Here is a 144,179-nt window from a genome sequence, read left to right on the forward strand (position 1 = left end):
TGGAGATATCAGCAAACAACAGACAACCTCACCTATTGTATGAGAAGGGAAGCAGGAAAGATACTGATCTCCAACAAAAACAATCCTTGTATCTTCCTTTGAGATTTTTTCCCCTCTTTTCTCTCTCTCTTCTCCTGTCTTCATATTCCCAACATTTGTGAAACCAAGTACTTTTCATGAATTAAGCTAATGAAGACTGGGGTGTCTGAATAGTATATTACAGTTGTGTTATATATTTTTTATCTCCTATTTTTACATTTTAAATTTTTCTTAATATTTATGTTTTTTTTTGGTACTCTCTCAATTGTCTTCCTATTTACTTGTCTCCCCAAATCCCTTTCTTTCTCTTCTCCTGCTACTAGCCAACTTCTTTAGATTTCTTTTTTATGCTTTCTAAGATCTAATAACTCTATATTCTTACCTCCTACCTCCTCAACATCTCATGCTACACCTCACCCATAGTTCTTTGTCTACTATCAGAAACTGTAGACCCTTTTGCAAACCTACTGTTAAATATTGTAGATAATAATTGAACTCACCATTTCTGGATATTGTGACAAAACCATAAACATCTTCATAGCAGCTACTTAGTTTAAGGATGTATATTGTTTATATTGGGATCTGTTAGTATTTTTCTCTCCCTTAAAGGTGAGGTATTGGAGCCCTTCAGGGACACTATAAGCCTATAGGGTAAAAACTGTAACACCTTGAATCCACAGTTCTAGAAGGAAAGACACATGAGCAATATGAAAAAAAAACAAGGGAAGAAAGCATTCCAAACAAATCAAGATACTACATGATTAGAATCTATGGTCAGCACAACAGAAGAAATTATAGGGAAGGAATTCAGGATGTACATGATTAAAATGTTCTGTGAATTAAAGGATGATAGAGAAAATACAGGCAGCAAAAAATCATTTAAATAAAGAGCTACATAAGCAAATACAGGAGAAAAAGATCACTCCAATAAGGAAATAGAGATTCTGGGGGAAAAAAAAAGCCAAACAGAATTCCTCAAAATGAAAGAAACAATAAACCAAATTAAAAACTCAATACAAAGCACCACCAATAGATTATACCACTTGGAAGACAGGACCTCAGACAATAAAGACAAAATATAAAATCTTGAAAATAATTTTGACCACACAGTGAAGATGGCAAGAAACCATGAGCAGAACATTCAAGAATTATGGGATAGCATAAAAAGACCAAATTTAAGAATTATTGGGATATAGGAAGGCATAAAGTTACAAACCAAAGGAATGAACAATCTAGTCAATGAAATAATATCAGAGAATTTTGCAAACATGAAGAGTGAATTGGAATATCAAATACAGGAGGCTTACAGGACACCAAATGTACAAAAATTACAATAGATCCACACCAAGACACATTATAATGAAAATACCTAGCATACAGAATAAGGAGAAAATTTTAAAAGCCACAAGAGAAAGGAATCAGATTATACATAGGGGAAACCAATAGGATATCTGCAGGTTTTTCAACCCAGATCCTGAAAGTTAGAAGATCCTGGTATAACAAATACCAAGCTCTGAAAGAAAATGGATGCCAACCAAGAATCTTTTATCCAGAAAAATTAAGCTTTAGATTGGATGACAAAATAAAAACTTTCCATGATAAACAAAAGTTAAAAGAATTTACAACTAGAAGGCCTGCAGTACAGAACATCCTAGGCAAAATATTCTATGAGGAGGAAATAAAAAACAACAATGAAAATTAACAAGGGGAGGTATTACACAAAAGTAAAAAGGAATCAAAGGAGAAACCAAGTCAAGATAAATACCAAATATAAACAAAAATGACTAGGAATACAAATCATGTTTCAATAATAACTCTGAATGTTAATGGCCTAAATTCATCAATCAAAAGATACAGACTGGCATATTGGATTAAAAAAAAAAAGATCCAACAACATGCTACCTTCAAGAGACTTCTCTCATACAAAAAGTCATCTACAGACTGAAGGTGAAAGGTTGGGAAAAAAATATACTGTTCATATGGACTGCAGAAATAAGCAGGGGTTTCCAGCTTTATATCAAATAAAGTAGACTTCAAGCCAAAGTTAATCAAAGGATAAAGAAGGATATTTCATACTGCTTAAGAGAAACACAAATCAACAAGATATAACGATTATAAATATATATTCGCCAAACAGTGGAGCATCTATGTTCATCAAAAAAACTCTTCTCAAGTTCAAGAGTCAAATTGGCCACAAAACAATAATTCTGGGTGATTTAACACACCTCTTTCATCATTGGATAGATCATCCAAACAAAAGCTGAACAAAGAAACTATAGAACTCAATAATACAATCAATAACTTAGACTTAACTGACATATATAGAATATTTCATCCATCAACAAGTGAATACACTTTCTTCTCAGCATCACATGGATCCTTTTCTAAAATAGACCATATATTATGGCACAAAGCAACTCTTATCAAATACAATAAAAGTAGAGATAATACCCTGCATTCTATCAGATTGTAATGGAATGAAGTTAGAAATCAATGATAAGATAAAAAATAGAAGCTACACCAATAACTGGGGACTAAATAATATGCTATTGAATGAACAATGGGTTGCAAAAGACATCAAAGAGGAGACTAAACATTCTTAGAGGTAAATGAGAACACTGATACAACATATCAAAATCTCTGGGACACCATGAAGGCAGTAGTAAGAGGAAAGTTCATTTCGTGGAATTCATTCCTTAAAAGAAGAAAAAGTCAACAAATGAATGACCTAACATTACATTGCAAAGCCCTAGAAAAAGAAGAACAAATCAACATCAAAATCAGTAGAAGGCAGGAAATAATTAAAATCAGAGCTGAAATCAATGATGTTGAAACAAAAAAAAAACAATTGAAAAAATTGAAAAACAAAAAGTTTGTTCTTTGAAAAATAAATAAAATTGATAAACTCTTAGCCATGCTAATGAAGAGAAGGAGAGAGAAAACTCAAATTACTAACATCTGTGAAGAAAAAAGAAATATCATGATGGGCACTACAGAAATACAGAAGATAATCAGAAATTATTTTGAAAATTTGCACTCCAATAAAATAGAAAATATTGAAGGCATTGACAAATTTCTAGAGTCATATGATTTGCCTAGACTGAATCAGGATGATATACACAAGTTAAGTACATCAAATTTAAGCAATGAAACAGAAGATGCCTCACAAGCCTACCAACCAAGAAAAGCCCAGGACCAGATGGATACACAGCTGAGTTATTCAAGACCTTCAAAGAAGAACTAACTAATACTCCTAAAGTTATTTCATGAAATAGAAAAAGAGAGAACACTTCCAAACTCATTCTATGAAGCCAATATCACCCTGACTCCAAAACAAGACAAAGATACATCAAAGAAAGAAAACTTCAGACCAATATCTCTAATGAACATAGATGCAAAAAATCTCAATAGAATTCTGGCAAATCAAATTAAAATACATATAAAAAAGATAGTGCACCATGATTAACTGGGGTTCATCCAGGGATGCAAGTTTGGTTCACCATATGGAAATCAATAAATGTAATTCATCACATCAATAGACTTAAAAATAAGAATAATATGATCATCTCAATAGATGCAGAAAAAACATTCAACAAAATACAGAACCCTTCATGTTCAAAATACTAGAAAAACTAGGGATTAGAGGAACATTTCTCAACATTGTAAAAGCTATCTATGCTAAACCCCAGGCCAACATAATTCTAAATGGAGAAAAATTGAAAACATTCCCTCTAAAAACTGGAACAAGACAGGGATGCCCTCTTTCACTACTTCAATTTAACATAGTTCTTGAAACACTAACCAGAGCAACTAGATAGATGAAATAAAATAAATGGTGTATGGATAGGAAAAGAAGAACTCAAATTAGCACTATTTGCTGATGACATGATTCTATACCTTGAAGATCCAAAAAATTTCATCAGAAAATGTCTAGGACTAATAAATGATAAAATTAACACCCATACATCAAAGGCATTTCTGTACAAATCCTCTAAAAAGAACCTAGGAAAACTACCTCATTTACAATAGCCTCAAAAAATACTTGGGAATTAACAAAAGAAGTGAAAGAACTGTACAATGAAAACTACAGAATGCTAAATAAAGAAAATAAAGAAGACCTTAGAAGATGGAAAGATCTCCTTTGTTCTTGGATAGGCAGGATTAATATTGTCAAAATGACCATACTACCACAAGCATTATAGATTTAATGCAATTTCAATCAAAATCCCAATGACATTCCTCATAGAAACAGAAAAAGCAGTCATGAAATTAATTCAGTAAAGTAGCAGGATGGCCAGACCCAGAATAGCCAAATCAATCCTTAGCAAGAAGAATAAAGCAGGTGGCATCACTATACCAGACCTTAAACCATACTACAGAGCAATAATAACAAAACAGCATGGTATTGGCACCAAAAAAGACTTGTAGAACAATAGTACAGAATAGAGGACACACAGACAAACTCACATAAATACAGTTATCTCATATTAAACAAAGGCGCCAAAAACATATACTGGAGAAAATATAGCCTCCTCAACAAATGGTTCTGGGAAAACTGGAAATCTATATGCAGCAAAATGAAATTAAGCCCCTATCTCTCACCATGCACAAAACTCAACTCAAAGTGGATCAAGGACCTAGGAATTAAACCAGAGGCACTGTGTCTATTAGAAGAAAAAGTAGACCAAAGACTTCATCATGTTGAATTAGGCCCTGATTTTCTTAATAAGACTCCTATAGTGCAAGAAATAAAATCAAGAATCAATGAATGGGATGGACTCTAACTCAAAAGTTTCTTCTCAGCAAAAGAAACAATCAGTGAAGTGAAAAGAGAGCCTACAAATGGGAGCAAATTTTTACCACACACACATTATAAAGAGCACTAATCTCTAGGATATATAAAGAACTAAAAAATATTAACACCAAAAAACCAAATAACCCAATCAATAAATGGGCTAAGGAACTGAACAGATACTTCTCAGAAGATGATATACAGTCAATCAACAAGTATATGAAAAAATGTTCATCATCGAGAGCAATTAGAGAAATGCAAATCAAAACTCAGATTTCATCTCACTCCAGTCAGAATGGCAGCTATTAAGAATACAAACAACAATAAGTGTTGGCGAGGATGTGGGGAAAAGGCACACTCACACACTGCTGCTGGGACTGCAAATTGGTGCAGCTAATATGGAAAGCAGTATGGAGATTTCTTGGAAAATTGGGAATGGAGCCACCATTTGACCCAGCTGTACCTCTCCTCAGTCTATACCCAAAGGACTTAAAAAACAGTATACTACAGAGACACAGCCACATCAATGTTTATAGCAGCACAATTAACAATAGATAAATTGTGGAACCAACCTAAATGCCCTTGAGTAGATGAATGGATAAAGAAAATGTGGTATATATACACAATGGAATATTACTCAGCAATAAAAGAGAATAAAATCATGGCATTTTCAGAAAGTGGATGGAGTTGGGGAATATAATGCTAAGTGAAGTTAGCCAATCCCCCTCAAAAACAAATGCTGAATCTTGTCTCTGATATGAGAATGCTGGTCCATAATGGGGATGGGGAGGAGCAGGGGAGGAATAAAGGACCTTTAGCTAGGTAGGGCAAAGGGGATGGTGGGGAAGGAAGTGGGTAGGGGGGAAGGAAAGATGGTGGAATGAGATGAACATCATTACCCTAAGTATATGTATGAAGACACGAATGGTGTGACTTGACTTTGTGTACAACCAGAGACATGGAAAATTGTGCTCTACATGTGTACTGTGAATTGAAATGCATTCTGCTGTCATGTATAACAAATTAGAGTAAATAAATAAATTTAAAAAAATTGACAAATGTACAGATCAAAATCCAAACATGCAATGAAACTCATGAGACTGGAATCTTTGTATAATGAGACCCTTCATGAGATCTTGTTTTTATTCTCATCTCCTTAGAATTCCTCCCTTACTAAATTTAGGTAGTGATTATTCTGGTGGGAGACATTTTAAAAAAAATTGTGGTTAATGACCAAATTTAGAGTGCCCCAATTTGGGGTAACCACACAACCCAATGGTTCTTTAATTTTGTTTTTAGAAGAATCACCTGGGATTTCAGAATCCCACAAACTGGAGATTGGGTTTCAATATTATAGGGTAGGTCTAGGAATCTGTACAGGTATCTATCTATCTGTCTGTATATCTATCATCTATGTATCTATCTATACATATATATACTGGATGAGGCTGATGTAGTTGGTTGGTCCATGGACCATGCTTTGAGAAAAGTATTTTCTGCAAAAGTATTTTCAGAGACCAAACCCACATTAAGTTTGATGGCTGTGGTATCTAAAATAAGCAGTGAGCTTTCAGAAAAAATGCTCTATTATAGACGTCCACTTTTGCATTTTTTTAAGTTAACATATTAAACTGTTGCTATATATCAGGGCCTGCACTTGACACTGGGATGGGTGAGAGATGGGCCAAGACTTTATGGCTGATATGAGAGTAACAAGCAAAGGAATAACTCCCAGATAATGTAGAAAATGCGAAAGCATGGATCTTAGACATTCTCAAGGGATTTATCTGTGTTTTTTCAAATTTGCTGTACAATTCCCCTTCCTCCCCCAAATAAGTCTGTAAACAAGAATGAAGAGCAAAAATCTCAGCAAAATATAGAATCTGGGCTGTTACACAGATTCTTTTTTACTCAGTGACCTCCACAGAATTCTGTTCCAATTTTGATCAGTAAAATGATAATTGTTTATCAAGATCCATCTGGTCTGTTAAGAGAGTTAAATCCACAATTGTCGAAGGTTATCTGAGATTAAACTTTTGTAGAGTAGTGCTTCTCAAATATAAGCAAATTTATTAAGACCCAGATACCAGATCTTTATATAATGTTTCAAGGAGGTCAGGAGTAGGGTTAAGAATGCTCATTTTTAGTGCTCTCCCAAGCAATGCTGCTGGTCTAAAGACCACAGTTCTAATAAAAGTCTTAGGTGCATTAGAGGCAGCATGGAGAAACTAGTGATTAATATCTTTGAGAAATGATGGGACATGAAGATGAGGAAGCTCTCCACAAAGGACCTTGGGTGTGGAAATTACTGTCAAAAAGGGAAAAACATAGCTAAGGAGAAGGTGTCCAGGCAGATGGAATTCTCTGTGCAAAATGGAGTGGCACAGGGCATCAGTGTGTAAAATCTAAAAGCCTACACTGACGCCACAGACAATGGAAAATAACGTAGTTTCTACTTGAGCAGCAGAGGAAATGTAAGCAATGGAAAAACTGAGCTCCCACTTGAGCTGTGGAGGAAATGGAGACAATGGTATTTCAGGCTTGAGGAAACAAATTGTGCCAAGAGATAGCAGGATGCACTGGTGCTAGGCGTTCTCCTTGAGATATTTCTATGAAAGGATGAGTGGTGGTTTCTGGGAATCAGATAAGTACAGTTATTCCTGCAGATATTGTTGTGAGCTCCCATCCAAACCTGATTCTGTAATATTAAAAATGTACTTATAATTTGAGGGCATGGAAATTTAAAAAAATGCTTTATAGGTGTTTCTACATATACAAAATCTATTTGATTAGGCTTGAAACACACCCCCGCTTGCAAAATAGAATGCCAACTTCTATGAGAGAGGGGACAGTCTCTCCAAAGCTCCTGTCAAGATAGCCCTAATATATGCATTTAGAGCCGCAAGTTCAACTTAGGTTATAACTCTTCAACTATATTCCTTGGCAAAGAATCCTATAATAACCCAGTCTCTCATTAGAGAGCTTCCAGAGAATGTTGTGTTATTGGGCAGCAAAGAACACTGCTCTGGTCAATAGATGTAATAATTGGACATTCTCATTAGCAGTATCTGGAGTTCACAGTAAGAAAACACTACAGGAGAAAGAACATCAGTAATTGTGACCCCAGGACTTTCACCTCGCTGGGTCTTCATTTCTCTTCCCAGGAGGACTGACACGTCTTTTGCAAGAGGAAATGAATGATCCGCAAACCCAACAAAGTCAAACAATCTCTGCGTGTGTTTCTAAAGAAAAAATAATGTCCACTTTTACCATAAATTTTTTTTGATGAAAGGTGAATTTTCTTTCTTATTATGCCCTCTATCAGTGGCTATATAATTCTGGATCCTGGAGTATTTCCACTTTCATAAAGAGTGGAGCTTAATCTCAGCAGCGACTAATAGCTGAGGCTAGTCCTATGTGAAGAGCCCAGCACACTCCCTCCTTCAATTCTCACCATCCAGATCCACAGGCAAACCAGCACTGCAGGGTTGGCTGCAGAACAAAAGCCAGGGGCTCTTTATTTGCTACTGATTGGCTTGGTAAATGAATTTGTCACAGAAATGCTCTCTGAAAGGACCAACCCAAGTCTGTTGGCTTTTATTTACTTACTTTCTCCTGCCAAGAATTGGGCTTGACTCTGGTTCTTTCAGAGACCCCTTAGAGCCCATGCATTCATATTAAATCTCTGCTTCGTACCAACCACAGTGCCAGGTGCAGGGCTTCTACGAACAATAGGATTCAGCTTAGAACTTTCTTCCTGATAGAGGAGATTGATAAGTAAGCAGCCTTTCCCCTTCTTTGCTGGCAGACAGCGCAACGTGTAAACTGACTTCCTGAAGGGAGTTTGCCTCCCAGGTAAAGCATTAGTTGCGGTCAGGGTGATTCTCCTTGGAAGGGAAGAAAGGCACACAGGACAGGATTAATAGGAAATGCAAAATCATAGGGACTCTTTGGCCTTTAGAAACCCATAGGAAATGTGGATTGAGTTTGGATTGGATTGGGTAGTGCCAGGAGTTGAAGGTGGAGATACAGGAGGGCCACATAGTGACTGGCTCAATAAATGGTACAAGGAAAAAAAATTCACAGTATCTCTTAAGAGTCTGGATCTGTGTATGTGTCTTATCTATATCACATGCATCATCTGTATAATGGAATAAAAATTATGCTTATGTCACTGGACTGCTGTGAGTATCAAATGAAGTAATGTATATCAATTCTCAGCCTATTTATTGGATTTTTTTTTTTTTTTGGTTATTGTTCTTTATGAGTTGTAAAACTGTAATAGCAGTGACAACAGAGATAAGGGCACTTATTTATTTATTTATTTATTGGTACTGGGGATTGAACCCAGGGCTGCTTAACTTCTGAGGCACATCCCCATCCCTTATTTATTTATTTATTTATTTATTTTTAAATTTAGAGACAGGGTCTTTCTAAGTTAGCTAAGTTGCTCAGGGTCTTGCTATGTTGCTGAGGCTGGCTCTGAACTTGCAATCCTCCCGCCTCAGCTTCCTAAACTGCAGGGCTTACAGGAATGCACCACCATGCCTGTTCCTGGGGCTGTTCTCGTTGGTTGTGAAGGTCATAATATTTCTGCTGCAACTTTTCCCTCTGTGTCTGTGATCAATTGTGGAGAACCTGAAAAGGAAACTCTGGAGAGCCTGTTATCATCCCGCTGGTGCCGGAATGAATGGCAGGTAAGGAACTGTCTGGAGAAAGTCCGAGAGTTCTGGGTCCCCTCCTGAGCACAGGTTTAGAGATAAGTTGGGAACATCTCTGCAGGAGGATGCACAAAACCTTAATCAGACCAGTGAGGATAAGGAGTGAGTTTAATAACACGTATGTCTTCAATATGCATGTCCCGTCTAGACTCTGCTTAACTTGATGCTGCTCTCTAGTGGTCCATAGGGAGAGAACATTTCCAGTTCACAGAGTGGGAATGAATACATTGCACAACGCGTGCAGACCATGGAATACTATGCAGCCCTTTTATTTTATTTTATTTTGTTAAATTGGCAGGTATATTTAACTTTAAAGAGGAAAATATAAATTTTTGTAAGAATTTCCTTTTTTGGATTCTTTTTTATTAACATTCTTTTGTTGGTGAATTATAATTTTACCTAACAGTGGAATTCATCCTTACATATTTGCACATGCACACAATTTAATAATATAGTTTGGTCAGTTTTATTCCCTAGAACCTCCCCTTACTATTCCACCCTCACTACTCCAGTTCCCCTTCCTCTATTCCACTGGTCTTCTTTCTGTTTTCATGAGATTCTCCCCACCAAGTGTTTTTTTTCTTTTCTTTTTCTTATCTACCTGCCATATATTACAGAAAACATACGACTTTTGACTTTCTAAGTTTGGCTTAGTTTGCTTAACATAATTCTTTCAGGGTCCATCCATTTTCCTGCAAGTAACATAATTTCATCCTTCTGTATGGCCAAATAAGTCTCCATTTGTATATATTCCATATTTTAAGAAGTCCATTCATCAGTTGATGGACACCTAGGCTGGTTTAATGTTTTGCAATTGTGTATTGTGCTGCTATAAGCATGGGTGTATTGCTATAGTATGCCGACTTTAATTATTTATGATAAATACTGAAAGCGGTATATCTGGGCCATATAGTGGTTCCATGCCTGGTCTTTTGAGGAAACTCCATACTGATTTCCACAGTGGTTGTGTTGGTTATGATTACCTCAACAGTGTAAGTGCTCCTTCTTCCCCATATCTTTTCTCTCAGCATTTATTATTAGTAGTGTTCTTGATGACTGCCATTCTAGTTGGGGTGAGATTAAATCTGAATGTAGCTTTACGTTCCTCTGTAGTTCTTTTAAAAGAATGAATTAAAGTGATCCCAGGAGAGTTGGAAGAAATTCTAGGAGGATTTGAGGGAGAAAAGCAGAATGCAGAAAATAACAACTTACATGAACTATAAGGCAATGACCAGAAAAAGTTGTTCCTATAAATTATAAGTGTGAATGTAGAGGATAGAATTAAATAGAATTATGTGAGTAAAAATAATACATTAAAAGATATTGATTAGGTTATAAAAATGGAGTGCCTTGGAGTGAGAGTAATGACTGATCCATATAGACAGAAGAATAAAGATGGAAAAAGTCAACCAAAATGAAAATAAAAACTCCATGTTTATATATATATATATATATATATATATATTATATACATATATATATATATATATATATCCATATATCCATCCATTTACAAGTAAAATTACCTGGATGATGAAATTTTTAAAAATTTTTCCAAGAGAAGTAAAAGTGTGTGAAAGGTAATTTATGCATGTATTTACAGAGATATTTAGTGGTTTTTTTCGAAAAACCTAAAATGACTTCTTTTTAAAATTATCATATTGCAAAAGTTCAATGTGTATAAAATTTGTTGAGCTTTTTCTAAAGCACATAGTGCAAAGTCCGTTTTCTGAATTACCAATTTTTTTTCTTACCACAGAAGTATAAAGAGAATTTCAAATATGATCCTTCCATTTTTAGCAAGCTTCACATGTGATCAAACTTTGCAAATGCTTGCTAGTTTTATAGTGATTTCACTTTATTTTTCAGTAACATGTGAAGAACTCTACCTGAATGTACTTATTGAAATATATAATAGTGTGTTAGTCTGTTTTCTGTTGCTGTAATGGAACACCTGGGGCTGAATGATGTATAGAGAAAAGAGGTTTGATTAACTCACAAGTCTGGTAGCTTAAAGTACTAGATTAGGCAACCCCAATGGTTCAGCCCTCATGAGGGCCTTCTGGCTACATCATAAAATGGCGGACAGCATCATGGTTGAATAATATGGGAGAGGAAGTATGCAGTCATAGGAAATGAGAGTTCAGGGATAGGCTTGCTCTTTTCCTAACTACTCACTGTTGAGAGAACTGACTCACCCTATGAAAGCAGCATTGATCCCTTCAGAGGAGGGTGCGCCGCTTTGACCTTATTCACCTTGCACTAGGCTCCATCTCTTAAATAAGGTTCCATACTTTCAGTATTGTCAAACTGGGTACCAAGATTCTAACACATGAAACTTTAAGAAACACATTCAGACTGTACCCAGATCATAGAAAATGATCATGTAGGATAGTGGAAAGATTTCAGACTTCAGCCTCTGTGCTGTCACTCACCAGGTATATGAACCTTAGCAAGTTAATATTTCTGCTCTTCAGCTTCTTCCCTGGAAAAGTGGGGCTCACAATAGGGCACAACTCTCAGATTTTTTGCGAGGATGGATAAGATTAGGTAAAGTGCTCAGCTTGATTCTAGGCACATTGTATTCACTCGTATTTTGAGTTTTCACTGTGTGCCACCATCTGTGCCCAGTACTGGGCATATGGAGAATAGATCCATGTAGCCTCAGTTAACCTGTAAGTTAATAGAGGATGCAGAAAAGTCTAATGGACATACAATGAGTAATTGAAAACTGATATGTGCTCAGAAGAAAATCTGTAGGAAGCAATGAGAGAACTTGATCCAGTTGGAATTCAGGGAAGGTTTTTCTGAGTAAGCAATGTTTAGGCAGAAACCCAAAGACTGAATCAATAGTAATTCGTTGAACAGGATGAGGAATGTTCGAGGCTGAGAAAAGAGCTTACGCAAAGCCTGAGGCAACGGGAGAATGATTTATTCTATGATTGGCATTGCATCAAATGTCTATTGCTAGATATTTAACCAAACCCATTTTTCAATTTCTGACTATACTAATTTTATGGAGACTATAAAGGTTAAATCATATCTTCTTGCTAGTGTGTGAAGTAAGAAAGTATATTTAGAGCATACTACCATGTACATACAGTATACCACAAATGTTCATTTGTACACTACAAATGTTCTCTCCTCCAATATCTGGGCTTCACCATTGAGATGTTTAACGTAAATCAATTGCTTAATTAATTGTTAATGTGAATCAATATGTATGTGAAATAATTTATGTATATAATATCTCTATATTTATGTAGATAATATCTATATATCTACATCTACATTCAGCCATTGTGTGGGCATCCAGCACTACATCTGGAGACATAGCTTTGTTTATGCAAGGTGAAGTTTTACCCCAATGAAATCTGAGCCTTTTTTTTTTTTCTGAGTTTCATTTCAAAAGTTTTCATGCTATTAACTTCCTTTGCTAAAGTCCCAGAAGTGGGCTGCATGGGGAAAAAAGAAAATTGGAATGATGGCTAGAGCATTCTCCAGCTATATATGTATCAGGTAATAATCTGCTCTATGTAGGATAATAACAAGACACTAATTTCAATTCACTACGACTTAACATATGCTGACTCGGTGCTAGATATTAAAGTAGTTGCTGGGTAATCAAAAATTATTAAAACAGAGTCTATATTCAGTGAGGGAGACTTTTATATAATAAAATTAGTGCTTATGAGTCTCCTGCTCTCCTCAACGGTAGCAAACCAAGACTGGAGGCTAAGAGTAGGAAGCAACACAAACCGGAGAATAGCTCGCCATCTGGCCCCAAAATGTGCCCAGGCAATTTCCCCCCAGTGCTGCTTTCTGCTCAACTCTAATGAAATTAGGGCTCACCCAGAAAAAGCGCCATCGTTTTAATGCTCAGAGACCAAATACCCCTACCATTGAGCTGAATATCCACTGTCCTCCCCACTGCGCTCCTGCCCTTATTCACATCTACCTCAGGTCTGACACCATTGTGTCTTCTTGGAGTAACTTAGGCCACAGGAAAAAAAAATCCCAGCTGATAGGAATATTTGGAAATGAATTTTCAGCTTCCTCTCCTTCATTTTACAGTAAAGCATAACAAAAGGGTTTTAGATTAGGAGTTGAGTGAGAATGTTGTCAGTACTCTCCATAGTTCACATTTTTATCTGGGTCTGCAAAAACCTATAGTTAAACCTCAAAAACAACAATGGCAACAGAAACGTTCTCCCTGCAACGATCCTTTCTTTCCAAAGGGAAAATGAAAGTCTTGACAGTTACTAGAGACATTCTCATGTACATCAATCCTTCAGTTGAGGAGGTGGCTAACTATTGTCTCCAGGCCAAATCCAGTCACCATTCATGTTTGAAAAATAAAGTTTTATTGCAACATAGTCATGCCCATTTGTTTACGTGTTGTCTTTGGCTGCTTTTGTGTAAGCTCAATGACAGAGTTGAATCATTGTTGGAGACACTGCATCCACACAAGCCCTAAAATATCTACTATCAGGCCTTTTACAGAAAATGTTCACTGACCCCTATTCTAGACTCACCACAATCCTGTCTTGATATCCCATAACCAAATTGTTATATGAGTCACCATTAACTCACCAAGAGAAATAACAGGAGACAGGGAAATATTTTTTTTTTAAAGAAATGGTTAATATCTTTTAACAAGTAAGAAATATGAGTATAAACTAGGATCGTCATTTCTAGACTTTTCTCCTCCTATGTCCTTGTTCCCTTTACCCTAAGTTAGTGAAGGTACCTTCCCTGGGGACAACCCATTACACTCTAGTCGGCTGTGAGTGTCCCCCCCGAAGTCCTTGTGTTGAAAGCTCCATCTCAGGTTGACATTATTGGGAGATGGTGCAACCTTGAGGAGGCAAGGCCTAGTGTGAGGTCCTCAGGGCCTTGGAGCACTGCCCTCGAAGGTGAATGTGGGATCCTGATCTCTTCCTCTTCCTGTTTCTTTTACCTCTTTGCTTCTTGTTTCATGATATTTACTATTTTCTCCACAGTGTGCTTCTGTCGTGATGTGTGCTGTGCTTTGCCAGAGGCCCATAGCAATAGAGCCACTCAATCATGAATTGGATCTCCAGGACTATGAGCCAAATAAACACTTTCCCTTTGTAAGTTAATTGTTATAATGATGGAAAGATGACGCATACGGCATATTTTCACTCCTCTGGATCTTAGTCTCATCAGCTGGGGTCTGTGGTTGCTGGAGTTGCTCATGGACCATTGACTATGGCAGTGCTAGGAGAGGATCCACGGAAATCACTGGCTTCCAGACACATGCTTCTCTGCTTGTTCTGTGGAGTTCAGACCTTCTTTTTTCTTGATTATTATGAACAATCACCTCAATTCACAAAGTATTTTCACCCACAAAGTCAGGGGATTGAGGGTTTAAAAAATGATCAGGTGGCATTCGCATCTTCTAGGTCAATGGAACTCTTATTATGTCAGCCAAAGTTGTCCTTCTTCCTTTTGGTGCTGTATAAGCAGAACCTCAAAAGAATGGAAAATAAAAATCTTGCCAGGAGTTTTCAAGTGGTAGCACTGAGAAGTGCTTTTCCAACTTGTGTACCTTTTGGTCCTTGTTATGGGCTGAGTTTTGTCTCCCTTGACCTAAATTTACATGTTAAAGGATTAACCCCCAGTACCTCAGGATGTGCCTGAACTTGGAAATAGGACTTTTATGGGGGTAATCACTGGAAACGAAGCCATTAATATAGGACTTAATTCAATGTGACTGATGGCAAGAGGAGGAAATTGGGATACAAACTTCCAGAGGAAATATGGTCTACAAGTTATGAGAAAAGCCTGGTAAGTATTCTTCCCTCACAACCCTCAGAAGAGGCAACCCTGGGGTAAGCTTGATTTTGGACTTGCAGCCCCTAGAACATTGAGAAAATAAGTTTCCATTATTTAAGCCGCCCTGCGTGCGGAACTTTCTTAAGGCAGCCCTATCAAACGAATACACTCTCAGACCCATATATTTTGACTAGGAGAGAAACAGCACCATATATTGTTTACTTCTTTAGAACAAATTAAAGAACGATAACTCAGACCATCTACTGGGGTTTTAAGTCTTCAGTAGACATTTGCTATTCCATAAAGTCCGCTGTTTTTGATTGGTGGAAAGTATCATAGGATCAATGTCTTCTGTGAATGGAAACTATTACTTTATTCTTTTGCCATAAAAGTGAGTGAGTTAGAGGTTATAGCTTGTGGTCTACTTTAATGGCAAGTCCGACCATGGTGATGTTAGCATAAGCATGCCCAGCAGAAAGGGCAAATCCACAACCAGGATAAATGTACTCCAGAGAGGAGAAATGACTTCATGGATGGCTGATATTTCAGTGGTGTGTGCTAGCAGTTGGTTTGTGTGGTTGGAAGTTTGGGTGATCACCAATCGTATTAGCCAGATAAGGCACTGTGCCATTATAAAAGTGTATACTTTCAGTCCTGCCACTATTATTACTTGATAAACAAATCTACAGAGAAGTCCTTAAGTACCTAGACAAAAATGCAAAATTGACATTCACAGAGTAAGTAATCTTGTCCATATGATTGTTAATTAACATTCTGAGGAGAGCACTTTGGATTAGTATTGGTATACAAAAGTATTAATATTTGATTAATTTTGAAAAGTTCACACACATGTCTTCCCTGAAACCTTGTCATAAATCCAATTCCTCTACCATCCAAACCACTAATTACTACCTTCTGTGAATAATTATAGATTGGAGTATCCAGCTATTATTCCTCTTGATCTTTCCCTCCTGCTGTCCTTTATGGTCACCCTTGATTGGGCCACATTATACAGTCATCCATTTATGGCGGGTGTTGGGATTCTGGACAAGACCATTTCTAGACCAAACTAGTATTTTCTTCCTCTTTAATGAACTTCTAAAGGGCAACTTTCATCAGGTCTTGTATGTAGCAGTATAGGAGAAGTAGGTGTACTAGGAATATGTATATAACAGTATATGCTCATGCAGCTTATTTGTGTTTTCAGGTCTTAGTTGAGTCTTTTATTAAATATAAATCTTTATTTGACTGTGAGATGCTTCCTGTTCATAGCTTGGTAAACTAATAACGTCAAATTATCACATGCGTCTTGGATATCATAGTTACTTTTTGTCCTATTGTCCATCTTCTCAGGGCCCAGGAACAAGTCAGAAACTATTTTTTTTTAAAGAGAGAGTGAGAGAGGAGAGAGAGAGAGAGAGAGAGAGAGAGAGAGAGAGAGAGAGAGAGAATTTTTTAATATTTATTTTTTAGTTCTCGGCAGACACAACATCTTTGTTGGTATGTGGTGCTGAGGATCGAACCCGGGCCGCACGCATGCCAGGTGAGTGCGCTACCGCTTGAGCCACATCCCCAGCCCCAGAAACTATTTTCTAAAAGAACAGTGATGTTGGTTATTTTCCAAATTTCAAGGGAATTATACTATAATCCTCCCACTTAGACTTGCTATAACAACCACATAATATCCTGTTTTGTGACAGACATTTTAAAGAACACTGAGTTTTCTGGGTCATAAAGGCCAATTGGCACAATTATTTGCCATGCAACTAGAAAGCTGGGGGCTTTTTCTTTCTATGCCCCCCATTCAAAGATGGCAGCCTTACATATGATTCAAATGTATCAAAATGAGGTACATGTTAACTCACCAGAAACCTGAATAAAGTTGTAGATAACTGAATATCCACAGAATTTATTTTCAACACTCTAGCATGCATGTGTTTTATGGCATCTAATATACCTGCTACTTTGTTTGCATGCTACTATCATGTTATTCAAGCAGTAGACTACCATGATATTCTGTAAAATGGTAAGACAATCCAAGTCCCTGCAGAATTAATTCTGGCAATACTCCAGAGACTATCTAGAGCTCTGTGGCAAGAGAATGTGGGAATCTGTTGACTATGTTAGGTGAAAACAAATTTACATCCAATTAGCTTAAAAGATGCTTCCAGGGTTTTATAATGAATGGAATGGGGTGGGGGAAGCATTACTCAGAAAAGTGGCTGCATATCACAAGCCAAGTACTATGTGAATGTTCGAATAAATAGTCTAAAGTAGAAAAAAGAACAGCAGTTGAAATTAACATCTGGAAATAGGAGCAGCAGTTGAAATTTACGTCCAATTAGCTTAAAAGATGCTATTTATTATTATTATTATTATTATTACCAAGAAACAGGCAGGCAAATTAGGTAGAAATATAATGATATCACCATCCTGCTTACCAATTCTCTTATAGATGCAGTATTTTTAAAGTTAGTCATTTTGGAAGTCTTACCTAAATGGATCAGAAAGTCAATGAGCAGTGGTTTATGTAAATTTCTGGGTATATTTATTTCAGTTATAAATACAGGGATCATGGAAATGACCAAAAAGTGTATTTAAAGATTCTGCTAGCCAGCTGTGGCATGATTCAATGCAAACTTAGTTTGTCATGTGATCCACAGAGACTTCCACTGTGGCAAGCAGATGGTAGTGTGTCTAGGACCCCCAGAGATTAGTACTAGGATTACACATTCCCCAAAGTGTTGGAGTAGTTGTCTTTTGCCAGTGTGCAGCTACTCTGATAAGGGGCTGTGGTCAGAACATCTTTGAGGGCCTTTCTTCAAAAGTACCAACTTCTTGAGTCAAGGGACCTTGCAGCCAGGAACTGACTGAATCTGGAGTTGGCTGATAGACCATAACTCTCCACTGCCAGACCTACAGTTTTCAGTTATGCAGTTTAATTAAAATTAGTGTGCTGCCAATCATCTTTTAACCTAAGGGACTATGAAACTTATAATTCATGGTCAAAGATCTTTGCAGATCAAATCATTCTGATTATCATTTAAATATTACTGTCTGATATAGTAACCACTTATTTTAGTTAGTTTTTTTGCCACTGTGACCAAAAACCTGACAAGAACATTTTTTAAATTGGTGCATTATAGTTGTACATATTAATGGAATTTGTAGTTGCACATTTGTTCATGCACACATATAACAATATAATTTGGCCAATATCAATCCCCAGCACCTCCCGCCTCCTTCCCTCCCTTTTGTCCCTTTCTCTGCTGTTCTCCCTTTGATTTTTAGGAGATCCACCCCCACCTTTGTTTTCTGTTTTCCTCTCTAGCTTCTACCTATGACAGAAAACATATGATCCTTAACCTTCTGAGTTTGATTTATTTCACTTATCATGATGGTCTCTAGTTCCATCAATTTTCCTGCAAATGTCATTTCATTTTTCTTTATGGCTAAATGAGAATACCACATTTTCTTTATCCATTCATCCATTCATGAACACCTAGGCTGGTTCTGTAGTTTTGCTATTGTGAATTGTGCTGCTATAAACATGGGTGTGCATGTTATCACTGTAGTAAGATGCCTTTAAATCTTCAGGATAAATATCAAGAAATTGTACAGCTGAGTCCTGTGATGGTTCCATGCCTGGCCTTTAAAGGAACCTCCATGATGATTTCCACAGTGGTTGTATTAATTTACAGTTCCAACAACAGTGTAAAAGTGTTCCTTTTTTTCCCACATCCTCTCCAACATGTATTATTATTTGTTTCTTGATAACTACCATTCTGACTGGTATGAGATGAAATCTCAATGTAGTTTTGACTTGCATTTCCATGATTGTTAATGATGTTGAACGTTTTTTCATGTATTTGTTAGCTGTCTGTGTTTCGTTTTTTGAAAAGTTATCTGTTCAGTTCATTTGACCATTTGTTAATTGTGTTATTTGATTTCTTGGTGTCGAGTTTTTTGAGTTCTTTATATATTCTAGATGTTACTCTTCTGTTAATAAAGTAGGTAGCAAAGATTTTCTCCCAGTCTGTGGGTTCTCTTTTCACATTCCAAATTGTATCCTTTGCTGTGAAAAACTTTTTTTTGTTTTATTCTGTCCTATTTATTAACTCTTGATATTATTCTCTGAGCATTAGGGGTCCTATTTAGACAGTCATTGCCTCTGTCTCAAAGCTGGAGTGTTGACCCTTTCTTCTAGTAGTTGCATTGTTTTATGTCTAATTCTAAGGTCTTTGATCCATTTTGAGTTGATTTTTATGCAGGGTGAGAGATAGGGTCTAGTTTTATTCTTCTATGCAGTGTTAACCTGTTGTCCCAGCCCTACGTGTTAAAAAGGCTGTCATTTCTTCAATGTACGGTTTTGGTACCTTTGACAAGAACAATTTTGGAGGAGGAAAAGTTTGTTTGGTGCTCACAGTTTCAGGGGTCTCAGTCCACAGATAACCAATTCCATTGCTCTCTGCCCAAAGTGAGGCAGAATATCAGGGCAAAGAGGCGTGGTGGAGAGAAGCAGCTCCGGACAGAACAATCAGGAAGCAAAGAGAGACTAAACTTGGCTCACCCAGGGACAAAATATAAACCCCAACGGCCTGGCCCCAGTGACCCACCTCTTGTAGCTACACCCTATTTGCCTATAATTATAATCCAGTTAATCCATTCAAGTGTATTAATGCACAGATTAGGTTAAGGATTTTATAACCCACACATTTCACCTCTAACCTTTCTTGCATTGTCTCACACATGAACTTTTGGGGAACTCCTCATAGCTAAACCATATTGCCACTTGCTTTGTTTTTAAACATAGTTAATGATGTTTACCTGGCTCACACAACTTCAGGATCTCCTTATTGCCACTGAAATTAGAAAATCTTTCTCAACAGCAACTTCTTTCATCTTCACTTCTGGCCTATAGAAGACACAAACAAGGGTTCTTTAAAAAATCTTGCTACTTTCTTCATTGATGGCTAAGTAGATAACACCTAATAAGTTCTTTCTGATAGTCCCATATTGTTAATCTTCAGATTCCTTTATCTACATTTTAACAGGGGCTTACTGCTCTCTCAACTTCAGTTGAGCCCTATTAAGACTGAGTTTTATCAATTATCAGCATAATCAAAACTATTGATAATGAATGAAATGAGTACAATGAATCCAGAATCTAAATACACTCATGTAAAAATCTTGCCAGATCTTAAATTATCTTTTGCTCTCATCTCTCCTTATTATCCTTAGAATTCATTTTCACACGTATCCCTGAGAATATGTGGTATTAATTTTTATAATATTGCAATTTTATTGCTGTGTAGGATTTTCCTTCCGGTTTGTAGTAGATCTTCTGAAACATGCTGGGATTTGGCTTTTGTTACATGTTTGGAGGAAATAGGATATGTAGGTAGAGAAAAAAGAGAACTGACTTCTCTTTAAAAGTAATAATGGTACTAGGTCTACAAGTGAGGCAGCAAATATCTTACTAAAGACAGTGGCAAAGGTTACCTTTGCTAATAGGGGAAGCTCACTGGAGTTTGAGAGAATGAATAACTTGAAGTTTTCAAGGTTTTACAAATTTCTCTATTTCTATTCTTGAGGTCTCACTCTTTCTGAATTAGTGCCCCAACTCTCTTATAAAGCTCTTAGATGAGTCGGGAATTCAACTTATATTGTAATTTAGCAACCCATAGGATCAGGTCCTTCAAACTCTGTGCACATTTCCCCAGCTGCACAAACAGATAATGTCTACATTAGTAAAGTCATGGTTCTCTGACTATGCCATTGGCCAAAGCTTTAAAAACCCCAACTTGGCTATTTTATTTATTAAAGCTTCCTATAATTTGCATTACATTCCCATTTCCTAAAAGATTTTAAGCTTTTCTGGTACAAATTCCTACATGGGCCAGAATCATTAGTTGCAAACAACAGAATCCATTATAGGCAGCTTGGGCATTAAGTGATTAACTGTAGGGTATTAAGTAGCAAAGCAAATTTCCAGGAGGACCAAGAAGCCATATTTGAGTACTGACCAGTCAGAAGCAGGATAGTATACAGACATTCCAAACCATCACGGGATTGTTTTAATGGAAACTTTCCTGTTGCTGTTGCCTGCTACTTGATATGCACAATATTACCGACAGAGAATGAAACCTTGGTCATAGTTGCCACGTGACCAAGATCTATATGCCTCTTGTAAGAAGGTATGGTTGTCTAGGTTCTGCTGCCTCTCATTGTTTGGTTAGACATTACATGTCTCTAAAAAGAATATGTGCAAGGGAATCCTAGCCATATAGACATTAGCCTTTTAGTATATGAAGGTACATGCTAGGGAGGGCCTGAAGCACGTGGTGAGTGGATCAATATGCAGTAACTACCACAACTTCCATGGAGCCTAATGAAAAATATTTATGAAGACATCAATATAGAAGATTCTGAGTCTGGCCTTTTGTGGTCTAGTTTGAATATTCAAGCCAACACTCTATTTTGGGAATGTAATCTAAAGTTATTAACTGTGTCTCTGTTGGGAACCTACCTATCATTCTAATTCCATTCTATGGGAGGCATGGCCCCCCAAAAGTATCATTCTTCTACTTTAATGAACAGCCCATTAGACCCATATTATTGGACCTGGCTGCCTCATTTCCTAAGTATAGCCAGACTTTGTAAGGATGCTTTAGGGGAAACTGGCCATGGGAAAGAAAGCCAAGTTGAAACTCTAACTCGTTTTCTTTTTTCAAGCATTATGTACCATTCAGCATCCGGGGTATGTACGATTCTCAGGTCCCTGATCTTTTTGAATGGTTCAGGGTTTTGTTTTTGCTTCCATAGCCAGGAAAAATCCTTAGTACAGGTCGACAGATTGTCGGCCACTGTCTCTCTCTGGGGTTCTCCTGGATTTTGCTCTTCCAACGCTGTGCCAGTTCCTTTTTAATCATCCTAACAATGCTGTATGTTTGGCAGTGAATGCTGTTTCCTGGTCATCTTTCATCTTTTGTGAAAAATCAATTTGTCTTCTCAAATAATAAACTGCAGGAACTTATCTTCCTACATGCCATTTTCTCATATTCTTTTAAGGTCTGAGAGTTGAAAAAAGATCTATAATATTTCACTGAAAAATACTACAAAATGCATCTCTGAAAACTTTGGTGAATCTAATAGGACTTTTATAGCTGTTGGCTAAGGGTAAGAGCTAATGGGAGACTGGATGTTTCTATGTTTAGGAGAACTTTCTTGGGAGTAGGAAAAAGAAACATTTTTTAAAAACCCATTCAGGAAGCTTGTTCAGAAAGTGAAGAAAAACTGTAGACTCTATTTTAATGAGAAGCATATTCTACTCAAGAAAGAAATATTTGGGCAAAAAAACTGCTTTAAGGGGTAAGGATGATTAGGCTTACTCTGTAGGGGAATAGTACACGTATGTATTCTTGGAAGGAAAAGAAGTAGAAGTGGTCTTAGAAGAGAAAATGTTAAAACAAAGGTTTTTGAAGTGAATCAGATTTCATCTAAATCTTAACTATTTCACTTGCTACCCATGTAAGTCTGAATGAGTTATCTTTTTGGTTATTTATACCCTTTGGTATAATAGCTACCAATTGGAGTATTTTGAGGATTAGTTGTATTAATGTATAAAATATTTTATACCTGGATATATCTATTAGCTATTATCATTACTGGTGATTTTTAGGCAGTTAAAATAATACAACATTGCATGGATATATTCAACTGGAGAGTTTTAGGACTACACTTTTATTTTCAGCTATCTATATCTGATCTCTTGATTTTGTTTGCTAGTAAATAAAAATAATTCATATTTACTCAATGTTTGTGTGATTGGTTGTCTCCACAGAATCTTTTGTGTCATTTTCCTTATTAAGAAGTCCTAATGTGCACAGCTAAAAGAGGATTACTTTCACAGTTTACACAACACAGTTCTGACCAAGAGACAGAAAGCAGCAGTCTGCCGATGAATTGGAAGAGTTTTCCTTTCCTAACCTCACTGCCTGCCTTTCCTCCTCCTCACTTTCTTCTTCCCAGTTGGAAGGTTGAGATGAGGATGGAGGCAGGGTTTCCATCTTGAGGTCACAAAGAGTCCATTAGGATGAGGGGAACACAGGGAGGCTCAGCCGCCTTGTATCTTCTTGATATGCTTTTCTGTTTTGTTTTAAATATGTAAACCTTTGTGGGTTTTTTTTTTGTAAAGAGTGATTTTTTTTTTTGTAAAGAGTATATAGCGAAATGAAGCAGGAAGTATGGAGAGCTCTCATCTACAGTCAGTACACATGCATAGCCTCCCCGACCATCAACATCTTCCACCAGAGGATATATTTATTATAATCAGTGAACCTACACTGAAACATCATTATTACCCAATGTCCACACTTTTGGTGTTGTACATTCTATGGGGTTTGACAAATGTTAAATGACATGTATTTCCACCAATGTAGCATACAGAATGGTTTCCTTATATTGAAAATCCTCTGTGCTCAGGCTGGGGTTGTTGCTCAGTGGCAGAGCACTTGCTTAGCATGTGTGAGGCACTAAGTTTGATCCTTAGCAACACATAAAAAATAAACAAATAAAGGCATGCTGTTCATCAACAACTACCAAAATTTTTTTTAAAAAATCCTCTGTGCTCATGTGTTCATCCCTCCACTCCGATTAACCCCCAGCTACCACTGATCTTTTTACTGTCTCTACAGTTTGGCTTTTTCTTTTCTTTCTTTCTTTTTTTATTGATTTTTTTTAAAAAAATAAATGACAGCAGCATGCATTAAAATTCTTATTATACATATACAGCACAATTTTTCATATCTCTGCTTGTATGTAAAGTATGTTAACACCAATTCATGTCTTCATACAAGTACTTTGGATAATGATGTCGATCACATTCCACCATCCTTGCTAATCCCCTGTCTTCTCCCCTTCCTTCCCACCCCTCTGCCCTATCTAGAATTCATCTATTCCTCCCATGCTCCCCCTCCCTACCCTACTATGAGTCAGCCTCTTTATATCAGAGAAAACACTCAGCATTTGTTTTTTGGGATTGGCTAACTTCACTTAGCATTATCTTCTCCAATGCCATCCATTTACCTGCAAATGCTATGATTTAATTCTCATTTATTGCTGCGTAAAGTTCCATTGTATATATATGCCACATTTTTTTATGCATTCATCCACTGAAGGGCATCTAGGTTGGCTCCACAGTTTAGCTATTGTGAATTGTGCTACTAGAAACATCGATGTGGCTGTGTCCCTGAAGTATGCTGTTTTTAATTCTTTTGGGTATAGACAGAGGAGAGGGATAGCTGATTCAAATGGTGGTTCTATTCCCAGATTTCCAAGGAATCTCCATACTGCTTTCCATATTGGCTGCACCAATTTGCAGTTTCACCAACAATGTATGAATGTACCTTTTTCCCCACATTCTCCCCAACACTTATTGTTGTTTGTCTTCATAATATCTGCCATTCTGATTGGAGTGAGATGATATCTTAGAGTAGTTTTGATTTGCATTTCTCTAATTGCTAGAGATGATGAACATTTTTTCATATATTTATTGATTGATTGTATATCCTCTTCTGAGAAGTGTCTGTTTAGGTCCTTGGCCCATTTTTTGATTGGGTTATTTGTTTTTTTGGTGCTTAGCTTTTTGAGTTTTTTTATATACCCTAGAAATTAGTGCTCTATCTGATGTGTGAGGGGTGTAGGCTCTCTGTTAACCTCACAGAATGTTTCTTTTGCTAAGAAGAAACTTTTTAGTTTGATTCCATCTCATTTATTGATTCTTGGTTTTAATTCTTGCCCTATAGGAGTCTTATTAAGGAAGTTGGGGCCTAAGCCCACATGATGAAGATTAGGGTTTACTTTTTCTTCTATTAGATGCAGAGTCTCTGGTTTTATTCCTACGTGCTTGATACACTTTGAGTTGAGTTTTGTGCATGGTGAGAGATAGGGGTTTAATTTCATTTTATTGCATATGGATTTCTAGTTTTCCCAGCACCATTTGTTGAAGAGGCTATCTTTTCTCCAATGCATGTTTTTGGCAACTTTGTCTAATATAAGATAATTGTAATTTTGTGGGTTAGTCTCTGTGTCTTCTATTCTGTACCATTGGATTACCAGTCTGTTTTGTTACTATTGCTCTGTAGGATAGTTTAAGGTCTGGTATAGTGATGTCTCCTTCACTCTTCCTGCTAAGGATTGCTTTAGCTATTCTGGGTCTCTTGTTTGTCCAGATGAATTTCATGATTGCTTTTTATATTTCCATGAGAAATTCCATTGGGATTTTGATCAGAATTGCATTAAATTTGTATAGTGCTTTTGGTAATATGGCATTTTGATAATATTAATTCTGCCTATCCAAGAGCAAGGTAGATCTTTCCATCTTCTAAGGTCTTCTTTGATTTCTTTCTTTAGGGTTCTGTAATTTTCATTGTATAGATCTTTCGCCTCTTTCCTTAAGTTGATTCCCAAGTATCTTATTTTTTTTGGAGGTTATTGTAAATGGGATAGTTTTCCTCACTTCCTTCTCAGAGGATTTGTCACTGATATCCAGAAATGCCTTTGATTTATGGGTATTGATTTTATATCCCGCTACTTTACTGAATTCATTTACTAGTTCTAGAAGTTTTCTGGTGGAGCTTTTTGGGTTTTCTATTCTCTACCTAGAATCATATCATCATATTGTCAGCAAAAAATGCTAATTTAAGTTCTTCTCTTCCTATACATATCCCTTTACTTTCTTTCATCTGTCTAATTGCTCTGGCCAGTTTTTCAAGAATTATGTTGAATAGAAGTGGTAGAAGAGGGTATTCCTGTATCATTCCAGTTTTTAGAGGGAATGCCTTTAATTTTTCTTCATTAAGAATGATGTTGGCCTGAGGCTTAGCATAGATAGCCTTTATGATGTTGAGATATGTTCCTGTTATCCCTAGTTTTTTCTAGTGTTTTGAACATGTAAAGGTGCTGTATTTTGTCAAATGCTTTTTCTGCATCTAATGAGATGATCATATGATTCTATCTTTGAGCCTATTGATGTGATGAATTACACTTATTGATTTCCATATGTTGAACCAACCTTGCATCCCTGGGATGAATTGCACTTGATCATGTTGCACAATCTTTTTGATATGTTTTTGTATTCAATTTGCTAGAATTTTATTGAGAATTTTTGCATCTATGTTCATTAGAGATATTGGTCTGAAGTTTTCTTTCTTTGATGTGTCTTTGCCTGGTTTTGAGATCAGGGTGATATTGGCCTCATAGAATGAGTTTGGAAGTGCTGCCTCTTTTTCTATTTCCTGAAATAAATTGTAGAATATTGGTCACACTACATCTCAATGCCCTGGAAAATAAAGAACATGTCAGCAGCAAAAGCAGTAGAAGGCAAGAAATAATTAAAATTAGAGCTGAAATCAATGAAATCAAAACAAAAGAAACAATTGAAAAAAATTGACAAAACAAAAAGTTAGTTCTTTGAAAAAATAAATAAAATTGACAGACCCTTATCTATGCTAACGAAGAGAAGGAGACAGAAAACTCAAATTACTAGCATACATGGTGAAAAAGGTAATATCACAACAGACACTACAGAAATACAGAGGATAATTAGAAATTATTTTGAAAACTTATACTCCAAAAAAATAGAAGACATTGAAGGCATCGAGAAATTTCTGAAGTCATACGATTCCCCAGATTGAATCAGGAAGATATATACAATTTGAACAGACCAATATCAAGTGAGGAAATAGAAGATGCCATTAGAAACTTACCAACCAAGAAAAGCCCAGGACCAGATGGATACACAGCTGAGTTCTAATACCAATACTGTATAATTTATTTCAGGAAATAGAAAAAGTGGCCTTTTCTTATCTGTCATAGTTACATATAGTATGTAGTCTTTTCATATCGACTTATATCCATTTAAATTTCTTCCATGTCTTGATAGGTCCTTTCTTTTTAGGGATGAATAACATGTCATTGTCTGGGTGTGCCACAGTTTCTTTATTCATTTACCAGTGAAAGACATCTTGGTTGCTTCCCAGTTTATACGGTTATGAATAAAGCTGCTATAAACATTGAATGCAGTTTTTTTTTTTTTGTGGACATAGTTTTCAGTTCATGTGGGTAAATGCCAAAGAGTATGATTGCTGACGATATGGTTAGAGTAAGTTTAGGGCTGTTAAGAAACTGTCAACTATCTTCCAAAGTAATTGTGCCATTTTGCATTGCCACCAGCAATGAATGAGTGTTTTTGCTGCTTCATATCCTCAATAGCTTTGGTGTTATCAAAACAAAATTCCGGGCTTGTTTATTCCAATATTGTATGGTGGTATCTTGTTTGGGTTGGCAATATGCTGAACATCTTTTCATGGTCTTATTCTTCATCTGAATACCTTCTTTAGTGAGGTATTTATTCAGGCCATTTTCCCATTTTTAAATTGGGAAAATTTAAATTTCTTCCTTTTTTCTTTTTGAATTTAAGAGTTCTTTGTATATTTTGATAAGAACACTTATCTTTTATAAGTATTTTGCAAGTATGTTCTTCCAACATGTGTCATGTCTTCTCATTCTTTTAACATTGTTACTGATAGAGCAGAAGTCTGAAATTTCAATGAACTCTAGCTTGTCACTGATTTCTTTTTTGTATTGTGCCTTTGGTGTTATATCTAAAAAAATTATGTCCATACACAAGGTCATCTAGATTTTCTCCTGTCACCTTTGAAGTTTAGTACTTTTACATTTTACACTATGATCTATTTTGAGTTAATTCTGTGAAGAAAGTACGCTCTGTATCTAGATTCATTCATATGCTCTCAATTCTGCTCCACTGATCTTTTCATCTGTTCTTTTGCCAGTACCACACTGTCTTTATTACTGTAGCTTATATTAAGTCTTGAAATTGGGTAATGTTGATCATCTGACTGACATTCATTTATTATTCCTGAGTTGGCTATGCTGGGTCTTTTACATTTCCATATGAACTTTAGAATCAGTTTGTTAATATTTATAAATTAAATTGCTGGTATTTTGTTGGAATCATCTTGAATCTATAAATCAAGTTGACAATATTGAGTCTTCCTACCCATGAACATTAAGTAGCTTTTCATTTGTTCAGTTTTACTTTAGTTTCTTTCACCAAACTTTTGTAGTTCTATACCTAAGTATTAAAATACCTAAGATTTTATTATTGTTTTTGTTATTATTATTATTATTATTATTATTAGCAGTGGAAATTGAACCCTCAGGTATTCTATCACTGAGCTACATCCTTAACCTTTAAATTTGTTGAGACAGGGTCTTGCTAAGTTGCTGAGGTCAAACCTGCAATCCTCCTGCTTCAGCCTCCTGAGTAGCTGGGATTACAGGCATGTACCTCAGCTCCCAGCTAGTTTTTATTTTTGTGGATGCTAATATAACTGGTGACAAATTACACTTGATAATGGTTGGTGTATAGGAAAGTAATTGTATACTACAGTTTTGCTATAATCACTTATTAGTTCCAGGAATTCTTTGTTGATTCTTTCAGAATTTCTGCACAGAGGATCATGTCTTCTGTGAACAAAGTCAATTTCATATCTTTCTTTCTAGTCAGCATACATTTTATTTCATTTTCTTACATGAATGCATTAGCTAGGACTTCTCATACAATGTTGAAGTGATAAGAAGAGTTCCTCACCTTATTCCTAATCTTAGCAGGAAAGTTTTGAGTGTCTCACCATTAAGTGTAACGATTTGCTGTAGAACTTTTGTAGATGATCTTCAGGTTGAGGAAGTTTCCCTCTCTTCCAAGTTTGCTGAGAGTTTTAATCATGACTGGGTGATTTTTATCAATTGATTCTTATATATCTTATCTGTATGATTATAAATGGTCATGTAATTTTTCTTCTTTAGCCTGTTGATGTGATGTATTGAATAAAATGATTCATGAATGAGGAATCAGACTTGCATATCTGGATAAAATCCACTTGGTCATGATGTCTATGTTTTTAATACAATATTTGGTTTAATTTGCTAACATTTTGTTGAGTATTTTTGCATCTATGTTCATGAGGTATATCCGTCTACAGTTTTTCTTTCTTATTGTTTGTTTTTGGTATTTAAATAATGGTGGCTGATGGAACATTAGGAAGTGTTTGCTTTGATTTTCTAAAAGAGATAGTAGAGGATTTGTATAATTTCTTTCTTAAACATATCATAGAATTTCTTATGAATCATCTGAGTCTGTCATTTTCTCTTTTGGAAAGTTATTTTTATTGATTCAATATTCTTGATAGATGTAGGACTATTAAGATTGTCTTTCTTCTCATATAAGTTTTAGAAGTTTGTGTCTTTCATTAAATTATTCTATTTCATTTACATCAAATTGGTTAATAGAGTTTAAATATTTTATAATTTTATTCTATCAATTAATGAGAAATGAATATTAAATCTCCAACTGTGGTTATGCATGTGTCTTCTATTCCTTTTAATTTCATCTATTTTTGTTGTTGTTGAGTACAAGTAAAACCACCTAGCAGGATCAGAGCCCTTAAATATTTCTTCTTATTTCATTTCCCCTCTACTTTCTTCCTAGGAACATATTCCTTACTCTTTTAATTATTACTTAGAGATGATAACGAGTCACTATTTATGAGAGCCTAATATAAATTATTACTTTTAATATATTCAGGAGAATGCAAGAGACTTAGAAAATCTTACTTCCCTTTATTTCCCACCCAGTGGGGTGCTGAACCTGGCTTATGGTGGCTTCCAAAAATGGATGGTAAATTTTCAAATATTTTGCAAGCCAGTTGTTAAGACTCTGGTGGTTGATATTGGTGTGGTGGGAGCATTTTTGCCAGAGAAAGCGAAAATAATCAAAGTAGGATGTTTTGGGGTTTCTTTGTGAATAAGAGCTGTTAGGCATCTACTAGCAAATTACTGCTTGCATCTCCAATTATGTTTCTGTTTTCATATATTTTAATACTGTATATATTTTATAATGCTTTATTAATACTCCATAGTAGTTTATTAATATTATCTTGTAGAGTTAGTATTCATGTATGTATGGAATGAATGGAATCATGACTGTCTGACAAGACTTCACAGCTATATGCTTTTTTTCAAATTAGCATGTTTTTCATGCCAGAAAGGATTAAAGTATAAATGGACAATTATTTAACCAGCAGAATATACATGAGTTAGGGGCACTGGCTTTGCCTAATCTCAATTCTCTTTCATGTCAGCAACTCAAGTGATATTTTCATAAATGTCAGCTATCTATTTAGGCATTCAGTCCAGTGTTTGTTGAATGAAAGACAAAATTAATAAGCAAGATAAATAACTTTTCAGATATTGTTATCTTGGGTGCTGCTACCATTGTTACTAACACAATAAGGTTAAGAAAGGAATTCCCTTTATTATATACACAAAACATAGTGTGCCCTCAATAAAGTTTTGTGGAATTGATGAATGAATAATAACAAGCCACAAATCAAGTACCTTTTCTCACTAGCATATTCTCTAAAAGTCTATTTTTTTTTATCTGAAAAGTCTATTCATTGTTCAGGCTTCAGCCTCCTCTGGAAAGCTTTTCCTGTCTGTCCAAGGTCACATTAGGTATCCATTTGTGCTCCTACACTATTCTGTGCTTCCTCTAGCACACCACATAACATTGCTTTGTAATTGCTTGTTTAATTATTGATCATTTCCACCATGCTGTGTTCTCTGAGAAGGCCAGGATCATGGCTCTGCTGACATATAGTAGATGGTAACTACATTTAACTCAAATGCACGAACCATATATTTCCAAGGGCAGTGCTAAATTGCATCTGCCTGTTTTTACTTTGTCACTTGGGCACAGTACAACATTATAACATGGATTTCAATTAAAACTTCTTATTTGACATTAACACTCTCTCTTTAAAAAGATGCTCAGAAAAAATAAACTGCTTTTAATATTAACTTGAACAAAAATACTGAGAACTAAACCTGGATTAAATAGTTCCATAATAATATTTGAAGTATTTTCTACTTTAGCTTTCCAGTTTTTGCTCCCATCCAGCAACATAGGTGACTAAGCCCTCTCAGTAGTTCAAAAGAGTGAAATAGAGGAACAGAGCATCTTAACCAGAGGATTTCTAAATATTTTAGATGATTTGGGGGTGGTGATGTTCAATAAAATGGAAGCAGAAATGAGTCAAATATGATATTAGGATTAAAGTAAAGAATTTTGACTCCCAGTTTCATGGTCGAATAACTTTGTTTTATTTGCTCAGCAGGTAGAATGTGGTGGAAATTGTTGTGTCCACTTTGGTGCACGTCATACCCAAGAAGTCAGAATCTAAGGTTTTCAGTCCAGATATCATTCTTTCACAGACTCTATTGAACAATTGCTTTAACCAGAATAAAAATTCTCTTTGCTTTTCCACTGTCAACACATATTGTGGCAATTTAGAATTACGTATTTGGCATTGCATGAAGTTTACAGAATTCCCTGGATGTGGCCTTCGGCTCAGAACCAATTGGCAACTCCGGTTGGTTAGAAAGGTCAATTACATGTGTAAAGGTTTTAGTCCTTAGAAAAACATACTCTAGGAATAATGAGAAAAAAATAAAAAATCTCTAAGTTGGCTGGGATGAGGCTGATCATGTCATCTGTCCCAAATTTAAATTGTTTGGGAGTGAAGAAGATAAAAGTTTTTATTTTTATTTTTTAAAATGACTACAGGTCATGATTTTCATAACCAGACTGCTTTTGGCAACATATTATTGTGTTAAATGGCACATGGAAAATTTTCAAATCCAAATCATGACATCTTTTTTCTTTTTATTTGCTGATCACAGCCTGCTTTGTCTAGATCTTCTCTGTGGTTGTGCTAGTAGAGAATTCTCATCAGATATTCCTTAGGGAAGATTCTTGTTTGGATTCGTCACTGCGCACTTTTTTCCAATTTCTTAGGAAACTTTTAGTTAGTAATTGAAACCAGTAGGTGGTCTATTGTCTGGTTTGGAGAACACACTCAAGTTCTCTTGGCAACATGTGACCAGGGCATTGAAGGAGATGGAACCTGTGCCTTCTATGGCCGAGAAAGTGTTGCTGTTAGATCAAGCTAGAAGAATGCCTGCTCTAATGCCACCTCATTTATTTAACTCCTATTTCCTTCATCTATTCTGGGCAAACCCTATTACACTCCAATTCAAACAGAAGGCTGTGTTTATTTTTGCATGCATGATAAATGGACACAATGTGGACCATGTATCTTTGTGATTTTATAACAGCATTTACTTCCTATCTGATGCCTATTAGCTGCAGAGAAAAGATGAGTGGGAATTCTGGGATTCTTAAAGGAAGCAGGGAAAAGTCTTTCCGTTTTCACTGTTCTCTTTAACCTGTCTGTCCTCATCTGAGTCTTCAGCCCTGAGATGGAGGCCCAGGCAAAGGTGCATCCTCTACCTCGGTTTCTTTATTCTTCCTCCCCACCCCCATTTTGCTTGGGCTGGAACATACTATTGCAAATACTCTACCATTGAGTTATATTTCTACACCTTCTTATTCTTTAACCATTACTGTGGAAGGGGCAGTCTTAGGGCAGATTCTTGCTATTTGAAATGGTGTTCATTCTGACTGAAACTCCCTAAGGTCTTCCAACATGGATCTTGATGGTGGAGCCATAGGATGATTCAGAACTCTGAATTACTGAGAATGAAAATGGATTGGTTGAATTCCCATTCCTCAAAAACAAAGCACAACTATATGCATTACACAAATGGAACCATAATGTTTATATTTTTAATAACTCACTTAAAAATATGGACAGCTATATTCATCCTCAGACATAAATCTACATTGTCTTTTTAAAGTGACTCCATGTTATTCCCTTGTAATTTATTTGAACTTCCTTTGCTAAATTAAAAAAGGGGGGGATTTCATTGATAGAGCTCTTTTGTAGTAGTTGCTATGATTTCTTTCAGGCTGAAAATGTTGCTATTTCTGTACTTTGGAGTATTTTCTTCTAAACCTTTAAAAATTTTTTCAAATCTTTTAATTTTCAAAATACTCTAAGTGACATTGGTGCTCATATCAACTGTCAATGGCCCAATAAATCCTGCTTAGGTTTAAGGTATCCTAGAAAGATTAGAATAAATTTTGAAAAATTCCCTCATTTTCACCATCCACCAATGAACAGAATTTGGACACTTGTATCTGACTAAAGCTGAGTGCAAATCCACCTGTATCTGACTAAAGCTGAGCACAGAACCACCATCATTCACATGTGATGTCCTGCCTCAGCATAGCCTGTCAATATTTATTTATTTATTTATTTATTTATTTTTTGTTTTCCATGGTGGGTTTTTTTTTTTTATTGGTCGTTCATAACATTACATAGTTCTTAATACATCATATTACACGGTTTGATTCAAGTGGATTATGAACTCCCGCTTTTACCCCGTATACAAATTGCTGTATCACATCAGTTACCCTTCCATTGATTGACATATTGCCTTTCTAGTGTCTGATGTATTCTGCTGTCTGTCCTATTGTCTACTATCCCCCCTCCCCTCCCCTCCCCTCCCCTCCCCTTTTCTCTCTCTACCCCTTCTACTGTAAATCATGTCTTCCATTTGTATTCTCTTGACTTACCCCTCCTTACCTCTTATATGACATTTTGTATAACCCTGAGGATCGCCTTCCATTTCCATGCAATTTCCCTTCTCACTCCCTTTCCCTCCCACCTCTCATCCCTGTTTACTGTAAATATTCTTCTCAAGCTCTTCGTCCCTACCCTGTCCTTGTTTACACCCCTTATATCAAAGGAGTCATTTGGTATTTGTTTTTTAAAGATTGACTAGCTTCACTTAGCATAATCTGCTCTAATGCCATCCATTTCCCTCCAAATTCTATAATTTTGTCATTTTTTAATGCAGAGTAATACTCCATAGTGTATAAATGCCACATTTTTTTTATCCATTCATCTATTGAAGGGCATCTAGGCTGGTTCCACAGTCTTGCTATCGTGAATTGAGCTGCTATGAACATCGATGTAGCAGTGTCCCTGTAGCATGCTCTTGTTAGGGCTTTAGGGAATAGACCGAGAAGGGGAATAGCTGGGTCAAATGGTGGTTCCATTCCCAGCTTTCCGAGAAATCTCCATACTGCTTTCCAAATTGGCTGCACCAATTTGCAGTCCCACCAGCAATGAACAAGAGTGCCCTTTTCCCCGCATCCTCTCCAGCACTTATTGTTGTTTGACTTCCTAATGGCTGCCAGTCTTACTGGAGTGAGATGGTATCTTAGGGTAGTTTTGATTTGCATTTCTCTGACTGCTAGCGATGGTGAGCATTTTTTCATGTACTTGTTGATTGATTGTATGTCCTCCTCTGAGAAGTGTCTGTTCAGGTCCATGGCCCATTTATTGATTGGGTTATTTGTTATCTTATTGTCCAATTTTTTGAGTTCTTTGTATATTCTGGTTATTAGGGCTCTATCTGAAGTGTGTGGAGTAAAGATTTGTTCCCAGGATGTAGGCTCCCTATTTATCTCTCTTATTGTTTCTTTTGCTGAGAAAAAACTTTTTAGTTTGAGTAAGTCCCATTTGTTGATTCTATTTGTTAACTCTAGCGCTATGGGTGTCCTGTTGAGGAATTTGGAGCCCGATCCCACAGCATGTAGATCATAACCAACTTTTTCTTCTATCAGATGCCGTGTCTCTGATTTAATATCAAGCTCCTTGATCCATTTTGAGTTAACTTTTGTGCACGGCGAGAGATAGGGATTCAGATTCATTTTGGTGCAAATGGATTTCCAGTTTTCCCAGCACCATTTGTTGAAGATGCTATCCTTCCTCCATTGCATGCTTTTAGCCCCTTTATCAAAAATAAGATAGTTGTAGTTTTGTGGATTGGTTACTGTGTCCTCTATTCTGTACCATTGGTCCACCCGCCTGTTTTGGTACCAGTACCATGCTGTTTTTGTTACTATTGCTCTGTAGTATAGTTTGAAGTCTGGTATCGCTATACCGCCTGATTCACACTTCCTGCTTAGTATTGTTTTTGCTATTCTGGGTCTTTTATTATTCCATATGAATTTCATGATTCTTTTATCTATTTCTACAAGATATGCTGTTGGGATTTTGATTGGCATTGCATTGAACTTATAGAGAACTTTTGGTAATATCGCCATTTTGATGATGTTAGTTCTGCCTATCCATGAGCAGGGTATGTTTTTCCATCTTCTAAGGTCTTCTTCTATGTCTTTCTTTAGGGTTCTGTAATTTTCATTGTATAAATCTTTCACCTCTTTTGTTAGGTTGATTCCCAAGTATTTTATTTTTTGGGGGGATATTGTGAATGGAGTAGTTGTCCTCATTTCCGTTTCAGAGGATTTGTCGCTCATATACAGGAATGCCTTTGATTTATGCGTGTTGATCTTATATCCTGCCACTTTGCTGAATTCATTTATTAGCTCTAATATCTTCTTTGTAGACCCTTTTGGGTCTGCTAGGTATAGAATCATATCATCTGCAAATAGTGATAATTTAAGTTCTTCTTTTCCTATTTTTATGCCTTTAATTTCTTTTGACTGTCTAATTGCTCTGGCCAGTGTTTCGAGGACTATGTTGAACAGAAGTGGTGAGAGAGGGCATCCCTGTCTTGTACCAGATCTTAGAGGGAATGCCTTCAATTTTTCTCCATTCAGAATGATGCTGGCCTGTGGCTTATCATAGATTGCTTTTACAATGTTGAGGTATGATCCTGTTATCCCTAATTTTTCTAGCGTTTTGAACATAAAGGGATGCTGTACTTTGTCGAATGCTTTTTCTGCATCTATTGAGATGATCATATGGTTCTTATTTTTAAGTCTATTGATGTGGTGAATAACATTTATTGATTTCCGTATATTAAACCAGCCTTGCATCCCAGGGATGAATCCTACTTGATCATGATGTATAATTTTTTTGATATGTATTTGAATCCGATTCGCCAGAATTTTATTGAGGATTTTTGCGTCAAGGTTCATTAGAGATATTGGTCTGTAGTTTTCCTTCTTTGATGTGTCTTTGTCTGGTTTCGGAATCAGGGTGATGTTGGCCTCGTAGAATGAATTTGGAAGTTCTCCCTCTTTTTCTATTTCCTGAAATAGCTTGAAAAGTATTGGTGTTAGTTCCTCTTTAAAGGTTTTGTAAAACTCTGCTGTATACCCATCCGGTCCTGGGCTTTTCTTAGTTGGTAGTCTTTTGATGGTTTCTTCTATTTCCTCTATTGTTATTGGTCTGTTTAGGTTGTCTATATCCTCCTGGCTCAATCTGGGCAGATCATAGGACTCAAGGAATTTATCTATGCCTTCACTATCTTCTATTTTGTTGGAGTATAAGGATTCAAAGTAATTTCTGATTATCTTCTGTATTTCTGAAGTGTCTGTTGTGATATTGTCTTTTTCATCCCGTATGCTAGTAATTTGGGTTCTCTCTCTTCTTCTCTTCGTTAGCATGGCTAAGGGTCTGTCAATTTTATTTATTTTTTCAAAGAACCAGCTTTTAGTTTTGTCAATTTTTTCAATTGTTTCTTTTGTTTCAATTTCATTAATTTTAGCTCTGATTTTAATTATTTCTTGCCTTCTACTTCTTTTGCTGTTGTTTTGCTCTTCTTTTTCTAGGATTTTGAGATGAAGTATGAGATCATTTATTTGTTGGTTTTTTCTTTTTTTGAGGAATGAACTCCAAGCAATGAATTTTCCTCTTAGAACTGCTTTCAATGTGTCCCATAGATTCCGATATGTTGTGTCTGTGTTTTCATTTAACTCTAGGAATTTTTTAATTTCCTCCTTGATGTCTTCTAAAACCCATTGATCACTCAGCAACCTATTGTTCATTCTCCAGGTGATGCTTGCTTTTTCCTTTCTTCTTTTATCATTGATTTTCAGTTTCATTCCATTATGATCAGATAAGATGCATGGTATTATCTCTACCCCTTTGTATTGTCTAAGAGTTGCCCTGTGACATAGTATATGGTCTATTTTTGAGAAGGTTCCATGTGCTGCTGAGAAAAAAGTGTAGCTACTTGATGTTGGGTGGTATAGTCTATATATGTCAATTAAGTCTAGGTTGTTAATTGTGTTATTGAGTTCTATAGTTTCCTTATTTAACTTTTGTTTGGAAGATCTGTCCAGTGGTGAGAGAGGTGTGTTGAAGTCTCCCATGATTATTGTATGTTGGTCTATTAGACTCTTGAACTTGAGAAGAGTTTGCTTGATGAATACAGCTGCACCATTATTTGGGGCATATATATTTATGATTGTTATGTCTTGTTGGTGTATGGTTCCCTTGAGCAGTATGAAGTGTCCTTCTATATCCCTTTTGATTAGCTTTGGCTTGAAATCTATTTTATTAGATATGAGTATGGACACTCCTGCTTGTTTCCGCGGTCCATATGAGTGATATGATTTTTCCCACCCTTTCACCTTCAGTCTATGTATATCTTTTCCTATCAAATGCGTCTCCTGTAGACAGCATATTGTTGGGTCTTGTTTTTTGATCCATTCTACTAGCCTGTGTCTCTTAATTGGTGAGTTTAAGCCATTAACATTTAGGGTTATTATTGAGATATGGTTTGTTCTTCTATCCATATTTGTTTATTGATGTTACTAAACCTGATTTGTTATCCTCTTTGACTACTTTCCCCCCTTTACTGTCCTACCTCCCATTGTTGGTTTTCAATGTTGTTTTCCATTTCCTCTTCCTGTAATGTTTTGCCAAGGATTTTTTGAAGAGATGGTTTTCTAGCTGCGAATTCTTTTAACTTTTGTTTATTGTGGAAGGTTTTAATTTCATCTTCTAACCTGAAGCTTAATTTCGCCGGATACACGATTCTTGGTTGGAGCCCATTGTCTTTCAGTGTTTGAAATATGTTATTCCAGGATCTTCTAGCTTTCAGAGTCTGTGTTGAGAGATCAGCTGTTATCCTGATTGGTTTACCCCTAAATGTAATCTGCTTTCTTTCTCTTGCAGCTTTTAAAATTCTCTCCTTATTCTGTATGTTGGACATCTTCATTATAATGTGTCTAGGTGTGGATCTCTTATGATTTTGCACATTCGGCGTCCTGTAGGCTTCTAGGATTTGGGATTCTGTCTCAATCTTCAATTCTGGGAAGTTTTCTCGTATTATTTCACTGAATAGACTGTTTATTCCTTTGGAATGGAGCTCTGTGCCTTCCTGTATCCCAATGACTCTTAAATTTGGTCTTTTGATATTGTCCCATAATTCTTGGATGTTCTGCTCATGGTTTCTTAGCAGACTTGCTGAGCTCTCTATGTTCTTTTCCAGTTGAAATACTTTGTCTTCATTGTCTGATGTTCTCTCTTCTAAGTGATCTACTCTGCTGGTAGTATTCTCAATTGAGTTTTTAAGTTGGTTTATTGTTTCCTGCATTTCTAGAATTTCAATTTGTTTGTTTTTTATTACCTCTATCTCCCTGTGAAATTGATCTTTTACTTCCTGGATTTGTTTGTCAATGTGATCTTTCATTGTCTGATTTTGCTGTCTCATGTCTTCCTTGAGACTCCAGATCATCTGAAGCATATATATCCTGAACTCTTTATCTGATATTCCATCTGTTGCAGCTATTACCTCTTCTAAAGTTGAGTTGACCTGCATTGCTTGTGGTCCTTTCTTTCCTTGTCTTTTCATACTGCTGGCGTTTCTTTCTGCTTGGTGCAACTGTTGTGTTTTGAAATTTACCCCCTATTTATTTATGTTGCTCTTGGATACTTGAAAAGTTTCCCTTGCAGGTGCGGGCGGCGGCTGTGCCCCTACTCCAATTGGGGTGACGTGTCTACCACGCTGGCGGCTCTCTGGGCCTGTTCCGGGAGTGGAAGGCGGCTCTGCTCTGTCCCTATTCCAATTGGGGTGTCGTGACTACAATGCTGGCAGATCGCTGGGTCTGTTCCGGGCGTAGGCGATGGGCTTGGCTGGCGGGATTCCACCTAATGGCAGTCCCTAACCTCCCTGCTTGCTAATTAATGGCTTCTCTGAGGCGCCACGCCTTCTGTAGCTGCGGGGCAGGCCGCGCGAATCAGTTGGCCTGGATCTCCGGGGTCCTGCTGCTGGCTGTTTTGATGTTGCAAGCTGTTGGAGAGTGGTGGTGTATTCTTCAGCTTTCCCGGATGGTGGCCACTGACTGCCTGGATGGAGTGTCCGCTGTTTTGATGTTGCACTCTGAAGGAGAGTGGCGGTGTATCCTTCAGCTTTCCCGGATGGTGGCCGCTGACTGCCTCGGCGGAGTGTCCGCTGTGGGGGATGGGACTGTACCGCTTCCTTCCCCTTCTGAGAACCCGTGCTCGGCCCAAGGGTCCGTGTGGGCTTGGCTGGTGGGATTCCACCTAATGGCCTTCCCTAACCTCCCTGCTTGCCAATTAATGTCTTCACTGAGGCGCCACGCCTTCTGTAGCCGCAGGGCAGGCCACGCGAATCAGTTGGCCTGGATCTCCGGGCCCTGCTGCAGGCTGCTGGGATCCCTGGCACTCTATCACTTTGATTTTTTCTGCTTGCCCCTCCCCCAGCGCTGGCTAGCCAGGTTTCCTTTTGGCTGCTACTGGGAGGAGGGGTTGGAGGTCAGGTGTCTCTGGTTTCCCCCTAGCCTGTATGGAGGCTCAGCTTGATACTCCCTCTCCCGGCAAGCCTAGGAGAGATTTTATGCGAATTCCCGCTGTCTGGGGGGTGAGCTGAATGACACCGACCTGTTTTGATGTCGCACTCTGAAGGAGAGTGGCGGTGTATCCTTCAGCTTTCCCGGATGGTGGCCGCTGACTGCCTCGGCGGAGTGTCCGCTGTGGGGGATGGGACTGTACCGCTTCCTTCCCCTTCTGAGAACCCGTGCTCGGCCCAAGGGTCCGTGTGGGCTTGGCTGGTGGGATTCCACCTAATGGCCTTCCCTAACCTCCCTGCTTGCCAATTAATGGCTTCACTGAGGCGCCACGCCTTCTGTAGCCGCAGGGCAGGCCACGCGAATCAGTTGGCCTGGATCTCCGGGCCCTGCTGCAGGCTGCTCGCCTGTCAATATTTAAACACCTTGAAATCTCACAGTAACCTCATCATTTTATTTTTTATTCCATGGTTATAAAATCTGTTACCATTGGGATAATCAGGACTATGGTTTGAGTGAATTTGAGAAGTCTGATGTTTTTGTTTTCTCTTACTCCCCCTGAAAAAGCGTGAGAAGCAGAGAGGATAAGCCTATTGGATATCCAGTACAGGAAGAGGGCCTGACCAGGAGGGCTAGAAGAGGGTTGGGTCAGGCTTCAGGAACTCAGTGTCTGCGATTGCTAGAGGGCAATTTGCCTAATCATCTTTTTCCCAATACAGTTTATAATGGAAAAGTCTACTACTCTCATCTCTTCTGGGAAAATGCTATCATCCCCTACTTCACATGCATAATCATGGTCCAAGTAGAGATGATACTGTAAATTTCAGGTCTTATACCCTGGGGAGGGAGCAATTTTCAGAGCCAGTGACCAGATCTTATATGGAGATTTTTTTTTAAAAAAGACTGATTTTATAAACATCTATTGGGGAACATAGCACATAGCAAAGGAACCACAGGTCCTAAGATGCTGTGTACATACTAGTTCACTGTTAGATGCGCGCCCTCTAGGGGACGGCGGGTGGAGGAGATGGTCCAGGCCCCTGAATTTTGCCCTGTTTGCACTTTAGGACAGTCTATGGGAAGTAGCATCAGCAATGCCTGACACTACTTGACAATTAAAAGAGGTCCAAGACTCAGAGTCATTCATAAGGGTTTAATAATAATTCCTGATCAGTTTACCTTTAGCAGTTGTGAGAAATAAGGTGAGTGGCTTACTTTGTAATCCAGGAATCACTACATGAATATGAGTAATCATAATAAGTCTGTGAGTCTCATAAGAACTGTAAGTCTCATAAAAAACTGTAAGAAGGCGGCAATGAAACTATTTTAATTTTTCAACATGAAAATCACTCTATTTTTGTTGGATTATGGAAAATGCTTATGTTTTATCTATCAAAAAAGGGAATATATATTTTAAAATTTCATACATATTCCTCAATAGTCTTCCAAAAAGATTTTACTAGTAAGTATACTTAACAGAATATATAAGGGCAGATTATGAATTGTATACTTAAAATGTTGGATTTTGCCCATCTTTTTAATCATAGCCAATCTGTTGTTTTATTTGCATTTCTTTGATTACTAGGGAGGATGAACATCTGTTCATATATTTACTGGCTCTATTTCTTTTTGAATTGTTTATCCATATCCTTTACTCATTTTTCCTTCTCTTTTGTGCTGATGTTGTTATATAAGAACTTAACCCACTATAGGTATTTACCTTTATTTTTTAGCACATATGTTGCAAATCTTTTTTCTAGGTGTAGTTTTTCTTTTACCTTGATTGTGATGTTTTTGTTATTAAGAAAATATTATGCATAATCATGTTTATTTTTGCATGCATGGAATATGGATACAATATGGTCCAAGTAGAGACTATAGTGTAAATTTCAGGTCTTATACCTTGGGATATAAGTAGTTAAATATACTAATATTTTTATTTTTGATTTCTAGCTTTAGAACCAGAAAACTTTCCTTGTTTAAAGTTGTAAAATTACTCACCCATATTTTCTCTGAAAATAATATTAATTGGATAACTGTATGTGCCAGAAGCTGTGTTTAGGTCATTATGTGTATAATTTCATCACAATATTATGAGGTAGGTATTATCACTATCACCATTTTGCAAATAAAAAAATTTACAGGGCAGAAATCTTAGTTTATTCATGGTCACCTTGCTGAGAAGTGGTAGATTCATGGCTTGAAGTCTTGTCTCTGATTCCAGAGAATCCCTGAGTGGGGTGGTGCAGGCCTATAAACCCAGTGGCTCAGAGGCTGAGGCAGGAGGATCTCAAATTCAAAGTCAGCCTCAACAATTTAGTGAGGCTCTAAGCAACTCAGTGAAGCCCTGTCTCTAAATAAAATATGAAAAAAGGGATAGGGACGTGGCTCAGTGGTAAAGTGCCCCTGGGTTCAATCCCAGGTATCTAACACCCCCCTCAAAAAAAATCTAATTCTAGAGAATAAACTATACAGATATTCCACATTCCAGAGATGACCCTTTCTACAGATATTTAATCTGAATAAGTTAATAAATTAGAGGGACTCTATTACAAATATTTGCCTAAAAAAAAAAAGCACCCAAACCTAAAAAGAGTTACTTTAATAGATTCATGCAAGCCAGATAATTTTTTAAAAAGTAGAGAATACTGAGAATGCCAAGAACCAGTTTTTAGAACAAAATTCATTCATTAATTTCTATAACATAGAAGGATGGGTATTTTGATTATTCAACATTCCATTTAAAATAAAATGAAAAGCAATATCACCACAAGCCAAAAGGATGAACTTTCTAAGGTTTTCCTTGGGCAGAAAGCAGGTCTTTTTTAAATGATCAGGAAAAAAATGAATAAATATTATTAATCCTCTACAATAGCTGTTTTCTTGGGCCAATGTTTTATTCCTATCTCCTTTATATATTCCAAATGTTAGTTTATTTTTACAGTCAAGTCTTGGTTTCATATTTGTTCTCTTTCAATTCCCTTTCCAGGTTTGATGCCTTACCTAATTGTTTTCTGTAAATCTTCTGTTACTTGACTCATTTGCAGACCACTTCTAGCAAAATCCATCCAGTGAACTACAAAATTTCGTGTAAACAAGATAACCGGGTCTTTGGTAAGATCAGAACTGATTGTCAAATGTTAAACAATGTAAAATTTAATGAAGATACTGCTGTGGATATGAATCTTTCCTACTGATACATTGAGGTTTTGCTACTTTGATAGGATTTGTAGAGGAAATGAGATGTTTTAAAATTATATGGAAAAGAAGTTATTAGCATTGTGAGCATGATTTCCAATACTTTAAGGCCAAAAAAAAAATACATTGGATAAAAAGGCAAAAGGAGATTGTTTAAACCAGTACCATGTTAGAGAGGGTTGTGAAATAATTTCATTTTAGTTTCCTTATAAAATGCATTATATGTAAGAAGTAATATCCAAGGAGGTTTTGTAATTTTTTCACTGGGGTTGTGGTTAAAAAAAAAGATAATTTTATATGCTTGGATCAATGATCTAAAAGTGAAAGTTTATAAGATGTGAAGAAGAAAGTTTGCAGGCTAATTATCCACCACATAAGGGAATACAGTTAAGACAACATGTAAGAAGTGGGTCCAGAGGATGTTTTTAGATATAAAAAGGCTAGATAAATTCCTTTGAACAAGCCAACCTTCCCTCCTTTTCTTTTTAGATAGGAGACAGAGGAGGAGAAGGGGAAGGAGGAGGAGAAGGAGGAGGCAGGCAGGAAGAAGAGGAGAGGAAAGAAGGAGGTAGGGAAGTTCTGATTGACACTGGATAATAAATCAGTTCCTATGTAGGGTGGTCTCTACTTAATGGAGACAGAGTTATGCAGAGGTTGGGGGTTATAATGACATGAGTAACTGCACAGACAATGGTTGCATTTTTTATAATGGGAAATAGGTAGAAAGTCGAGGGAGAAGTGTAAATGTGCAGTTATGGAGTTTGGAACAGGGATCTAGACTGGAGATGCACATCCAGAAGTCAGAATTCATTCATTTATTCAGTCAACAGGGCTTATGAAGTACACACTGTGTACTGGACTCATTTTGGATTCTGGGGAACAATATTCTCTTGCTGTAGCTTTAGCCCATAGACAATTATTGGATTAATGGAGAGAGTCCTAGGGAGGGTGATTTTTCTTTTCTCACCAGTTCCTCATTCACTCCTTGTTAAGGGATGGAGAAGAGGTTAATCAGTAGCACAGAACTTGAAATTAATGTGCTGCACTTTACAGAGGGCAGGGCCATTATGTTAATGTAGGTGTCATGTTAATGGCATGCCCTCTTCTTTCTTGCAATTTCCAGACCCAGGCTGCTGGCAGTTTAGAATGTCAAGGACTTTCCCTCTGTGTGAAATAGTTATTTCTTTTCTCTACTCTGTCTTCTTCTATGGGTCCGGCTGGTCTTGCCAGCTGCAGGCTGCAAAACAAGGTCAGCTCAGAGCAATGCTTTAGAGTTAGGCCTGTCCTTTCGGCTGGCTGTCTCTGTTTCTGTGTCTGGACTGACGAGGCAGCCTCTGATTCTTGTCCTTGTTGTGAGGTTGATCTGGGGTTGCCCTGCAGAGCTGGCATTTGCTGTATACTTACTCCAGGAAGCTAGGAAGCTGGAGGTCTCATTGTGACCTCAAGGGTAAGCTATTTTGTTTTTCAAATCATCTTTTATAAGAGCTCTGCTCTGTTAATGTCATTACTAAACAGTATGCTTTATTTTCTAGTGATCTTTGGATGCATACTTCATTGGCCTTGATGGGGAGGAGGGGAGAGTGGCAGTTCAAATCTCCAAGGGTGCTTAAGTAACATATAGAGCACCTGAGCCTTGGAAATAAATGTGGTATTTCAGGGATGGTGTAAATAAGTAAGGAAGATACAGGATGGACTGGGGCTGGGGCTCAGTGGCAGAACGCTTGCCTAGCATGTGTGAGGCACTGGGTTCGATCCTTAGTACCACATAAAAAAATAAAGTAAAGGCATGCTGACCATCAACAACTATTAGAAAAAATTTTTTAAAAAGAAGGGAAAGGATGTTGGATTCCTCAGGAGAAAGTCAATATTCAACAGGTAGGTATGACATTAAGTAACCATACTGTGAAAGAAAAGGCAGGGTAAAAAGTCAGATGGAAACATAATAACCATGACTACATGGACATTGACATTGTGGGATTGTATTATTTCTTTTGCTTTCACTTTTGTATCTTAAAAAAACAACAACAATGAGCAGTACCTACTTTTATAAGAATAATTTAAAAAAACTTAGAATTCAGATGGAAAAAGAGCTTGATTTAGATAGAAGAAAGACTCTTTTTTATGATTATAGAATCATTTCATCTGTTATGAAAGACAGAAGTTTTCATTGCACATGGTTGATGATGAACTATAGTTTCAAAGAGTTTAGATGTTTCTGGAGAGAGAAAAAAAAAACACCAGAGGATGAGTTAAATCTTTACATTTTATTTTTAAGCTAAATCAAAAGACGTCTCAAGCTTCTTTTTTAAAAATTTGTTTTAGTTACACATGACAGTACAATGATCTTGACATATCGTACATTTGAATCAGATGGGGTATAATTTCTCATTTTTCTGAGTGTACAGGTTGCAGAATCACATTGGTCATGCAGTCACGTATATATCCACAGCAATAATAATGTCTATTTTATTCTGCTGTCCTTCCATTCCCCCCTCCCATCCCCTCCCTTCCCATCACTTCTCTCTACCCAATCTAATGTGACACACTTCTTCTTCTATCTTCATACCTGTATTCTGTATAAAGAAGTGGGTCTCCTTCCCTCTTCCATGCGATTCCCCTTCTCTCTCCTTTCCCCTCCCAGATCTCTTCCTTATCTAGAGGTAATTTTCTTCTCATGCTCTTCCTCCCTACCCCATTTTGAATCACCTCCCTTATATCAGAGAAGACACTCGGCATTTGTTTAATAAGACGCCTATAACACAAGAATTAAAACCAAGAATCAACAAATGGGATGAATTCAAACCAAAAAGTTTTTTTCTCAGCAAGAGAAATAATAAGTGAAGTAAATAGGGAGTCTACATCCTGGGAACAAAGTTTTACCCCTCACACATCAGTTAGAGCTCTAATCTCTAGAGCATATAAAGAACTCAAAAAATTAGACAATAAGATAACAAATAACCCAATCAACAAATGAGCCAAGGACCTGAACAGACACTTCTCAAAGGAGGACATACAATCAATCAACAAGTACATGAAAAAATGCTCACCATCTCTAGCAGTCAGAGAAATTCAAATCAAAACCACCCTAAGATACCATCTCACTCCAGTAAGATTGGCAGCCATTATGAAGTCAAACAACAATAAGTGCTGGCGAGGATGTGGAGAAAAAGGTACACTTGTTCATTGCTGGTGGGACTGCAAATTGGTGCAGCCAATTTGGAAAGCAGTATGGAAATTCCTTGGCAAATTGGGAATGGAACCACCATTTGACCCAGCTATTCCTCTTCTAGGACTATAAAACGGCCTACTACATGGACACAGCCACATCAATGTTTATAGCAGCACAATTCACAATAGCTAAACTGTGGAGCCAACCTAGATGCCCTTCAGTGGATGAATGGATAAAAAAATGTGGCATTTATACACAATGGAATATTACTCAGCAATAAAAAAAGACAAGATCATGACATTTGCAGGGAAATGAATGGCATTAGAGCAGATTATGCTAAGTAAAGTTAGCCAATCCCAAGAAAGACTCTTTAGAATAATAAAGGCTTTAGATGTCAGCAGATTCTACAATATTGCCATCTGCCTGTGGCCTCAAGAAAAGATGAATCTTCCTTCCATCTTGAACTGCAATGAAGAGACCCACTCTCAACTGTGCGTGTTGTAAGTGCACCCCTCTGACAGTTAACACATATGAAGCATATATGGATTTTGACAAAATTCATGTTGTGAGAATCAAAAGTCATTCTGTCAACTTGTGTGAGAAACTCTTTAGGGACAATAAAGTCTGAGGCCAGGAAGCTTCCAGTGAGCCTGGGGAAGCTGGTGCAAAGGGAGAGAAGAAACCTGGTTTGACAAAGAGCAGAAGGATTTATTCATTGATTCGGCAAACACTTATTGAATGCTGTTGCATTTCAGGACCTGTGTGAGGTGCTAGGAATACAAGAGTCAATGGTACTAATGTGGTTTCTGTGCTAATGGAACTTCCACATGAGGAAAGACGGTGGCAAGAAAGAAGGAAGTTACAACAGAATGATAAAAGTCATGATGAATCACTGTGACAGTGGCACTTAGCAGGTCTGAGGCAGGCCTGGGTGAGGGAATGCAGGGTGTGGTGGTAGCCATGGGGATGGTGGTGTGCACAGAACTCTGTTGTGGGCCTACACCTTCCCTAGGTGTGTATTTGATGGGTCTCTCTTGGACAAGAAAGGAACATATCCTTCTAATAACTGCAAAGTTAAGATGCTACAGTATGGATACATAGATGTTTCTATGACCAAATAAATGACTATTTCATTAATGAACAAAATAGCTGAATACTCTGAATACTCTGACTGCACTGCCCAGTATCTGAACATGGCCTGACAAACCTCTTCTTGCATTAGAAGCTGTCTGGTTTCCGCACCTACACCCTGCTGAAAAGATAATTTGCAAACAGTAGATGATGAAAGCCAAGACAGACAGGCCATCCCATGGCAGCTGTAGCAGATTACAGCCTGTTAAATTTGCAAAGACACATGTCATTGTGTCACTGTGCTTTGAAGAAGCCATGTGTTTTGTTCGTGAATGTTTGGGGTCTAAGTTTCCCCAAGGTTTCAGCTCTGTGGTGCTGTGTCTCGTGTTGATGTGTAGGGAGCCAGGGACATCAGAGCTGCATCTTCTAGGTTTAGAGTCGGGGAAATTGCAAGACCAAGGATTGAGACAAAGATTGAAATTAAAATGTGTCACCTGATGGCTTTATTCTATTGCTGTATGGCTCTGAGCCTACATTCTGTCCAAAATTTCAGTCCAATTTCTTCTACTGTTTTCATTAATGAAATGGAATTGGTGTGTATAAAATAACCAGGCTATTTAAGGGTTTCTCTTTGCCAATTTGGATTTAGCGATTGTGTTAGCTTTCTGTCACGGCAACAGAATACCTGAGATGATGAGCTTATAAGGAGGACAGTTTATTTTGGCTCAGAATCTACATCACTGGACCATGTTTGGGTCTGTGGCATGTGTTGGAGGACGCTGCTCACCTAGTGGTGGCTGGGAAGTCAAGAAAGAGGAAGGGCCTGGGGTCCCAAAATTCCCTTCAAAGGCACACTCCCAATGACCTAACTTCCTCCCAGAAGGCCTTAAGGGTTCTGCCGTCTCCCCATAGTGCTACAGTCAGTGACCAAGCCTTTAGCCCATGGGCTTTGGGGGATTTTTATTCCAACCATGGCAGAGATGCAGGGAGGTCTACGAGAGAACATGAGGTGAGACCCCAACCTGGGCCAGGTGACAGGAGCTGAGGGATGCTCTGAGAAGACTCTGGAACTGTAGAGTTCTGAGGATCTAAAAAGAAAATGCTCCTGAGAACCTCTAATAAATCCATTTCCTAAAATCCCTCCACTCCTCACCTGGCTCTTGGATCCCACCAACTCTTCTGACAATTTATTTGGGAACATGAAACAATAGGTTTGTGGCAACGGGGCCATCTTTTGTATTTGGTCCGTCCGGGGAAGGGCGTGGTTTTCTCAACCTAAGTGATGGTTCTGGATCATCCTTCAGCTCAGATTGAAGGTGGTTCAGTGTCACCTCTGGTCTCTCCACCAGGTTCCTGAGGACAGATAACCAGAACCCTGGATGCAGAAGAGCAAGGCCTTACTTCGTGACAGTGTTTCCTCTCTCCTTCTTTTTCCCTTTAGTCTGTCCTTTCCCACCTGAAAAAGAAAACAAAGCAGAAACCATTCAAAGGGAGTAGAAAGATAGCTGGATTATGAACCTGAGCTAAGGCATTTCCCATAGTTAAGTACCAAATGTAGCTCTAAATTTACTAGAAACAATACAAAACTACCTAAGTAGTCCAGGGCCCCCAGTAGGCTATCTGCAATTTGAAAATAATATATTTGTGAAAAATCCTAAAAGTGGCTTGCTCAGTAGGCTGTATTTTATAAGTAACTCTAGGTGAGAAAACACAGTGTCTCAGTTTGCATCATCTTCATTCCTTCTTTGAATCAACCATATTGTAATTAAATGAGATTTTATATTTTCTTTCTTTTTGGGGGGCAGACAGGGTGGATACCAACTATTGAACTCAGGGACACTTGACCACTAAACAACATTCCCAGACCTATTTTGTATTTTAATTAGAGACAGTGTCTCACTGAGTTGCTTAGCACCTTGCTTTTGCCGAGCCTGGCTTTGAACTTGAGATCCTCCTGCCTCAGCCTACCAAGCCTCTGGGATTACAGGCGTGCACCACCACACCCAGCAGATTTCATATTTTCTTGTTTATTTTCTTCTCTCCTTAGCAGGCTTAATCTTCTTGAGGCAAGAGCTGTATTTGCATTGCTTAATCTCCATAGGGGTGGTCACCACAGTGCCTTTTACATAATGAATGCTCATAAAATTTGATGAACACCTGAATGAGCAAAAGACTTTGAAAAGGTACAGCTTCTGAGAAGATACACAAGTGAGTAAGTGAAGTAAAAAAGATTCTAATAAGAATAAGATAGGGGGTGACATTACCAGATGTTAAAATTTAAGGGACCTAAAGTCTTAGGAGCTTAGGAGCCTGTATTTAGTTTTGCATGTCAGTCACTTTCCAGGGGACCTAAGATATCAAAGAATATAAAGAAGGAGGCATTGCCAAGTAATATAGCCAAATCTTTCCTACAAACATAACTTGTTTTTATCATTTATTTTTAATTGGTGCATTATAATTATACATAGTAGTGGGATTCATCACACATAGCTTATAAAATTGTCACATTTGTATTCCCTTACATCTAGAGTATATCATAAATTAGTCCCACAGAACTTCCTCCTCCAAATTGGGAAGACAGGAATGAAAAAAGGCAAATAACTTGTCTAAATCCAAATGGTGAATCAGTGATGCAGATTCCAGAGGTGACCGCTGAGCTGTGGGACCCTCCCTAAGTCACTGAGTTCCTCTGAGTCTTGTCTGGCAGATAGTGTAGTGATAGGTATCTCTTACCTTTCTCAAAGGGCCACATCCCCTAGTAGATGTGAGACTTTCAGAGACACGTTGTATAAATATAAGAGAAGAGAGCCATCTATCTTGTTTTGCCTGCCAATATGTAGCTCTGTGTTACTTGGGGAACCCTCATCTGCAGAAACAAATAGACCTAAACACTAATGGAGAGAGAGCATTTTCTTTCTCCTCATATAACAGTCTGGGCTGGTTTTGGTGGTGGAAGTGGTGGTGAAGGATTCTGGTCCTGGTGGTTAGTCAAGGATCTAAGTGGATTTCAGCTCTGCCATTTTTGTGATTGCTCTGGGCATTGCAATCACCTCTCATAAAAGGCACAGTGAGGTTAATGGCCCCAGCTTGGAAGTGGCACCATTGACTTCTACTCATTGAAGAGACTTCATCACCCAGCCACACAAAAAAGGCAAGGGAATCTGGGAAATGCAGCGCAGTGGGGGAGCAATTTTCCAAGAAGGATTTTGAGGGGCAACCAGAAATCTTTGCCCTTATTCTTTTATCCTAATGGAGTCAATTTCTTCCATTACAGGATTTTATAGCACCATAGACCTCACATTCTTTGCACTGGCCAAAGATACAACTTGACACTTTCTGATATTGGATTCATTTTGCCTCCTTAGCTAAGGGCAAGCATCCTGGCTCTTGTCCTGTATCTCCAGCACTTGACACGATGCCAGGCTGGCCATAGAACTTCCAGAAATATTTATTCTATGAGAAAAAAATGTATATATAAAGATTTTAGTTGATACTAAAGAACTTCAAATGAGGCTGAGGTGTCTGATGAAGAGTTGGGGCCTTTCCCTCATCAGTTATCTTTCTACAACTTTTGATATACTTGGAAAAGTAGGTCTGGTATGCAGAACTCTTTAAAAATTATTTTTACTGGTTCTTTATAATTATTCATAATAGTGGAATTCATTGTGAAATATTCATACATGCTTATAATTAATTTGATCCATTTTGCTCTCCAGTGCCTCTTTTTTCCCTCCTCCTCTCCCACCAAATCCATGAGATATCATTTCACAATCTGGTTATGATACATGGCACAGTTGACCTCAGTAAAGGAAAGTTATCCTAGGTATATATGATCAACTCAGGTGAGCCCTTGAGAAGGACCAGGCCCTTCTAAAGTCAGAACTAGAAGTATGGGAGGGATTTGATGATGGCTTTAGAGAGGGTGGGAGCCACGAGGCAAGGAATGGGGATAACTCCTAAAGGCAGAGGGGGCTCTCTACTGATAGCCTGCGAGGAAATGGAGCACTCAGTCTTTTAATTAAAGATCCAAATTTGGCCGTCAACCTGAATGAGAATATAAACAGAATCTTCCCGTATACCTCAGAAAGCTCAGCCTGACTGATGCTTTTGATTTCTCCCCTAGAAGACTGTGAGTAGAGACCCCAGGTGAGACCCATTCAGTCTTCTTACCTGCAGAAACTATGAGATTCATCAGCTATTGCTTTAAAGTGCTCAGTCCACGGTAATCTGTAACACAATAACAGGAGGCCAATGCAGGCTTAGATTTATGTCCTGGGGCAAACACAGATGGGATGAGGCTGGGAGCAGAGGGAAAGTTGGAGAGGAGACAAGCTCTCTGTTTCCTTGAGAGCTTTGTAGGTCTAATGTCTGAAACCTAGGATGACTAAGTGTTCTAGAGTTGAAGGTTTCCAGGGATGTGAGGTACTCAGTGCTCACACAAGGGCAGTTGTGAGAAAGCAGGGGGCAGTTGGTCCCCTATAAACTGTAGGAGTTTTGTGAAGAAGGAGAGCTCAGTGCAGAAAACTAGTGCTATTTTGGCCCGTGATGACTTGTTTTAGGAGCACTGACATCAATAGGATCATTGGTACCTGTAGCAGAGGATGAAGACAGGCCCAGCCCTCATGCAACTTTGCAAGTAGAAGACTGAAGTGAGGAATCCCTGAGGGAAATTATATAAACATCAAATGTAACCACAGGGACACCTGCTCAAACACCCCAAATTAACCACATCCTGAAATGGATCTGCAGCTCAGGCAGAATACTGAAGTGGCCTGTGCCAGGGAAATTTGCATCCTTACTGGCCATTCGACCTTTTCTAACCACAGGCTCATGACACTGAGGGGTCCTCACATTTACTGCAGCAGTCACTCTGCTAGCTCCTAAAACCTCACCGAGTCTTACATGGTGGCTATTATCAACCCCATTCTGATGATGAGGAATCTGAGACTTAGTCAATTTACATAGTCTGTTTAAGGATGGCCACCTGGGGCTATTCTACATGCAAGCCAAATCTCCAGGAAATACTAAAAACAGCTTTAAGAAGCAATATAGGTAACATTAGTAAAACTGCCTTTTCTGGCTTAATTTGGGAGTTAGAAGCGCTGTGGAGAGAAGTAGGGGTATATTGAGTAGAAAAGTCATCCACATATAGTTTTTTTGTGGGCCAAACATCTAAACATTTATGGAGGATCATCTTCTCCTAGGAGTCTGATGAGAAATTTTGACATTAATTTAAATATACAGATGGATTAATTATATTAATTAAACTTAAATTAAAAACCAGTATTAGCACATGTCTTATTATTACGTTGCTTCAAAAAAATAAAGAGCACCTGATAAAAAGGATGAAAAACATGTTTCTTCCAAGTGTGTTCATTATTTGCTGTACCGGGACTAATACTAAAACCAGGAAATGAGCATTCCTCCCTGTATTTAAAAAAAAAATTTTTTTTAGTTGTTGGTGGATGCAATACCTTTATTTTTAATTTATTCATATGTGGTGCTGCGGATTGAATCCAGTGCCTCACATGCACTTGGTGGGCGCTGTACCATCGAGCTACAGCCCCAGTCCCAAAACTGATTCAGTTTTTCATTCTACAACCCAGGACTACTGTGGATAGCTAGATGGGTTGTTTACTGCAAAAAAAGTGTCTGGCATAGTAGGCATCATTTACTAATTTGCAAAGGAAAAGTACGCAGTGGGCTACAAGCTGCTTAAAGCCAATATGGGTCCCAGGTTCAGACAATGAAAACGTGCATTGTATCCTGGAAAATGTGGGTCCTTTCAAATAGCATTGTACAAGTGCCTGTTTGTTGGGATGGGAGTAGGAGATGAAGGAAGCACCTATCAGCAATGCATGCTGGGAGCTCTGATTTTCAGGTACTGTACTGGTCAGCACATCAGAGAATAAAATATGGGGATATAGGAAGATTCCTGTACCACAGAGACCTGAACCTGCCTAAAAACTAATCTTTAAACTCGGTGTGAAAATGGTAACTTTTTTTTACTTCTAAAATATAATGCAGTCTAATTTTAAATGTCTGATGAAAGAAAACTTAATTTCATTTCATTTCAAAAACTAGTATCAGTTATTTCAGGTTTAAATTGAGATGATTTAGTTCTTCTCTCATCCTTACCCCCATCCCCAAAGTGAGAGTTTATTTTCTCTCCTCTTTCCCCAGTTCCAGAACTTTAAACAACATGATAATACCACAGGGAGGGGTCTGCCCTCTGTCCTTGGCACCTGTCCCTTCGACAGGCAGGAGATTTGACTCCTCCCATCTAGAGTTTGGTTTTTCACACCTGTGCCCACCGACCTGCAGTCCTATGTTGGAATGTGTGCATTCAGGGTACATTTGTTGTTGTTTGCAGGGAGCTGCCCCATCTGAATCCTATCATAGACACTATTGCATCCTTTTAAGAACATGGGAAATGGTTATTTCTTCTCTCAGAACATTGTGGGCTTGTGCATAAATCTTGGGGTGCAGAATAGGGACTTTTTGGAAAATAAGGTAGGGTCTCTTTTATTTTCAAAGCCCAACTTCAGTTTAGGAGTTTACTTTCCCTCTCCTGAGATTTATCCCAAGAGAAGTAGGCCCTCAGAAGGACACTTAGCAGGATTTAATTTTCTTTCTTCTATTTTGCTTTTTTAATCCAATCTTGGGTCTGGGAACAACTTTTAAGTCATCTACTATTTAGTGCACAAACTTTGCTTTTTAGTACTTAAAACCTGTTCTTGAGACTCAGAAACATCTCTCTCTCTCTCTCAATGCATTATTTCTGCTTCAAATTTCAGAACTCTTTATAGAGGAAGGTACGACTCTTCTTTCTCCTCCAGTGGCCTTCCTTCCTGATACCTAAGTCTGGGGAGGCTAATTGCAGCCTGAAAGGAGAGGGGGGGGGGGAGGGGAGGGGGGAGCGCCCAGAGTTATCTAGTCATTAAATATACAGCATAATGACTAGTTGATACTACATAGTATACTGACTTTGCTAACAGAGTAGATTTTAGGTGCTCTCAACATACACACACACACACACACACACACACACACAGAGAGAGAGAGAGAGAGAGAGAGAGAGAGAAACTACATAAGGAGATAGATATGAATTTTCTTGACTAAAGTAATTATTTCATTATGTATACAAAAACATGTTGCATACCTTAAATGTCTACAATAAAAATAAATTTTAAGAAAGCCTAAAGAAGTTAATGCTCAAATATTGCTCCCTCACATTTGCTAGGATGACTTCAAGATCTGGAATGGGCATGGGTGAACAGTGAGCAGGACCATGGTCACCCACCCAGGACTGGAGGTCCTGTCTGAGCTATTTTTAATAATAGTTAGTGGTAAAACAAATATTTCGTTTATGTGATAATTATTGAAGGTACTTAAGTATTTAAAAATAAATGGGTTGTTTTGAAAGTTAACATTATTGGAGTCTAAGATCATCAAATTAAGGATAGTGTTTAAAATTAGGTGAAAGTGACAAAAAAAAACTGAAAGTATGAATGAGGAGGGATGAAACTATAGTATACTTGTGTAGTCTGTGGACCCTCAGCTCTAGGGGATGAACAGTGATTCTGGAGTTGATTAATTCAGCAACTCTAATCAGACTGAAATCGACTCTACCACTTAGTAAATGCCATAACAATAATCAAAGGCTGAGATTTTTATAAGATGTTGAGATTTAAAGCCACATTTGATAAAATGACATAAGATAGGGTTGGCAAATACTGATTATTTCTCATGACTTAATAGTGGCTGCCCGAGGAACTATATTAAAAAGAATTCTGAGACCACATCTTTTTTTTATTTTTTAAAATTTATATATGACAGGAGAATGCATTATAATTCTTATTACCTATGTAGAGTCTGAGACCACATCTTAACCCAGAGGGATAAAAAAGCATCAGGATCAATTGTTCGTGGTTGTTATGAGCAGTGATAGAGATACCTGTGCCATGTTTTTGCTATCATAGGTATGAATTATGAGAAAAACATAAGTAGAGAAAAAAAACTCTAGAAGGTAAGTGGATTAATCAAAGAGATGTTTCCCCAGGAGGCCAGCCTAGGCATCTTAGCCACAGCCTCTCTCAACAGAAAAAAAAAAAAATGAAGTGGGGGTTAGTGGTAGATTGCTTGCATAGTATGCCTGAAATCCTGGGTTCAATCCCCACTAGAGTGATATCTTTCTTCATCTTGACACATAGGTAGTTGAACTGCTTTGTATTATCACCTATGAGGATTGAAAACTATTTGATAAAACTGAGATCACTTCAGATCTATTGCCATCCATGCTTCAAGCCTTAGTGCCGAAAGATTTTACTTCTTTTTTATTTTTTATTTATTTATTTATTTTTTTAAATTTATTTTTTTAATGTTGGTTGTTCAAAACATTACATAGTTCTTGATATATCATATTTCACATTTTGATTCAAGCGGGTTATGAGCTCCCATTTTACCCCGTATACAGCTTGCAGAATCACATCAGTTACACTTCATTGCTTTACATATTGATAAACTCATGTCTGTTGTATTCTGCTGCCTTTCCTATCCTCTACTATCCCCCCTCCCCTCCCCACCCCTCCCCTCTTCTCTCTCTACCCCCACTACTGTAATTCATTCCTCCCCCTTGTACTGTTTTTCCCTTTCCCCTCACTTCCTCTTGTATGTAATTTTGTATAACCCTGAGGGTCTCCTTCCATTTCCATGCAATTTCCCTTCTCTCTCCCTTTCCCTCCCACCTTTTATCCTTGTTTAATGTTGGTCTTCTTCTCATGCTCTTCTTCCCTAGTCTGTTCTTAGTTACTCTCCTTATATCAAAGGAGACATTTGGCATTTGTTTTTTAGGGCTTGGCTAGCTTCGCTTAGCATAATCTGCTCCAATGCCATCCATTTCCCACCAAATTCTATGATTTTGTCATTTTTTACTGCAGGGTAATACTCCATTGTGTATAAATGCCACATTTTTTTTTTATCCATTCGTCTATTGAAGGGCATCTAGGTTGATTCCACAGTCTTGCTATTGTGAATTGTGCTGCTATGAACATCGATGTAGCAGTGTCCCTGTAGCATGCTCCTTTTAGGTCTTTAGGGAATAGACTGAGAAGGGGAATGGCTGGGTCAAATGGTGGTTCCATTCCCAGCTTTCCAAGAAATCTCCATACCGCTTTCCAAATTGGCTGCACCAATTTGCAGTCCCACCAACAATGTACAAGTGTACCCTTTTCCCCACAACCTCGCCAGCACTTATTGTTGTTCAACTTCATAATGGCTGCCAATCTTACTGGAGTGAGATGGTATCTTAGGGTGGTTTTGATTTGCATTTCTCTGACTGCTAGAGATGGTGAGCATTTTTTCATGTACTTATTGATTGATTGTATGTCCTCCTCTGAGAAGTGTCTATTCAAGTCCTTGGCCCATTTGTTGATTGGGTTATTTGTTATCTTATTGTCTAATTTTCTGAGTTCTTTATATATTCTGGATATTAGGGCTCTATCTGAAGTGTGAGGAGTAAAGATTTTTTCCCATGATATAGGCTCCCTATTTACCTCTCTTATTGTTTCTTTTGCTGAGAAAAAACTTTTTAGTTTAAGTAAGTCCCATTTGTTGATTCTAGATGTTAACTCTTGTGCTATGGGTGTCCTATTGAGGAATTTGGAGCCCGACCCCACAGCATGTAGGTCGTAGCCAACTTTTTCTTCTATCAGATGCCATGTCTCTGATTTGATATTAAGCTCCTTGATCCATTTTGAGTTAACTTTTGTGCTTGGCGAGAGAAAGGGATTCAGATTCATTTTGTTGCATATGGATTTCCAGTTTTCCCAGCACCATTTGTTGAAGATGCTATCCTTCCTCCATTGCATGCTTTTAGCCCCTTTATCAAATATAAGAAAGTTGTAGTTTTGTGGGTTGGTTTCTGTGTCCTCTATTCTGTACCATTGGTCCACCCGCCTGTTTTGGTACCAGTACCATGCTGTTTTTGTTACTATTGCTCTGTAGTATAGTTTGAAGTCTGGTATCGCTATACCACCTGATTCACACTTCCTGCTTACTATTGTTTTTGCTATTCTGGGTCTTTTATTCTTCCATATGAATTTCATGATTGCTTTCTCCATTTCTACAAGAAATGCCGTTGGGATTTTGATTGGCATTGCATTAAACCTATAGAGAACTTTTGGTAATATCGCCATTTTGATGATGTTAGTTCTGCCTATCCATGAACAGGGTATGTTTTTCCATCTTCTAAGGTCTTCTTCAATTTCTCTTTTTAGGGTTCTGTAGTTTTCATTGTATGAGTCTCTCACCTCTTTTGTTAGGTTGATTCCCAAGTATTTTATTCTTTTTGAGGATATTGTGAACGGCGTGGTTGTCCTCATTTCCATTTCAGAGGATTTGTCGCTGATATACAGGAATGCCTTTGATTTATGCGTGTTGATTTTATAACCTGCCACTTTGCTGAATTCATTTATTATCTCTAATAGTTTCTTTGTAGACCCTTTTGGGTCTGCTAGGTATAGAATCATGTCATCTGCAAATAGTGATAATTTAAGTTCTTCTTTTCCTATTTTTATGCCTTTAATTTCTTTCGTCTGTCTAATTGCTCTGGCAAGTGTTTTGAGAACTATGTTGAACCGAAGTGGTGAAAGAGGGCATCCCTGTCTTGTTCCAGATCTTAGAGGGAATGCCTTCAATTTTTCTCCATTCAGAATGATGCTAGCCTGAGGCTTAGCATAAATTGCTTTTACAATGTTGAGGTATGTTCCTGTTATCCCTAGTTTTTCAAGAGTTTTGAACATAAAGGGATGCTGTACTTTGTCGAATGCTTTTTCCGCATCTATCGAGATGATCATATGGTTCTTATTTTTAAGTCTATTGATGTGGTGAATAACATTTATTGATTTCCGTATATTGAACCAACCTTGCATACCAGGGATGAATCCTACTTGATCATGGTGCACAATTTTTTTGATATGTTTTTGTATCCGATTCGCCAGAATTTTATTGAGGATTTTTGCATCTAGGTTCATTAGAGATATTGGTCTGTAGTTTTCTTTCTTTGAAGTGTCTTTGTCTGGTTTCGGAATCAGGGTGATGTTAGCCTCGTAGAATGAATTTGGTAGTTCTCCCTCTTTTTCTATTTCCTGAAATAGCTTGAAAAGTATTGGTATTAGTCCCTCTTTAAAGGTTTTGTAAAACTCTGCTGTATACCCGTCCGGTCCTGGGCTTTTCTTAGATGGTAATCTTTTGATGGTTTCTTCTATTTCCTCAATTGATATTGGTCTGTTTAGGTTGTCTATATCCTCCTGACTCAATCTGGGCAGATTATATGACTTAAGAAATTTATCGATGCCTTCACTATCTTCTATTTTATTGGAGTATAAGGATTCAAAATAATTTCTGATTATCTTCTGTATTTCTGAAGTGTCTGTTGTGATATTGCCTCTTTCATCCCATATGCTGGTAATTTGAGTTCTCTCTCTTCTTCTCTTCGTTAGCATGGCTAAGGGTCTGTCAATTTTATTTATTTTTTCAAAGAACCAACTTTTAGTTTTGTCAATTTTTTCAATTGTTTCTTTTGTTTCGATTTCATTAATTTCAGCTCTGATTTTAATTATTTCTTGCCTTCTACTTCTTTTGCTGTTGTTTTGCTCTTCTTTTTCTAGGATTTTGAGATGAAGTATGAGATCATTTATTTGTTGGTTTTTTCTTTTTTTAAGGAATGCACTCCAAACAATGAATTTTCCTCTTAGAACTGCTTTCAATGTGTCCCATAGATTCCGATATGTTGTGTCTGTGTTTTCATTTAACTCTAAGAATTTTTTAATTTCCTCCTTGATGTCTTCTAAAACCCATTGATCATTCAGTAACCTATTGTTCATTCTCCAAGTGATGCATGATTTTTCCTTCCTTCTTTTATCGTTGATTTTCAGTTTCATTCCATTGTGATCAGATAAGATGCATGGTATTATCTCTACTCCTTTATATTGACTAAGAGTTTCCCTGTGACATAATATATGATCTATTTTTGAGAAGGATCCATGTGCTGCTGAGAAAAAAGTGTAGCTGCTTGATGTTGGGTGGTATATTCTATATGTGTCAATTAAGTCTAGGTTGTTAATTGTATTATTGAGTTCTATAGTTTCCTTATTCAGCTTTTGTTTGGAAGATCTGTCCAGTGGTGGAGAGGTGTGTTAAAGTCTCCCATGATTATTGTATGGTGGTCTATTAGATTCTTGAACTTGAGAAGAGTTTGCTTGATGAACATAGCAGCCCCGTTGTTTGGGGCATATATATTTATGATTGTTATGTCTTGTTGGTGTATGGTTCCCTTGAGCAGTATGTAGTGTCCCTCTTTATCCCTTTTGATTAACTTTGGCTTGAAATCTATTTTATTTGATATGAGTATGGACACTCCTGCTTGTTTCCGCAGTCCATATGAGTGATATGATTTTTCCCAACCTTTCACCTTCAGTCTATGTATATCTTTTCCTATCAAATGCGTCTCCTGCAGGCAGCATATTGTTGGGTCTTGTTTTGTGATCCATTCAACTAGCCTGTGTCTCTTAATTGGTGAGTTTAAGCCATTAACATTTAGGGTTATTATTGAGATATGGTTTGTTCTTCCAGCCATAGTTTGTTTATTAATGCTATTAAACCTGATTTGTTTTCCTCTTTGATTATTTTCCCCCCTTTACTGTCCTACCTCCCACTGTTGGTTTTCATTGTTGTTTTCCATTTCCTCTTCCTGTAGTGTTTTGCCATGGATTTTTTGAAGAGATGGTTTTCTAGCTGCAAATTCTTTTAACTTTTGTTTGTCGTGGAATGTTTTAATTTCATCTTCCATCCTGAAGCTTAATTTCGTGGGATACCCGATTCTTGGTTGGAACCCATTTTCTTTTAGCGTTTGAAATATTTTATTCCAGGATCTTCTAGCTTTTAGAGTCTGTGTTGAGAGATCAGCTGTTATCCTGATTGGTTTACCCCTAAATGTAATCTGCTTCCTTTCCCTTGTAGCTTTTAAAATTCTCTCCTTATTCTGTATGTTGTACATCTTCATTATAATGTGTCTAGGTGTGGATCTCTTATGATTTTGCACATTCGGCGTCCTGTAGGCTTCTAGGATTTGGGATTCTGTCTCATTCTTCAAGTCTGGGAAGTTTTCTTGTATTATTTCACTGAATAGATTGCTTAATCCTTTGGTTTGGAGCTCTGTGCCTTCCTGTATCCCAATGACTCTTAAGTTTGGTCTTTTGATATTATCCCATAGTTCTTGAATGTTCTGCTCCTGGTTTCTTAGTAGACTTGCTGAGCTATCTATGTTCTTTTCAAGTTGAAATACTCTGTCTTCATTGTCTGATGTTCTATCTTCTAAGTGATCCACTCTGCTGGTAGTATTCTCAATTGAGTTTTTAAGTTGGTTTATTGTTTCCTGCATTTCTAGGATTTCTATTTGTTTTTTTATTACCTCTATCTCCCTGTGAAATTGATCTTTTACTTCCTGGATTTGTTTGTCAATGTGATCTTTCATTGTCTGATTTTGCTGTCTCATGTCTTCCTTGAGACTCCAGATCATCTGAAGCATGTATGTCCTGAGCTCTCTATCTGACATTCCATCTGTTGCAGCTATTACCTCTTCTAAAGTTGAGTTGACCTGCATTGCCTGTGGTCCTTTCTTTCCTTGTCGTTTCATACTGCTGGCGTTTCTTTCTGCTTGGTGAAATTGTTGTGTCTTTGATATTTTCCCTCTATTTATTTATATTGCTCTTGTATAGTTGAAAAATCACCCTTGCAGGGCAGGTAGTGGCTGTGATCCTCCTCCAATTAGTGTGATCCGTCTACCATGCTGGCAGGCCCTAGGTCTGCTCTGCTGGTCGGTCAAAGGTCCGCCTACCCAGCAGGCGCCAGGGGCACCTGTGTCACTCCGTAGGTTGCTGGGCCTAACCTCCCGATGGGTTGCAGGTTGGCCTAGCTTGCAGGCACTGGGGGAGGGGCCGGTTCCGCCCCTCAGCAGGCTTTGGGCCTGCTCTGCTGGTGTTCACAGTCCCGCCTACCTTGCAGACACTGGGGGAGGGGACGGGCCTGGCCCTCAGCCGTCCGCCGGACTTGTCCTAGTGGGTCCGGTCCGCGTTCCCCGCAGGCGCGTGTAGCTGCTCTGTTACTTGGCTGGTTCAAGATTTTACTTCTGTTCATGAGAAAAATACTGACAGGGATCTGAAGAGCATTCTTTAAGACATCAAATTCAGATAACCTTATAAAGCTCAAAAGGGAATTTCCTTTGTTGTATTCATGTAAAATGTATTTTCTGCCATATTTGTTTCAAAAGTGTATTAATCTTCTTGTGCTGCTCTAAAAAAATAACCACAGGTTGGGTGGCTTAAACAACAGAAATTTATTTTTTCATGGTCGTGCAGGTTGGAAGTCTGGAAGTCCAAGATAAGGTGCCAGCAGGGTTGGTTTCTGGTGAGGTGTTTGTCCTTGGCTGTGGATGGGACCTTCTTGTCTTGTTCTCTGAGGGCCTTTCCTCTGTGGATGTGTGTTGAGAGAGAGAGCTCTCTAGTGCCTTATCACTTCTTATAAGGGTATCTGTTCTGTAGGATGAGGGTCCTGCCCTATGATCTGTTTTACTCTTCATTACATCTTTAAAGCCCTGTCCTCAAATCAGTCACTTTGGTAATTAAGCCTTCAGCATATGAATTTTGGGAGAACACAATTCCCTCTGCAACAGTCATCTTCCGCCCTCAGTCACATCATGTCCTGGTAGGGGCAGGTCCATGTTCCACTTCCTGTGGGAGAGAATGTAATCATCACCAGGGTGTGAACACCAGAAAGTGCTCAGGGGGTGAAGGAGGTACTGAACGCAAAAGCTGTAGCCTTCTCCAGGGGAGCCTCTTTGTTACCTCTTTAGCTACTCATTTCTCCCTCCACGTCAAGGGACCATGTTTTACAGTCTTAATGTTCTGTAGATATGTTTTAATGGTTCCTTAAACGTGTGATTTGATTTTATGCAAAAATATATTTTAACTGTTAAAATCATTACATGATACATGAAATAACTCACCTGTGTTATGTACCAAGTGTTAACACATTTGGGACCATTTTTATGACTATTTAGGAAGCCAGCTGATCTTGATTTCCAGTAGACCTTGGAATAACATCTCTGCAGTTTCTGCCTAGTGGAAGAATAGTTTGAGAACATGGGATAAGCCATCAGAAATGGTTTATCTGTGCAAACAAAGAAACCAAAAAATTGCTATCCAATTTTCATTTTAAATCCCTGATTTCTGCATTTGCCTTCTTTTTGTGAAAACAAACTCGTGGACTTAATGCAACTATTACATATATAAACTCATAAGTTGAATTATTCTAATAAATTTATGCTAATAAAATTCCCTTTATACTGATTTATTTAAATTTTTCATTTGAAAGTAAGGTTGCTGCTAAAACAAGTCTAAAATACAGTACTCTATTTGCTTATAGGCATTCCGTGTTGCATGTTCTATTAAAGAGTTAAAAGCTGCTCATGTTTGGTATGATGCAAACGAGACAGTGAAGTATGAAATAAACCAAACAGGAACGATCAGGCCCACGGACGTCCAGGTGGACAGAAGTCCATGTCATTTAGGTGCCCTTGAATCATTGGTTTTACAGCCTGACTGTGAGTAGTCATTCATTATAAATCATTAGAATTTTAATTTAAAAAATTAGTGTAGGGAGCTGAGTTGGGGAGGGACATTAATATGAGTATTTGGTATTAAGATGAGAGCAGCTCGGTGGGAAACTTCCTAATGGAAATGTCACTGATAGTAATTACCCCTTTCCAGTCAAGCGGCTCTTTGATTTTCCTCCAGCATTAGGGGACCAGGCAGTCTGACAGAGTGAAACAAGAGGGTGATTTAGAAAGCTGGAGAATGCAGAAAGCTGGCTAGGGAATTTGGAGACAGCAGTGTAATTTGATATTTGCATCATTTGAAGGGTGCAGTGGGACACGCTTTTTAATCACTAACCGTAAATTCAATGGGGACAAACTGATGTGGAATGGTGAGAAGTAGAGGTGAGGAGTGAGAATGGCAGGAAGCACAGACCCGGCTGAACCAGGGATTTGTACTGGGGGGAGGTGCACAGGCAAGTCCATGGTAAAACTAACAGATTGTCAGCTCTTAGGTTCTCCCTCAAGATCCTCCTAGGGTTTCAGTGCCCGTGGGTGGAGTGCCAATGACCCTGGGAGAAGTTTTTGGAAGATGTGTGGCATTGTCATTTTTTTTGTAGGCAGAATGTTTGTTGTCACTCAATGCTTATGAAATCTTATGTTAATTAAAGTGAATGTGCAAAAGATTTTAAATATAGTCCCTGCACCAAATTAGCTTTTCTTATGCCTTTAAAGAAAAAATTAGTCCTGGGACTCTTAAACCTAGTACCAGCAACAACCTATTTCCAAAGTACATGCTTACAAGTTTGAAGGGTGAAATTTCTGATGATTACACAGACTCTTGCCAATGGATAAATGTGTTTGCTTTTCACCCCTTAGTTTTCTAGTATTATTATCCTCTGTGCTTCTATAATTTTCTCTACCACAGAAACAGCTCTATAATCTCAAAATGAAGAGACTGAATGAGAACCGTGGCCCTGGATTTTGTTTTTCTACTTCAATGACAGAAACTTTCTTTGTAAAAACCATGCAGGGAATGATGTCAGAGGGCTTAAATCATCTTTATTCACAAGTGATGAGTTAATGATAAGACTGAGTTCTTCTATCTGCCTCTGGAATAAATCTCATTTCTCTGAGAACACAAAACATACAAAGAAATCACACTTATAATATCATATGTAAATATGGCTAATATGCTTAAGGATTTCCATGGGTGAAGTTAGAAAAATACTTTGAATATAAAAATTTTTGGTTCTCAATAAAGAAAATTGCTCCACCTATTGCTCTGTAAAGCTAACCTACTCTGTGTTAACTGGCTGATGTAATGATCAGGGTCTTTTTTTGGTCGATTTCCTAGCAATGAGAGATAACATCACGATTTACCATATTTGGTTTTTGTGGGTTGGTAATGGTTCAAACACATAAGAGTAATTCAAAGCTTTGCTTTTGTGAGTTCAATAATTCCATCCACTTAGAAATGAAATGATAGATTTTTTTTTAAAAAAAGCAACTAAATAATGCATGTTGTGTTGGGATGAGGAGAGTATTGCTAAAATTCACATCAAAAAGCATACTCTATCACACTGCTCGGTTCTCAGAGCTGTTCCATTAGTGCCCCTTTAACATGTAATATTTCCCAATTAAATGTGTTGGTAAGAATTATTCATTTTAATAATTAAAGAGCTTCCCCAGCTCCCTGAAGAGCGTTACCATGGAGGCCCAGCTCCACTGCTGGGAATAATCACAGCATGATAATGTAAGGAGAGGGTGACAGTTGAATGCTAGTATTGCCACTAGTGAAACTAACTCACGGCCCATTTGAATGGCTAGGCCTTGGGACACCTGTGAAGTGACCTTTTGTTATATTGGGTTGTGATGTGGGTTAGCATTGTGGCTATAATAGAGCATAAATTTATCAACTATGATGCATTGACTGTCTTGAGACACTCTAGGATGCCATGAGACGGCTTTTAACTGTCTTCACCCTGCATTGGGTTTTGTGATGCCTTAGGGTTATACCATGAAGTTTTCCAAACAAAAGTGTCTTTCATTTTAAATAAAATTAAATATGCCCTTGGGACTTTTAAGAAGGGCTGATGCAAAAGGAAATTTGACAAGTGGTCATGACGGAACACAAGAGTAGTCTGCTCTGTTAGCAGCCACTATGTTAATGTGGGTCTTTTAGTAGCAGCAAGATAATGCCTTCTTCAGTATAAAATGCTGGTAAATGTAACCACTATAGGGATTGGACAATTCCCAAACACTTAAGTTCCAAATATAAGAAAACTATATAGTACAGTAAGACCAAAAACCTCATCCCATTACTGAAAATAATAATAGAGATAACAATATACGATGGCTATCACTTCCCCTGGTAATTTTAAAATAGCTTGCACTTTAGAGAGGATTTTCTATAGAACACTGTTCTAAGTACATTGAATAAAAGAATTCATTTAATTATGGGTTTATAGATATCAGGTCCTAGATTATGATACTTTGCTGTTTCAATGGCTACAGCATTTTTACAAGTATTAGCACCATGTCATAGTACTATTCAGTACTATACATCTTTCAAACCACACCATGTTTATTCATTGATTCAATTCTTACAACAAAACATTTAGGTAAACATACTTTATGATAATTATACAGAGACACTGTGAGATTTCAAAGGTTCTACAGCTCATCTTGAATTCCTAGAATTTTCAAATCGGAAGTATTTTACAGATTTATTTATCTTTACCAGTGAGAAAACTGATTTATAGAGATTCATAGTGTTCTCCCTTAGTTTTACTTGATAAGACCTAGTTTGGGGTAAAGGTCGTGTTATGGTTTAGATGTAAGGTGCCCCCCAAGGGATCATGTGTGAGACAATGCAAGAAGGTTTGGAGGGGGAAATGGTTGGGCTATAGCCTTGACTTAATCAGTTAATCAATCCCAGATGGGATTAACTGAGTGGTAGCTAGAGTTAGGTGGGGTGTGGCTGGAGGGAGTGGTTCTTTGTGGGTCGTGTAAGCTAGTTTCCTCTGCCATGCTCTTCCGCCATGATTTCCTGCCTCACCTCTGAGCCCAGAGGGATGGAGCCAGCCTTCTATGGACTAAGACCTCTGAAACTGTGAGCCCTCAAATAAACTTTTCCTTCTCTACAATTGGTTCTGGTCTGGTCCTTTAGTCACAGCAGCAAAAAAAAAAAAAAAAAAAAAAGCTGACTAAAACAGATTCCAAAAGGACACTCCCGGAACAAAAGCTGAGGCAGAGTTGATTCTCCAAACGATTTTAATTTTCTCATCTTGGAATAACCAGGAATATGAAAACAATGAAAGAAGACAGAAAAGGGTCAGAAAGTTGAAGGGGAGAGGGAATTACCTGTTGTTACGGTTTGGGTATAAGGAAAGCTCCTGGGTTAATGCAGAGATGTTTGGAAGTAAAATGATTGGATTGTGAGAGCCAAACCTTAATCAGTTCCTGCTAGTTTGAATGGACTGGGTGGTAACTATACAGGTGGGGTACGACTGGACAGGGTGGGTCACTGGGTGCATGCCTTGGAAGGGTCCATCTTCCCTATAGCCTCTTCCACTTTCCTCTCTCTGCTTCCTGGCTACCATGGGGTGAGCAGCTTGCCTCCCCAATGCCCTTCCACCATGATGTTCTGCCTCACTCTAGGCCCACAGCAATGGAATCAGCCCACAGCAATGGAATCAGCCCACCATGGACTAAATCTCTGAAACCATGAGCCAAAATAAAATTTTCCTCGTCTAAGTTGTTCTTGTCAGATATTTGAGTCACGGGGTCGCTAAGCTGACTAAAACACCTGTCATGGTTTTCCTACTGCTGTCTGGGACAGGACAGAACTCAGCACCTTCTGGCTTCACAGACCAGGGATGGATGGTGGTGAATTGCTCCACAGGATTCCAGGCTGTAACTAACCCATTTTGGGGTGGCTTGCTCAGAGGTTTGGCTCACATTTGTGGGTAGTCATGATACAGTTGTGATGGGTGAAAGGACTGCTAGAAACCTGGGCGATGGGAGCCAGCTTCCCCGGCTCCTCCAGGGTGGATCTAATTCTCCATCTGTCAACAAGCCTCGCCTCCACCTTCTCCATAATCCGGGGCCTATCTGGACAGATGGTTCTTACATGGTATATGGTTTTTTGTTTTTTGGGAAGCTTTATGGTTATAGTTAACATTTTATAGTTAATTTAGAGTTAACATTTTAGCTAAGTCTTTATTATTGTAATACTGTGACATAAAAAGAAACACCTATTTAGTATTTGTTCCCAATTCCTGGCATAAAGCTTCTAAAACCTTTGTAATTTCCTGAGGGATAAAGGAATCTTTTGTTATTTATAATAAACCCCTTTCAATCATACTTGAGTTTATGGCTACTGAGGTAACTCTTGGAGGGTCCCAAGACGGTTTCAGGATGGTGGCTGGTAGCCAGAGGAACCATCCATATTAGAGGGATGAAAATTACACCTCTCATCACCTGACCTCTGGGGAGGAGAGTGGGGCTAGAGATTGAAAATTATCACTAATAGTCAATGGTTTAATCGACCAAGCTTAAATTATAGATCTTTCATAAAAATACTAAACAGTCTGGTTCAGGGGGCTACTGGGTTGATGAGCCTGTGGTACTGGGGAAGTGGTGTGCCCAGGGACCACACAGAAACTATGGATGCTCTTCCCCCGTATCTTTCCCATTTGGCTGTTCCTGGGTTGTATTCTTTATATTAAAACAAACAAAAACAAAACAACAACAAAACCTCCAAACACACCCAGGAAATGTATACAGTGTTCCCCTGAGTTTTATGAGCTCTTGTAACAAATCACTGAAGGAGGTTATGGGAGCCTCTGATTTATATCCTGTTGGTCAGAAGTACGAATGGTCTGGAACTGGGCTTGACACCTGAGGAGAGGGCAGCATTGTGAGACTGACCTCTTAATCCATGGGATCTGCACTGATAGTTAGTGTTGGGATTGAATTGAGTCAGGAGAAGATGTTTGGGTGGATCTAGGCAGAAACCTTTGAACCCTCCACAGCCCGGAAAGGAAGCAGTGAACAAGAATAGCTAACCAGAGAGGTGGGTGACAGAACAAATACTCTAAAATTCAATACGGTAATGCTTGAGACTTGGAGGAACTTGGGAATTTAATTACTGGAGCAGAAAATAAGCACAGAATTCCTTGACCCTAAACCTTGACCATGGTGGGGTTGGGGGGGGAGGGACAACAAGGGACAAAGAAGGAGAGGAAGAGCCCATAAGTTTACTTCCTTAACCACAGCTGGAAAGAAAAGCAGACCAATTTAACACGGAACAGGAGGAGCCAAGACAGTGGAGGAAATCAGAGTTTAGCTCAAATTGTGGGCTGAGAGCCGTGCCTGAAGGGCAGCAATTTTGTGGAGTCCACAGCTAGCCAGTCTCCATAGACAAAAAATTAAAACAATACAGCTTCTCCCCAACATCAGATAACAACAAATAAAACCAGAGGGAATAACTCTGAAATGGGTTGTCTCAATAATCCACCTAAACGGAACTTGTAGAGGGATCTCTGCTAGCTGAAAGTTACAGAAATCCTCCATCATTACCATGGGCAGAGGGACTGAGGGGAGGCTGACCTGAGAGCAAATCGCTCCCGGGGAGTGTTAACCCCAACCCTGTGCTCCCCACAGCTTTTGCAGGAGCAAAGGGAAAGACAGGCCAACTGCATCCTACCCGAATCATGGTGATGGGCAGGACCCTAGTGAGCTGTATCAGTCAGGGCAGAGGCTTCTGTACCTCAGATGGCCCACAGAGAGACAGTATCCACAGGCCCCACAGTTGCAGATAGCATCCATGTGACAATACTGCTCCACAGAAGTCCCAGCAGAGGGGAGTAGTTGTCCAATGATTCACAACTACCTACAGCAGGAGCTCAGACGCAGGCAGGCCAACTGATGCTTTACCTCAGTCACAGGACGGTACCCAAGTCATCTACATTAGCCAGGGTGGAGGCTTCTGCACCACAGATCACTCATAGAGAGCCCTCAGTCATGCGGCCCACACTTGTAGACAGCCTCCCAGATATATGCCACCTTAAAAGAAGCCCTGTGGAGGTCAGAGGGTACACAGCATCCTCATGCCATCAGCAACAGCGTTGAGCCCTGCATTTTATGCTTCTGTACCCCACAGAAAGAGTCAGCAGACACAGCACAGCACCCTTCAAGGACATAGGCTTGGGTCTCTAGATTGATGAACAAGAACCAGTTGGTAAGAAAACCATTGAACCAGGGAAGTAGTTCCTATGCCCTAGAACATCTAGGAGGATCCACAGTTGTGAGTCCTAGAGTTGCCAATTAATTAAATTCTTATTCAGGAGCATGGACCCACAGAAGACAATTCCTGAAGATAACCCTAAACAGCTAGCAGAGAAACTTGCATATTCACAGTGGGAAGTACACACACAGGGAGGGGCTTAGAGATGAGCACTCCACAGACACTAGCCACCACCCTGTATGCCTAGATACAAGCCCTCAAATCTGCAAGTTGGCATTCCAGAGGGGGCTGCAGTCCTACACCCACTCACAGTCCACAGGCCACCAAGCACCACAGAAAACAAATTATAACACCTCTATCTTAGACTGCTACACCCCATACACTCTGGAATATATAGGGGGTAGCCCATACCGAATGTGACAGTGCTGGATACACAGAACTTTTCTTCAGGAGGGTACAGAAGATTGCACACCATAATGGGGAATAATTGAGCTGCTAAGTCACAATCAGGTTTGATCTCAGATTGAACAGAAAATTAGTAAGTACCTAGACACACCAATGTTTGGAGGGAGCCTCCTAGAATTGTATCAGAGAACATTACTACAATTTTATACCTGGATTAGAGGACATGTGGAGAACATTTTCAACAATTTTCTCCCCTAAGGTTTAATAGAACATGGCTTTGCTTTAAAGTGATTTCAGTTAATAGGTTTTAGTATCTTTTCTCAAAATGGTGCTGATATTGGAAACAGTAGATGATACATGTTGAGTGGGAGTATCAATAACTGGATATTTGGTTAGCCTGGGGCACTTAAGGGAAAGTAACTCAATATATACTTCCTTGCAAAAAAATAAAAGAGATAATTCATCCCAGAATAAGGGTAGACACAAAAAAATATAAAACAGCAAGGAAAAATATCACTCCAAAGAACCCACAACTCTTCATTGACACCACAGTGGAGAAAATGTATAAGAGTTTAGAATGTTTATAGTTAAAATGTTCAAAGTGCTAAAAAAGAAGAGGCAAGGATTTAACTTAGAGAAAATACAGAAAGTGGGGAACAATTTCAATGAAGAGATAGAGATTCTGAGAAAGAACAAAACATAAATACTGGAAATGAAAGATTCAATAAATCCAATTAAAAATTCAGTTGAAAGATCATCAATAGTAGACCACATAGAATACAGATTCTCAGACCTTGAAGACACAGTATATAATATTGAAAATAAAGTTGACAATAAAGAAAAGATGTTAAGAGACTCTGACCAGAATATTTAAGAAATATGGGATAATATCAAGGGACCAAATATAAAATTATTGGCATGAATAAACGCACTGAAATTACACACTAAAGAATGCACAAACTTTTCAATGAAATAATATCAGAAAAATATACAAACCTTAGAAATGAGAAGGAAATCCAATACAACTAACTCATTCATATTGAAAACACTGGAACAACAAGGAATAGAATGAATTTACCTCAATATTATAAAAGCTACATGTGACAAACCCGAGGTCAATATCATACTGAATGGGAAAAAGCCCTAAAAACATTTCCTCTAAAATTAGAAACAAGACAAGGATGTCTACTCTTATCACTCCTATTCAACATAGTTCTTAAAACTATAGCCAGATCAATCAGGCAAGAAAAAGGAGTTAAATTATATGATGACATGATCCTTATATCTAGAAGACCCAAAAAACTCTCCTTGAAGACTTCTAGAGCTGATAAACAAATTCAGCAAGGTAGCAGGATATAAGAGTAGATTCCATAAGTCAATAGCTTTTCTATACTGCAATAATGAATCTGTTGAGAAAGAAATAGGAAAACTAGCCCATCCACAATAAGCTGCCCCCTCCCTAAATACTTGGGAATAAATCTAACCAATGAGGTGAAAAATCTCTACAATGAAAACTATAGTATACTGAAGAGAGAAGTTGAAGAAGTTCTTAGAAGATGGAAAGAACTCCCAAGTTTTCACACATTGTCAAAATGGCCATTATATGGATTCAATGCAATTCTCGTCACAGTACCAATGACATCCTTCATAGAACTAGGAAAAATCCAGTCGGAAAATTCATTTTGAGGAATAAAAGATCCAGAATAGCCAAAGCAATCCTGAGCAATAAGAGTGATGCTGGAGGGATCACAATGTAGATCTCCAATCATACCACAGAGGTATTGTAAGAAAAACAGTATGGTATTGGCATAAAAACAGACATGAACACCCATGGAATAGAAGAGAAGACACAGAGACAAATCCACATAGATATATTATCTTCTACTTTCCAAAGGTGCCCAAAAATATAGTTGGAAAAAAATTGCCTTTTTAACAAATGGTGTTAGAGAATTTGGATATCCATATATAGATTAATAAGACTAGACCCTCATCTTTCAACCTGCACAAAAGTCAACCCAACATGGATCAAAGACCTATGTACAATTGTGATTATACCACAGTGAATTTCACCTTTATGTATATTTACATGGTACCAATTAAGGAAACTATAAATAATTAGAAGGAAGACCAGTAGAGAAAATGGAAGAGTAGGTGGGAGGAGCCGTGGTAAAAAAGAAATACTGGAGATCAAAGTGGAGCAAATTATGTCTGATGTATGTCAAAATGAACCCCAATATTATGTGTAACTATAATTCACTAATAAAACCATAAAAAGTTTTGAATTGTAGGACATCTAATTGATACTTGCAATGTTATAAAAGAAAAAGAAAAACCACACACTTGGTGTTGGAAATAGTGATGGGAGAGAAAATAAATTATAGACTTGTAGTCACAATTGGCAGCATATAGACACAAACTAATGATTTTCATATGTATGAGTAGTATAAATAACTCACCAGTTAATACTTTTAATACAACAACACATGCTCATAATGTTTGTAGCACCCTGAACTAAAGGAAGAGTTACCCTAAATGAGTTAAAAGAAGAGAGACCACTCATGGTTTGTCCCTAAGTTCCCACTCTGTCCCCGTCACACTGTTTGCACATTCCCAGATGATTATGGACTTTTACTTATCTGGATGACTTAATCAGAACATATTTGGTTGCAAGAAATGAAACCCTTTCTAAAACAAATTAAGTTCTAACAAATGAGTGATTCATTTTAAGGCTACAACAAGAATTTTCAAGGTAACCTACAGGTAGGAAATGAAGTGTACCCTCTTATGGGACTGAGACTTGGAAATATTAAGTCAAGGTGTGGACTTCTGTCTTTTTCTTTCAAGGTTCTCCATTGTATTTGGTGTCTGCCTTTCATGGGGCATCTTCCGACTGTCTTCTGCTGCTGGCATGGCTGGTAGCTGCTTTCAAATGATAGCTTAAACTCCCAGATTCCCTCTATTGTATGGTCTGATGCTGGCAGCCAGCTGAATTGGACCCTGTATATTAGTCACTCTTCTTAGTTGTAAGCAACAGAAGCCACCATGGCTAATTTAAACAAAAAAGAAACTTACTGGATATTAGGGAGCTTATAGAATTGATGAAGAGGCTTGGAAAACAGGAAGGAGTTGCGAGGGGGGAAGGAAATTACCCAACCAGCAGCACAGCCACAATCACACACAAAGCTGGTCCTGTGAAGTCACCCTCCTGCTATTAGGCACCCACAACGTGAACCAGTGACACTGGGGGCACTGGACTCTGCTGTTGCTTCTTCTGCTAAAGTCCACTTCAGCCCTCACAAAATAAAACTCTCTAATGTTCTGGCAACTTCTGTATCATTAGGTTCCAATTCAAAAATCCAAGACAGATTTTCTGATAGGTTGAGACTAGGTCATATGCCAATTCCTTGGTCACAAATGAGGCTGGGAAAGCAATTATTAGGCACCTTCAAATTTTGTAGTGGAAAGAGAGGTATATTTCCTACCACTTATCATAAAGCAGGAAGTTCCTCAAAACTAAGAAAGGAATTTAGATTCTGGGCAACAGAAAACATACAATCACTAGACTCACTGATCTATTTCATTTCACCTGAATGAATACGAGCACTCTATTTTGAGTCAGACTTGTATGTGTGGACCAATGACTGTGGCCAGAAGGCAAGATTCCTTTCTACCTAGAACTGTGTTGTCCAGGACTTTGAGTACGTAAATGCTTCTCTAAGAAGTGGGGTATGTGAGATCATGGTTAGGTAGTTCCTTTTCTTCTTCTATGGCTGGCTCATGATTGGTATCCTGAAGTGATCTGGTGACTTGGATCCTGTGTTACCCATCTCAGATTACTTGATATCTTGCCATCAATTCCATTAATACACTTTCGTATGTTTATTTCCTGTTAATGGGACAGTAGTGGCTACTTTGAGGTATTTGGTGAACAAATTCAAGCCTGCTTCTTGCCTGGATATCTGAAATTATCACATCTAATATTCAGCAAAGTCGACCTAGCAAAACAATACTTTGGAACTTTGAAGAAGATCTACTAGATATGATCCTTGAGAACACCTACCTGTCTGAGATGTGTGAAGTATGAAAATGGAAGAAAGTCTTTGTAAAGTTAAAATACCACCAAGATAATTATTTATTGAATATATATTGAATGTCTACCAGATGCTAGGGACTGTCAAGTTACACTTAAGTTAGTTTTTCTTTTCTTATTTTAGGGAGTTCAGCTCATGACAAATTAAACTAGATCTCTCTCAGTGAGTGCCAAATAATTAACCAACAAAAGCCATACAAGGCCATACATGGCGAAGGCCACTTTTAGTTCTGTGCTTCTGTAATTTGAATATTTGGGATTCAAATATGGGGAGATTGGCTGGTTAGCCTCATTTACAGCCTCTGTCTTGAGAGAGATTTACATTTTTTAATAAGTTCTACAATTTAATAAGGAATTATGAAACAGTTTCTGGAGTTTTTGTTTTAGGTTCTGAATTTTAACAAGTACAATTGGGTCTTTGTTCTGAATTAGGTAAATGGTGCTAGGAACAATTATCTTCAAAGATTATGGTTACTTGCACTTTATAGGAGGAAAAAGAAATATCAAAGTTGATAGGAAATAAAAGGAGTCCGTAAGAAACAAAAAACAAACAAGAATGGATATTATATGAAAATTCCATCATGGTGAGGGGACAGATTGGTAGGATTTTCTTCATTACATACAGTCAAATATAAAAAGAATACAAAGCTGGAATGTTAAACACGAAAATATTTGAGCCTAGGAAGGAAAATGCAGAAGTTTAAGAATGGAAAAATTGGTGAAGGATACCAAAGATCATACCATCGTCATCTGTTTTACTAGTTCTCATTACCATCTATGTTTACATCTAATCTCTCCTTTGAAGGTCTGCTGCATCTCAGAACGATGCTGTAGTTATGGCTGAAAAGTAATAATGTAATTATGTTTGAAAAATAATGACATAATTATGTCATAGAACAGATTGCTTGGGAAGTTTTGTTTGACAATACTGTCGTATGTGAGAGGTATCAAAATAAATCCTGCTCCTTTATACCACTTTAATAATATTTTAATAAAGAACCATGATGACATATGAAATAGTAATTTGCATACTCAGTAGGACTAAGACACATCACTGTACAATAATCCCATTTGTCTTTGGGGGAACTGATTTTTCTCTATAAGGAAAACAGATAGGCAAAGTTCTAACCTGGAACCATATAAAAATGGAAAAAATCTTTGTAAAGTTAAAAAGTTTAACTTTGTAAAAGTTAAAGTATCTTCCATTTTCATACTTCACACATCTCAGATAGGTAGGTGTTCTCAATTATTTAATCTCACGAAATAATTACTTATTGCAATTACTTCTTCTCATCCAAAATATATCTATATATATAGTGGATGTCTATCAGATGCTAGGAACTGGGTCAGGCTTCACTGGAGTTAGTTTTTCTTTTCTTATTTTAGGGAGTATAGGAGATACTCTAGGGATGGTCTGCTGGAATAAGATCCCACTGCAGCCGTTTTTGTTTAACAAGAGGATATGGGTGGATAAAGCCCTCCTTATAAGATTGAAGCTGAGCAAACTCATCATCCAACTGATTTCTCAAAGGCAAGGATCATCCAACTTTCCATAAAGGACCAGCTAGTGTCCACATAAGCTTTGTGGTGCTACAGTCCCTATCATGACTCTTCAACTCTGCCTTTAGAGCTCAAAAGTAGTCATGGAAATGAAGGAGTGTGACTGTGTTTCTATAAAATTTTATTTGTGCACACTGAAATTTGAATTCATATAATTTGTATGACAAACATTATTATGCTTTTGATTTTTTTCAACCACTGAAAAATGGAGAATTTATTTCTACACCTATAGGTTGTACAAAAAGAGGTGGTTGGACCGTGGGCTATGGTTTACCAAACTGCTTTAACATGTCCTGTTCCTTTCCTTCTTTCATGGTTTCCAAACTAATTAAGATCAAATACATTTTCAGGAGGCCTGTCAGAGCTTCTGTTGTGTCACAACTTAGTTTTAAAATATTATGCTCTAACCTTTCACATCCTCTTCCCATTCAGGTGTAAACATCTTTAAGATATAGTGTCAAGAAGGTGAAAAGCAGATAAGACCTGTCAGAGTTCATAGATTCAGTATTTAAACTACTTTCTTCCACATTATTTAATTCATCTTTTCTTTCCCCAGTTTCAAAACATAATTCCTAATCCATTTCCTACCTTTCCACTTTAAATCAAATTTGTATGGGACATATATAATCTTCTTTGGAAAAGATATTTGCCATGACTCAAACAATTCTTCTGTTTGCTGTTGGTTTCTTACTTTTGAAATCAGAGAACACATTTTAGTCCCAGATGAATAAGAGGGGGAAAAAAAGTAAATGGAGTTGAACATCAGCCAAAATACAGGCTTTACATAAGATGCCCAACTAATTTCCCCAGCTCTGTCCGCTCTATTAATTTTCTGCCAGTTGCTTATTTTCTCACAAATCTTACACATCCTGTACATGCAAAAGCAAGAGCAGTAAAAGCTCATATTTGAACTAAATAAGCAGAAAGAACACAGCCATTCTTGTTACCATTATAGAAAAGCATTTTAAATTCAATTTAACCCATAATGAGGGTAAACCCACGCGTTTTTCCATAGATAGTGCTGTGTAGACTGGAAGATTCTAAATGTCTGTATCATAGAGTATAAACCTGTAAGGAGTTTGCAACTAAAAAAATACTCTCAAGTATATTTTAATAAAGAATAATAAATGTGCCATGTGGTTTGGTCAAAAATCATTGGTTGACAAAAAAATATCCTAGATGGCTCCTTTTATTCTTTGAGCCTCTCTGAAATCCTTCCTAATCTCAAAAGACTTCTCACACATGCTCTCTTTTGCATTTCCATCTTAATACCATGAGGCATTGTTTGTTTGTTTGTTTGTTTGCTACAGCCTGTTGAGCACAGCTAAGGTTGTAGCTCCTGCTAGCCTCAGTTCTCAGTGCCCTAGCCTGGAGTGCTTGCTGTTTATCCCCTCTCATTTCTAAGAATTCTGAATATTCCATTACTTAAGGGTGAAAAAGTTTCTTGCCCCATTTTCCCCCCTCTGCTGCAAAGCGGTTTCTTCTCTACTCAATTTCTTATCAAACAAATATAATTTTTTATTTTAAAAAATGTTTATTGCAGCCCATTTCTTACCTTAGGACTCAGGAGCTAATCCTTGGATAAAAAGGCTATGAGTAGTTTGAGGGTCCGATACCAACATGTAATCATCCTTCCTTCAGTAAGAACCCAATGACCTTGAACTAGATGTATGCATCTTAATTCTCCTTTCTCTCGGCATGAATTCTGCTCCCTAAACTTTCTCATACAGTCATTCATCCAGATCCTGGACCAGACAAATCCTGTAAGTCACACTAAAATTAGCTCAATAGTCACACACAACTTGGACTTCCATTCTGGGGGCTCTGCACATAAGCACATAGAGTAGCCAGAGTGAACTACACAAATGACACAAGTTGTAGGTAGGTGTTCAGAGAGAATGTTCTATTGGAATCTAGTGTTTGAGCTGGACTTTGAAAAATGGATAGAATATGGATAGTCAGTGTCTTTCTTCAGTGGTGTTCTGGTCTACATTTTAGGAGTTTATAGTCCAAGTCTGAAGGTCATTGAAGTGGACAGATTATCAGAAGAAAGATAATAGAGGTTAAAACAAACAAACATGAACCAAATGAACAGAAATGTAGCAGAAGAAATCAGGGAGAAAAAGTAATTTTTTTGTGTTATTTGATGCATTTTTCAGGATATGAATCGAAGTTCATACTATGCCTTGTAGCATGTTTCAGTTACCTCTATAGAAGACATGAGTAAATTTGTGTGCAAGAAAGGTTTTATGCAAAAGATGGGAATTGAGAAGTTTCTGAAGTTTCAAGAGGCTTTGACCAATTTAATGTAGGAAAAAGTTTTTTGAAATATCACCAAGATGAAATCTGTGGTGAAAACTTGGTTTTTTTTTTTTTGGATTTGCTCAAAGACCTTTCTATTAAGCAGAGTATTAATATCCATCAGATGGGTTGATTTTTTTTGACTGAAAAGGGGCATTTTATGCTTGTGGTTTTCCAAAACAGAAGAGAAATGGAGTACAACAAGTTGCATTTTCTGGTTATGATTCATATGGTTAAGTTTGTATTGAGCCAAAGACAATGAAGGGATAAAGGGAGGATCTTTAGGAGGTAGATAATTTTAGGTAAAGTCATGAAGGTGGGATCCTCATTATGGGATTGGTATCCTAATAAGTAGAGGAAGAAACTGCAGAATTCTTCACCAGCCCTCCTACCAGGTGAAGAAACCCTGGAAGGTGGCTATTTGTAAGCTAAGAGGTGTCAGTAACTGAGTCTTCCAGTATCACAGTCCTGGATTGCTAGCCTCCAGAACTGTGAGAAATAAATGTTGTTGCCAGAGTCACCCAGCATTTTGTCACAGCAGGCTGCTATGGTTTGCATGTCCCCTCTAAAACTCATATTGAAATTTAATTGCCATTGAAACAGTATTAAGAAATGGAAATTTTAAGTGGTGATTAGGTTATGTAGGCCATGATTTCAAAATGGATTAATACAATTATCATGGGAGTCGATTCATTTCTCAATTCTTGACCTTCTGCTATGTTGCATGAAGACCTTTTTTTGATAAAGTATAAAGGATTTATTTGTTGAAATGAAAATATGATCCAGGGAGAACATAAGGAGAGTCCCAAGAGAAGAGCAGCCTTGTATCTTCTGTGTTGTGATTTTTATGGCCTGCTGGGGATTCTCTGACCCCACGGATTATCCATTTAGAACAGTTACCATGGTTGTAACATGAAGCCTTATATCAGATACTGGCACCAACCATGCTCTTAGATTTTCCAGTCTTTGGGACTGTGAGCCACATAAACTTCTCTTGTCCATAATTTACTCAGTCTGTTATATTCTGTTATAGTAGCAGAAAATGAACTAACACAGAAAACTGGTACCAAGAGTATGGTACCAAATATCAAGCTATTGTTATACACAATAACTTGGAAAGAACTCAAGGAATTGTACTGAGTGAAAGAAAGATCACATAATGTATGGTTTTACTCATATAACATTCCTGAAATGACAAAATTATAGAAATGGAGAACTGATTAGTGATGGATAGGTATTAGAGATGATGAGGGGAAGGGAATGGGTATGACTCTAACGGGGTCACATAAGGGAAATGTTTACAGTGACAGAATAGCTCTGTATTTTGATTATGACAGTAGTCATATAATTTTGATAAAATGATGTAGAATTATATTGACACAGTATACCAATGTCAGTATCCTACGTTTGATACTGTGCTACTAGTATGTAAGATAAAACCAATGGGGGAAATTAGGTGAAAAATATATGGGACCTTTTTGTATTATTTTTGTAATTTCCAATAAATCTATAATTAATTTAATGTATATATTCAGCCTGAACTCAAATTGCAGAAAATTCAAGGAATCACTTCTAGTGAGGCTACTATGAACTTCATGTACTTGTTTCTTTCATTATTAGATTTTAGTTGTACATACCATTATTTTTTGTCTTCTTACTATATTGTCCCTTTTGTTATTATTGAATGTTTCTATCTTTGTAGTATTTAGTGTGTGGTGCATGTGTGCGTGTGTGTATGTATGGGTGGTCTTTTTAAAAATCCTTTTTCTTTCATTCTATATGTCTTCTAATATAAAATGTGTTTCTGCAGACAGTACTTACTGGATCTTGCTTCAAATCCAGTTTTGCATTATCTGTCTTTTGATTTAAGCATTGAATCAATTCACATTTGAAGTAATCAATGTTATACTTGTATTTATAGCTTTCCTTTTGCTATTTGTTTTGTATACATCTTATTTTATTTCTCTCTTCCTCTTCAATGTCTTATTCTGTGTTAACAAAACTTTTTGTATATCATTTCAATTCCTCTCCTAATTAATATTTTTCATTTATTTTTTTCTTTTCATTTGTTGCTGTTCTAGGCATTATAGTATGCATCTTAATTCATCTTCTCAGGTTACTACTAGCTCAATTTCATGTAAAATAAAGCAAATTTATTCCAACATAGCTGCTTCTTCTCCCTATTTTGGTCTATTATCATGACCATTCATATTAATTATACTATATATATATATATATATATATATACACACACACACAATGAATTATACAATATAGTGTTATAATTATTGATTTCGACAATCTCATGATTTTAAATTAAATCAAGAGAAGGTAAAGAAAAAATATGTATTTATGCAGTCATATATATATTTATCAACTTTGGTAATTTTTATTTCTTTCTATGTTATTGAGTATGATGTCATTTTCTTTCAGCATGAAAGATGTACTCTACTATTTCTTTTAAGGAGGTCTACTAGAAACACTTTTACTTTTTTTTTATACTTGGAATGTTATATTTTCCCATTCATTTTAAAAGATTGCTTTATAAAATACATACTTCCTGGTTGACAGTTTTTCTTTTAGTATGAATGGCTCTGACATTTGATAGTTAAACTGATGATCTTTCAACTTTACATTGGTGTGAAAGTGATGCACATTCTATAGAAACTATACTTCAAATTTTAAAACTTGATCTTTTTCTATATCTAGTTCTATGACCCTCTCATTTCCTGTCCTCTCATTGGAACTATTTTAAACCCAGGTAGAATTTAATAATTACAAACTGTGAATTTATACTTTAAATTTAACTGTTATTATCTCTGTCAATGGAGATGCACAAAAGTGTGATGATATCCAATTATCAGGTTAAATAAAAATCATAATTGCAGTTGTGCCTTTTTTTTGCATTTGCATTGGAAAATAATCTTTTTTACACAAGTAACAGGTTTTAGCTACAAGATCAAACTATATTTATATTTATTTAAATTATTCTTGAATTTCCTTGGAGGCATTGATCACCATTTTACAGATGAAGAAAACTATGGCTGAGAAAAGAACAGGCATGTAAAAATTGATGTGATGCAGAGCATAGACCCAGATGGTCTGACCCTCAAGATCATGTTCATATGGTATGTGACTATGTGTTTTGGAAATTCGTGGTTATTGTTTCTAACTGGGAGTAATATAATTTTTAGAGGTGAGACTTTTTCATTTCCCTTTTTCCTTTCCTGTTGAACTTGTAGCATTGCTCCTGGGACTGATAAAATGAATCCACTCATTGCAGTTTTAGCCTCTTCTACTCTGGAACAACTTCCCTGGGGCAGAGTGGTAATTGCTTTTACATACCTTATAGCTCTCTTGCTTTACTTGAGAAGACAAAGTGTATAAACACAATTGCTTTACAGTCACTTAAATACAGGTAATCTTCCCTTTGCCTTCTAAGTATTGGAAATGCTTAGGTAAACATCTGTTATGGTTTAGATATAAGGTGTCCCTTCAAAACTCATATGTGAGACAATGCAAGAAAGTTTGAGGTGAAATGATTTGGTTATGAAAACCTTAACCCAATCAGTGCATTAATCCAGTTGAATGGATTAACTGTGGTAACCGTAGCCAGGTAGTGTGTGGCTGAAATAGGTAGTTTCCAGGGGCTTGCCTTTGGGATATATATATTTTGTCCTTGATGCAAGGAGCTCATTCAGCTTCCTGGTGCCATGTCTTGAGCTGTATATGTCTTCCAAAACACCCTTCTATCATGATGTTCTGCCTTACTTTGGGCCCAGAGCAATGGATCTGGCCACTATGGAATGAGATCTCTGAAACTATGAGTAACAAATAAACTTTTTCCTTCTCTAAAATTGTTATTGTCAGGTCTGTCACTCACAACAAGCCGACTAAAACACCTAAGATTTTAAACTTAGCTTCTTTAAAATTAGCAACTTTTAACTTTGATATGTTAGCCAGAATAATACTCCCAAATTCAACATGTTGTCTATCTTCTTTAATACATGCAGAATACGTGGTGATAGCATGGAGTATGAAAGTAACCATATTTTTTTCCACTGCTGAAAATCTTTGTGATCAACAAAGATGTTATATACTATTTTTAAATTTCATTTATTTCTTCCCAGAGTACAATTCCCTTTTAAAGATCACAGGTGGGTTCTATACTGGAAAACACCCATATTGAATTTGAGTAACACTTCAGATAGATGAGAAGATATTTACTTGTTTAAATTCACTATTTTTTTTTTTTTTGTCTGAGAATACCTATGAAGAGTGAAAAGTGTGTCCCCTGCCCTCTGGATGAAGAAGGCCAGATGTTCTGAGAATGCTAATGTTTATCTTTTGAGAACAAATGTGGCCCAAATCATTTTAATCTTTGTTTTTAAATCAATTCTCTTGTTGGTTGTTTATTGTTAGCTGATGGAAGATGCAAGGAAGAGGAGGAAATTAATTATTTATATGGATAACAACAGAAGATGTGAGATGTGGATATTGGTCAAGATGAAACAGTTTTCTTAATAGATTAATACAATTTAGGCAAAGACAAGACACATGTACACGTACACATTAGTTGTTTATAGGGAATTGGTTATGAGATAAATCTCACCTTTGAGACTGATTCTGAATCCCAGGGGACCAGAGGAACATACATGTAGCTATAGAAACTGCTTTCAATGAAAAAAATGAGGAAAAAAAAAGCATAGGAGAAATTCACTTTTACTGACTGGTTTTCTAAGCTTTGAATCAAATTTATCTTTTTGCCAGAGGTTATTTTGCCCATAGCTTCATTCATTCTTAGGAGGCTCAGCATTTGAATATGTCAGAGCATCACGTTGCACTCATTGTGGCTCAGGAAGAAGGGTTGCTTATAGAGAAAGAAGAAACCTCTAAGAAGGTTTTTGGCCCCTGAGGTTTGTCTACAAATACCCTATTATTGTGGATCACCTCAGGCTCCTGAGATGTGTTAATTTTCTTAAAAAAAAATAAAACAGCTCCAAAGCTACCACATAAGCTTCAGAATTCTCTGTTTCTGTCTGTCTTCTCACAGTTTCAATTGACTATTACATATGGACCCACAGAGTCTAGAATATAGTTTGGTGGTTTCTAATAATAAGGTGAAAGCAGATAATGGATGAATTAGGTCCTAATGCAAAAACTATGTCCTGATGTGTGAATGCTTCTGTAACTTTTGGGCAAAACATAATTTTTTTCAGATTGCCTTTCCAGGGAATGGAATTTAAAAATGAGGCACTTAAGGACATTATTTTTAAAAAATGGTAGCAGTTAAATTCTCTGAAAAGATGGAAAAATTGAGAAAACTTTCAACATGTGTAATACAATATTCAGATTTGTAATTAGCCAGTGTAGGAACTGAAATACACAGATTTGAGGCCTTAGAAATTGAACAAGAGTGACTATGGGAAGATGAGTAGCCTTTAGAAATATCTCAGAAAGTAATATACTGATACGTAGTCCCAGAGTCCCCATGCAAAGTCCCAGTCATGAGGAATCTGAAGAGGAAATAAGCATTCCCAAATACCTTTTTGGAGGAAAAATAAAAATGAAATAATTTTTTTCTTTTTTATTTCATATTAGTGCAAAGCCTGCTAAATAGTAATAGCTAGTTGAGAAAATAAAGGAGTTAGAGTTGACATTAAGATATAATTTTTTTCTGTAAAGCTCTTTTGAATTCAGAATTGACTTGGTGGAATGTCAACTATTGTTTATGACCATATATAGCTGTGACAGTACATAAATAATACATGTTTGCTTCATTTTAGATCTATGAGCCTGGGATGCTAGGATGATCTTAGAAATATTTACTCTTTCTCATTTGCAGTTATTTCAAGATTTTCTGACCAAAAAGGTGGAAGTCAACATTTCTCCTCATAAGTCATTAGGTTTATGCCATTGTCTATAATAAAAAGGCAGATTTTCTATATTCTGATTTATCTGGAGGGTTCATTAAAATTCTCAGATGAGCTTGCCTTTTCATCTATAAAATATGTTTTGATACTATGTAGCGACTACATCATTCCTACACTTTAGTGTATATGATAATTGTATATAAACATCAGGCAGACTTCAAATAGAAATTACTCTGAGCTTAAAACAGTGAAGCTGTTGGGCAAAACATAATTCTTTTCAAGGAAACCCCCACAGTTAGGGGTTTAGGATTTCAATGTATATTTTTGGTGGGTCACAATCCAATAATTTAATGCCATATTAGCTATACAAATAATGGGAAACCAAGAAACCAAATGGGGCACATTCTAAGGATTAAATATCAGGAGGAAGCCATTGCCATCATGCATTAGTTCTCTATCACTGTGTAATAAATTGCCTCAAGCTTAATGCTTTAAAAAATAGAATATATATCTCATACAGTTTTTGAGGGTCAAGAATGTAGACATGGATTACATGAGTTCTTCTGACTCAATGTCTCTTTGAAGCTATTGACTAGGGCTGTACCTCCCCAGTGGGTGCTTGACTGGGTGAAGAATCCCTTTCCAAGCTTGCTCAGGTGGTGGGTGGAGAGTTTTACTCCTTGCATATTTGTAGCATTATGTCATGGCAACTGGCTTCCCCAGAGCAAATTGTCTTAAGAGAATTAGTGAGAGATATGCTCAAAACAGAGCCCATTTTTAAAAAATTTCTGAAGTGATATTCCATCACTTCTGCCTTTGTCTGTGTATTTATTTTAAGTGAGTTACTAGATGGAGCCAATACTTAAGGGAAAGGGAGAACACAGGGTATGCATAGTGGAGGTGAGCTTATTGGTTTTCTGGGGCTGTAAGAACAAAATATCACAAAGTGAGTGGTTTACTAGAAAATCAATGTCTTGATTCTAGAACCTAGCAGTTCAATATTAATGTGCTAGAAGAATTGGTTTCTTTTGGGTGGTGATGGAGAATCTGCTCCATGCCTCATTCTTAGCGTCAGGTGATTTGCTGACAATCTCTGACATTTCTTAATTTGTAGATGTACCCCTCCATCTTTGCTTTCATTGTCACATAGTATTTTTTCTGTGGATACATATGTCTCTGTGTCCACATTACCCCTTTTTATAAGGATGGGAGTCACACTGGATCATGGTCCACCCTAATGACTTCATTGTGACTATACCTGCAAAGATCCTAATTAATACAAATAGGGTCACATTCACAGGCTCCGTGGGGATTAGGAAGTCAGAGTTTCAAACACCCACAGTTAGGGGTTTAGGATCTCAATGTATCTTTTTGGTGGGTCACGATTCAACACATAACCAGGAGCTGTGCTAGGGGCCCACACCGTTAGTGTAGGAGGCAGTATTAAAAATCCTAGCCAAAAGGTTACCCAAAGGAAGGTAAGGCCATGGTAGGCTTTCTAGAAGGAGTCATAGAGAAGACTCAGTTGCTGCCAGAATTGCTATGTGAGCAGAGAGTGATTGGTTTCCTCTCTACCCTGGCCCACCCAGAAGTATACAGTCCAATTTTCCCTTGCTGAAATCTAGTCAATAAGGAAGCCTCTACAAGTCTACCTCCTGCAAGACTGAACAGAGCAGGGGGAAGTCAAGCAACATACCTGAGGACAGATTGCCCCCGTGACAGGAATATATGCATCCCATGGGATCTGCAGGGCAGAGTCCCAGGGTGCTGCAGTGAACTCACAGAGTACTACTGGGTATTTTAGTTTTGGGAGGTTAATAGAATAATACTTGATATCTGTTGGAAACCACATGAAATTCTAGCTCGAGATAGTTCATGGGTTCCACATCATATTGTGCCACATTCCTTTCTGAGTTCTTGCAGATGCCATATCCTAACTACTTTGATAAGTGGAATTGGAGCCATATCTCTATCTAGAGGAGCTATAAAAAATTCCTGTCATTAAGTGCACTAAGAAAGTTTGAAATTAGTCTTTATTTATATTATTACCCACCACAGCCATATGGATAGATCATGCCCAGGGAAGTTAATTCTTCAATATTTTGCCAGCTAACTTCCTGCCTGTTATCATTCTCAATTTTACCTAAGTATTGCTGAAGTTAAGGTTGGGTCATGAGATTGTCCAGTTGGGATAATGCACTGAGGATAAAAGTCTTTCCTGAGAAATACAGATTAACTTTTGTTGGTCCTGGAAATTGGCACTTTCAGGGTTTGTGATTTTTTTGCCAAGGCTGCTGTTTAAAAGGAGAAAACATTTGGAGGAGTAGGTGTGTGTGTATGTTGGAGTTAGACTGAACAAGCTCTCAGCTCCTCACATACTGTGCATTTATGGACAGCAACAGTCTTTGCACCTGCTATTCCTCATTGCCAGTGCAGACTTCCTTCTCTGACCACCTGCCACTTCCACCAAGGGCTGATTTTCCCCCCAGGGCTTAGTCAAAGATGCACTTAGTCCAGGGTGTTTTTCTTTGTCTCTAAGCCTGGTTTGGTGTCCTTTCTATGTTTATAGCTGCTGGTGCCCTTCTGTGGTCAGTGAGCTAGACCACAAAGCATCTTTGTGTCTCTCTCTTGCTCACTGCTTTGTAAGCTCTATAAGGGAAAAAATTTTAGCTGTCATGTGGTATCTCTAGGATCTCTTGGCACATAGGCATTTAATAAGTATTTAAAAGATGATTGTCTGTTTAGGAATCAGATTAAAAGAGAGAGTCCATGGCTTTCATTCCAGTGAGCCCAAGGCAGGTGCTTCCCTTGGTGACAAAATATCTTCTCTGATATTCCTCCAAGACACTACAACAGGAAATGCTACTTTAATAAGAAACCCAGTCTAATAAGATCCACATATTCACATTAGGACTCAAATATGCATAAAACTTTATTTGTAGCAGACGATGGTACCCTTACTTGCCTTTTCAATGTTACTCAATAATTTCCTGTTTACAACTTAGTCTGTTCTGTGTTAACTCAATCTCTTTAGAGGGGAAAAAAAGGGCTTTTCTTTTTCATGGAGGGGTCAGTTTAGACTGACTGGGTTGGCTTAAGAGTCTTTTGCTATGAGAAAGAAAGAATATTCTGTGACCATCTTCTGACCCTTGGCTCCTGCTGTGGTGTAGATTGTCTTTCTTGGTCACTGGATGTCCTCTGTTGGCACCTTCCTGGTTACTGGGCATCATTTGGTAACCCAGTGATGTTTAGGTCCTATTGTGCCTCTGATCCTGAGGGCCATATGTTGTCCATCTCCACCATCTCAAACATGGGTCTCTTCTGTTTATTTCTGTCTCTAGAAAGCCCAAGAAAACTGCTTCTTCTGTGTCATTTCAGGGTGTGTGTCTCTGAGGCTCTCCTGGGTCCATGCCATTGTTATCACAGGGCACTGTCCCTGCATTACTAGGCTGAATGCCAGCCTCCCTGGATGTGTTAGTTAGCCTTTTCACTGCTGAGACCAAACGACCTGACAGAACAATATTAAAGGAGGCTTCAGTACATAGACAGCTGACTTCATTGCTCTGGGCTTGAGATGAGTTAGAACATCATGTGGGAAGGGTGTGGAGGATGAAAGCAGCTTAGCACATGACAACCAGGGAGCAGAAGACTCAGACTGGCTCACTAGGGACAAAATATATGCCTCAAATACACCCCCGGTGACTAACCTTCAGTCAGCACCACGTTAATCTGTTCAAATGCATCAAGGCTTTGATTAGGTTATACCTCTTATAATGTAATATTTCACCTTTGAATGTTCTTGCATTTTCTCACACAGGAGCTTTTGGGGAATACCTCATATCTAAACCATAACAGATTACTCATGCTCTTTCTAGGATATGATATTCCCTGATAAGACAGGCTCAGCTGACTTCCACTGTTATTCCACCTAGTCTCCTTGGGGCTCTTATTATTTCACATTCCCTAGAGCCAAAGTCCAAAGACATGAGGCATGGAGCCTGTCTTGGCGACTCAGGTAGCATGTTAACTCTGGTCCTGTATCCTCTGAACTCTTATTTACTTTATGACTTCATTTTATAAACTCTTCATGCTCACTGTCTAAGCTTGGCTTTCATTTTTATTTTTCACAGTTCAAAATAAAACCCTCTTTCACCATTAGTGCACATCCCTAACTTGGGTTTTTGAAGGAGTGTTTTTACTCTGGGTATAAAAACATTTTATTTGAAACTCAAAGCCCAGCAATGACTTATTTGTTAAGCGGTATCTGTCCTCCCCTTATTCAGGGAGGTAGGCCTAATGTTCATGGCTCAACTTCGCTGGCAGAAAGGATAACAGGTGAAGGCAGGAAGGGAAAGAAAGTCAATATCTAAAAATATTATTCTACCTTGGTTGTAGTAATAACATATATAGCAGTTGTGTCATATTTATATACAATTTTATAGTGCACAAAATGTGTTGGTGTATGTTAATGATGGTGATGATTAAAAGCTCAAATCCTGAGGCTAACTAGTCTCAGGATGAGAGACTGATGGCTGGACAGTCCTACTTTCTGCAGTGTACTTCTTTGGCCTGCTGCAGAGAAAACACACACACACACACACACAAAAAAAAAAAAAAAAAAAAAAAAACCTCTTAACAGCTCAATTTATCATCCAGTATACATTGAGTAAATGGGATGTTATTATAATTATACCAAATATAATGAAAAGATTTAAAAAACTGAAATATATTTTAATCATTTAACCTAAAGACCATAAAAGACATTTAGGGATGGATATTTTGGTAATATTGAAAAAGAGCATAAAACATGAAATTTATCTAAAATTCTAAAATTTCTATCAAGCTTATAGTTAGGAGAAGAAGAAATCAGTCCAACTGAATATTTGAACGGTTTTAAGAGTTCCCCCAGGTATTTGAAACAAGTTCAAATATTGGAAGAGAGCAATGGAATGAGTTTAGAAATCTGAAACTGGAATGAGTTTAGAATGCTAAATTGTATGTTTGTGCATGTTGAAGATTGCATATAAATGCACAAACAAACAAATAAAAAATTTGCAAGTGCTATGGTTTAGATATCAAGTGTCCCCTCAAAGCTCATATGTGATACAATGCAAGAACATTCAGAGCTGAAATGATTGGGTTATGGGAGCCTTAACCCAATCAGTGAATTAATGTCCTTGTTGGGTTTAACTGAGTGGTAACTGAAGGCAGAATGTGGCTGGAGGAGATGTATTATCAAGGATGTGTCTTTGGGGTATATATTTTATATCTGGCAAGTGAAGTCTCTCTCTTCTTCCTGATCATCATTCAAGTCTCTTCCCTCTGCTACACTCTTCTGCCACGATATTCTGCTTTACCTTGAGCCCCAAGGAATGAAACCAGCTATCTATAGACTGAGACCTCTGAAACTGTGAGCCCCCAAATAGACTTTTCCTCCTCTATAATTGTTTTTGTCAGGTTGACTAAAACAGCAAGAAATCTTAGACAATATGTAGAGGTGGAAAATAACTTTATAATCTGAACTGGAAATTCAGAATTTGTAAAAGAAAAAATATAGATATATATAGATTTACATATAAATATAGCATTAAAAGTTAGACCCAATTACAGCATAATACATAATATTACAAAGTAAAAAGTAAATGATGCTTAAAAAAAGTAAATGATGGATTAGAAAAAGTATTGGAAATACAAATGGCTAAGGATTTGCATAACTAATCATGCATGGAGCCCTTAAAACTTGAAAAAGATGAATAAAGCAGTAGAGAAATGGAAAGAGCATATACTCATGGAAAGTCAACATGCCATGTTAATTTGTTGATGTTAGGCTGACAAAATTAAACAGACACAGATGTACAAGACTGTCTTGTGGAACACAAACATAAATGAGTATTTTCATGCACTTGCAATGGGTTTGTTTACAGTCGTTTAGAAAGAGAAGTGACAATGCCTATTCAAATTAAAAGTAAAAAAAAAGTCTGTTGACCTAGAAATTTTACTTACAGAAATATACCATAGAAATAAATAGTCAACTACAAATGGAAATAAATACAAGGATATTTATTTTATACTGTTAATGATGTTAAATAAATTATGACACATTCCCAGCATGGAAAGTTATGCATCTATTATGAGGAATGAATCAGAGTTATATTAGTCAGCTTGGAGGTATTTCCATGAAGCAGCATTGACTAAGCAAACAAATATTTGGAGAAGTATATAATATTAACAAATTTGTATAAACAGTAACAACTCTCTCATATAAATGTCTGTAAATGTGTGCATGTGATTCCAGAGAGATGCAGTAATTTTTAACATGGGTTACCTGGGGGTGAGGGTAATAGGGCTGAGGGAAAAAGAAACATGATGGATAGAAAGCAAGGGGAAAATATATGGACTGGAAAGTAGATGCACAGGTGCCAGTTGCCAAATAAGAATATACACACACTTAGACATGTACATTCAAATTAGGAGAAAGTGGATAAATTTAGTTGATGTATACTGACCTATATGAATGGTCTAAGATATTAGGTTAAGTTTATATGCAGAGACATTTGTGTAGTATGATTCTAATTTTATTAAAATAAGTACTCACCTAAATATCAACATAGATGTTTATGTATCTATGTCTTATAGTTATACACACACATAATTTAAGGATGTAGAAATGTGCAAACCAGACTGAATTTGCATTCTTTAGGCAGTGAGCATGAAACAGGGACAGGATGATATGTTAATTTTTTTGTTATATATTTCTTACTTATTTGCTAAGCTTGTATTAATTTTGTAATTTATATTACCCTAAATAAGTTGAAATAATATTACCTTGTATGTGTATGACTTTTAGATTCCATAAATGTGTTGACTCAATAAAACAATACACCAAATCCTGGTCTGTAGCCAACATGACTTAAGCCAAACTATGATCTTATTCTGAAGGGAAACTTACTTTTCTTATGTTAAGCAATTTGAAGATGCCATTAGCCTGCACATATTCCCATCTGCTTCTCATCAAGAGCCCAAGTTGTTATTAACCCCATTTTTACATATACGGGAGAAGAAATTGGAGAGCTTCAGTGACTTGCCAAAGGTTCAAAATCTACTTCTGTATCTCAAATAGCAGTGCTTTTATTATATCACAAGTGCTGCTAAGCAAGTGTTTTTCTATCTTTTTCCAAAACCCCAACATGCCTCCATGGATGAGTGTGGATGGGTACAAAACTGTTCATACCACACAGTGACATTTCCCTCTCTGGTTGCCAAAGTGCCATTTATTCATTCCTATCTCAGATGCCCTCTTCTCTTCTTACTGCTTGGCTAAATGCTACCCATTTGTGAAAGCGCTTGGGTACCTCTGTTGCATGGCAGCAAAAGAAGACTCGGCCCTCTGAGCTGCCTTCTGTTTCAAGAAAAACAGCCTAATTCTTAGGTTAGACTATAGCCAATGTGTGTGTGTGTTTTTTTTTTTTTTGGCCTTAGTGCTAAAGAAATGAGCAAAGCAGATTATATATATAATCTTACAGCCTCAGGCTACAGAAATGAAAGAATAGGAAAAGAACCAACATATAAGTTGCAGCCATTGGACAGACACTGTGGTAACTTGGTCTTTTAGCATAGGTTTAGAGAAAGTGCTGTGGCTATTTCACACCCGTGCCTGTACTTTTATTTCTTAAATTATACTTGTGGTATAGTTATTTAAGGACTTGAATAATCCTGTCCTCTTGATGCAGGCAAAACTTGTTGCATCAGAAAATGGCAGAAGTGATGGGATACTTAGTCCCAGGGCTGATTTGTATTATACATGAACAGAGAGATTTTTCCTCCTGGCCTATGAAAAAAAGGTGCTCTCCCAGGAACTGTGAGAGAGTCACGTGGTCAGAAACTGTGGGCGGCTCTAGGAGCTAAGAAGGGACCCCAGCTGACAGCCAGCAAGGAAGACAGGGACCTCAGTCCTACAACCCCAAAGAGCTAAATTTTGAAAAACGGTCACAGGAGCTTGGGCAAAGACCCTGAGCTCCAGATAAGAATGCAAACAGGCCAACATCCTATTGCAGCATCATGAGACCCTGAGCAGAACTAGGTAGGCTGAGCCTGGATCTTCAGTCACAGAAACTGCAACGTAAGAATTTAGTACAATTAGTACAATGTGCATCAAAATAGATGTTATGGTGATTTGTAAGCAATAGCAGAAAATGAATAGAACACATCGCAAGTACAAAGTATGACATCATGGAAAGAACACAGCTTTTAACCAACCTGGGTTATTCTGTGTGTCCCAGTGAACTTTCTAGGTTTCATGCAGGTCAAAAGACCTTTGAGCACCTCAGCCAGGGAAGAGAGTGGAGTTGAGGAGGCTTCTTTCTAAGCTGCTCCACAGCATGAGACCAAGAGAAGATAAACAGCTTCTCACTGAGCTGGGTGAGAGATTTTACTGGGATTTCATTTTGGACACCCAGAGAAGCTTGGGGACACAGAAGATTGGATACAATAAAATAAAGAAGAAAGTCTACTGCTGGTGCTGACACACGGTGGGCAAGGGAGCCAGATTAGGGAACTGCATTTCAGGTGGCACGGTGGCATGTCTTGGTATGGAGAAATCTGAGATCAAGGATGTGACTGGACTGATCCAGAGACGGTGCTGCAAAATATCCTCATGAGAGAAAGACACTGTGTGTTTCCCAGTTGTCTGCAGAGAGCCAAGACAGGAGCCATCTTGCCACTGGGCTATGGTGGCCAGTGGCTGTGGGGACCAGGAAATCTGAGCTGTGTTTGAAAACAGGACCTGGCCTGTACCACAAACTAGACTGTGCCTAAGAGACCAGGAGAAAATAAGGCACAGAGAGCATTTTACCCAGGGGAACATGGGTCAAGGAGTCTCCAGAGAGTCCAGTTCCCTCTCCAGAATTTGTTTCTGGTGGCTTGCAGCACCAGCTGGGGTGAGTGGGTGTGACCGTGTGCTCAGGAACTGAGCCTGGGAGGTTGAGAAGGGCAGGGTGGTGGGAGGCAAGGGACTGACTCCTCCACCTTAGGAGCAGAACCTGGGGAATACTCCTGGGGTAGTCTCCCAGCATGGATCAGCAGCTGCCAGGTCCCCAGGGGGTGCACTTATTTAATTTCTCCAGACCAACTGCCACTCAAAGAAGCACCTGGGGCCTGCCTAGACCTAAGCCCTGCCTTCAGGAGCTGGCCTAAGGGAAATCATCTCATGGAACTCTACAGCGACCCCACCTTGAGAGTGGAGCAGACAAACTTACCATCCCACTCTAAGATACTGTCAAGAAAGGAAGTCCAGGTGTCTGGAGCCAGCCATGGGCTGTGTGTGAGCTCTGCACATTTGAGTGTATGAGGGGACTGGACTGACGATGCTGCCTGATTGGACTGTACAACATTTGTGTGCCATTTTGCTAGCTCTGCCTTTGATCCCACGTGGGCAGCACCTGAGATAGGTGTGGCTTTCCAAGATGTCAGTCAATCTGCTGACCACAAGACATCACCAAGCAACACCCTGAAACCCAATCCCTTGCTTATTTGGGTGGAATTTTCTCCAATGCCTTTCCCCCTAATAAAAACCAGGGTTGGGGCATGTTCTCTCTTTGCCTGCCTCTCTGACCTCCCTTGTGGGATCTGAGGTCAAGGAGCTGTCACTGAACCCCCCCCCCCAAGACATTTTATGTCTCTGTGTGGTTATTTACTAGCCAGCCCAACTCACATGGAATGACCTTGACTGATTCAGTTGCCTGCTGGGGCACCCAGGAGTTTTGAACTCCAACTAGCTATTTGATGAAAAACAAATAGGAGAAAGGATTTGACACCCTATGGCTGTTAGGGTCTGTAAACAAGTCAGGATGGCGCCTGGCAAATATTAGAGTCTGTAAACAAGTCTGGATGGCACCTGGCATTTTGCCAGAGGGAGTGGTTTGTGAAGTAACGCCAGCGAGCCATTAAGTGTGGAGATTCCTTATTGGTTGACTGCTGTATCTAGTTTATGTTAATTAAGATAAGCTGTGTGGAATGTATAAATACCGCTCCTGTCCTACAATAAACGGCTCCCACTCCTGCTGTATCAATCTACACAAGTTGTTCATCACCCCCCGGTTATTTTGTTGCAGCCGGGCTGGGGCATATGGCCACTCCTCGTGTACTTAGTACATAACTCAAGAAGAAATGGAAAGAAAGACAGTTGGGCACAGACAATGAACATACATTTTTTTGATCACTGCAAAGGAAACATTTCGTAATTTTTTGCATCAAGCACCCCCAGTTTTCTTTTTTCTTTTGTTTGTGTGCTGAATCATTCATAGACATTTATACAATATATATATTTGTTTCTTCTTTCTCACTTCTAGCATTTTTTAAAGGCAATTATTTTTCATGACTCTTTTGAGGGCTGGGGCTTTTGATTAATACATTTTGGTTTGGTATTATATTGTTTTTCACTTGGCTGTTTTCCTTGATTCTCTTTCTCTATTATCTTTCTCCAACAGCCAAATTCTATTGTTCACTCTTTCATCCTTTTTTTAAACTTCTATTTTCTCTTCTCCTCCCTCATAATCATCAAATCATACATCTCTCTGCATTCTTCCTGTTCACCTTTTGAAATTGCAAACTCTTAAAAATTTACTGATGGCAATTGCTGATCATACCATTTCAATGTGCCAATTAACATTGTAGGTGTTATAGTAGGAACTGTTTAGTTTAATGCTGTGTATTGTTTGCATTATTTGTAGATATTATTTGTCTCTCCCTAAACTTTGAGGTATCGGAAACTTTCAGGGCTACTGTGAATTCATTGGGTAGATACCCTGCTGCTTCAGATCCATACTGATAGATGGGTAAATGTAAATAATATGAAAAACCAAGGTAACAAACCACTCCAAGCACCAAAATGCCTCAATAACAGGCTCCATTGACAGAAATGGAGGAAATGTCAGAGAAAGAATTCAGAAAGTTCATAGTCAAAATGATTTAAGAGGTAAAAAATGATGTAAGGAATGAAATCAAAGAGAAAAATACAAGAGTTGAAAGATCATTTCAATAAAGAGATAGAGATTCTGAAGAACCAATTGGAAATCCTCAAAATGAAGGAATCCATTATCCAAATTAAAGATTTAATGGAAAGCATCACCAATAAACTGGACCACATGAAGGATAGAGTTTTAGGCAATGAAAACAAAGTATATAATCTTAAAAATAAAGCTGACCATGGAGAAAAGATGTTAAGAGATCAGAAATAGAATTTTCAAGAAATATGGGGTAATATTAAAAGGCCAAGCTTAAGATTCATTGGGATAGAGGAAGGCTCTGAAATACAAACTAAAGGAATGCACAATATTTTCAATGAAATAATATCAGAAAAATTTCCAAATGTTAAGAAAGAAATGGAAAATCAAACATAGGAGGCATACAGGAATCCAAATATACAAAATTATAACAGACCCACTCCAAGGCAAATCATTATGAAAATGTCAAACATAGAAAATAAAGATAGAATTTTAAAAGATGCTAGAGAAAAACTGGTCACATTTAAAGGTAAAGCAATCTGGATCTCTGCTGTTTTCTCAACTCAGACCCTAAAAGCTAGAAGGTCTTGAAGTACTATATGCCAAACTCTAAAAGAAAATGAATGCCAACCAAGAATACTATACTCAGCAAAATTAAGCTTTAGAATGTTGATAAAATAAAAGCCTTTCATGATAAAAGAAAGTTGAAAGAATTCACAACAAGAAAGCCTGCACTACAAAACATACATAATAAAATATTTTGTGAAGAAGAAACAAAACAAAAACAAAAATGAAAACTAGCAGATGGAGGCACTACACTAGAAGAACAGGCTATTAAAGGAGAATCAAATTCAACTTGAAAACTAGAAATAAATCAAAATGACACAGAATAAAAGTCACCTCTCAGTAATAACATTGAATGTAAATAACTTAAACTCATCAATCAAAAGACATAGGCTGGCAGACTGTATTACAAAACAAGAACTAACAATATGCTGTCTCCAAGAGATTCACCTCATAGGCAAAGACATCCAAAGACTGAGGGTGAAAGTATGGGAAAAAGCATATCATTCACATGAATCTTCTAAACATAGCCCTAGGAAAAGAAGAACAAATCAACACCCAAATCAGTAGAAGACAGGAAAGAATAAAATTGAGAGGCAAAACAAATTAAATTGAGATTTTAAAAAAATTCAAAAAAATCAACAAAACAAAAAGTTGGTTCTTCAAAAAAATAGAAAAAAATTGATACACTATTAGGCAAGCTAATGAAAAGAAAGAGGGAAAACTCAAATTCTTAAAATTTGTGATGAAAAAGGAAATATTACCATAGACACTGTCAAAGTACAGAGGATAATCAGACTATTTTAAAAATTCATACTCTAAAAAATTAAAACATCATGAAGACATTGACAAATTCCTAGAGACATATGACTTACCCAAATTGAATCAGGAGGACATAGAAAATTTAAACATATCAATTTCAATTGAAATTGAAGATGCCATCAAAGCCTACCAACAAAGAAAAGCCCAGGAATAGATGAATTCTCAGCATAGTTCTACCAGACCTTTAAAGAAGAACTAACACCAATCTTCCTCAAATTATTTCATGAAACATAAAAGGAAGAAATCCTTCCAAATTTATTCTATGAAGCTAATATCACCCTGATACCAAAACCAGAGAAAGACACATAACGGGAAACAAACTTCAGACCAATATATTTGAATGAACACAGATGCAGAAATTCTTAATAAAATACTGGCAAACCTCATACAAATACACATTAAAGCCGGGTGTGGTGGCACATGCCTATAATCCCAGCAGCTCAGGAGGCTGAGGCAGGAGGATGGTGAGTTGAAAGCCAGCCTCAGCAATTTAGCGAGACGCTAAGCAACTCAATGAGACCCTGTCTCTAATAAAATACAAAATAGGGCTGGGCATATGGCTCAGTGGTTGAGTGCCCCTGAGAAGTTCAATCCCTGGTACCAAAACCAAACCAAAAAAAAAACAAAAAAAACAAAAAAAAAACCAACAAAAATACATTAAAAAGAGAGTGCACTATGATGAAATGGATTTCATTCCAGGGATGTAAGTTTGGTTCAATATATAGAGATGAATTTATCACGTCAATATACTTAAAGACAAGAATTTACCACATCAGTAGACTTAAAGACAAGAATCATATTAATATCTCAATAAGCGCAGAAAAAGCCTTTGACATAATACATCATTTATTCATGATCAAAACACTTGAAAAATTAGGAATAGGAGGAACACAACTCAACATTGTAAAACTATATATGACAAAACCAAGGCCCCCATCATTCTAAATGGAGAAAAACTGAAAGCATTTTTTTCTAAAAAGTGGAACAAGATTGAGATGCCTCTTTCACCATTTTATTCAACATAGTCCTGGAAACTCTAGCCAGAGCATTAGAAGAAAGAAATAAAAGGGATAATGAAAAGGAAAAGGAGAGTTTATACTATCTCTATTTGTCGCTGACATGGTCCTATATTTAGAAGATCCAAAAAAAACTCCACCAGAAAATTTCTAGAACTCATGAATTAATTCAGCAAAGTAGCAGAATACAAAATTAACACCCATGAATCAGGCATTTTAATACACTAATGATGAATCAGCTGAAAGAGAAATTAGGGAAACTATTCACAGTAGCCTCACAAAAACAATTTTGAGGAATCAATCTGACAAAAAGTGAAAGACCTCTGTAATGAAAACTGCAGAACACTAAAGAAAGAAATTTGAGAAGACCTTAGAAGATGGAAAGTTCTTCCATGTTTTGGATAGGCAGAATTAATATTGTCAAAATGGCCATATTACCAAAAGCATTACCTGGATTTAATGTAATTCTTATTAAAATTCCAATGATGTTCTTCATAGAAAAAGCAGTCACGAAATTATTTTGGAAAAATAAGAGGTTCAGTCTAGTGAAAGCAATCCTTAGTGAAAAAGTGAAGCAGGAGACATCTCAATACCAGACCTTAAATTTTACTACAGAGATATAGTAACAAACCCAGCAAGGTATTGCCACCAAAACAGGCATGAAGACCAATGGAATAGAATAAAAGACACAGACACAAACCCACTTGAATACAGTTATTTCATACTAGACAAAGGCTCCCTAAACATACATTGGAGAAAAGATAGCCTCTTCAACAAATGGTGCTGGGAAAACTGGAAATCCATATGTAGCAGAATGAAATTTAACCCCTATTTTTTACTCTGCAGGAAACTCCAGTCAAAGTGGATCAAAGACTTATGTATTAGACCAGAAACCCTGCACCTACCAGAAGAAAATATATGCCCAACACTACAACATGTCAGCTTAGGAAGAGACTTACTCAATAAGGCTAAGTGCAAGAAGTAAAATAAAAAGCAATAAAGGGATAGTATCAAACTTAAAAGCTTCTTCTCAGCAAAGGAGATAATCAAGAACATGAAGAGAGAACCTACAGAATCTTTGCTACCCGTACCTCAGATAGAGCATTAATCTCCAGGATATACAAATTTTTTTATTATCTTTTTTTACTAAATTTCTATTATTATTATTTCCCACAATTATAGAGTTCTTTTTAAATTATTAGTTGTTCAAAACATTACAAAGCTCTTGACATATCATATTTCATACATTTGATTCAATTGGGTTATGAACTCCCCAGGATATACAAAATTTTAAAAAAGCTTAACACCATAAAAACAAATAGCCCAAAGAACTGAACAGACACTTCTAAGGGAAAAATGAATGTTCAACAAATATATGAAAAAATGTTCAATGTTCAACATCTCTAGCAATTAGAGAAATGTGAATTAAAACTACACTGAAATTTCATCTCACTCCAACCAGAATGGCAATTATCAAGAATACAAGTAACAATAAATGTTGACAAGGATGTCGGGAAAAGGGTTCATTATACATTGCTGGTGGGAATGCAAATTAGTACAACCACTCTGGAAAGCAGTATGGAGATTCTTGAACAACCATTTGACCCAGTTACCCCACTTCTTGGTTTTATCCAAAGGATTTAAAAGTAGCATGCTACAGTGATGCAGCCATATCCATGTTAATAGCAGCTCAATTAACAATAGCTAAGCTATGGAACTAACCTACCTGCCCTTCAACAGATGAATGGATAAAGAAAATGTGGAATATATACATCAGAGAATACTCACCCATAAAGAAGAATGACCTTATGACTTTTGCTGGTAAATGGATGGATCTGGAGACTATTATGCTAAAGGAAATAATCCATTCAGAAAAACACTAAAGGGTGGATGTTTTCTCTGCCAAGTGGAAGCGAACCCACGATAAGGGGGGTAAAGGAAAGAATAGAAGTTAGGATTAGATAAAGGATAATGAAGGAAAGGGAGGAGGGATAAGAATAGGAGAGACAGTGGAAATAATCTGACATAATTTTCCTGTGTACATCTAGGAATATACCACAATGAATCCCACCATCATTGCATCCTCAGGCTTGGGGCCCTAATTGGAATAAGCTATATTCCGTGCATGTATAATTTTATCAAAATGGGCATTGTTTTCATGTACAATTAAAAATGACCAATAAAAAAATTTTTTTAGGGGCTTTAGTAACCTGATATATGAAACCAGTTTCTCTTCAAGATCTCTTAAAGTTCTTGCTATTAACATTTGCTGGCTAATATTGACGTTAAATGCCACAGGATGTTTAGCTATATCGAATATAAGGTTTATTATTCTCAGATATTTTTAATTAGCCAGGCATTTCATTTATTTATTTTTGTCATTATTCTTCAAACTTCAAAAGAAAAAGTAAAAGTCCATTCAAATCAGCATTCTCAGATTTTGATTAAAGAAGCTCAGAAAGGTGTTTTAAAAAATTACATAATGATCATCATCATGACCTGCTAGAATTTTCATTGTAAAACTGGAAAAAAAAAAAAAACTAACCGAAACAGACATAACCCATATCAGAAAAAAGAGGAAACACAAATTTCATTTTCTGGAACATTTTTAGGATTGTGAATAGTGGACTGGGTGGGCTCCTATGTCTTCTTTTGGAGCATCATGCAATGTAGGAAAACAGCAAAATCTTGGCATCTCTGGAGAGGACCGTGCCCATCCCCCAGGTGAGATTTCTACGTCAGAAGCGGTGACTTCTTTTCACTCTCAGGAGGCTGGTGGTTCAGCTGGTCCACCTTAACAGTGCACACCTCACAGATGCACAAACAGGTAAAGGCAACAACCATGGAGCCACCAACTACTTCCTTGTATTTTGTCACTATTCCGAAACATCATATTTCATATTTAGTGTAGTAATGAGACTTGGTGAGGCAAAGCTTCTTGCTGCGCAGGGTAAATGGTATATTCCCTCCTGATCCCGCAAGGGCGCTGTAAACAAAAGAGACTTTGGCTATAAATAGGACCTTGGTCAGGAAACGTTTCATGCAAGTATTAATAATCAATGCACTACACAGACAGTGGAAGGTGAGGATTGGAGTAATTATCCAGTGGAAGAAACAAAGAAGTGACTTCTTTTGCTTGAAGTGGCAGTTGGTGTGACCGATTGAAAGATTCGTTATTAATTTAATTTTCCGCCTTTGTGGTGATTTAGCTCCACACTTGACACAGGGGTACTGGGCTGACTCTAGGAGTCAGTCTTTGGAGCACAGGAGTGAGCCATCATTTGCAAACTCACCACACACTGGAAGCAAAGCTCGAAGACAGAGCTGCCAAAGCCAATCACGGCAACCTGTGGCAGGCTCCCCTGCCTGGCTGTCTCCCTCCCTGCCCTTGGAGTGGCTTCCCTCCCCTTCAGTCCTCCTAGACGGTTGCTGTGGCTGGTTGCAGCTCTCCCCGCACCTGTCGCACCTCCGGGTTTTGGCAGAATGAAGTGAAGAGACAGCTGGAGTCATTATAGTTCATCTGTTTGAAGATTGCCCAAATGAAAAACAAACAAACAAATCTGGTGAGTTTCATGTTTCTTTTAAGTGTACAGAAATGCAGCTGCTGAGCATTGTGTAGGAGATCAAAGGGGCCTTTTAAATTCAGGGCACCAAAGTGTTCTTCCTGGCTTGATCCCTGATGGAGATTCCTTAGCAAACTTTAGAAGGAAGTTGTGGAAGAGGATTAGGTCTATTAAACTGGTTTGAATTGTGAAAAGTTCTTTGTGAAGCTCATTAAGTGTCCTTATTGCTGATCTCTGTGGAGAATGTGACAGGGTGAGCCCTGAGGTCTGGTGACAGGAGTCAAGTGCATAGTTGGAAAACATGCATTTAATAGGCAGAGTGATAAAATAATAGGAGTGATTGCCTATGAACTGTTAATTTCTTGAAGAAAAAATGTGTTCTCATTCATTCAATACTTTTATCAGTACTTTGAAATGAAATTGAATCTTAGTTCCCAATTTGAAATTATCTCTTGAAATATTAAGGTACTCTATAGTTCAAGTAACTGGCATATTATTTTCTATGTGTGTTGCAGTATGTTAAATAGCCTAAACTCCAGTTGATTGGGGAAAAAAAATGTGTACTTATTATTTTCTATTAGTGCCTTAGCAGTTGGTTGCTAATTTTTGTAACATTTTTATTCATAAAAGAATGTAAAATTACTTTTACTGAATTGCAATAGAAAAAGTAAATTATAGTATTTCAGTATTAAAATTTTCTGAGCATATAAAAACTGTAAACATTTCATTATTTAAAATTATAGTTTTGGTTTTATTTTGATTCAAATTGGTTATTGGGCTCTCTTACAAATGATTTGCATTTTAAAGTCATTTAAAAAAATCTGACATGCTTTAAAATGACTTCTTGATCCATCTCCTATAATTAGAAGCAGAAATTTTTTGAATGCTATATGGATAGAACAAACAGAGCAAATTTGTCCTATAATATATTTGTTATTGTTCATAATATTTGTATGTCTGATAAAATCTATCTTGCCCTAATACAAGATTTTTTCTATGTGTTTTCCAATCTCAGTTACTTTTGATTATTTTTTTCCTAGCTAAAAATCACATATTAAAATTAATATTCACCTGTTATTGTTTTAATCCACAAACTTCACTGAAAACTATTTAATAGCTAGTTATTTGATTGAATTTTTTTTTTTTTTTTTTTTTTTTTTTTTGCCAGTGCTAAGGGACTTTAAAGGGGGGAGGAAAAGTGAGTGTGAAAGAAGCCTGGAATTAAAAATGTATAAAGGTTAAACATCAAACACTCGAAACGGTTATAATAATTCTAAATCACAGCTGACCATGGATATTGATCTTTCCTCCAATAAATCCTAACCTCCTCGGTGTATTTATTTCTTCTGTTGTCATGATTTCCATATTTTTTAGTCTCTGGGATGTTAGCTCCATAAAAGGTAGGTTTGAGGACAGGACTCCTTAAAGGTAGGTTTTTACTTCAGATCCCTATCCATAGCTTATCAAATTCCATATGAGATGCTGTTTGGGGTACATGGTGTCTCCCTGTCTCAAGGTGGTCTTGTCAAATGACTGAGCTCTTGCATTGGCTGGTCTTCAAATGGAAGGCAATAGAATACTTATACCTATATATCTGAAAGAGAAAATTCTTATTTTTAAACTATGTGTATAGAACTTTAAAATAGTCTATATTCATTCATCAAAAAAGCCATTTTTATTTGCTCGCCCCCAATTTGAAGGTCTGTTTATGAACATTTTAATTTGGTGGTAGGCATATAATTGGACCATGGGAAGGAAACTATGATTATCTAGTTTCTGCCTTCTATGTAAAATGCCCTTGATTTTCTTATGTTGGTATAAATTTAAGTTTTCATTTCCTAATTTATGTTCTTAAAATAAAATCTTTGAATTTCTAAAATAAATCCTCTAATATTTTCAACTTAATTTCACTAAACATTTAACTGAGATTTCTGTTTTATAAGATACATGGAAGTTAAAAAGTTTTTCAGGGTCTTTGCTTTTAAGTTCAAAGCAAAATATGTCTTGTTTTTGAAAAAATATTTGAGCATGAAATTTGTTCATTGTAGATAGAAGACACAAAAAAGTACAAGGTGGTTATAAAGCAACTCAGTCTCAACAGACAGAGACAATTGTTAATATTGTGGTGTATTTATATGAAGTACATATATTTTTAAAAAATTTGACTCATATTATGTACAAATTTATTCTGCTTTCCCCCATAAAACATTTATTTCCAAGTACTCATGACTATTTTTAGTTACTACATAACATTGTATTAAATAGACATATCATAATTCTTTTAAATATTACCTAGTTGATATTTTAAAAGTCATTTTATATTAAATGGATACCAGATTTTCTTGGTACAATATATTTTAAGGTATTGAAAGCACCGACTCTTCCTTGTTCCCCAAATCTGGATGTATTCTCTTTTCCAGAAAGGGATATCTCAGTATGGAATGAATAGAGGAGGTTCTTTATGTGATTTCTATACTTTCATTTTAATTTTAATGATGAACATTGCAAACATCTTTTATTATAGCTAATGTTGACTGAGTTCTACAGAGATTCATTTAAAGACTTAATAGGCTATTGATACATCACGGGAACACCTTGTGAAGATTCTCCTTTGGAAATCATTTAGAACATTTTTTTTTCTCGAAGGGTACCTTTATACTTGTATATTTGCAAGCAAATAGGAATATTTGGGTTTATTAAAATTCTCAAGTTACTTTTGAAACTACTATAGTAGGAGTATCACCTGAGGACTATGGTTTCAGGTGGGTTGTAAAATCAGTAGGGGGTGATGGATATTTAAAAAACTAATTATCAGCTACAAGTTTAAAATAGTATCTGGCTAGCAGTCCCCAACTCAACAGTTTCCACTTTAGGAAGATGTTTTAAAGATAAACTTGTGCCAGCGATAGTGGTGAAACAGGCCTGTAATCCCAGCAACTCAGGAGATTGAGGCAGGAGGATCGCAAGTCCAGGCCAACTTCAGCAACTTAGTGAGACCCTAATCGAGTCAGTGAGACACTGTCTCAAAAACTACAAAAGGGCTGGGGATGTGGCTCAGTGATTAAGCCCTGCTGGGTTCCAGTACCAATTAAAAAAAAAATCAACTTGTAATACTTCTAAAGTACTGGTACCATTACCTGTGAGAACTTTCACTGCACTAGAATACATCAGCGACCTAAGGTTCAGTGTGACTGAAAACAATAGGAAGAAATCCATCTTCCATCTTTCCTTATGTCTAACTCCTCATTTACAATCTCTCAGACTATATCCAAAAGAGAGCTGGATTTCCATTGCTTTACCTAGTACTGCTTCCGAGGAGGCCCATGTACTGTTGGTCTACAATTCTCCCAGATATCTGCATTCCTTTTAAGATTGTCAGATGTGGCAGACCACAAACATGACTATGGAGGAGGATGGAGGTTTAACAGCTGCTGTGGTGGCCCCCACCCCTCAGTGAAGCTCTGCAGGCAGACATAGGGAGTGGCAGAACCTGGTAGCCCTGCAGATGAAGTCCAGGGAGTTCTTGCACTACATCGGTTCAGTTAGGGATACCTGAATTAGGACCATCCAGTTGGTGCTCTTCCCCAAATGAGCAGAGCAGATGGAGCTGTTTAAAAAAGAAAGTGCCCGCTGGGCTGGATGGTGCACACCTGTAATCCCAGAGACTAGGGAGGCTGAGGCAGGAGGATTGCAAGTTCAAAGCTAGCCTCAGCAAAAGCGAGGAACCAAGCAACTCCGTGAGACCCTGTCTCTAAATAAAATACAAAACAGGTCTGGGGAGTGATCTAGTGTCCCTGAGTTCAATCCCCAGTACCAAAAAAAAAAAAAAAAAAAAAAAAAAGAAGAAGAAAGTGTTCTTTTGAAGTTGTATGTGTGTGTAGTGTGTGTGCACATGCATATGCCTCATACAAAGCTCCTGCATGTGCTAGTAGTGGCATTGTCTTTAGAGAGTGAGGAACTGGACAATGTAGGTTGGAAAAGTACCAAGGCTGGTAGAACTGTGGTGTAAGTGTTGCTAGGATCCTAGACAGAGCTGGGAAAATATGTCTACCTCCCAATAGCAGATCTGAGAAGGGGATGTGACCAACATGAGATGTGACTTAGAATAACCCAAGGGATCTTCTCATACCTCCATGTCTGATAACAAACTCCTGCCTGAACTTTTTAAAACTGAAATCTAGTGCAATTCCATGAAATAACAGATGTATTTAAAAAACTCTGGAAGGTAAGCCATCTGACTATTCTCTGGATGGACAGATCAAGGAGATTATAAAACGATTTTAACTGTAATAATTTTTAAAATTTAAACAAATATCTGAAGATAATATTTTAGTGATCAAAGATTATCTTTAAGAAAATAAAAGTGACTAAAGCAAGTTTTATATTTTGCACTAATAATGTAATTGAGATCATGCTTGCCTCCGTCTTGACTTTTTAAAAGTCTATCTACTAAGAAACAACAACAGTTCTGTTTCTCTTTTAACTGGAAGGCTTAGTGACAGTCACCTTTTGGTTTGTCACACACGAGTTGCTCAGGCACACTGGTGAAGGGAGAAGGATTGCACGGTCATTCAGATTTTCTTCCTTCCCAGAGCAGCAACACCAGAAGCCACACCTGAAACAACTCTTTTAACCTCAGCAATTTTCCCCCTTGGTCTGGCTAGAGAATGTGATTGTGCTGGGCAACCAGGGTTATGTGATCTGGTGGGCCAGATCCGATTAATGTTTTTAATAGTGTTTTCAAGATGTAACACACCCAGGGAGATTTGTTCCAGATGGATGCAGTACAAAATGAAAAATAAAATAAAACCTCCTCCAAGCACAATATTGTTCTAAATATTTCTTTGAGGCATCAGCAGGTTTTAAATCATTGGAAGATGGGCTGAAGGCATTCTCTACATCATTGTGCCTTTCTCAGTTATTTGAAATAAATTTCAGTTTTAAAGGCTTTTCTGGGTAGCTGTATTCTCTACCTGGCCTTTGCAATCTCACCCATTATATTAAGAAAAAGGTACACGACAAGTCATAATGTGAATAACAGAAACTTTTTAAGAGTGTTGTATGACATGTTCAATATTTTCTCTTGTGCATACAAATTCTTGCATGTGTTTGTGCATATGTGTATGCTTTGAATGGTTGAAAGTGATATAAATGCTTTATTTGTAAACATTGTGAAATGTTTATGTAATTCAGCAATTCTACAGTAATAAGATGAAACAAATCCATCTGACTGAACATACCTCAGTGGTTAGGATATTTAACAATATTAAATTGGGAAAATTTAAGTGTGTGGTAACTTCTGAAAGTTATTAGATTTATTGTTTGATAGATATCCTGTAAAGTTGAACTGTATTTCATATGGTCTTCAGAATCTGTTAACAAAAACTAAGTTTAGGGGAGAATTTTTTGAAAGTAAATAACTGAGATTTAGGTCAGTAAAGATACACATACAATGAGCTAGCAATTTGGCTAATATCATCTTGGTCTGCGAGTTTAACAACTAGTTTTACAGTTTGCAACCAAGAATATATCTTGGTCTACTCCATATCTAATGGTTATATTATTTTGATGTTGGAAAATATAAAGATTTATCTTCAGGATATTTTCATTGTGAAAATAATTAAAAATCTAGGGCATTTCTTTTTGATTTTGCACTGATTTGAATTTTCTCTTTGAATTTAAGTTGCCCCATAGAGAGCAAAAAAGTCCTTAAACTCTACCTTACAGTTTAGAAGGAAAAAAAGTGTTCAGCATAATCAGAGGTGTTAGGTGTATGAGAAACAGAACCTTGTTTGGGAAATCAGTTTCATGTTTAGCCAGTCACCCAGAAAGCAGAAGATTAATTGTGTTGAGCAGGGACTAGAAGATGTGGTCCTTGCACTGGATCAGCTCATGAGAAAAATTGCACACACATGCAAGATGAAAACTTCAATCATATATTTAAGTGGTGCACACTAACAAACTACAGGCAATTTATAACTATCTTCTGCATTATTTAGCTCCACCTTTAGGTAATCAGTAAGGCTATTTGCATGAATTTGTTTTCTACTAGAGATTCCATATTCTCTAAAACAGAAGAAACATAACCCATTTCAAATGTCTAGGCCATGGCCACCATCTTTGAGACTTTATTCCCAATTGAGACTTTTATATGAAGTCAGAACAAGATTAACACAGCAAACAGCATAAGTACCTTTGGCTAAGTGCCATAGTTATTTGAGCTCAATGGGAGTAGTTGTCATAATTGTTTTAGGCTATTCACAGTGGGAGAACAATTAGTTGACAGTGGCCGGGTGTGGAGTAAGGTGTAGAAAGCTGGGGTCCTCTGCAACCTGGTCCCTATCCCCAATTGTTGTTTCGAATGGCCTAACAGACTGCCTAACAGTCTGCCTAACAGTCTGCCTAACAGACATAGGTTTTGGGATTGCTGTTTCTTTACCTGGAAGTTCTGAAGCATCTCTCTGAAAGCAAACTTTGTAGATGTGCATCTATCCAAAGAGGTATTTGAACACGATGATTCAGAGAACTAATAAATAGGAACTGTTTTAAGTTGTTTCAATCTGAATATGGTCGCTAAAATAACAATTTAGTTTGGTTTTTAGTGAAAATAAAACACAAGCCAAGAGTATCTTTTTCTATTGAACAAGTCTTCAAAGGACCAGAGAGAACTTCCCAACTTGGATTTTTAAAAGGATTGGAATTGTGTAAGATCCCAGCTGATGAATGGATTTGAGTTGGAAATTTTGAGGAAATGGTTATTTCCTCTTTCCTTGTATTCTTTGTTGGCTGCTTCCATTTCTGTTAGCCTCTTTGGATGGAGCGCTTGTATATTGATTCATCAGCTTTCTCTGTAAACACTGGGAGACTTTGCCAGTTCTAAATTGATAATTTGGCAAATGTACACTTTGCCAGTTCTAACTGACAATCTGGCAATGTACTGAAATGTTGTCACAGAAAGGCTGATATTTCACAGGCAAACTGTTTTCTGAGTGTCATTTGATCTGGTAATTTTTGAAGATATAATCCCTTTGGGATTATTAATTCACAGCAAATACTGCTGGATGTGTGTAGCATAATCTGCCAAACTATGGCTGCTGTTTTCTCCATGAAGACCTTGTGTTTTTCACCATTTGTTAGTCATGATTTTCCCATCTACAGAATTTATACCAAATTGGAAAGTTAAATTTGAGTAGGGGATTGGAACACGCTTTCATTTTGTGTGTGTGTGTGGGGGGGGTGGGGTAAGGTGTCCATTTGGGCTGATTTAAATTTGTGTTCCATGTATGCTTCCTCCTGCTCTTATTTCACTTTGCAACCTGTTCTATCAGTGTTTATCACAGTGGGAGCAAATCACAATGCTGGAGGTGGGAACTGGGCTGGCCTTCTCACCAGATCATCAGGTGGGCTTCATCATGGTTGGAAGTGTGTCCAGAGTCATCACTTCCTGTTTCCCAAGCTGCAAAAGGTGGTTGAAAAATACCTCTCTATCATCCCTTCACTCCATACACACACACACACACACACACACACACACACACACACACATAGTTTTGATTTTTTATTTGCATTTTGAACAAAAATTTCATGTGGGAGAAATTAATGTGGATGACTAAAATTAGGTTATCTAGGAATTTAGTTTACCCAACATTGCCACAGGCTCATGCGGAGATGATGTCTACTATGATGTGTCTGCTACTCCTAAATGATCAATATAGGTATAATAGCTGTGGAGGTAAACAGTTTTTAGGACATTTCCTGAGTTTTATAAATAAGAGGTCAGTTCTTCAATATTACTGTCAGTCATTGTCCTTAATATTGTCATTAGTGATGGCTATTTATGTTATGTTTTTGCAGCACTGGATCTCAAGCCCAGGTCCTTGTGCATGTTAGTCAGGTGATCTACCATTGGGCCACATGTTCAGTTTGGCAATGGCATTGAGCTAGGGGGTCTAAATGGTTTCTACGATGTAAGAAAGATCTGACAGAGAGCTGAAAACGCATAGCAAAAAATTACAAATATGAAAACAAGTCAAGGCTAAAATATAAGCATATAATAGTTAGTCATTTGTGTCAGTAGTTTTTCAACTGAAATTTTGGTCATTTAACTATTGGCCTAAGAGACTCTTCCCAAGCCAAAGAGATGATTAAATATACGGATATCCAAAAGGTAAACATAGCATATGCTATCTCCATACACTACTGAAGACAATAAAATGAGTTTAGTAATCTCAACAGGAGAGGCATAAACTACTAAAATCTGCTGGTTTGGGACTTTAAAATAATACATAAATTCATTAGTAAAATCACTGACATGGCTTATAGGTACATGGATGTGGGAAGTGAGTGGTCTGAGAGGGACAGTGTTTAATAGGGTTCCAGAAGGGCAGACAAGCATAAAATTGTGAGGATTTTCTAAAATCCAATGCCTTGCAACTATGTGTAATCCCACAATTATGATACCATATGGCATTTAAAACACATAAATGGTAACACTAGAGCAGGGAGGCAGAGTTCTTTGCTTGAGGAAGTTCTGAAAGACTTTGGAGAACTCATCAGTTCTTGCTTTAGCTACTTGTTGATACTTTGTACCTAAGAAATGTCAGCATGACATCATTGTTGTTGATCCATATGATAAATGATCTGGCAATCAGGTGTGTTTTTAGGTGATTTTTTTCCACTGGTTTGTATTTAATTTTTGTCAGTGGCTTTTGGATATCTTGACTTTCTGTGTTCCCATCTGTAAATGCTATATGTCAGTGAAATTAGTTTGGGGCTTTGATTAAATGTTTCAAAAAATGTTCTTTAACATGCTTTGTTGAAGTTTTAGAGAGTCAGGACTTTTAAGCTGCTAGCTCTGGAAATGGTGTTGAATTAAGTTTTTGGAGAATGAGAAAGAATGTACAGAAGTACTTACATGATAGTGTGAAATTAAAAAGTAGAATAGACAACAGATATGTCTGCCAACAATATACTGTGTGTCTATCTATGGAGGAGAGTTCGTGCTATTGAGGGGCTAGTTGGTGGGGTTCCACTTGATTATTTTCCCTCATAACCATTTCTTCTTCTGTAACTAAAAAAAAAACAGAATTCACAAACAGAAGATAAGAAAGATCTTACATTTTAAGTGAATAAATATGTGAAGTGTTTAGACTTTAATTGTTAACTGAAGAGTAACTCATTATGAGTTCCTCTCATTTCTTTTTGAACTATCAGATCATTTTGCTTTGAGAATGCCAGCCTTCTTTTTGTGATAGTATGTGTTGCATAGTGAGAAATATAATGCATAATGAGAAGCAGGTTGGGGCCAGGTTGATGTTAGACCACACTGAAAGATTAGAGCAAACCTCCTGGAGGGGCATTTCCCCATGTGACTAAGGACAGTTTGGGGTGAGAGGTCAAAGGGAGCCCTACATATTAATAAGAAACAACTTCAACATTTGCTTTCTAGCATGGATTTTAAAAATGACTTTTACTTAATGAATAATTTAAATTTATCAAGTTTTACTTTTAAAAGTAGAAAAACCTATGCTTTTATTAAGTACATCTTAATAAAAGAGTCATCCACATTTGCAATAGGGCACTTGCCATGTAATCTGAAGTGTGTGAATAAGACAGCCTGGCCATCTAATACTGCTTTTAGTTATGTGTCTCTGTCTCTGTCATCTATAACTATATCCATCTATATATTAGTATTTCTTGTGGGGGTACAAGGGATTGAAACCAAAGCCTCATATGTATTAGTGAAGTGCTTTGCCACCAAGCTACACCTCTAACTTAATATTATTATATTAACATTGCAAATTGAATTTCAGTTTAAATCCTTCAGGGTGAGCACTAAAAAAAAGCTGTAGAGAAGTGATAAGAAATATCAGCATTAGTTTTCCTTAAAAGATAATGTATGAGGGCTGAAGTTATAGCTCTGTGGTAAAGTTCTTGCCTTGCACGGATGAGGCCCTGGGTTCAATCCTCAGCACCACATAGAATACATAAATAAAAATAAAGATATTGTGTCCATCTACAACTAAATATATATATATATGTGTGTGTGTGTGTGTGTGTGTGTGTGTGTGTGTGTGTCTATAGATAGATAGATAGATAGATAGATAGATAGATAATGTATGAAACTTATGGTTTCAAAGACAGTAGAGGCCTCTGGAAAACAGGAGACAGAAAATACCATTTAATGAACAAAATTCACACTATTAAGAACTTTATGATTAAATGTAGACCATTGGGTACTAAGAAACAAATTAAATCTCTTTCTTGGAAGTTAACAGTGGAACATAGTCAAACATCACCTGTGATACTTTCCTGCTAAGAGCCACAGCCAAGTTTCATTCAGACTTTGTCTCATACTAGATTCTCTTAAACTTGGCTGTGGCTCTTAGCACTTTCCTTCAAAGGCAGAGATTGCTAAGCACCTGTCAATCACTGGAACAACAATTCTATATTTATCAATGCTATGCAACACATACAGCTACAGGAAGAAGGCTGACATTCTCAAGGCAAAAAAGATCTAACACTTTAGCAAGAAATAAGTGACTTAGGATTATCCTATTCTTTGCTTGACTTTTGTGGCTGTTACTACTTTTAGTAAACTTTGCCTATCTAAATTATTTTTATTTTTATTATTTTTAATTTTAATTATTTTTTTAAAAAAATTTTATATGACAGCGGAATGCATTACAATTCTTATTACACATGTAGAGCATAAGTTTTCATATCTCTGGTTCAAAGTATATTCACACCAATTTGTGTCTTCATACATGTACTTTGGATAATAATGTCCTTCACATTCCACCATCATTTCTAACCCCATGCCCCCTCCCTTCTCCACCCAACCCTGCCCTATCTAGAGTTCCTCTATTCCTCCCATGCTCCCTCTCCCTATCTAAATTATTTTTATTATTAGGAATGAAATTTCTAACCTACTTGACATTCACCAGAATTGAAGATAAATGATTGCTTTAGCATTATCTTTATAGAAACTGAACTTCCTGTCATTGACTTTAAGATTGTAAGAATGACAACAAAATAATTTCCCCATAAGTGGTTCTATGCATAAATCTTTAAGTGTTTTAGCAATCAGGCCATAAAATAATTTAATCCTACTGTCTTTCTGACTCATTGCTTTGTGGTAATTCTGTAATGAATAGAATGAGTTGTAAGGCATCTTGTAGAAATATCTCTTTTGATTGGTGAACAAAAAGTTGCTACATTGAACTTTTTACATGTGATTATTTGAGAGTAATAAGGTATACTAGTCATTTCTGGTCCCTTCTTATTTATATTTCATGTACAGCCAATCCATCCCACCATTTTCACAGTGAATCTTTTCCCAGAAAATGTTGACCTTACCAGGTGCTGCCCAGAATTACTATAATGTTGTTTCCCCAACTTATTCAGATAGCTGTGAATCTGCACATTAGAAAGTACTTTGTGGCACGCAACATAGCAATAATCAAAAGAACTTAGAATAATTAAATATAGGGCTGGGACTGTGGCTCACTGGTAGTGCACTTGCCTGGTGTGTGTGAGGCACTGGGTTCGATTCTCAGCTCCACATATGAATAAATAAAATAAAGGTCTATCAACAACTAAAAATATATTTTAAAAAAGAATAATTAAATATACATTTGGAATTCATTCAGACTTTGTCTCATACTAGATTCTCTTAAAATCAAACAGTAGCATTCACCAAAAGTTGAAGAAAATTTATAGGGGATGATTTAGTAAACTGTTTTGGTCATTTACCCATTGTTTTTATTTAAAAATTGGAGAAATTTTATATTGTTTGAAGATTCTTCCATCTCATTTTGTGAAGACCAGTGTTTTGAACCATAGTTTGAAAACTATTCTATTGGAATCATCTGAGTAATTAATAAGAATCATTATCAATACCTGGGATTTATCCCAGATGGATATATTGATAACTCTTAAGTGTTTTCTTCAGGTGTTTATAGTTTTACAAAGTTCTCCAGGTATTTCCCAATGTACAGCCAAAGCTGGGAATATGATGACAGATAAAGTCATGGATAGACATTGAGGAAGAATCAATGACAACTTGTTTGTGATAGCAGACTGTTACTCATGGGCTGTGCTCTGGTTGGTTGTAACAACAACCCTGGAAAATAAGCTGCTATACTGTTTTGACTCCTTCCAATTTATACATTCAGTTTTGTATCTCATAAGTCAAGCCTTCTGTTGGCTTTTCATATGCCTCAATGTCTTTAATACATGGATAAAATTTACTTGTCTCTGGGTAGGGAATATTTCTTGGTGGACTGACCATAGAGAGTGAAATCTAATTCAACCATTAGCATTTTGACACTTGACTATGTAAGATTTTATTTTTCCATCCATGCATTGGAAGTTAAGTCAGTCCCATATTTTTAATAGCACCTACTACTCCGTATTGTTATGGTTCGAACCTTTGCTCCCCCTCTCCCTTCTACATGACATCAGTAAGTACTAGTAGATATGGTTGCATTACAGATGTGTTTGCTTCACAACTTTGTGGTCTGGTCTACAGGTAGTGTCCAAATATTTTGGTCAAGGATTACAGAGACTCTACTTAGTCATTCCCAATCTTCCTTTTGTTGGCTTCAACCTCAATTTCACATATACTTAAGTCCTTATACTACTTTCTGTATGTAAAGCAGATTCATCTAGATATTAATGAAAGACTTTCCTTTCTAGATTCCAAAGTGCTATAGACTTTCTAATGTAAATATTGAAATAAGATCACATGAATTAAGTCTTTGGTACTTTAATTAACAAGCTATTTGGGGTTAAATTAAAGATATTTGAAATAGAACGTTTTGAAAAATTTGTTTGCTCTCCAGTAAAATCATCATTTTCAACCAACGTGAAGGCATAATGGTATTTTCATGTAAAACACAATTTTTCATTAATAATCAGAAGCAGTATAATTGTATAAATGCATGCATAAAATCAGAGAGTATGCCAAGAATTATCAGCAGACAATTTTCATTTATTACTTCTTTCTAATGTAAAATCAGTTACTGTGGTCTTTTTCTTTGAGCTGCAAATATAGTTTTGATTATATCTGGGGACTGCATTTTAGGTTCCTGAAAGCTTTCACACTGCAATGGTAAGAGCAGATGGAAGAAGGTGCTATAAAATTACAATGCAGTCTTGCAAATAGGTGTGAAGAATCAACCTCCTAAAATTTCACAGGCTTCTGTTTCTTATGGCTGCACCTGTGTGGTTGCTGCAATTTTATAATGTAACTAACATCCCTTCTTTGGAGGCAATCTTTATTTCTTTCAGGTTTTGAGTCTCTTTCCATAATGTTTTATCGTGGGTCCTGCCTAGGAGACTGGGACAGACAGGAAGCCTGCCCATAAAGCAGAGAATACAAAGAGAGAGGGACCTAATGGACCTTAGCTTAAGTCAAGGCAGAAGGTGTTCCCTGGGTGCTGTAGGCCAAGGATGAGGAGTTAAATGTATTGGGAAAGAGAGCCAGGAGCAAAACTATATGCTCAATAATCAGTTCATTGATACTATAAACATTTGAATGGATGAGTGGGGTCTCCATGATGTACCAGAAAGAAAAAAAAAACACAGATTCTAATGTCTCTAACTTTCCTACCTGGAAAACAGATGACATCTTTCTGCAACCAATGCAGTCTTCAACTGGTAGCTTCAATTCTAAATATCCTTTTCATTCTTTGAGGAAAACAAGTACATTGCTTGAGAGATTTTCAATTTTTACTTCATTCTGTAGATCTTCCTTTGCTTCAGGCTCTGCTTAAAAAAATTAAAAATGAATTTTACAATACGGTACCTAAAAATGAGGCAGTTTAAAAGGAGAGTGACACTGTTTCCTTCAGGTTTTAGAAACATGTGGGTTTCATGTCCCTCCTTGATTCCATGTCAGGTTATCATATAGGCTTGTGCACATTTTGTACCATGCAACTTTATAAATGTGAATGGCCACCCCTAGAATCATGCAGTGAATAACTTGGATAACTATACCTGGTATCTCAGCATATGTGACCTACTCTTCCTAAACAATACTTGAAGTTCATGAAATATGGGTCAATAATCACATATATGAAGGATTGTTTTTGTTATTTAGTGTCAAGCCCCAGTGGTATGTGCAGTTACTTAGAAGTTGTAACTGGAAAGTCATTCCCAGTATGTCACTGGCTGTGACTATGTTTTATGACCTCAGATCACTTAGTGAGAAGCACTTGGTGAATCAACTTTCTCCCTCATGTCCCTCATGTGCTGATATCTTACATTAACCAATTTCAGTAACCCTCCTGCAGTATGTATTTCAGGGGATCTATGTTAAGTTCCTATTTTCCAGAGCAGTGTATCTCCAAATTGCTTTGCGTTAGGAATAATGGGGAGTATCTATAAATAATATAGATTTTTGGTTTATATTTTATGTTTGAAGAATCAAAAACTCTAAGGTAGAGCCTGGGGAGTTTTAAAAACCTGCTCTGGTGTATCATATTTTTTTGTGATGTGGATTTTCCTAACTGTAAGACATTGCTGCAGCAGAGCATCTGCCAACTCCATTTCTGCACTACAAAAAGCCTGTAACTAAAGCCAAGGTGTTAGTTAGGCCAGGGGAACTTCTTACAGGGTCCTCAAGTCTGCACAGGCCGTGAAGGCCCTCATGATGGTTTTTGCAAATACTCCATTGTGCCATATGCTTAAATCTGTCCTATTTGAGTTAGAGCTGTTCCAAAATACAGTCATATTCTAGCTAATGAAGAGGCATTGCCTGGTGCCTGTCCATCACGCTTCAAAGACAGGGAGCATGCTCTTTTCAATGAAGCCAGAAGGAGCCATGTGCATGCTAAAGAAAGCTCTCAAGTTCTGCCACCCTTCTCTAGCTGTGGACCACCATTTCATGTTTCTGCTGGGGGAGACGACAGTCAGGGAAGCTACCTCAATTTACCAGTGACACTCAGCCAGCAAATCTCATGGTCAGAATACCTTTGCAATTTTCTGGGAATTGAGCTTCATAATGTGTTTGCTCTTTCTTTTCTTCCTTCCTTCCTTCCTTCCTTCCTTCCTTCCTTCCTTCCTTCCTTCCTTCCTTCCTTCCTTTCTTTTATAACTACAGCAACTCTCTATAGATTGCATGTTTGTGTTTGAGGAGGAGCTGGCAAGGGGTATGTGTATTCTGATCTGTTGATTGTTCTGTGGTCATGGGCAGGATGGATGTTCTGGGGCGAGAATGGGTCTGTGGCAATGTGAGTGACAAGCTGGGATGGATTTTAGGGTAATGTAAGACCATTCCTGGTCTGAAGTTGCTTTTTGCTCTCCTCATGTCTTCTGGATTGATGTTTTAAACTGTGGCAAAAATGAAGGCATTACAAACCAAGAGATGCTCAATAGGATTGGATCCCAGCATTTCTGCTCAGCCGGCCTCCATTTTGGTGTTGGAGGAGGTTCTCTTTAATACACAGGAACCTTCTGTTTCTGCACAGCATGCTGGTCGTGAGCCTTTATCTTTGAGGAGGTAGTCTAAGTGGACTTTGGCAATGAACTTTTCCCAGAAGCAGTTGAAAAATAGATGTTTATGGAACGCCTATTTAGTCATTTTAGGTAACACTGATGAGCGAATGGTATTTGGGTCTTTCAAGAACCTGTGATCCTTGGGTTCTGGTAAAAGTGTTAGGGTATTATTTCATTGTAAGGATAACAACAACTAAATTTTTAAGTGCCCCTCCCAGGGATTATAAATAAATAATCTGTTATGGCATGTGCTTAGGTCACAGTTGTTAACTTGTCTATAATTTTGGGCTTGTGTATAAAAGTTTCAGAGCAAAAGTTCTGGCCAGATAAAATAAAGTTCCATTGGGGTTCATACAAACAGTGGAGGTGCTTGAAGGGTTTTATAGTCTTACTTAATATTCATATATGTTTTCCCTTAGAATTGATGGGTCTGAGGTCTGAGATTTCCCTCTTTTATTTCCACGATTGCCTCTCTTCAGTTACCATCTTATTTTTCCTATAAATACAATAGTTTTGAGGGTAACTGGAAACACTATTAATAATTATAGAAGGCAACTGGTGTGAATCAAGACAGCTTTGGACAAAACCACCTGTATAGTCACTTCAATTCTCCTATTTTATAAAAGGAAGCCAAATGTCTACCATTTCCCAAATTTGACCATGATGACTGAACCTCACTTAGATAGACATCTGGATGCCATACAAAGTGCAATTGAAAATGCATTGCTCACCAGGACCAGGGCCACACACCTTTAATTCCAGAGACCCTGGAGGGGGCTGAGGCAGGGGAATCACAAATTTAAGGCCAGTCTCAGCAACTTAGTGAGACCCTGTCTCAAAAAATAAGAAGGGTTGGGGATGTAACTCAGAGGTAAAAGCACTCCTGGGTTCAATTCCCAGTGCCAACAAACAAACAGAAAGAGAAAATGCATAGCTCCTTAAGGAATACTTAGTAAGAGAAAGATGAGCAGGGTTCCCTTTCAGTAAGAACTAATGAAGGGACTGTACCTTGTATTAACCAGCATAAACTCCTGGTGAGACCTTGTAGCTTCTTACTCCTTTCTATCTTAGAATTGAAATTAGAAGTGAGATGGTTGTCACAGAGATATATATTAACACATTAGTTTAAAATGAAAAATGAAACCAGGCTTTTTGGGATGGAACATAAATCTAATTTAGTCGATGAGTTGACAACAAGTATCAGTGTTACAAATCAGGTTACATGACATATATCTTCCCTAAGTCACAAAAGTGAAGTCTTCAGCTGTGGGGTTTTGAAAAAAAAAGTTTTAAAACCAACTATTTAAATTATTGCAACTATTATACATAATAAACACATGATATAATTTTAAGTGTTAATTTAAACATATATGAGTGGTACATAGTTTTTCACAATTCTTTTGTCAAATCCTCTGACTCCCATTTCTGCATTGAAGCATTCATGGGGTTAACCCTCTTGGTCTCTGGTCTCACAACCTTCGTGACTACCCACAGCAGGTCCCACACATTTCCCAATGCCACCCTCACCCCAAGCTATGTGGAACCATGGTGGATCCAGTAACTCTTCACATAGGTGAATCCTGTATTGAAGAAAAGCCTAAAAAGGAAACCTGAATGCACTGATCTAGACACTTTGTTCATGATTGTGTCTGTCAAGGTGCAAGAGGACTGGAAATGTAAGACCCGTTTATTTTAAAACATACACTTTAAAAAAATGCTATTTGGCAACCATGAGATGAATTTCTATTCAGAGAATAATGGAACTGACACCCAGGCCATGTTTGTCAATTTAATAAAGTCCTTATTAGACCATCAATTTTTCCCCTTCTACCAAGAAGGCCACCATGTTGTTTTATTTTGTTCATCAGTGAATCTCAATGTAATGTTAGAGATGGAAGCAAAAAGAAGGTGATTGAGAAATTTCTTGAAGAAATTGGACTTCAGTCCTACTGATCAGTGCTGCTACAAGGATGGAGCAGTTATAGAACAGGTCCTGATAAAGGAATAAAATAACGTTTACCCAAAAAAAGAAAATGATAATGGAAATGATTTCATTGTCCTTCTTTGTAAAGATGTAACTCAAACTAGCTGAAGTGAGACTGGTAAATTTTCCCAGTTCTGGAAGCAGAAAGGATGAAATGAAAAAGAATATGTTCAGAAAAAGGGCCTGTTGCTTTGGAACAGGAGACAGTAAGGAGAATAAATGGGAGAACTTTCTAAAGTAGCTCACTCACCTGTACAAAGGACTGTCGTCAACAGTGGAATCACACAAATGTGGAGTCAGGCTTATTGGTGGACAAATAGAATAAGATTCTAATTCTTATTCTGCATTTCTGGATGGTTCTGAAAAATTCAGTTTTTTTCCAAACAGCTCAGCAATATGACCGTACCTGGACCTGTAGTACTTAACAGGAAGATTACAAAGTGCCTTTTTAAAAATTATTATTCTTAATTAGAAAATGGCACCTTACATATTTCACTCTGCTTGGCTTTAACAGGAGTGGCTCACCACACATGGAGACGATGCTCAGGCTGAAGAAGGCAACATTTGGAGCACTCTTGCAAGGCTGCAAGGTCTATAAAAAGCATCTTCCAGCATTGCTCTGTGCTGCTTGTATAAACTCTACTCATATCAGCAAATTAGCCTGTGAAATAGTTGACTCATGCCTAATTAAAGAATGTCTCTATATCCAAGATGAAAACAATTAAATGAGTAATTTACAAAATTATTTTTTAACATTTGACAGATCTAATTATGCTGACACTGCTACTGTAGGTAACCCAAAGCTGACTCCATTATAATTACAATGTACTTTACTTGGAGAGCCTTAGCCCACCGTGTCAGGCTTCACAGATTTTCTTTCTTTTGCTTGCAAACTAGTAATTTTTCACAAAAGTCCATAAAACCTCCTAAAATAACATACCATTAGCAGGCAGTCATGACAATAAGTTCATGTTAGAAGACACAAATTACCAGTTTTTCTTGCTGTCAAGGTGTGAATATCATAAATGCTGTGATTCGATTGAAATAGATGAGCTTACAAATGAAAGATGGGCTGGCACAGTGGATGTCAATGTCTGTGTCGGATCTCTCCTCATTTGTTGATTTTTTTACCCAACTTTTTTTGTTTGCAAATAATTTAACAGTTAACATTAATGGTTAGGATTAGATTTTAATATATATATCTCATAGAATTCCTTAATAAACTGGAATATTAGTTCAATACACTACAAAGGGAAAAAAATCATAGAAGATTGGTTTAACCATGAGTCTTTTTCCAATTTTTCTTCCTATTTCTGCAGTCCTGATCCAATTTACACACTTATTTAATGGCTGGACTATTGTAATAGTATATTAAGTTGTCTATCTTCCTTTGTGTCTCCTCCCTTTACTTCATTCCACCTCCTTAGATTAAGTTTCTTTGAATGCTTTCTTGATATTAATACCATTTCAATGAATCAATAGCTCATTGTACAAAGAGATGATGTATGAACTATATAGTCTACCAGTAAAAAGTAGTTACCATTTATTCAGTACTTTAATAGATACCAGGAGCTGTGTATGTACATTATGCTATTTAATCCTTGCAATAAAATTGTGAGGTAATATCTTTGTCCCTCTCTTATACATAATAAAAGACAAGCTCAGAAGAGCTTGAGAAATATTCTTATGGTCACACAGCTCATAAGTGGTAGAACTGGGATTTAAATCAGTCCTTCCTGATTCCAAAGTCCATTAGTTTAATTTCTAGCCTGGACTTCCTTCAAAGAGATTCTAAAATATTACTCCAATTTACTTCTTCGCCTTATTGCCAATACTTTTCCATATCTAATAGTATTCTTTAGTAAGCTTCTACCAGGTGCCAGTCTACATAGTTGGGTGAGGAGCAGTTGGTCTCTGCCCTTTCACTGTAGATGATTTTGGAATTATGCAGTATAACTGCAGGAAACCTGATCAAATTCCTTTACCTTCCCCACAGCATTTTCTAATGCCTTCTTACCAGATTCTACTCTTCATTTGAGAACTATTTTATGTCATCCAAACTGGGAAGTCTTCCTAAACCACTCAAATCAATGATTTCTTCCTCTTCTGAACTTACAGCTCATACTCATTCACTATGTTTGAATGCTAAATCTGCCACCAATTAGCTGTGTGAACTTCAGAGAGTTACGCAACTTCTCTGAACTTCAGTTTCCTTATATATTGAGTGGGGATAATAATAGTATCTATCCCATAGAGTTACTGTGAGGATAAGATGAATCTGTTTATGTAAACACTCAGAACTGTGCATGGTATGTGGCAGGTATTATGTTAACTAATATTACTACATTATTATTCTATGGTTTTACTTTGTTAAAAAATCATAATTTTTTTACATGATATTTCTGGTACAAATGTATCTAATATTATTTACTTCTTGTATTATTATTTTAAATTGTTCATAGATTTCTTTGTAGTTCTGTGCTGCTTAACAGAGTTGTACTAATTTCTCTCTGATCTTGTTCTTTGTAAGGGGATTTATTTGTAGAAGAAATGCACATAACAATGTTTGTATTTCTAATAGGATCATATGCTAAGGAGTAAAATGATGGTGATATAGTGAGATTCCAAATAGGTCTGCTGTTGTGATTTAGCTTGTTTCTTAGTTCTTGCTTTTTCATGTTTGTATATTTTACTCAGTGATATAAATAAATCCAACTATTTGGTGATCCCATAACTCCTTATTTGGGTATAATAAACTCACCTCATAAATGGAGACTAGACAGTAGAGTATATTAAGGAGGATTTTTGTACCTCAGCACATTCATTGTTACTAGGATCCTGAAGGTGTGGTTATATTTTGGAGTTTTTAACTCAGTTGCTTCAGGACAGCAGCTACAAAAATAATCTGATCATAGAAGTAACCACAATGCTTTGGGTCAAATGAAAGCTTGAAAAGTTTAAGAAAAACATGAAATGTGATAATAAAAATGTCCAATAAGCATTTTGTTCAAAGACAGAATAATTGATTTCATGTATGATTTGGCTTCTCATTTTCTAATGAAATCTAGGTGCCTGGGATAAATTCTGATCATGGATTTCTTCATGATCTTACTTGAAGGACACCTTGAGTCTTTATCTAATTTAAGAGCTTGGGCAAATAACAATTGAATTCTGTCTTTTGTGTGGCAAACACACAGGCTTCAATACACCAGAGCATTTAGAGCATTTAGATTCTGTATCTTGCAATGATAGCCTTAAAAAAATATTCTGCGACATATTTCTTAAAAAAAGAAATTTTCTCTTTCTGAATTAGTTCTTCTGGAATTTCCTGATTCTGCAGAAGCTTCTGTCTTCAACTTAGTTGTATATACAACTGTAAAGTCCTGAAAATATTTAGATCTCAGAAATGATGAAGTGGACACCTAGCTCTTGAAGTAATCTAATGGTGAGGAAGGGCCACCCTAACCAAAATAATTTCTCTCTCCTTGTGTCTGAAACCATTAGAATGACTTCATAAGGGTCTTCTAGAATGAGGGTTGTTGTACATTTTGGAAACAATAAGGCCATGTGACACCTAGGAAGCAAAAATCCCAACCTAAAGACACCTCAGAAGAGCTTTATCTGACAGATTCCAGGTAAGTTTTTATAAAGGTTAAGAACAATCAGGAGAGAAGAACACAGGGGGATTCTCATGTCTGTTAGCTTTCCCTACTACTCACCTCTTACAGGCCTCTGGCCTGTAAGAATTCTGTTGGGTTTCAGATAACCAATTTTAGCTTGATTCATAGGTTTTATCAGAGTCAACAAAATTTAGAGAGAGAAGTAGTGTTTATGGGACATAAGGGAGAGGAAAGTTTATCCTTAGAACATAGGAAAAGAGCTCACTATATATTCAGAGATTAAAAGGAGCCATCAGCCAAAAGAAAAGCCCCCAGCTATTTGAGAGGAATGGGCTAGAACATCTAGCATGTTCTAGAATATGCTAGATGTAAACCAAGGGCTAAATATTTAAAGTTTATAATCCATACTTTCACCTTGTTTTTGAATGCCAAGTGTTTCAGGGAATGGGGGAGCCAAGTAGGGTGGAGGGTTTAGTGAACCCCACCACTTCTGAACGCCCTGCATAATGTCTAGGTGGGGGTATATTGGCTGTTCCTTAATTCTGACTCTATCTGCTCCTAAACTCATGGCCAAGAGTTAGTTTGGCTTCATCTTTGTTTTATTCAAGAGGCCTCATTTATATTAAAAAAAAAAAAACAAAATTGTTCTTAAAAATGTTTATATTAAAGAGAAGTTTTAGGCCATGTGTTTATGAGTACCGACCGTATCCTGTGCTCCAAGCCTTCAGCCCCTCTGTACCCGTGAGGTCAGCAGGGCTGTTTTTGGCTGTGTTACAGTGCTACAGGAGGTGTGACGTGCAAATATATCAAAAATATACCTTACTGATTTGAAAGGTCTTCTCTGTTATTTTCAAAAAGATTCGCTTCCAGGCAGTTCAATAGGACAACTCTTAAGGGAGCTTAACTTTGGAAAAGTATATTCAGGAGAAATGAAAAAATATTGCCTGAGTGTCAAATAGGTCTTGTGGAGACGCTCCAAGAAGAAGGTCCTGGAATCTAACCCACACGATATTTCCATATTGGCCTTGTCTCTTTGGACTGACTGGAGGATTGAGGAATGCGATCTTAGGCAATTTTTGGATTGCTTTCTCTTTTGTTTTGCAATGATTGGACCTTTTCTGAAAGCTCTGTACAGTGTAGTTCATTTATACAGTTCTGAGTAAGCCTTTCCTGTGCTGTTGTTCATGTCTGTGACCCTGCCAAAAAGAGCAGAGGCTTCAAATTAATTTTTCCTGCGCATACCATTTTGTGTGTGTCCTGTCTTCATTTCCAGTTGTTGTGAGGTCACCAATTTTATTTTCCCTTTGGTATCTAATATTCTTGGACAATTTTCCTCTGAGAGGCTCAGAGGGAACAGATGTTGTATAAACCTTTTCCCCCGCATGTTTTCCCACTTATATTTTCCTTTTAAAAGGAAAAAAAATAAAGGAGATCATTGTGTAAGGAACTTCTTTTAATAATGCCTAGAAACTGTGAAAACTCTCCTACCTCTATTAAATGCAGAGAAGACTTGGTTTTGAATGCAATTGTCAGTGAACTGCTCCACTGCTCGGACAAGTTTCTAATGGGATCCATCACCCTAGATAGCACACATTAGCTACTAGTTTACTTATTTTTTAATTCCCTCATGTGGAGACCTTTTCAAACACATATTAAGTTCCAGCAAAGGTTAACCAGTCCAGGAACAGATGTCAAAACTTTTAACAAAGATTTGGTTGAAAGACAAAGATAATTTCAGTATTTATGAACTTTAATATCTGGATATTTTTTTTCCAAGGGCATCTTCTAGTTTGCCAAGTCAAATGAGAAATCCACGTCACAGCTTTCATCCCTTTTCTCTGTGTAAATTGTGTGCCCCCTCCCCTGCAAATGTTTGAAATAAGCTGAATAAACAGAACACAGTGGGTAACCTGGGGAGTGTTCTAATCAGAAATATTTTCACTCATGGGGTAAGGCTTTACATAACCCACTAAGAGCTGTGATTTAAACCACCCATTGCAAGCAATAAAGCATTGAAATGAGGACATATTTTAATCAGATCTCCAGATCCATATTTATTTTTGCTCTCCCGGCTGCTTATGTGCAGACACGCACTTTACTTACTTTACTTGTGTCTTGGTCAATGCATACAGATGTCAACCTGAATTCTCAGTTAATCTTTTCTATTAGTTTTTTTTTCTTTTTGTCTTCCAAGTGTCAGAAAATAATATAAAAACAGAAGTGCATTAAGAGATATACAGAAAATAGAAATCTAATCTCATGTGTCACATTTTTCAATATGAGGTAGCTCCCTGCATCACACCACTGTACACAAGGGTCCAGTATCTTCTAAACAATAATTTGGTTCTACAGCAACAGCGCAATGAGATGCATAAAAAAGAATTCTCTTTATTTAGCTATCTAAAAACACACTTTTATATTAAATAAACCTTCTACAAAGGTTGTATAATACATAGGCATAACAAATAAGTATAGTTTAGATCAGTAAGAAATCAGATATCTGTGTATTTACTAAGCAGCCTAAGAAACAGATTTTGAATACCAAGACCATTGAATCCCCTTCCTTTGATACTACACCTTGATATCTCTATACTCAGAGATAATAACTATCTTTGAAGTTATTATCATTTCATGCTTTTCTTTAGAGCTTTACTTTATCTGTGTTTTCAGAATTTTTGAGCATGCAGGTTTTGAACTTTATATAAATGGATTATAGTCTGCTTGTTTAACATTATGCTTGCAAGATCCATTTGTGTTAATGTCAATAGCTGGTTATTTTCCTACTGCATAGTATTCCAGAATGGGGTAGGGGGTGGAACAAGCCCTCACTTTTTATTCAGTTCCTCTCTTGTCCAGGGACATTTTGAGTTGGTCCTGATATTTTATTATTTTAGGTATCATTGCTAGTGATATTCCTACTCCATGTCCTCTGGTGCATATGAGTAAGAGATTCTCTGAGGTATACATCTAGAAGTAGAATTACTCAATCTTAAGAGTTTTGGAATTTTCAACTTTTCTTAAATTATTATTCTGAATTTGGTTTTTATTTAATTTTTTGAAAGTGCATATTCAGAAAACCAAACTTTTGAGTGAAAGTCCAATCTGTTGCTAATTTCTCTTTTATTTTTCCCCTACATGTTTAAACAAAGGCTCTGACTTACAATTATAAGTCATCTGTGAGCATGAAGATGTTGTTGGTAGCGCCCGTGTTTTTGTCTTTGCTCCCTGCTCTGATCATGTGCACGTAGACTAACCAAGATTCCTTCAGCTTCTAAAGTGTAACTCCAGGTTCCTTTGCTTACTGCCGCTAAAGGCCTTTCTAACTTGCAACAGGTTGAGCAATCCTTCCCATCTGTAACTGTGGTGGCCACTGATGCTTTATCTGACTATAATCTTTTCTTCTTCTCAGAATAGTACTACCTCTTTCTCCTTTTTTAAAAAAAAATTTATTTGTAGTTGGACACAATACCTTTATTTTATTTTTATGTGATGCTGAGGATCAAACCCAGGGCCTCACATGTGCTAGGCAAGTGCTCTATCACTGAGCCACAATCCTAGCCCTATTTCTTCTTTTTAATTAAATATTTCTTTAAAATTTTTTTCTTTCTTTCTTACATACATGACAATAGTGGAATGCATTACATTCATAATTATCTATTCACAGCAGTAACTCTGTATATAAAGTATGTTCACACCAAATTATGCCATTATACATGAGCTCTCTTATTTTTTTTGCATACAATTCTTAATACATTTTATACCACTATTTATCATATCTCTCTTTGTATATAGGGTATGTTGACACCAAATTCACATCTTCATACATGTAATATTTCTTTAGATTATGGTAAAATGCACATAAAACTAATCATCAGCCATTTTTGAAGTCCTTTTGAGACTGGCTTAAAATTTTCCTTAGTATAAGGTCCTCCAAGCTCATTGTGTTGTAGCAAGTGTCAGAATCTCCTTCTGTTTTAAGGCTGAATAATATCTGATGGTATACATTTGTGCCAAATTTTGTTTACTATTCATCTGTTAATGGACAGTTGGCTTGTTTCTACCTTTGGGCTATGGTGAGCCTTGCTGCTATGAACCTGAGTGTACAGCTCTTTCTTTGAAGCCCTGCTCTCCTCTCTTTTGGTTATATACCCAGAAGTGGGATTGTTGGCAGACTTCTTCTTCTTTGAGCAATTTTGCTCCTATCCCTGTTCCAACCAGCTGGTTCTGATGAGGGCTGCCAATCATACAAACATTTCTTTCCTTTCCACAGTTGACTGACTGACAGGTGGACGTCTGATCCAAGCTAGGCCAATAAGAATTCTCCCCTGCAAGTTTTCAGAGTGGAGCCAGAGGCCATAATTCAGTCTGCTCTGTGGAAGAAGCCATGAGGTTTAGGAGATTAATGGCTAGTTGTCCTGTCATGTGGTAAAGACCGTTCCCTGAGAAGACAAAATAAAATCATCTGGGCAAAAGGAAATTAAAATGAGAAATGAGAGGATCCTGACAAATACTTGCTTTCTTGTTCTTTCCAAAATATATAAGCCAATGCATTTCTTATTCCTCAGCCAATTTGAATAGGACTTCTATTTTTTTGTTCTCAATGTCCTGGCTAACATAGTATCATGATTATTCCTGCCTTGTGTTTAAGGTGAATTCTTCTTTATGTTGGCCAAGGAGCACTATTGAGTCCCACAATTCGGAGGGCTATGGTAATGGAATGAAAAGAAATATGGTGGCCTACATTCTTTGCTGAAATTGGCAGTAGGGAAGAATGAGAGCATGAAACTCACAAAAATTAAACCTAAGAAGATGACTAAAGAGTACAGAGTTAAAAAAAAAAAGATTCTGATTCAGCACAAATTGTTTATGAAGAGGTTGACCTAGACTAAACCTAGGAAGTAGGACTAAATATACAGAGGTCTTTCATGAAATGCAGAATAAAAAACAAAACATAAAATTCTGTTAGGGAGCAGAATTTTCTGGGAGGGAAGATTTCTTCTAAACTGTGAGAGTGGCTATGAACTATTTATGATTGGCCTTGGTCCTCCTCCCATAGATTAGAACATAAAGAAAGGGTTCTATCCTTGCTGGTTTGGAAAAGAAATGTTTATGAGGGCCCTGACTAGTTCTCGGATACTTTCCCCACCTAGATGGGAAAAGAAGAAGAGAGAGAAGCAGAGAAAGAAAGAGGAAGATGAAAAAGGAAAGGAAATTTACCCAAAGAATCTACCTGAGGGCAAGATGCCGTGTTGGTCTCACAGAGCCCTGGGCTCCAGAGGGAACATCCAAGGAGTGAAAGTATTTATTTTCTTGTTGCCTCTCTCACTGGTACTTCTCTTTCTCCCGTATTCTACTTTATTCTTCTATTTTTATTAGTGGGTTTCCTCCACTCTCCATCATTCTGGTCTTGAGTATGGCAGGCTCTTCCCTGACTTTCCACATCCTTAAAAATCCAGCCCTTAAGTTTTGTATGAATCTGGTTGGTCTAGTTTGGATCTCATGTTCACTCTGGGTCCAATCAGTGGTGCTCAGAACTTGTTGGCCATTCTGCAGGGAACGGGCTACTGATGACCAAGAGGAGGAGGTGGGCACATTATGTAACAATGAAGTTAGAAGAAGTGATCCACTCATCTTCCATGAATATTAATCCAAACCACACATATGTATGTGCTTTAGGACTCATTACACAGTATGTAGCCTGAACTATCAACTTCCTCAGAGTTCTGCTTCCTGTTTTTTTTTTTCTTCTAATACCCTTGTTTTAGTTGTAGTTTTTGATGCCTGTAAAGTCCTTGTCATGTTTCTTGGGGGGTTGTTTTTGTTTTTCTCAGCTACCCAGATATATATATATATATATATATATATATATATATATATATATATATATATATATATCCATCCATCCATCCATCCCTGCAGGGTATCACCAGGATACCATGGAAGAGTATTAGTCACTGTCTACATGAGTGACTTGGGCTATGATTTCCTCATCCGTCTGATGGGACTGATAGTACATACCTCACTCACCTTACAAGGCGGTTACAAAATTGAAATCAAATATGGGGAGTAAAACTTATTTATAACCTGCAAAATAATTCCAAGAAAAGGGAATTGGACCTGGGGTTCTAAGTCCCTGTGTACATGACCCAGCGTGCCATCATGATTTGGGAGAATTAGAAAATTGATAAATGGCAAGAGCTGTTGGAAGTCATTTATTACTAGTCATAAATATCCAACATTTATGAATTACTTTTTTTAAAAGAGAGAGAGAGAGAGAGAGAGAGAGAGAGAGAGAGAGAGAGAATCTTTTTTTTTTTTTTATAGATGGTCACAACACAATGCCTTTTATTTTTATGTGGTGCTGAGGATCGAACCTGCGTCCCACCCATGCTAGGTGAACGCTCTACCGTTGAGCCACAATCCCAGACCCTAGGAATTACTTTTTTTAAAAAATATTTGGAGCAGGAATTGGATTTGGTGGTGTATGCCTCTAATCCCAGTAATTTGGGAGGCTCAGGCAGGAAGGATTGCAAGCTCTAAGCCAGCCTCCACAACATAGTGAGGCCCTTAGCAGCTCAACAACACCATGTCTCAAAATATAAAATAGAAAGGAGTAGGATTGTAGCTCGAGGGTAGAGTGCTCCTGGCTTCAGTCTCCAGTGTCTCCTCTTCCCCCAAATTGGGTATCCTCAAAGCATGTATACAATAATTTATCTGCACTTGTGTAATCAAATTGGAACTGCCTATAACTTTTAACACCCGTGGGAGTGCCTCACACCCTGTACTTCATCTACCATGCGTATCACAGCATCACATTAAAAACCAACCATTGCTATACTATGAGCTGTGTGAGGCAAGACCTGTGTCTTGTTTGGGAGAATGACTAGCCCAGTACATATTGAGGTTCTCAATAATTACTGAAATAACTCAGGAGCTGACATTTTAAGGAACTGCAGGTAGTTTTGCTATTGATAGCTGAGGGAGGTATGCTCTGGGTAGAGAAGGCCTCCATTTTTATTTTGACAAAGTCATAGATTTGAGAATTTCATTCATGTACCAAGTGGGGAGGACTATGGCTTTTGCTCACCTTTGTTTAAGAGAATAATATTATGCCCATGGTGTTTGTGGCTGATTTAAGGTGTTAGTCACAGTTGCTGAATTGTTCCTTTGAGGTTTTGGAAAGAGTTGGGAACACAGAGCCATTTATTTACTATGGAGCATCTAATTATAAGGTGCTTCCTTTAATGTGCATTCTAAGCCATGAGAAATTTGTTTGATGCATTAAAGAAAGTAATTGATTTTTTAAAAATACAAAAACCTCAGTGTAGAAGATGGTTCTGAGAAAAGGTTGTTCCTTTGTTTTAATGAAAAAGAAAAAAAAATAAGGAAAAAGAAAAATAAAGCAAAAAATTTATCAAATTATCCTGGTAAAATTTCTTTGGGAAAGAAATTTGAGAGTCTCTGAGCTATAGAAGATGCAAAGCAACTAAAGGATCAGAAAATGAGATAAAGGGCTATAATCAACTACTTTGATTTTCAAATATTATTTCAGTTTTTAAAAGTTGGTAACAAGTATTACAGTGATTTTGTATGGTGCTAGCAGAGTGGGTGTTGGAGAAGAGAACAATTGCTCCTTTGAGGGAGCTTGTTGGGTGCTTGCCTCCTGCAGCTAGATTTTTCTATTTAAGAGAGCCATCTGCTTCATTAAACTTTCCAGGATCAGGCATTATCTACAGGGAGTTCCACAGCATCTTAAAACTGAGAACTGCAGCAAAGTGTTAAGTTAGTGCCAGAAAACCAGATGTGAACCAGATTGTCAAGTTCTTTTTCCCTTTCAGAACCAAAGAATTCAAGTGAGGCTGAATTAATGCAAATGTCGGACAACCCTTTGGGTTGGACTTTGGAGTCGGCCCTGATCTCTTATGGTTGCTGTTCATGAAGACCCTCCAAAGTCAGTTGAAGGGAGCTCTGTTTGTGGTTTTAAAAGCTCCATAAACAAAGGAGTGTATGGGGGAGAAATTTTGGCCTTCTCTGCTCCCTGTGCACATTCCATACTGAAAAAATTACACACATTACATGCTAGGGAATTCAATAGCTGTCCCCAGTGCTGTCTTCTTCATCCAACATGCATTTATTCACATATTGGATGGGTTTGCATTTCTGATTGTTCCCTACAGCCTGTTGATGTAAAAAAAAAAAAACAAAGAAAAAAGAAAAAAGAAAAAAAAATGGAGTGAAGGAAAAAATTTGCAATGTTAACTGAAAATGAAAAGGGTTCCCTTCCATGTCCCCCAAGCGCTGACATTTGAATATTTGAATTATGTGGACTGTGGCTCTCAGTAGAGATTTGGAGGCACAAAGAAAGGTATGTTTCTAGAAAGAAGTGCTGAAGGAGGAATGCTCTGGGGAGAGAAGGCCTCCATTTTTATTTTGACAAAGTGCTAATTTATATTCTGGGATTAGGGGAATCAGAGGTTCTCCCTGTAGCTATCAAACAAGGCAACATTCAGTGTTTTTAGGGACTTGATGCATTTTCTCCTCTTCACTTCCTTTTAAATCAAATCAAATCAAAACAACCACGCAACTATATGACTACGAAACAACAAAAACCAATCCTTTCTTATCTGACATTTAGAAAGTCAATGTGTTAGGTGGAAACCGCTATTGTTATAGTTAATGATTATTCTTCCATTTTATGAGACTAAAGCAAGGAAAACCTTTTATTTACTGGTTTTATTTTTCTAGCATGCATGACTTTTTTTTCTTTTTCTTCTTCTTCTTCTTTTTTTCTTTTCTTTTTTTTAAGTTATGTTTGTGAAAGCCTGCATTTAACAGCTTAAATGGATAAAAAATAAACTGGTCTCTTGCCATGACTGATGTAAAGGTGTTCCAAGAGTATATCTAAATAGCTAGTAGAGAAAATTTTGAATGCTCTTAACACAAAGAAATGAGAAATATTTGAGATGATAAATATGCCAGTTACTATGATCTGATCACTATACATTGTATACATGCATGGAAATACCACACTTTAACCTATAGATAGGTACAATTACTATGTGTCAATTAAAATTAAAGTTTTAGTAGAATAAAGGACACTGTTAAATGAAATATCCCTGACCCTATGCATCTTATGGGATGTGTGATACTAGTGACTCTTTTTATTATTGGAACTAACTAGGACAATACTATTTCAACCCAAGTATTTATAATTCTACTCACAGAAATGAGCAAATAAACTGAAATACCTTCACTAATAGAAAGTGCAAGTATCTGAAGGATATTTTCCACATACAACAGCAAATCACGAAAGCAAAATCATGCCCTCATCACAGGAGAAGTCATGATTTCTTGCTTGCTCTGATGATGATAACCCATCTGTGGATCTAGCTATTTTGAAATGCACATCTAATTATTGTGAACCATACTTATCCTATGGTGCAACAGAGCATCAAAATTTATTCCTCCTGTTCAACGCACCTTTCCCCATTAACCATCTTCTCTCCAACCCTCTCTTCCCCTACTCTTCCCAGCTTCTGGTAATGACCACTCTACTCTCTACTTCTAAAAAAAAAACAACTTTTTTAGCTTCCACATATAAAAGAGGACAGGTGGTATTTGTCTCTCTGTGCCTGACATATTCTTTAACCACATTATTCTCTCACCCTGCTCATCTTTCTTAAGAATCCTGAGAAAGAATTGTGTAAAAATCATCAGCTACATTGCTAAGGGATAAAAGCCTAGATTTCCTATGGATCTACCTTTATGGATGGATTTTTTTCCCCCAGAGAAGTGTATGACTCATATTTACCCATCTAGAAGTTATACTCTGCTATGTCAATATCACCTCTCAACTCTGTAGGATTCTGCCTCGCTGTTTTTGTGATAATCTGTGATACTTCACATCTTCCTATCTTTAGCAAATATTAGCCCATAAAATCAAGGTCTCATTCAGAAGCATTGGTGACCAGCTGCGGTGCAGAAATGTCCCCTGCAATAGCAATAGTTTAAAGCTTGCTGTCATGTCATTCTTCACTCACACTGGCAAGCAAAGAGCTCCTCATCAAGGCTGTGCTGCTCTTTGTCCAACCGTATTGCCTTCTCCCAAAAGGACCAAATGCATTATCCTGTCACTCCCAGAGAAAAGGTAGATGGATCACCTTTCTTATCAAAATGTCCATGAATTTTAAAACTGTCAATTCAATATCAATTAACAAAGCTCCAGTTGCAAAATGAAAATCTCTGTCAAAGAACGTTTTTGAAACCAAGAGAGTCCCAGCCTTCAGAAAAACCCATCAATCATTATAATCCCCTTTCAAGAATGTTCTTTATCCCCCAGAATCTTCAAATAATGTTCTCCAGATTTCCCTTACAAATCTAAGAGTAGTCTGACTTTTGTTTTTAGGAAGATGAGAGAGACTCCCTGGCTTTGTGCCTCTGTTCCGCAGTTTCTGCATTAGAAAAATAAGTTTGCACTAATTTGATACCAAGGCTGATAATAAGGAGAGGAGGTGACTGTACAGAGATCTCAGCAATGCACCCAACTCAGTAACAGATTTTGGCCCTTTGAAGGTTAAAGCTAAATTCAAATTTTCTTTTTGGCAGGGACTCTGCCTCTTTCTTTCTTTGTGGCCTTTCTAATCCAATCAGTCACAAAATTGAGCATGTAGTAGGTGCTCAATAAACATGATGGATAATTATGACTTTTTTTCTAATTCAAAAAGCAAACTCATTAAACAACTTTAAGAAAAATGTAGGAAGAAAAAGAAGAAAAATAAAATCACTCAAGTCCTCACAACCCAGATGGCAGCACAGCTAGGATTTAGTAAATATGTAGTTTGAAGCAGTTGGAAGTGAGGCCTCTGTTGACTATCCTGTGACCAACTGTCAGTTCATTAGTCCAGCCCACTCTTTCTCACTCCCTGTATCCTTAAAAATAGTTCTTAAATACCCGTCTGTCTGGAAAATTCCCATCTGCCCCACCCACGATCACAGCTGGCAGAGTGAAGACATCACACTCTCTCTTTTATGCCCTCTTGTAGGATGTAAGGGAATTCAGGAATCTGCCTACAGAAAATGCCGTCTGACTCCTTTACCCATCCATCCTGCCATCCATCCATTCACTGATTCAACAACTATGTGTTCAGGGCCCACTAGGATCCAGGCCACTGTGTTGTATTCTAAGAGAACAGTGGTGAACAAAGAAGAGCTGATTCCTTTTTGTCCTAGAGCTCATAGTCTGGTGGGAAAAAAAAGTGATAAACAGTAAGCAAGGAAATGAGTAAATATAGAATTCTGAGAAAACCAAGAAGGATAGGAAAAGAAGCCCCAGTACAGTGCATTTGGCCGCATTATTTTTTCCCCACTTGGCATCTTTGAGTATTAGCTCAACTCTTCAGTGGGCTTGCCAAGAAGCCACGTACAAAACAAGGCTGGTGTGAAGCAAAGTGCCTGTTAAAAAGGCCTGCCTTCTAGTTGGACTAGTAAGGAACAAACCAAAGCCTAAAACAAGACAAATAAGAAAGAGTGTAGGAAATATTCAGGTTGTTATGCCATGGAGAAGTCATGAAGATGAGATGGGGTATCATATGTGTGGTGTGTGGAACTAGGGATTGAACACAGGGGTGCTGTACCACTGAGCTGCATCCCAAGCCCTTTTTATTTTTTATTTATTTTTTATTTTGAGACAGGGTCTTGCTAAATTATCCAGGCTGGCCTTGAACTTGTGATCCTCCTGCCTCAGCCTCCTGAGTAGCTGAGATTACAGGTTCGTGCCACTGTGCCAAGTTACATGTTGTGTTTTGGAGACAGAGAGCAATGCTAATAAATGAAAGGGTGTTCAGTGCAGGTCTTCAATATACCTGGACTCTGGGATATTCTGGATCTTCCTCACTGCAGGGTCACTGTGGGCCTCTATTAACTTCTTCAAATGTTGTTGCAAGAGATTGTTGAAGGGGTACCGATGACTGAATAGAATTGTAGATGGAAAGAGGAAAGCAGGGTGTTTGGGAGGGATTCTGTATTGCCGTCATTTCTTTCTCTGCGTAAGATCACTGTTACTACATATCCTAAAGTAGTTTCAAAGGCTCTCATTTCAATAGGAGTTGTGTTTCTCTCTTTCTCTTTTACTTGAGTAGTTTCTTTATGATTTCCTAATTGTTGAAGTTTGCCTTTGGACCTTACACATGTGCAGGTAGAAAGAAATAGATCTAATCTTTCAATTTAAGGGTAATTATTATATCTCCATAATGCGTATGTAATTATTTACCCATATTCTATGAGCTTGGGATCATGATCAGAAAGGACCTGACATCAAATTATCTTTATTTTCCTTAAAGCATGTGCTAGCTGAAAGACACTTCTAACAATAGGTAGCAATTTTCAAAGTATTTGACCTACCTCTTTTTTTTTAAAGAGAGAATTTTTTAATACTTATTTTTCAGTTTTTGGCGGACACAACATCTTTGTTGGTATGTGGTGCTGAGGATTGAACCCCGGGCCGCACGCATGCCAGGCGAGCGCGCTACCGCTTGAGCCATATCCCCAGCTCAAAGTATTTGAATAAAAATCATAGAAGCCACTTGATCTGAATCTCAATTTGCTGACTTATTAACTGTAGGACCTTCTGTATGTTAAACTCTGAACCTCAGTTTGCTCATCCATAAGATGGAGAAAATTCCTGCCTCACAGCTTTATTAAAGATACTCAGTGAAGTACTGTATATGAAAGTGTATGCCCAGAGCCAGCATTAAATAGACATCTAATAAATGTAAGCACTCTCATTTATTATGGATGATGGCAAGAACTTGTGCATTATTCAGTATCTGGAAGCTTAGAAGAATGTGAAAGGTTCACTTTCAGCTCACATATCACAGTTTTTAAAGTGATATTATAGGGGTCTTAAAAGTTAATAGCTTAAAGCCATTCAGAGATGTAAATCTTACAGATAAGTGGAAATAACAATAATAGTACAACATAGCAATAACTATAAGAAAAACAAAAGGAATAATTAAGATTGAAAGCTTATTTTGTACACAGCAAGATTTTTATTTAATCTTTATAAAACACTAAGGGCTAGCATTATTCCCACTTAACAGATGTAGATACTGAGGCATAGAGAGGCTCAGCAAATTGTCCAAGCTCACATAAGAAAGTAGAAGATCCAGGCTGGAAGGATTTCTGTCTTAATCCAAAGACCAAAGTCTTCTGTGGCCTGCTTCACTTTATACCTACCCCAAGGAGCCCTTTCCCTGCATCCCATACTTAACAGGATCTATTTGAAGCCTGCTTTGGTAGTATCCTTTCCTCAAAGGTAAGAGGTTGAGGAGCCCAGTGGACATTCTCAGGCAGAGGCTATGACTCCTGGATTACAATTTGGATACTCAGAACCCTGGATTCTCTGAACAAAAGGTGCCCAGCCAGCTTCCCAAGGTTATACAGATCTCCCCAGAGGGTCCTCCTGAGCAGTAGCCATCAATGGGGTGCACATCCCAGGTAGACTTGTGAGCTGGAGAGTCTGCAGGTGGGAACCTGGGGAACCTTGAGTTGGGAGATGAAGTTGGGGATGATGAGGGAAGGAGGTTGCATGAATGTAGGCAAGGTGCAGCTAGACTCTCCTAGGGCTGTCATGTTCTGGCTTAGAACAAGTTCAAGGACTTTTTTTATTTTAAGATTTTCTAAAATTGATGAATAAAATTTGCCTCTATTTATGGTGTACAATATGATATTTTCATATGTGTATACATTGTGAGATGACTAAATCAAGCTAATTAACATGGGCATTATCTCATTTCATATAGTGTGTGTGTGTGTGTGTGTGTATGTGTGTGTGTGTGTGGTGAGAACTCAAATTTTACACATAGCAATGTCAAGTATGCAATATTTTACCATTACCCATAGTAACTATGTTGTGTAATAGTTCTCCCGAAGGTATTCGGTCTAACTGAAGTTCTATATCCTTGGACCAGCATCTCTCCAATCCCTTCCATCTCACCACCTGTGCCTAGTAATCACCATTCTAGTGAGATTCTATGTTATTTGTATTTCTGTGCCTGGCTTATTTCACTTTATGTAATGTCCTCCACTTAATGTAATGTCAGGGTCATTCCAGGTGAATTGGGCTGGCACTAAATAATCACACAGACACAGAAAGTACCTTTTCCTTGAGGTTCAGTGCTGGCTCCTGTACCCCAGCTCCCAAAAGGGAGACAAGGGAGTCTGGCAAAAGATTTTAGAGCACACCTGAAACCATCCTATTTATTGAGGGGAAGACACTCAAGAAAAGTTCCACCCAAATGAGGCAAGGGATTGGGCTTCAGGGGGGTGTAGCCCAGTCCCATTGGGTGACGCCCACTCCCAGAGCTGTAATTCCTTACTGAGTGAAGGTGAGGTCTACCTGCTTTGGCGCTGCAAGTGGAAGCCAGTTCCACACCTCCATTGCTCAAGGCTAAGGGTACGTGCTCAGCTACTATGAGCTCAGCTCCTGTTCACCGCAGCCCCTGACACTCCAGTTTCATCCATGCTGTTGCAAATGACAGTTTCCTTCTTTTCAAGGAGAATGAATAGTGTTACACTGTGTATAGTGAATACATTTTCTTTATTCATTCACCCTTTGATGGGTGTTTAAGGTGATTCCCTATCTTGATTATTGGAAATACTGCTGCAATAAATATGGGAATACAAACATCTCTTTGATATACTTATTTCATTTCCTTTGACTTGACTGTCTATGCAGTAGTGGGATTGTTGAATCATATGATAGTTCCATTTTTACTTTTTTGAGGAAGTTCCATACTGTTTTCCTTAATGGCTGTACTGACATTCCAGTAGTGTGCAAGAACTTTAAATTTAAATCTGGTATTTCAAGTCATTGTGAAGGCATTTTTCTTAAGGCAGGGGGCATAATAAATTTTATTTAATAGTTTGCTGACTTGAATTATAACTTCTAAATATTTAGTCTTTGAGGGTAGATCCAAGACCTGCTTAAAAAAATCCCTTTCTATTAAATTCGATATCGAGGTTATTTAGGGACCAGTTTCTAATAATTACTTTTTCCTTTGAATATAGGTCACATTTTTGTGATTCTTCACGTCTAGTGATTATGGATTGCATAGTGCACATTGTGATTATACATTGTAGAAACTCTGCATTCTGTTATGTTTCTCTGCAGTTTTAATACCCCCATCCCTTTTGTTCTAGCAGTTAAATAGACTGGATTCAAACTTTCATCTCTAGAGTTTGAGGTGAAACTGTCCCTCCCCGTCATGTGGGTAGAAGCTTATCTCTCGGGTGAGTGCTATTAGCCTATTAGCCTTAGCTGAGTCTATTCAGCTCATGAGTGTTTTATAGGTTAACCACAGATTTGGGTAAAACTCATACACAGAATTTTTGTCTACCACTCTCTTCTTTGGGGAAATTTCTCTTTTTTTTTCTGGGACTTCTGTCCTCACTTTTCAGTTGCCCATTGTTGCCTGATACCTGTTCTCTTCATCAAGCTAGTAAAATTGTGGGTTTGTACTAGTCAGCATGGTGATAGAAGGAGCCGCCTTTAGGCTAAAGACCTTCAGAACCTGGGAAACTCAAGGCTGTTCCCACCTGCTAAGTGTTCACCTCCAACCCCTGCCCCAGAGTCCACCTTCTTTGGAACATAGGCAAAGATGCCTAAATGAGCTCCTTGCTAATATATTTCTTTTGTTTTTTCTTATTTTGATTATTATGATATGTCCCTTTTATTCTTTGGGCATAACTACTATTCATTTTCAGATGATCAAATAGGATTTAATTTTTAAAAAATAATTTTAAATACCAAGAGGAAAGATAATAAATAATCAAGTCTTGGCTTTTTAGGGTTTTCTTTATTTTTTCTCCTTGTGCTTATGGACATTCTCAGTATGTATCTTAATAAAAATGAATGAGTCTAAGTCATTGTCAATGAGTACTTAAAGAAATAAATCTGACTTTTATAACAAAAATTGACTTCGAGATGACATTGCCACTTTCCTGTTTTGAGCTATGACACAGCATTAACATGTTGGCACTTGATGTTAAGTGACTCACAGACCCTATTTTACTACTTTAATTTACTAAAACTAGAGTAGCAATTTCATTTTCAGATTCTATCAATTGACCAGTTGTTTTTCAAGTATATCTGTTGGTTTTTAAGTTGGAGGAAGCTCTTTTTGAGCCATCTAAGCAATTGGAACAAGGTATATCGAAGACCAGTAACAGAGATTCAGTATTCAAGTATCTTGCTAATAAAACATAATCCCAAGAAGAAAATAAAAACTTTAAAAATATTATTTTCCATTCCCATGTGCTACTTTAAAATCTCCTAAGTAGAGCACACATTTAAATAGAAGATGGCTGAGCACTTGTAAAATCCAGGAATTTTTCATTTCAAAGAAAAGTTTTGAATGTATGAAGTCCTTTATACCAAAATATACTAATCTTGAATAATGAATGAAAGGGATTCAACTCTGGAGGCACTGCTGCTGGCTTCTAATGAGCCGATACGTCAGAGCAGATGACTTCTCTGCACTGGAGTCAGAGGTGGTGAATGTTCCATAGAATCTGCCTAAAAGGAGGGGATTGTAACATTGCTTTCTAAGTCAGTTTGTTCTACTTCCTGTAGCCAAGGTGATGATAAGGCCAACAACAAAAAAGGCACTTTGTCAAAATGAGTTATTTTTGTTATTTGTTGGTATGACTGTCTCATTTTTCTGTCTTCCAAAATAGATTTCATTAATTAATGTAAAATTTTATATATAGCAATTTCTCTGAAATAAGTCATGGTTAAAAAATAAGATGTTCTGCCCTTCAAATACCTTGATTAGTAGAACTTATTATGTTTAGTCCTTCTTTGGTGATTCAGAAGCTAATTCAGAATCTCAGAGCTTTGATGTCATTACTCTGTGAATAGCTTTCTTCTCTTTCTATTTACACATTGACTTACGTGTTACTTTTCCTAATCACCATTTGTTGGCCGCTTTCAATGTGTGTGGTACCGTGTAAGATATGTAAAGAGAAATGCTCTTTAACAGTGTCAGTTAATTGCCTGATGTGAAATTAAGAATTTATTACCCTTTGAATAAGCGTCTGTGTTCCCAGATTATAGTGTTCTCATATTACCATGTCCAGCCTAATGAAGTAGAGAAATAAGTGAATTATTAACTGTCAGAAATCTGACAGGAGCTGAAATGTAAATGTAGCCACCCTAAATTTGGGAACATAAGTCACAGTGCGTTTTGGTTTTTAATCGTAGGGGTATTTAGTTTTTCGACAAGATGGAAAACCAAAACAAAGGTGAACAATGAGCCCTCTCTCCAGGAGAAGATTGGGCACACACAGTCTTGTGCCTTTATCTTTGGCAAAAAGCATGTTTTGATTTTCCGTCTCTGAAATTATGTTCCTACTGGGAAAGACCCCTTCATTCCACCTATCCTTTCCTTCCTTGTTCCTTAGTACTTTTTTTTTTCAAAACCTTGTATTTATGAGTCAGATATCTATCAGGAAACATATGGAAGACTCAAAATGAGTAATTACAGAGCATTTAATAAAAGGAAAACGTGTGGCCAGGGTTGAGGGAAACACATAAGGGTCTTTTATCTTCCCTAGGACTGACAGGGCAATGGGACAGAACATTTAACTGCTACCCAGACAAAGTAGCTATTTAGAGAGGGCAGGAGCTGTGACTTACAGAAGAGAGACACATCTACCTGTGGCAATCTAGCAGGGAAAGATCCAGGGTGGGAAATTCTCTGACCTCACTTTCTTCTTAGTTTCTCTGGTACACTCACTTGACCAGTTCAACACAAAACCAGGGGCAAGGGAGCATCCAAGGGCATGGGGTAAATAGAAAAGTGTGGTGATTGGATCTGAAATACAGATGGAAAATATTCAGCAATTTCTGCATTGCAGGTTGTCAATGCTGTATACCACCACTTTCTTCTAGATGGAGGGACTCATGTTTTCCAGATCCTTTTCCTGTAGTGCTCAGAGAGTCATCTAAGGAGTGTCACTGAAGAGAGGTTTAAAAGCCAGAGGTTGAGAAGAAATATTATTTTCCCTAGCCAGTGGCAGAAAGTAGGGCCAACAATACTTGTTACTATGGTTAATAAGAATATATTGTATACTTGACATTGCTAAGAGTAAATTTTGAGTTCCCACCACACACACAAACACACAGGCACACACACACAAAGTATATGAGATAATGCCCATGTTAATTAGGTTGATTTAATCATCACACAATGTATACATATATGAAAATATCATATTGTATACCATAAATGGAGGCAAATTTTATTCATACCATAAATAGAGGCAAATTTTATTCATCAATTTTAGAATTTTTTTTAAAAAAAGCTCTTGAACTCATTGAATTCTAAGCCAGAACATGACAGCCCTAGGAGAGTCTAGCTGCACCTTGCCTACATTCATGCAACCTCCTTCCCTCATCATCCCTAACTTCATCTCCACCAGTTTCAAAACAGCCTTTAGGAAAATCCTTGAGAAACATCCATTTCATATATTCAGCAACCTCCCTTTCCTTTTGGCCATCACACGTAATTAGTAGGTAAAGCTAGTTGAAGCTAGATTCCATTATGACCCTAAATCAGTATAAACCCATATCCGTTAGCAAAATTCTACATTTGTGGTGCAGTTGCAAAGAATGCATGTATTTCCTAACTCTTGCCTTTGTCTAGTATGTACTTTGGATCTTAGTACAAAGGCTTTATTTATCCTAGAATTACTAATTGTCTGCTGAACAGCTCTACCCAAGCTCACATCTACCTCTCTTCAATTCTTTGCTGTAGACCTGAACTAGAGTTCATAAAAACAGTTTTGCTTTATTATATCATCAATTCTATCAACTTAGTCCCTTTACTATGTCCTTAGATACAGTAAAGCAGAATAAATGTGAAATATATATCAGTTGTAAAGCGTAACAAACATTCACAAACTCACCACCAACTAGATATCCAGAACCTTTCTGATAATGTTGTATCTTGACGGCCCCTTCTATTGGTAAATATTATGTAGAATTTTGTATTTATTATTACCCTAATTTTAAAAAATATAATTTTATTATGCACATATATGTATATATACACTTTTCTATACATTATATTGTATAATTTAACTGCATCTAAGCTTTAAAATTTGTTTAATGTAGTAATCATCTTCAAATTGTTTTCTCAGGGCACAGGATATAGCTCAGTTGGTAAGGTGCTTGCTTCACATGCACAAGGCCCTAGGTTCAATTCCCAGCACCACAAAAAACAAAAAAATGTTTTCTTCTTAAGACTGTCCCAAAGATTCATTCAAATTATTGCGAATAGCTTTGTTTCATTCCTTGTAATTGCTCTATAAAGTTCCCTTTATCAATTGTAATTGATGCTGCTATGAATATTCTCCTACAGGCCTTCTGTTGCACTGTGTGAGAAATTCCTTAGGCAGTGCACTGTGGGTTCTAAGTGATGGGTAGCAGGGTATGTGAATGTTCAACTTTATAATATTATTGCCCACTATTTTCTGAAGGGAAGTAACCAATTTTCATTCCCACTAGTAGTGTGAAAAAAAATCATTTTAACTAAATCTTTATGAACTTTGGGTGTTGCTAATCTAGTGACTCTAAAATTGGATCTGTCATTTAATTTTTTGTATTGCTTTGGTTACAAACAAGCCTGGGCAATATTTTATATTTTTAATTTTTATGTTCCGTCTTTTGGGAAGTTTTACGTTGAGTTCCACACAAGTCACAGTTTGATATTTGGGTTGTCTTTTTTTTTGTTGATTTCGGTGAGTTCTTTATCTTGGTATTAATCCTTTGTTGTATGTATGTACTGCAAATCCTTTTCCTCATGTGCTTTGTGTGTGTTTTTTCAGTTGTTGGTAGATGTTAAAGAATAGAAATTCTGGGGCTGGGGATGTGGCTCAAGCGGTAGCATGCTCGCCTGGCATGCGTGCGGCCCGGGTTCGATCCTCAGCACCACATACAAACAAAGATGTTGTGTCCGCCGAGAACTAAAAAATATTTAAAAAAATTCTCTCTCTCTCTCTCTCTCTCTCTCTCTCTCTCTCTCTCTCTCTCTCTCCTCTCTCACTCTCTCTTAAAAAAAAGAATAGAAATTCTTATTATTAATGTACTTGAATTTTTCTATTGCTTTTCCTTTTATAAGTAAGGTTTCTTTTTAAGAATATAAGTTTAGAGCAATGAAGATGTTCTGCATATTTTTCTTCAATACATTGAGAGTTAAATTTTGTGAATAATGTGGGATAGGCACTCAATTTCTTTCTTTCTTTTCTTTTTTTCCCCTTGTAATAAGCTACTGTCTAATCATCACATCATATGCTGAATTTTCACACATGCCTACATCTGTTTGTGGAATTTCTCTTCTTTTTGTTCTTTTCTCTGTGCTTTTTTCTTGCCTTTAAAAATCATTTGAGGTTTTTTATTTGCTTGCTTAGCTTTTCTTATATAACTTTCCCAAGTTGGTGAAAGTTTTACAGATTGACTTTTGTTCTTCCTGTGGTTACTTTTGAAATCTCACCATGTGCATATAACTTAACAAAATATATAGTCATTATCTTAATCTCTTCATTATTACAAGAATGTCAGAAAGTTTACCCTCACCCTGATATTGTACAGGATTTTAATTCTATTCTTTAAAAAAGACACCTTGTTGCACATAATTTATTTTATATCAGTCATGTTGGTTTAAACCTAACTGCATATTTTCCAGTGTCTTTGCTCAGCATTCTTTTATCTCAGAATTTCCTTCTGGGAATCATGTACTTCCTTCCCAAAGATTTTCTGGTGAATATCTGTTGATTATAAATGCTTTTTATCCCTGTTCATCTATTTAGAAATAGTTGTTTTGTTCATAATATTCTAGGTTGGCTGTTATTTTTATCTCAGCACATTGAGAACATTATTTAAGTGACTTTTGGCTTCTAACATTGCTATTGGTTAGTCTATGATAGGCAAATTATCTTACTTTGTAGAAGATATGTATATCAGTCACCCATTGCTGTGTAACAAACCACCCCTACTGCACTGTGACTCATTTATTCTTATTCTACATGCATGTGGAATGTGAATCTGCAGAGGCTCAGATAATCTAGACTGTATTTGGCTGGTCACTCTACTTCATGCTGTAGGTCTGACTTAAATTGGCTTCTCAGTGTGTTGGACTCAGGTCAGCTCCACCTGTCTTGATTCTAGGACACAAATATTAATTGTAATCATTCTTCATGAAACTGAATAGCATGCTGAGGTTTTTAGAGTAAAATTACCAGTATGTGGTCAAATTACTAGAGTAATGAAATTGGAAATGCACTATTAGGAACAAAGAGGAATACAACACAAAGGATTTCTTTCTTTATTAACAGGTAAATGCATTTAGGAGATACTGATTGCAGTGTTTCACTGTCTGATCTGTGAAGAGGCTCACATGCTTACTTAAGGAATCTTGGATAAATTAGGGGTCAGATGATTCAATTTTGCTCATAAAATTGCACTCAGAATAACTTTATTACAGTCTGATATTGGGGAAAAACCTTCAAATGACTTTGATAGCTTACAAAGAATATTCATAAAGTTGCAAACCATAACTGCCCATTAGATTTAAAGTTTGACTTAACAGTCTGATGATCTAGCAGTACAAGAATAAATTTATCATAGTGTGTTACAATGAATGTTTTGGCAAAATTTGAAAAGCTTGGGCTCTTGGCTTCAAATGGGATCATCAAGTTGGCAAAAACAGAACAAACAAATTAATGATTGGCAAATAAGAAAACTGTATGATTTCAAAAGGATAATAGCATTCTTTGAGATATTTACGTTAATTACAAATGCTCTAAATATTATTAGACTAGATCAACTTTTGACTGGAATAACATTTCATCTTTTCTTCTTTCATTAATGTTTATAATAAATAGATAAATATTTTTTCTCACCCATGTTACCTAAATGCCAAATGAAAAAGAAAACATAATTAATATAAATATTCAGGTCTTGGTAGGATGTATCAGTCCATTAGTTCTAATTTCAGAAATTCATTGCCCTTATAAAACAAATGAGACAAAATAACTTGGTTTATATATCATAGAATCAAACCATTAATATTATTTGAATGAATTTGATGTGGTGTCATGCAAATGAAACATGGGCATAATTCCCTAGAGCTAACACTTTTTCAAATAGGCAAAACATTGGCAGATAATTTGTACCTGCTGATAATGGAAAAGGCAATACCCTGGCTGAGAACTTTGCTAGCTCTCAAATTGTATTATTATTATTATTATTATTATTATTATTATTATTATTATTAACATAAAGGTGCCCTTCACAGACAGGTTAAATAATGATTCGGCTCAATTTTATAAATTGGTATTGAACTAATTCTTGTATTCTTCTTGTTATCATCATATTGTTCAAAAGATGGAAATTATACAAATTATAGTTCTTTTATTTGGATGAAAAGCAATGAAAGGCATGAACAGTCCTTCAAGTTCATATTAACTTTCCAAACTAAAGTTGCTTTAACTTTTGTTTAGGACATGC

This window comes from Urocitellus parryii, chromosome 4 (assembly GCF_045843805.1).
Source record: "Urocitellus parryii isolate mUroPar1 chromosome 4, mUroPar1.hap1, whole genome shotgun sequence".
NCBI lineage: Eukaryota > Metazoa > Chordata > Mammalia > Rodentia > Sciuridae > Urocitellus > Urocitellus parryii.